Genomic DNA, 111,333 nt, shown 5'->3' with positions numbered 1-111,333 from the left:
TTCATTAGCGAACTACAACAACAGCTGAGGGAGCCTGGTGCCTCCAGAAGTCATCTTTGAAGTGTGGTTTGTGGCAGCAGGAGGGGAATGACATTCCTCTTCTGCCCTCCTTCTTCTCATCTTCTTCATCCTCACCCACGCTGTGTGTCCAGCTCTCGCGCCACCTGTCTCCTCAGCACAACCCGAGCCTCCCAAGACCATACAAACACGTGTAGCGTCCACACAAGCACAAAAACAGTCGTTACAGGAGTAACACTGCAGTGCTGTCAGGTACTCAGAGTAAAACACTGAGAGTCAACTCTGTGCACAGCAATGTTTGGAGCGAAATGCGAACAGGATCACAATCATAACGCCAGCATGTTGATGTTGTTTATCAGGTACAATGCTCACCATTTAAGTTTGATGTGTTAGCATGCTAAAAGTTGCTAATTTTAAACACAAAGCACAATTGAGGCTGCTGGGAATATCTTGAATTCTGCAGGTATTTAGTCATAAAGCAAAAATTCAGGCCTGATGTTGGCACCAGATAGATGAAAAGTTAAGGGATGACCTAAGTGACTACAATTCTTCCTGAGGATGTAGGCCGACCCAATTTTAAAGACCATGCAACCAATAACTGTAAAGAGGTTTTACTTAAAACCACAAATGTCCAGGGATCTGAAGAGAGTGAGCAGGATTCCTTTGTAGGACAAATGTCTGCAAAAAAACTTCATGACGATCAAATAGCTGTTGAGATATTTCAGTCTGGACCAAAGTGGTGGACCAACCAACCAATCTGAAAACAAACCCTCTAAGCAAGACTACTAATAGGTTGAAAAGAAAATCAAAGAATTGAGATAAACACTATCAATATGCGTGTAGACCATGAACATGTGTATGTTACAGCATGTGTATCTTTTGGCCTTGGGATTGCATCAATATATCGGCACTGAATAGCGTACTGAATAAGCAGAGAAATGTAATAAAGACTTTGCTTTCTACAGGCTGTATAAAAGCTTCACCATCAAATGCACAACTACATGCCTGTACTGAGATAAAACAGATAGAACAGAAATACCCCGAAACACCTGCCTCACAGCAAACCCTTCATGTTCAGCACTTTGCTTTTTTCATAAGCACAGAGTCAAAATTACGGGCTTTTTAGTCAGTCCAAAAACAGACAAATCTGATCTTTCGCCTCCCACTCCTGCTCTGATGTGAAATCCATACTGCGCTCAATGAGTCAATAGCAAAAAAAAACAGAAACAAAGGCTGAGCAAAAACAGCAACTTCTGCTCACTCCTTCGATACAAACATCGTTTAAAGATATTCTCATAAAAATAAATAACTTTGATAGATGTGAAACAAGCCACAGGCAGCTGGCGGGGTGGGAGTGTCAGCGACGTGGCGTTATGTTGAGGTGTTCGGAGCTGGCGGTGAAGGAGACCACGCTGAAGGGTCTAATCAGTCTGTATAAGGCAGGCTGATGCGTACACCCACACACACTACCACACACACATACACACACATTATGTTGCTGCAGGTGCAGAGATAAAATGCAGAGGGAGGGAGACAGAGCGATGTGAAATACAGGAGAGAAAGACAGTATGCCAAAGGCAGGTGCAAATGAGAGGAGGAGACGTGAAGGCCAGTGAAGGTGGTTGTGTTGGCTAGTTAGCTGCTGTGTGTGTGTGCGTGTGTGTGTGTGTGTGTGTGTGTGTGGGCTGAACAATATGTATGAGTGTTTGTGGGAAGGGATGGAGAGTGTGTACATTCCTGCAACATGAATCCGCAAATGTTTGTGTTTGTATGTCCGCAAGTGTGAGGTTGTGTGTCTGTTTGGCATGCGAGTACATCACTGAAACGTGAATCCCCCGTGTGAGTGTGCATCAGTGTGTGTGTACTGTACATGCTCAAATAACAGCCGGGTGAATGGCTGGAACAAACAAATAAAGGCTGGGTGAAGAACAGTGAGGGGACGGCAAAATCACCTGTATAATGGTTCATTGGGAAAATTCAACGTAATGTACTTTTACACACCACTAGTTCCATCATCAACAGAGTCATGCCACACTCACCGCTGTTGCTCCAAGAGCTTTATCTCTGATTTATTATTGTTGTCTCTCACAAATCCATCATTCATTGCTTTTTTGTTCTCTGTAAAGACACTGTTCAAGATATTGGGAAATATTTATTCTCGTCTTTCTGACAGTTAGACATTTCTGACACTTCATGCCTGTGTGCTAAGAATGGAGCTAGAATCAGGAGGTGATTTGCCTAGCTTAGCATAAAGACTGGAAGCAGGGGCAAACAGCTAGCCTGGCTCTCTGCCACATTCAAAAACATGTCCAACATCACCTCTGACGCTCACTAATTAACACAGAAGCATTGATACCGCTTTCATGTCTGTACCAAGCACCAGCAGCCAGCTAACATAGCTTAGCAAAAAGACAGGAAGCAGGGTGAACAGCTAGCCTGCTTCTGTCCAAAGGGGATCGAAAAACCGGCAATGTAGAAGCTATTGGAATAGTGCCTGATAAGAGTATTTCTGTTAAAACGAGAGACTCAGGTTGGCCGAGTATGGCATGATTATAAATGTTTGCTGTATGATAATGCTATAGAAATGTAAATCGCTAAATATGGAGTAAGAATTGAATTTGCAGTTGACGCTGACCACTATCAGAGAAGTTACACAAAGATTACGTAAATGATGACTGCTTGGCCTTCTCGGTTGTTTGCCCCAAAAGACGGGTGTCTTTGCAGAGGACGGTGTTTCTAACTGGCCCGTTGGAGGAAGACCACACAGTCCTCCATCCCTCCCAAGACTCCCTGTCCGTCCCTCACCCTCTGCCTCTTTTCGTCTCCTCCCCTCTCCTACCACCTCTCCATCCCTCCCCTCTCTTCCCGGACTCCATGCTCCGTGGTGCAGGTGACAGCACCGAGACAATGGGATGATATCACTGGTCGGCTCCAAGCAGCTTGTCTGCATGCTGCACAATAACAGACTGCTGCAGCTCGAGTGTGGCACATTGTGAAGTTTGTGAGAGAGAAAAGAGTACAAAGAGCAAGAGAGACGGAGGGTGAGAGAAGGAGGGAGAGGGAGGGAGAGAAAGAGAAAAACAAACTGTGCTGCTCAACTGAGACTGAAGGAAGGAGAAGGGAGGGAAGAGTGAGGAGGAAAGATACTCGGTTTTCCCTGCAGCATCAGTGTATGTGTGAACTCTGGTGGTCATGTGTGTATGTAAATTACACTGAGCCTTTAGCCTGTATGCCTATAGCTGAATCTGTGTGGGCAGGACTGCAGACTGTGCTGCCTTTTAATTACAGCACTGCTCCTTCCTCCTCTCTGACAATGTCTCACACACACAGCAAACAGCACACACACACACACACCTACACAGCAAACAGCACACGTCGCACCTGCCATGAGGCAGATTGGATTTACACTGCATCAATAATTCAGCCACACATACATCCCCAAACACACTTCAATACGCACAAAACACACACACTCGACACAGGTTGTCTGAGTAACCGATAGCGTTTTGAAGGAGGCGGTGGTCAGGAACAGCAGAAACACACAATGACACAGAGAGAAGCAGGAAATAGCTGTGGTTAGAGGCTAACACGTGTCCCAGTGAATGATCCTGCATCATTACAGCACAAATTACCACAGTTATTAAACCAATTATGAGCTGTGTAAACACAGACGGCGAGGAGACTTTTATGGAATCGAGGTGTCCTATTCTTAGAAATACCTGAATAAAGACAACATCCCTGGGCTTCCTATTCGCGAGCTCCGTCATTACACTTCATCTGAGACAGGTTGAGTACCTGGCACGCTGCTGGAGAGAGGCTTTCATCTCCACCACTCAGCTCTACATTAGGCAGAATTACAGATGCCATTGTTTTCAGCAGCTGAGTACAGGATGCAAATGGGCTTCTGTTATTGTAGTTTTAGTCTGTTGTGATTCCACTGTCAGCCAGTACCTTATTATATCTCAACTGTGCGATTAGATGTGGCCAGGTGTTGTTACTGAAGCATCTGTCCTGCATTTAGACTTAGATTTAGAGTTTTGATATGCTCTCTTTGAGTATTATGAGGAGCAACAATCATTTTAATTATCAGTCAGTGAAAAATGCAAATCACAGTTTCTCAGGGCCAAAGCTGATGTTTTGAAATATCTCGTTTTGTTCACGTCATAGTTCAAATTTATCAAATTACCATCAGTACAAAAACAAAAATGTCTCTGACATCTGAACCAGCAAATATATGGCATTTTTGTCAGATAAATGATCAACAAAATAATTAGCATTTAAAACTTTCAGCTGATCAAGTCATTGAATTATTGAATTATCAGCAGTAGTACATATATAAGACAAATATGAACCAAAGATGTCTATAGTGGGGTATATGGGGTGGGAACTATGGGGAACTATGGGAACTGTGAGGTTGGCTGAAAGATATGTTCAGAAAATGAATTCTCTATGTGATATGAAAGAAAGGGGCTGACTAGAAGGATATTTATTCAGGGTAAACAAATCAGTGGGTGATGGGAAAAGAAGTGAGCACTTAAACAACTATGGGTTCTGGGAGGTATTTTTAATAATGAAAAGGTCAAGATTTGTATGTAAAGAGAAACTGTGTTTACCAGCAGGCAAATGATATGTGGAATAAACTAAAACTGCAAACATTTAGGATGCTAACATACGATACGGACAAAGAATTGTGTTGTGCACATCAAAGTTGAGGATCTAAGACTGTTATCAGGATAAAAATGCAACATTGTGGCATTTCTCTTTTTTTTTATTTGTACATTATATATTTGATTTGTTTAAACATAAACAAATACCCTGAAATTAAGCAGATGTATTTAAGATGTTAGAATCTTTTGGTTTTAAATATGTGTAAATATATTGCGATATTTTCTGATGATTGATAGACAGCAATGTCTTGTAATCCCATGCAGGATGGGCCAAACGTTTGGCATGACACAGAAATAAAACTATTAAATCTACACGACTACAAGAAAATTATGCTTTCCCTGAATGACAATCGATGTTGAGACTAAATCAGAGTCATATGATAGAAGCTGAAAACATCCATCAACATACAACTACATACAATGACTCAAATGGGCCCTGAATTCAAGTGAACACCTAATGGATCGTAATGCTCTCCTTTAAACTTTGGTATTTACAGTGGAAAAGCTTGTGTATTGATCAAACAGACCATTAGCACTTTGAACCAGGTCTTTATTGGAAACGCTTAAAGTGGATTCCTTTAAAATGTTTTGAGTTTATGGATCCCCTGCATTACTGGCATTGGATAATGCACTCATAGTGGACACAGGCTGAGAACTATGTGTAAATGATCAATAATGCACACATAAACAAGAATGACCTTAGAGGGTACAACCCAAATACTCTCACACAAACAATGTAGTGCTCAGTTTCACCAACAGGGCACCTTCCTGAAGAGCGAAGTTTGAATATTTTCTTGAGACTAGTAATTTATTCACTTGGATGTCAAGCACAGGAGGGGGCAGGAATTTTGAGGAGTGCGTAACAATTGGGCTTTTCTTTCCCCAAATCTGCATAATTATTGAGGTTAATTCAACTCAGAGCTTGTGTGCCATTGTCTTTGAATGTGGCTGCCACTGCTTAAATGAATAAATTAGTGACAAAACGAAGCTGACAGACAAGCTCTGCCTGAATGCACGATGTCAGAGAAGCTGGCTCCAACGATGAGAAGAAGCAGCAAGAAAAAGCCTTCACTTGATTTGCTGGAGACAACAGCCTTGTCACACACTGGCTTTCTGTCCTGAGTTTTCTCGGTGATATGATTTCTCTGGTATCTGTGCTACATGCTCAGTTATTCAATACCTAAAGGGATTTCACACAACTTCCATTGAAATATGTGTTAGTCTCTGTGGTCTGGGTTCCCTCCGCTTCATTTTTGATAAGCAAAACTAACATTGCTGCAGTTGTGACAAGACACCATGTACTCTTCGGGGAAATGATATAACAAAATGGGACAGATGCTCACTGCTGAAATAACTCAGATGACAGCATAGAAAGTGGCATAATAAGAAAAGTGATTGAATGTTTTTTTGGGTGAATAGATCACCATTTTTTATTCAAACCTGGCTGTAGGGGATTCGTTGTGAGCCGAATGTATTGACAGCATGCTTTCCATCTTACTTATCCACACCAGATGTCTTTTATGGACAGAAAAACAGCAAATTGGTATGCAAGAAACTGCTCTCAAAGATGCCGTGTAGCATAGAAATTGGATTGGATGCACTGCAACAGAGTACTTGACACAAATTGGGCTTTTTCTGCTCTAAAAACTAATTGAAATACTGCATAAAGGTATAATCAACTGAAAATAATATACATGACTTTTTTGCATGTTTTGTGCAACAGAATATAAGAGCCTACAGACATGCTAGCAGCTCTGTGAGGCGGTAGACAGCCGTACTTTGAGCTAAATGCTAATGTCATCATCATCACAATCATAGCCAACATGCTGATGTTTAGAAGGTATAATATTTATCATGTTCTCCATTTTAGTTCAGTGTGTTAGTATGTTCATACTTGCAAATTAGGGAAAACGCACAGCTGAGGATGATAAGTATGTGATTAATTTTGCAGGTATTTGGGCAAGATATTTCAGTCTGGACCAAAGTGGTGCACCAACCAACCTGACTGACATTGCTGTCCAGTCAGTACTTTGGTTAAAAAAAGTGCAATACAAATTCTATTTACTGAGTATAAAAAACAAGCGTCAATGTTTTCTCAGAGTTCAGCTACATATTCACCCAACTGCACGGCTACCAGCCTGCTACAGGGGCAGAAATCAAATTATACAATTGGTTTATACACCCACAGTAACTTCCTTATTTCCCACAGTGACATCCTTCTTCTGAAGTGGGACTAGAGTTGGGTTAATGTATTTAAACGTGCCCCCGTCTGGGCTTTTACATGTATGGTGCTGCTCCTATTTTTCCAGGCTCTTGACATGATAGATGTGTGTCCTTGACATGACTGATGGCCAGTCGAAGACTAGAGACCTCGGAGAGCTCGTCAGGGAGGATTAGCCCTCTGAGTGGTGCTGGGGGGGCCAAGGGTAGCTTCAGAAGGAGGTCCGAGTGCTGCCTGTCTGCAGCAAGTCCTTCTAGGGCCTGAAATCATGTCTGGGGTGGGGAAGAGTCTGACTATGGAGGGTGACTGACCAACCAGTCTGTCTGGTCGGGTACCTCTTGGCCTTTCAAGGTCCCTCTCTGCTTGAGTGCTCAATTAGTGACTAAGAGCCTTTCTGACAGACTACCAGTAAGTCCAACAGTAGTGTTGGTTCAACACTGTTTTAGCTGTTTGTATAAGGGGTGGAGGGTGGGGGGACTACATCATACAACAAGCCCTGAGGGCAGACAACTCAGAACAAGGGGAGCCTCTTCAACTCACCGACAACAAACAGCAAGACAAGAGAAGACAGGTACTAGTCACACAAAGGCTAAACATTTAACTGCAGGGCTTTTCTGCTCCGCCAGCTAAGCCTCTGCAGTCAAGCACTTTTCACTTCACTTCTTAGTTCTTGATTTGTTGACTTTCACAGAGAGAGGTCTGAAATGATCGGTGTCCTCATCCAGAGGACACCTGCCCCTGCAGTAACAAGCAGCAGAATTCAGGTCAGGGATTGCTGGCATGAGACTTCCACTAAAATCACTTTTATAGCATTAAATCATCTGGAGGATAATCTTTTTTTAGGTGGACAAACACTTAAACTGCAAGCTTCCTGCCTATTTATCTGCTGTGGGTGCAACTGCTGACAAGCTCATTTGATGTCACAGTAATCTCTGTATTCTATTAAGTAAAAAAAAAGTCCCGGCCTTGGAAGAATAGCCTGGATCAGCACTTTATACTGCATTTCCGCTCTCTATGCAGAGATCACAATGCCAGTTAAAGCTGCCTGCCCCTTTTCCTTCCAGTGTGTACTCATTATAGAGTGGCAAGTCAAAAAGCCCCACACAGTGGTAGGCATCCTGATCCCGGTGTGCCTTTCACATGGTAAACAGTTTCAGATGGGACCAGTATTGTGCTGCAATAATACAGCATCTGCTTTATGGCATGGAAAAACTGCATTGTCACCAAGCGCCAGTGAAAGAGCCATTGAAGGACAGCCAGGGCTTCTCTCTGCTGCTGAGGCTTTGACCGTGACACAGGCTGATGGGTGGCGGTCAAACGACCTGCATGCTACTCTAAGGTTGCGAAGAAGACGGCCAGGCCAGAAAATTAAACACAGGTGCACAAGAGTCAAGTAACAGAGGCACTTTATAGTCTGGCCGAGTTTGAGAACAGAAGCCTGTGCTGCACAAACTAGTCAATATAGTGCATAACTTGAGAGGAGCAAAAAAGTCTCCAATGAGGCTTTGTATCCGGTCTCAATGCAGCAGCGTAGTGGGTCAGAATGCTGCAGTGAGCACTGGAGCTTGGCCAGGTGGGAATGAGACACTATGCAGACAGAGACAGAAGATGCCCCTCATCCCTTGACTCTCCATTAAACATTTAAAGCTGCACTCGGCACAGCTGAGAGAGCTGCTGCTGTGTGAGAAAACATGTCATCGTCACAGTAGTTTTCCTTTATGCCACATCTACCAAGACTATCATAAATCACACAGCACAATGCACTATTCTAGAGGATGTTCTGCTGCTTTTTTCCCTCTAAGAAAGCTCAGTTCTGAGTAGGAGATGAGGTGAAGGAAGCAGAGGAGAAACTGCATGGTAGGCAGCATGACAGAAGCTATTTAAATTCGCCTCTGGGGATTAATAAGATGTTATCTTGTGTTATATTTAATTCTCACGCTTCTATATTACCAGTTTGGTCAGAATGGTTAGGCTAATCATTGCGATCCATATTTAAGGCTGAGCAAATATCTGCCAAAGTCTGACTGACTTAAAATTACCTGATCAGTTCAGTGATAGAGCCAAGACAAAGATGGAGCAAAGCCTCACACAAACAAAACTAAGTATGCATATGGTCTGGGAGATATATGATATAATATACATATATAACATATTACATATTTGTACACACATTTGCTATATCATGTTTGCCATGGTAGCAATCTCTCTGGGGGTGGGGGTAGATCATTGTGGCCAATGTTGCACATCAGTGAGTCTAATTTAAGAAGCCAATCCTGGCAAATATCCCCAGTAAAATGGAAAACCAACACTCAAAACACAATTTTCCTGCCCTATTACCATATCAAGCACATGCCTCAGATTCTGCTTATTTTTGCATTACAAAACACAGATATGTTGAGGTTGCTCCAGTTTGAATTCACAGAGGCCCAGTGCTGAATGAAGGAGGTTAGGCATGCAGTTGTCCAGTGTTATGTAAAAGAGCTACTTTTATACCATTTTACCATGTCTGATGTGAAAAAAGAAGTGCTATGTCAATCAAACTGAAGTGCTATGACGAGCTGTCCCGGGTGGTTTCTCTGTGGCCACCTACTCCATTCTGCTTGAATTCCACACAATAGAAGTCACAGGGATAAAAAAGGACGGTTTCAGACATTAGGGTAAAAATGGACCTCCGTCATAGTAGTGCATTAGATCAGTAGTAGGTTTTATTCAACACTCCTCTTTTCATTCTTTAAACCAGCTATTTGGAAGGAATTAATTCAACAGGGCTGTCAAGGACATGGCCCTGCCACTGCTGCCAACGCTCTGCTTCCACTCGAAATTCATATCGAAGTCCCATTTCGGCTGAATCACAGCTTAGATAAACAGAGCGAGTGAAACAAATTCGGGGGGCTTTTGTTTTGAGGCCAAAAGAGCATATTCAGCTCTCACTCTGGCAGCGTTTTGATGCACGACTGGGAAAAACAATTCATAAACAATCGAGTCCTGTGCAAAGGCAAGAGGAGATGACAAGCAACTTTTTAACTTTTGAGGTGTTGCAGGAAATACGCTATTGTCCAAGTAGAGTCACTCATATAATGTTAACACTAGATCCATTATTTACAGGGGTATAGGTCAGTGATACCTTGGAGACAAGGGAAAGGAGGACACATGGGGAGAGGACATATCCTCAGGCCTCCAGCAGGTGCATTGTTTCCAGGATCAAAAGAAAAGAGCCATATTTCAGACTTGGCTGCATCCTGGTGAGAGTGAGAGCATGTCCTGGTCACCGGCTCTGCCCTGTCTCTCACCCCATCCTGACCCCTCACCCTCCTCACCTCTTCCTCCCTTCATCCCTACTTTCTTTAGGCAAACACCTGATCAATAGTTGTCTCCTGTTGTGAGTTAATCTCCTCACAAACAAACTTGTTCAAGGGCTGTTAAAAAGCAATGACCACAGTAAAGATGTACTTTAACTCAATGGGCACTAAAACTAAGGAGGGGGTGAAAAGCAAACCCTAAAATTCAGGGCGTACATCCAACCCATATCCTAAAGTTGGGACAAAAGCAAAGATACTTTACAGGGTTTGTCTCAAAAGGCAGATTTGAGGAGCAGGAGGAAGGGGAGGAGGAGGTGGGGGTAAATTCTCTTTCAAAGTATGTTTTCTGTTCTCTAATCTGTCTGTCATTTCCAACCATACAGTCACACTTCTAATTTGACTTCAAAGCGTGGGGGATTGTGAGGAATACGAATGAAACTCTGCATGAAATCAGTTTTTCTATCATTATCTCCACAAAACACACTGATGTTACTGTAGCTAAATGCACCACTTCCTGCCGTGGTGCTGATGATTAACGCAAACTCCACCTTGGTGAATCTTAAACTGCGATGTTAGATTTGAACGCAATTTACCAGATATGTTTCACTGCTTCCAGGGTGATATGACTGACAAACTCCTGAACCTGTTTTGACGTCGGCCATCCCTGCAGGTGGGTTAGTGGGTTTAGTTTGCAAGCGTTTCATCATCAGCCCCCCTCTAGTAGGCCCTAGCTTCAGATTATGGGAGTCTAGTTATCACTCTCTCCCAGGGTTGGGTTTTGGGTGCAGGGCCAGGGTAATCCTGGGGAGTTTGAGTTGGGGCGCCTGAAGCTTAATTAGATTTTTTTTAACTGCAGATGACCGTGGAGAATCCAATTGGTCCGACCTCTGTGTAGTTGCCCAATTCTAGTCTGATTAGGCACTATATCAGTGAAAAACGGCTATATTTAAAGGCAATGTTGGATATGGGGAAATCTATAAATACATAAAATATGCATGAAAATAATGAATGCTACGAGATGCCTCAGGCTTTACCCTTAGATAAGGCAGTGTAAACATGTACTTAAGCAGTATCATAATAACCTAACGTAGACCAAGATTGTTGCATGTAATAAGGATGTTTTTGGGGTAACCATAAGGTAAATTAAAGTTAAAACGTTGTGTAGTGGAGATGTTGGATCTATAAATTAAAATGGGTTTCACCAAACAAGCTAGTTCTCACGTAGCGATTAGGCTACTAAATATTTACACCCTGAAACTGACAGATGTAGCGAACTGGACCAAATGACAAAGCTAACGTTAGCTTTCTAATATTTTACACAGTAAAATATGTAATAGGACACTTGGTCCAACACTTGGTCAAAATGCTGTTTAAATATGACGGAAACGAGGAAGGTTTACATTTCACAGAAAAGCAGACAGTATGTTTCAATTAAAAGCTATGCTAAATCAAGCTAGGTTAGCATCATCAGATTTAGCCTATATATAAACAAAACAAGGTCATACTCACACTTACAAAGGCTTCTGTATTGTTTGCTCCCCTAAAACTGTAATTAATGGAAGATATGCTACAGCTTGTAATGATATTCCTGAATTTGCCCAGGTGGGGATTAATAAAGTCTGTCTCATCTTATATACTGACAACAATGACTTCCTGCTTACGTTATGGAAACAGGAAGTATAACAGCAATTTACCATTTCTTTTGTTTGGACAGTGCGACATATTTTAAGACATTTCTTTGGCTTTAATGGTCCATGTTTCTTATTCATCAGCAGTTACTAAGAACTTATGAAAGACTTTAGACACAAACACTTGAACATGGATTTATAAATAGCTGGTGTCAGGTTAGCACATGCAGATATGAAATAAGCGCTGAGAGTGATATAGAAGGAAGAGAAAGGAGGAAAGGAAATAATCAGGGGAACAGAGAGAGACAGGCAGTGTTAGAGATCACTGCATAATCTGCTCTCAGGCCAGCAACTGCTCCTCTATTTAAATCACATGACTACGAGCTAAGATTATAAAATAGGTTTTAATAATTCCATAAGCGCCGTGCATATCACGATCACAAAGGATGGCTTTGAAAATTAAGCCACATTTTGAATTATTGTCATCCAATCAAGGGAAATTGAGATTTTCACAGAGATGGCAGTTTTAACAATATGTAAAAGCCTCATATGTGCACTTAAGTTTAGCTCAGATAGCTGACAAAGGGCACATAACCTAGGAGTGAGTACAGCGGCACACTGCAGCCTCTCAGTACATTAACAATTTAATCTTTATTCCACACCAATCACATTTCATGAAAGCGGTGGCGCACATCTAAAGAGTGCCCCTTGACTCGAAGCTGAGTCTTCTACATACCCCGAAATGTCAACTACAATCAAGATACTGACTTCAAAACCACGAGCTATATGAATTCCACCTCAGTGACACATCACAAATGACCAATGAGTGAAAGTGTCCTATTTTTCTCTCACAGGATCTGTGGAGGCGTGCTCTCTGTCACGCAGTAACCCTTTTTAGTAACATGTCCACCATGGCTCCGCTCATACAGAGATGTGGTCATTGTGTCTTGAGCCCTGAGAGGCCCAAAACCAGCCAACCTTGAAGACCCGAGCATTAGGTCTGCTTCAGTCTAGAGTCTTTTCAACCTCTGCCAGAAGAATACCAACTAAAACCAATATAGAGAATGCCATTCATCGGCAAGATCCAAACACGTATTGCTGTAACTGTGTGATAAAATATGGAAAAGACAATTTCTGCCGCTGAACAAGTCCACAAATTTAAAGATTATTAGTGTCATTTTGCCTTTTAGAGACTCCTAACACCATAGTGCTTTGGCTATAAACCATGGCACACTGACAAAGACTCATTGATATTTCCACATAGACAGAGAGACAAACACAGAGCTGAAAAAGCTCAGTGTCAGCCCAGACAGTTCACAGCCACATTAGACGTTTGATTGGGTTATCAGGCCAGCCGTCCTCAGAGGAGATCCTGATAAATGAAGTTGCCATTTGTCCGTCCTCACAGCCGGGCCCGGCTAGCCCACAGCAAGGAATTATCTTAGTGACAATTACATTCTTCCAGCTCCCAGAGACGCCCAGCGCTGAGAAACCGGCAAAGGACTGACCACAAGGAGATTATACTGATTGCTATTCCATTGCTTGCATTTGATCCTAAATTGCTCTGGCACAGGGCCTGAGCACAGTCAACTCCATGGTGGATGTCCTTGGGTTTTTGCTAACAAATCAAATTTACAGCCAATTTTCTTCTCATGGTGGTTGAAAAATTATATCCTCGATCTAAAGGGAAATCCTGAAAAAGCTCAACTCTATTTGGTGATCTCTGTTGTGCAACTAGAGGAAAAAGACGGCAAATTCAATCAATTAATACAGAATATGGTATAAATACAGCTATGGCTGTCACACTACATCTTTTTGTTGCACTAATTCAGATCAACAATATAGTATCTCCTAAGATTTCTAGGGTAATGTGTAATAATTTACTTTCATTACTGATTATTATGCTGATTATTTTAACAGTTTATTTAGTCATCAAGATGATTGATGATGCTTTGTCCGACCAAGAGTCAAAAAAGCCAAATGCAGCACAATCAATTTACAAATCCTCACATTTGAGAAACTACAAATATCTGAACTACTTGATTATTCTGCCTGAACAGATCGATTGACACATTTCAGAACTAAAGATTCTAAATACTCAGTCAAAACACATGAGGTTCAGCAACAACACCACATTTTAGGAAAAACAGCAACGTTACCGTGACTCCTGTCTGTCTGCAGTGTTATCTACACATCAGCATGGCAGCGTGATCAGCCTGGAAAAGGAGAATTTGCCGTAGCAGCCTGGCAGAGTCACTCGGTCTACTGGCAAACGTTCCTCATGATCATTGTTGTTTCAATGGTAACTATTGGCCTGTTCTGACGTCTTTCCACATGTGGTCTCTGGATGGCTTAGCCGATTGGTGTAAAGGAAGGAAAAGGGATTTGGTTTGATAGTGGCACTAAATTTTATGATTCTAATGGTTTTCTGACCTCAATCTTCCCTAATCATTCATCAGAAGCCTGAACAAAGATTATCTGGTATAGATTATGTTTTTACCACAACACGTGGCACCAGAACAAAAAAAAAAAAGACAAAGGTTGCATTGTATTTAGTGCTTTTGATATCTCAAAGGACATGCACATTTATCTTCTGCTGAATGGAGGAATCTCAGATCTACACTTGGATTTGTTTACCATCCCATTCCTTTGTTTCCCCCGGGAGAATTTTTTTTTTTTTCCCAGGATTCCCGTGGCTGTGTTTGGGGGGTTTAAGGGATGAAAAAGGGGGAAAGAAAAGCCCATTGGTCTCAGCGCCACAGAAACACCATCTAGAGCCAAGCTGTCATCCCACTTGGATTAAGGGCCCTTCAGTGGTGGCTGCTGAGCTGCTAACATGGTGTCTCACCCGCGGCCGGGGTGTGGGAGGGGGTAGAGGGTGGAGCAGAGGGTAAGGGCATTAGAAGGCCCGGCCTAAATAAGACCTCGAGGTCAGCGAGCCGCCTGAACCATGGCAAAGCCACTTTGTGTTTCCATGTCAACTTTATTCATGAGCTGACAGCTAAGTGTCCCCTTCTTTCCTGTTGATTCAATCACCGTTGCATCATGTGCTGGTGTGACAAAGGTAATCTACACCTTCGCTCTGCTTATCTGCGTGCAGACCCCTATTCTACAGGTGTATTGGAGATAACGTTCAGCCATAGGCTGGTAAGAGTGTGGAGGTTTGTGGTGGATTTCTTGGCCATTGCCACTCTTTAAATCTCCGATGGTATAATCAGAAGGGCTGTTGCAAAGTATTTACTGAGCTATTAGACAGTACAAGTGGGTTGTACTGCTGTGCCAACAGGGAGTGGGAGTTTCTCTTAAGCTCTATGCAAATAGGAGGAAGATGGAGGCTTGAGAACAGACTAGAAAGCATTCAAGTGCACACTCTTCCTGAATTCTCTGTAATTTTGGCGAGCCTACACCCTGCCGGTGGAGCGATGCCCACCTCCTGTTGTTTTCAGGACAGGATAGGGAAGCAATGGTCCTTGTTATGTGCTGCCACCGGGCCACCAACTACCTCTCCAACATCTGCTGCCCATCCAAAGTTGGCCAGAGCTTCAACAGGCCCGAGGCTGTCGGCAGCAAGGACTGCCTCTCCAGCCCTCTTCAGCAGGAACAACTGTGTGTGTTCAAACAGAGGCTCCAACACCAGAGTTCCTATTGTGGATCTCCTCAGGCATAACCCTGCATCACCCCCCTATACTGCAAGAAAGAGCCTAGGACGGCTGCCCCGCCAGTACAGACAGAGAAAACAGACCCCCTTTGTTCCCCCTGCCCCTTCTCAGCGTCGACGGAGGTACATGATCCACCCCTCCTCCCCCCTGCAACCCTGAAAGCTTCAAAACACTCCCACTTCTCCTTTCCCTCCCTCCACGTCTTCTAGTTCAGGGCAAGGCAGCAGATCATCTTATGAGGATTCACCAGATATCCTCTGAGAGCACATCTCAAGCCTCATCTTCATTTGCTTGTACAGTATCTCTCCCTGAACTCAAGGTTGACGGGGAGTTTGATCAAACGGTACATGGAGCTAGTTAACCTGTCAGGCGCTCCACTTGGGGGTGGAGAGGGAACATAAAACCCACAACATTACGTTCCATTATCCCAACCTCCCACTTCAAAAGGGGGCTCCATTGCTGTCACTCCCTGGCAGTTGGCTTGGACAGAAAAGAGCAACCCTCAATGCTTCGTTCTCACACAGGGGTGTAATAACCTGACATGCGCCATAATAGCGTTCCCCGGGCAACCTTGAGTGATTGGGCTTGATGACTGTCATGGTGTAAAGCTCTGGTGTAATGATTCGGTCGCAGTGAGCCGTCAAGGGACGTCCAGACTGACCGCCATCTGTCCACACTACCTGCTGCCCAAAATATATAACCTATTGTAACAGCACAGCAGCCTAATTCATGCAAGACGGTGTCTGTGATTGCTTGAGATTAGGGCTGCAGCTAACAACTATTATTGATTCATTTGCTGATTCTTTACGTGATTATTCTTTTGGTTAATAAAATGCCCCCCAAAAGCAAAAAACTCAATTTCCTAGTGCCAAAGCTGAAAAGTTGCTTGCTTGGTCTGACCAACAGTGCAAAACCTAAAGATATTCAATTTACTATGATAAAAGACCAAAGAAACAGCAAATATTTATACTTGAGAAGCCAGAACCAGAGAATAATTTGCATGTTTGCTTGAAAAATAACTTAAATGATTGCCAAAGTTGTTGCAAGTTATTTTTCAAGCCTCATTAATTAATCAACAAATTGTTGCAGCTCTACTTGGGATATGAAAACAAAAAAATCTAACGTATGGCTTCAACATTAATTTGTTCATTTCATCTCATTTGTCAATTTTTGTTCTCGACAAATTCATCTATAACGTATCAGAGATAGTGAAAAATTCTCTTCTCTCTTCAAACTGCTTGTTTTTCTTGACCAACTGTCCAAAACAGCAAGATAGTACATTTAAACTTGTGAAGCTGGAACCAGAGAATTCTTGACATTTTTGCTTTGATTATTCAGTTATTAATTGTTGTTGGTTATTTTTCTGTTGGTCAATTATCGATTCATCCACTAATCATTTAAGCAATAACTCAGCGTCAAACATTGAAGCTGTGCTGCTGCAGGAGACAAAGCAGATCACCACAGCAACCAGGTCGAGTTCATCCATGAGTGACACATGAATCACCTCACATCCATTTGTCTTCGTCATCTGTCACCAACCACTGCTGATGATATAATACAGGTCTAGTATGTAAACATCAAAAGTTGCAGCTGTGAGGAGCGGATTCGCAAGAACGCCCCATTAGAGCTGCTGCCTAACTGAGTGTGAAAGTCTAATTGCATCCACCAGCTTGCAACCATACAGGCCCCGCTCACAGAGAGGGAGCTCAACGTGAAACGAGCGTGTGTGTGTGTGTGTGAATGTAATGAACATGTATGTCCTTTTTTGCATGGACTGATCTGCCCCTGCATACATTTGTCCAAATTACAACCAAGGCCAGTGTTCAGGCAGCCGTGAAACACAGGGAAGGAGGAGGGGGGGGCGCTCCCTCTGTGGTCCTCTAATGAGGCGCTCATCAGTCCCAAAATGATATGAACATGCTTGTGACAAGGAGGTCCAGGCAATGTCAGTGTGCTGCGCTGCTGTGTGTGACTGGCCCACTGGGAGGAGACACCCAGACCGCGGTGACACTAATGGATAGGCATGGGCCTCCATCAGACCCCCGGAGATTCAGCCTCATCACAGCTGAGCAGCACAGCGCTTCTATTCACAACGGCTGCTGGACGACTGTACACGTGTCTCCAGAACACACTCAATCATTCAGTCAATCGGCCGGAGCCACTGTGATGGTGCTTTATTCATCTGGGCCACTCTCAAAAGAAAGAAACAACCACAGCGCTTTATGAAAGGATAATTATGGTATACTTCAACTCAGGCTGAAGTATGGTAGTTTTGGTCATGACTGCTCCCAGTAACGATGCCACTGTGCACATCTGTGAACATCAGTAAGGCGTCAGACGGGTCGGAAACACAAGTAATCAGATGATGGATTGGGTTAAACCAGCTCCCAAGTTAGTCGAAGTTATTTGGAAGAGAAAACAAAAGCAGTGCAGAGGAGCAAAGTTATTAACCAAACTGTCTGTTGTAAGCAGCCAGCACACTGGTTCAACTTTGCTGTTCTTACTGTAGTTGTACTGTTTTCCTGTGCAGCGAGGGATTATTATGAACAGTTCAGGTCCACTCACAAACTATCTGACTCTCTGACCATAAACTATTGATAATGTTGCCTTTATCAATCGATCTGTTGAACATTTCTTTTCTTATTTAACTGATTAATCGTTTTGTCCATGTTTGTCCAAAAGTGACACATACCTGTTACAAAACCCCACAGCTCAAGCTCCTGTGTTCAAACTGCTCGATTTGTTCAGCCATCAGCCCAAAACCGAAATATATTCACTTTACAGTCATCGATGGCAAAGAAATCCATGAACTGCTGGTGGTTTCACTTGAAAAATGGCTGCAAAGATGACTTGACGATTAAAATAGTTGCTGATTTGTTGTCTGTCGGTCAACTAATGCGACCGATCAGTCGCTTCTTTGCTTGTTCATCAAAGCCAGTCAGAGAAATGATGAAGCTACAAAAGTAAGAGCCAAGTTGTAATTAACCAGAAGTAACCTTTAAAATGTCTTTCAGTCCCATTCAACGTGTGCTATACTGCTGGCTACTGACTCTAATGTCTCCTCCTCTGACTTCACCAGCGGCTCGTTAGGGTCATTTTAATCTCCCCGTCTTTGAATACATGAAACAACATTTCTGCTACATGAATGAGGTGTGTCCTTGCTGAACTGAATCAGCCAGTGAGAGCCTCTCAGGTTCAGATCAGTTCCTCTCAGAAATGATGTCATCGCCATCACCACAAGAGACACACAACAACTCTTTCTCTCTGTGAGACACTTTGTCCCGTCCTGCGGTTGGCGGAGTTCACAATGCCGCAGACGGCCACTTACAGAAGGAGCGTTGATCGCTTCTCGCAGAATAGTCTGCGTGTTTCTGCGGCCCACGCGGTGGAATTGGTGGCATTTTCCCTCCGACACCCAAGCTTTTCCCATAGCCCCCGCAGCAGCGCTGCCCGCCACTGGCTCTAGGTCAGCAGTGCGACTGACTGCTGCTCTCACAATAACTCCGACCAACGTGTGTCATGATAATCCCTTAGTTATGCAAATCTCCCCGCCGAGTGCCGTTTGTGCTGAGGGTGAAAGTAAAGATGGCAGCACGATGTAGGTCACTTTCTCGTCCCGATTTCTCCACATTGGTCAAATGAGCCTGAAATGTCCCGTCAGAGGAGCTCCAGTGGCGGTGGAGTCGTGGCCCTCTGGGATTAAGTGACACACTGACTTGCCCTGGTGAAGATGGGACTGAAGGGGCCACAAAAAGGCTCGCAAACAGTCGGGGACACAAGGGCCCACAAAGTGGTATCGCACATTTTGCCGCCTGTTTCTGAATTAATGCAAACTGGACATAAGGCAGGGATAGGGGGGATATTGTTATCTTCTTAAACAGATTAACAGTAGTCTGCCTGGAGTGAATAAACATTACTAGAAAGTGTGTCAGCCCTTTCAGGGAGAAGCAAGAACAAGAGATTCAGACAATAAAGCAGGGGTCATTAGCATTGCATTAATTTGGCTATCTGAGCGGGCAGCGAAAGTGTGCAGCCGAGGCATGTGTGTGTGTGTGTGAGTGAGTGAGAGTGTCTGGGGATGAGCGGAGGAAGGGGGGAGGTGGTGTTGTTGCATGATGGTGAGTCCCCCCCTTGACTGAAGCTTTGACCAAGAGGAGACAGAGGGAGGAGGGGGTGGAGCGGGGAGTAAGCAGAGGATTTGGGTGGGAATGTGGGGTTTTTTTTCCAGTAAAGGAATTGTTTGGCTCGTACAATAAATGGCAGGGGATGTAAGTGGTGAATCTCAGGGGGCTGTCTTAATCAGACTGAGCGTGATGAGGGGAAATTAGACTAAACAAACTGACCGTCAACAGTCAAAACAAGACAGAGTTGGGATGTGAATATGAAGGGAATTAAACATGTGGGGAGCAAATCAGCTTAGGGCATGAGGGATTTTGTGTCAGGGGACAGGACATCAACACAGGACCAAAAACAACTGTCCAATACAGTACATCCATCCATCCATCTATCTTACTTACAGTGTTAATGTGAGCAGCATGAAGCAAATGACAGATCATACCAAAGGTTCAGTTTGGAGGACAAGTGATGATTTCTCTGAGCACCTCTGAAGCAGCACACTATGTGTCAAGCCTTGATTTGACAGCCGCGCTCCGGATCGGGTGCACCTGCTCTCTGGTGACCGAGAGCTACAGGCTAACACGTCAACGCGTATTTTTAGACACTCAGCTCCGCAATAACGATAATAATAACAGTAATAAAAACAAGCCGCGCGTCTCTGCGGTCATGAGGAAGCAGCCGTAAAGGGGACAGTTGCGCGCTCACCGGCCGCCTCGCAGCATCCAACTCAACGCGCCGCTTCTCTAAACTCCTGGCAGAGAGCTGGAGGCTGCACGACACGTGTTTGTGATGAACGGTAGAATTTCGCTCACCTTATCTCCTCCCTCGGCGGTGCCACACACGAAGCCCGGGGTGTTATCTTCAGTCCCCCGCGACAGAGCGATGCGTGTATTTACGTGGAGTCCCGTTCAGCGCCGCGCCTCTTGCACTTGTCTCCTCTGCTTCAGTCCCTGCTCCTCTCCTCTCCCACCAGTTCAGCTACACACATACACGCGCGCGCGCGCAGGCGGGGGCGCGCAGCATCACTCCGGGGCGTGCGCACGCCCATTGCGCGCACTGCAGCGCCGCTACCCACGTACGGTGGCCTTAAGGCACTGAACCATCCTGCTGAACTGTTATCCAAATAGACGCGCTAACAGTACTTTAGTCCTCTGCGGACTCAAACCCACAGATGGACAACAGCTGGACGAGTTTTAGGATAAAACAAGGCAAAAGTTTTAATGCTCAGTGAAGCCCATCTCTGTTATTTAACAGCAGGGGGCGGCTTTTTAATGTGGTTGCTGTATTATTATTGTTGCATTTAAGCATCATGAAAATGCTACAAGCAGCAATAATGTTTCACACTGAAATATAAAGCCTGAATAATCCTGTACATTTTCATTAATCAGGCTGCAGAATGGAAAAAAGAGGAAAACATAACTCGAATAAAACATCAAATCCACAAACTACAGTTAGTCTAATATGAGTGCTTTCACCTTTTAAACAGTGAACTTCATTCCAGCTGTTCTGGGCCTTAATTGCTTGGAGCCATTTGCATGCCCTGGTACACTTTACCATTTTGCCCTGAGAGCGGGGCTGCTCTAATAATCAGTGGCCTGTGGGATCAAGCCAGTTTCTGCTGGACGGGGTCATGTGACTTTAAAAAGCGACATTTCCTCTCAGTTCAATCTGCTGCCATCCAGCCATGCTGTCCTCTCCCACTGCATGTTGCACACATGCATTATCTCGGGCTTAGCTATGGTGGCCATCTGCAGCCATGGAAGCAAGCACTGAGAGCAAGTGACGCAGTTATGACTTGGATAAGCCTGGTTTGGCAGGAAGACAAGGATTTTAGTTTGAGTTGTCATCCAGAGGCTGGTTGACTGAGATTAGCTAAAATTAGGTTCTGGCACAGATTTGAAAATGAAAATGAGTTTATAGATTTATAATCATTTGGAAATCAGCCAAAGTGCAGTTCATCATAAGAAGCCAAGAGAAATTAATGCCTAATTTAGACCCCATCATTCACTTCTCTTCATGCTTCACGTCTTCAGCACTTCCACAGACTTTTCAGCTTTGCTAAACAACAGTAAAGCATGACTGAAAACAGAGAAAGAGAGAGGTTGACATGCAGCCAAGGTCATCAGCTATACGTAATCCCCTAGTGACAAAAGCACCAGTTTCCCTCAAAATCAACTGAAGAGGACCAGGGGGATTCTTACCCACATCTGCCGATAGTGCCACACAGGGAAGTATTGTAATTGTCCTTGCCTCTCATTTCATACCGCCTCCAGATATGTCTGCATACCTCTTGAATCTCATTAAGATATTCTCTTAATTTCCCTCATGCATATTATCCGGAAAATACTCTGAGGGATTTTCACTAGTTCAAGGATACAGCACCATGGAGACCAAGTATAGCACTTGCAAAGTTGCAAAGTGAATTTTGTCAGGTCTTTGTGTTGAAATGCAAAAACCCAACAGAGAAGACGTCGTCTCTGCCTCACTGGTAACTCCAATTATCGTGCCTGTTACTACAGTGGATCCTTGAAGTCTTCTGCTCACTGAGATGTAAAACTTCACACATGGCATGACTATTGTGCAGGAGAGGCAGAGTCCTCACTTGGCCTGTTTTCATCACTTTCTTTGAATCTTTACAGAACAAACTTCATAACAGATGCCGCACCAGCAAGCCAGCCATGAAATGACCTGGCTCCCAGCAGAGGTGATGATTAACTAACAAAGATTCAACACAGATCAGCTGGCTCATGGTCGGAACTTCCATTAAAACGCAGCAGTCTGGAGCGATATCACAGCCATGCTACGCTCACATTTTTAACACGAGCCAGACATTCAGACCTCTGTGTATCAATTATGATCAAAAATAACTTTTTTACTTGCAATGTTGTGTATCTGTCAGGAAAAAGTTTAGAACTTTGTCAAAGACAGCAAGTCTCATTATTTATTATCTATTCAACGGTGAGGATCATCATTTGTTTTTGAATCACTCGTTTCAGAAGTGGAAATCGTATTTTGGAATTAAACTCTGTATATCTTATCTCGATATCTGCCGCTCGCTCCAAAACTAATTAAGTGCTAATGAGCTGGGTGTATTTGCCGCAGCTAAATGTGAGGTGTAATTGAGTAGCAGCGGCCCTAAAGACAAACAGTTACATAACAACAAAGACGGGAGGACACAGTACCTGTGAAAACTTCCTCGAGATCTGTTCCCGACATGGAACAGAGAGACGTATTGATATCCAGAGTCTGGACATTTGGCCAAAGGTGCAAAAGAAATCAAATTACTGATGTGATTACTGCTGGGGGACAAGTTCATGAGTCAGATCTGTTTACATCAAGGGAGGATGCATTTCCTCTCTCTGTCTCCTCGGTAATTACATTATGACTTCTCTATATTGAGTGGGAGCAGCCTTTACTGGCTGCCCAACCCTGTTAACACACAGGGGCCAAAGACACGACATGAATCGCAGCACGGTGAGCAGATATGGTGCACCTGTGTTTTAAGATGCTCTGTCACCATCGTTCATGGGAATCCTACAGTTCATGCTTTGTGCATTTTACATTGCCAACAACAGTAATACATTTGAGTTTGGTTTGAGTTTGGTTATTTTTCACAATATTTATGTCATTTTCCCAACCTGAAGCCTTTTGCACCGCCTCATTGCTCATCTCTGCTGAATCACTGTCAAATTGTTTGAGATTTTTCAGCTCTAACAAGCTTGGCTGCTGTTAACCATGTTTATACGACGCCATTCACTCGGGGCAGTTCTTCATTTAACCCTGAAAATGTGTTTTTAATGACCACATTTTAGGGTTCAAGCGTATCTCATTTCTGTCTCAGAATTTGCTCTGAAAGGAACGATAACAACAAATGAACAAGGAGAAAATGTGTAAGGACAGTTTTAAGGGCCGACATTAATCAGCTCCAGTGGCTCAGTAAAGAGAAGCAAAGACGGTGGATGGTGAGATTAGTGTTTAGGGACTGTTTACTGTGTTTAACACAGTTTAACTGCGTGTTGTTTACTCAAACCAAAAAGGATATGACAAGACCTGCCTTTAGAGACAGTAAAGTGTCTCTAAATCCTCCTTTGTGCCCTCTCAAAAACTAGAAACTCCTTGAGTTTGTGATGGGGTTCATAGATGTGAGCGGGTCTCCTCTTTTACATATTAGCTGCAACTTTAGATGTTTGATACAGGTCACAGAGCTTCACACGTCTCAGGCCAGGCTTGAAACGATACAACTTACCCTGCATTACAACTAGGCTTGCAAAGATTCTCCAAATTTCCTTCCCAGGGAAACTAAATTTAGAGAATTTTGCAAATTGTGCACAATTTTAATATAAAAATCTTACTTTTCAATAGTTATTTGTAGGTTCTGCTGCATGTTTTGGTTAGAAGTTTGCCCATTTAATTGAACTGTAACCATGACCTGCATTCAGCAGTGCACTCTTCTCCTGCACTGTCTGGGCCAAAGGACCACAGGCTTTCAGGTAAGCTTTATATTTAGTATATTTGATATTTTTATGATATTTCAGTTAACCAGGAGATGGGAGGCCGAAGCAAATTTTTCAGTTTACAAATTCACATCTTCTGCTATTTTTTTCTGTTTAATTCATTCTTGTTAAATGACTTCACTCATTTAACTGAAGTTGAACTCAACTAAATTGTTGATTTTTTAATGTCTATTAGAAGGGATTACAGTTGTGTCTGCTTATGATATGTAAAAGATTTGCTTTTATCTGCAGTAAATGCAGCCCTGTATGGGACAAGACTGTATAGACAAGAAGAATTTAACAGAGGAACAGAGACACATGTTGATTGCTGTCCATCAGTGCTTTGGTGAGGAGCAGCTTCTCCTTTTCCTGTATGATTAGTTTATAATGCATGTCTATATTGATGTTTTTGTGCTTTTGTAACCTTACGGCAGAACCGAGTGCTGACCATATGATCATTTTCAGAGTACTGCACCTTGATAAAACAGTCGAAGAAGAGATTAAGCCTTTCAGGCGAAGCCAAAGAGCTGAAAAAGCCAGCTCGGGATCTCTTAAAACCTGTTTCTTAGCAAACAATCGAACAGACATCATCAGATAACAGGCCTAAGTGTGTGATCATGAGTGTGCTACACAGTATAAAATCTTCTTCCTCATCTATGCAATTTATATTCACCAAGGACGGCACTTTACCACATGTATTTGATCCTCCTAAATCATTTCATTTCTATTAGTGCTCTAAAAACACAGTGGATACTCTTAATCCCTTCTTTTCTCTGTAAAGCTGTTAAATTCCAGATAAAACAATATATGTGCACGGCATCCTGTGTTGCTTCCTTGTCAGACCACTGTTGATGCTGTCTGTTGTGCCCTCAGCCTTCTGCGGCCATCGCTGTGTTTTCATGCATGTAAGCAGTTGGTGGAAAGCTGTGTTGGTGCATGGTGTTTATGCCGGAGGGAAATGCGATCCATCACTGGCTGGGGCTGTTAGCCAGGTGCCTGAGCACAGTCTTGCACAGTCATCCCGTCTCACCATCCTCTCTTTTATGACAGGCAGCTCAGGGATAGGCCTTCAAATTACCTTCCCCTGAAAAATAGAGCCTTACCTCTACACACTTTGAAAAGCAAACATATGTTTGAGTTAGAGGGAAAGTATCCACCGGCAAATCTAGATGTGCGGGCAATCGTAATTTTATAAATTAGAATTTGCAAGCACACTGGAAATTGAACCAAGAAGGTGAGCGTGGATATCAGTCCAGATCTCTGTTGGAATAATTAAGCAGTTGTGAGTACAAGTTACCAACTTAATATCCGCACGTCCTCACTTCCTGAGACGATCCAGCTTTCCTGAGATCACAATCACCTAATCTCCATGTAATTAGGAGGCAAGAAACAGTGGTGATGGGTTTTAATTACATTCACTCTCAAACAGTCTTTACACAGGACCAACAGCAGAACAGTGGAATTATATTAATCTGGGTAATATCTGTGTCCGTTTTACCTCAGGTCTGTGAGTGACTGACACATTGTTCCATCAATTATACAGTACTTGACCAGGTTAGGCCTGGCAATGAATGTGTGCAGTGTGTTTTTTTAGCTGTACATGTCATCAAGATCATTTTCAGCCCAGACAAATCAATAAGCAGCAATCTGTTTAAAACCAGTCCTTCGGCTAAAAGCTGCATGATTTTTTTTTTTTTACAAACGTTACGGTGCAGCAAAGTGGGGACTGAAACACAGCACTTCCAAGGTAGAAAGGGGTGAAAGAGGCTTTTGAGAAGAAGCATCAAAGGGAAAGAGGGCACACTGAAGACAGAGCAGAAAATGTGTGCAGCCTGTGGGGAATCCATAAAATCAAACAATCAAGCACACGATGATAAAAGTCTTTGAAACAAGAGAACTTAAAATACTCTGAGGCCAAAAGAATAAACATTCTGAAAAAGTTAGATCCTTATGACAGTGAGGCTGCATTTGGATACATATATTTATCTTCTATTCATATTTAATTGTTTATATGAATCATAGGTATTGTAGAATGAAACACAGAGGGTAAATCTTTGCAACGTACACTTCTTATACCAGTTACTGCCTTGTCTTTATGTGTAAAATCTCAACTATAACGGGCATTTATGTACATACAACATATGCAATACTGTAATGCTGGAGGTGGGCCCCCATGTACCAATGTTACTATTATCAATATACGATTTAACAGTTGACCAGTAGCTGCACTGCAAATTTTAGTCTTTACACCTTGAGAAACTGACCTTGATTAGAGCGTTAAGTAAAAAAAATAAGGATTTCTTTTTTCCTGTAATTTCTCTTTACTGTTTAACAGTGTTACAGGTCGACAGCTTAGCTTAACAATGACTGCATCTCAAAAACACGTATCCCATCTATATGTTTTCACTCGGTACAACAGTCTGTAAAAACTGTTACTGGCTACTGTAGAAATTTACACTATTCTGTTTTTAACAGCAACAGTTTGACATTTTAGGAAATCTGCTTACTTGCTGAAAGTTAGAAGAGAAGATGGTCTGTATGATAAAAAAAATGTATTTGGAGCCGGTTAGCTTAGCTTAGCTTAAGTCTGGAAATGGGAAACGGACAGGTAGGAAGATTTTGTTACATTTGGACAGAGCCCCATTTTTAGTTTTTATGCTAAGCTAAGCTAACTGGCCCCTGGCGGTAGCCTCAAATTTACCGGACAGACATGTACATGTTGTTCATCTTCTCACCTAACAAATATGCACATTTCCTAGAACATTGAACCAGTCCCTTAAGTATACAAGAGGCATTTGCTATCAAAGGTAACTGTGAATCTCTCCTGCACACATCACTTGACAAATCTTCTCTGAACGTAGCAGAGTGCTACGTCGAGTGCTGACGACCACAATGGCAACCAGGTGGTGAAGTATGAGTGAGGTGGAAGGTAGTGTTTGGCATGTTGGATACACCACCTATGTTCTTCTGAACTACATGTCAAGAAGTCAACAACTAAGCATGGTAACATGACATATTCTAGGAAATTTAGAATAAGGAAAGAGTGTTCATGTGAGGTAAAGGTGGCTTGTGTTGGATCTAAAGCTTAGAGGAGCGAAAGGAAAGACCGTTATACATGTCAGCCCTGAGCCTGGCCCACTCGGCCATCCTCTGGACGGAGCTTTTCTCTCGGGTGAGGATGCGAGTGACCTTCTTCAGCTTCTCCTCGTTCCTCTCCAGGTAACGGACGCCCTCAGCCTGCAGCAAGTTGAGCTTCTCCAGCCGGTTCTCATCCATGGAGATGTCTTCGCTCATGAAGGGGTTGAAGCGGAAGTAAGTGTCAGGAGGGAGGAAGGCGTCAAGCATGGCGTGAACCTCTGGAGGCAGAAATGGAGGTGAGCGTGAGGTCACACACAAAAAAAAAACCAAACATGCCATTTTATATCCAGACTAAAATCATAAACACACAGTTAATTTCCTAACAGTACCAGTATGTACAAACATTCAAATGTTGTGTTAGGAGTGAGAAGGGTGTGCAAAGCCAAAACTTGTGTGTCAGCGCAGTGACAGCATGTTACAGAGTAAACGCTCAGGGCTCAGAGTGCGAGGTGATACAGAGTGAAAATGTCTGGCTTGTCTGTCATCGTTGTTTTCAAACGCTCCGTCGGACAGGTTTAAAATCAACAACATACAAATGCATACAAACAGGCGGCGGGTAGCAATAACAGAGTAAATATGCCTGAAGGATCTGAAAAGGTGACGCTGGTTGTTTCTGTCTAAGTTCCCACAGTGATTCAGCAGTGCAGACTCCAGACGTGGATTCTGTTAGAACTAGCTGCTTTGAGGCTGTGGGGCAAAACTCCACAAGGAGTAATTTATCTAAAAGCTTATTTGGAGACTTTTATTGACTTTTATTCCTTGTATTTTTATAATCAGTCAATGTGCTGCATTACATTGTCGCATTTGGAAAAGTTACACACTGAAGAGTAAAAGTAAGATAAGCGCAATGACAAACTTGCTGTTGAATAGATACGTGTTTAATTCTAGAGATTAAATATGTTTTTCTACCCAATTATAATTCACTCCACATTCCAACATTTAGTCCTGTCAGTCGCAGACAGTTTGTTCCTGCTCCTATCAGCGACCAGTGTGAAGATCCAGACTTATCAGCATAGCAAGTTTGGTGCAAGCTGTTAAAAACTTTGATTTTCTCTCTCAGCAGAAAAGATTAGCATGTGGGCATTCGGCTGTTGATAAAAAAAGAATCAAAGTCTCTAATTCATTGTCTGCAGCTGTATAAAATTATTATATAACAGATTTGAGTCTTTGATCTTTACTAGCTAGCATTTAGTTGGAAAATCAGTTTACATGGTGACCAGATAAGTAATCTCCCTGGCTTCTTTTCTCTTTAAACAGCTTTGCAAGGGACCAGAAACAAAATAATCATACGAGCACTCCAGAATTACTGTACTTCAGAGAAAAACTATTCAAATCCAGACTCTGGCGAACCCATAAGTGAGTTAACAGCATGTATGAGTCTGAGCCACAAGCCCGCGCTGTGGTTCACAGCACATCTGTGGGTTCACTAAGCTGACTGCCACGGACTTCGACTACAGGCCACCATTTATCATAACTCACTCTAAGCATCCAAGCATGTAAGCAAGTAGGTTAAAGTTTAAGCATTTTTGCACCATAAACCATATAAAACAGATTATGGTAATACCAAAGAAAAGTGGTGAAACACAGCCACAGAGGTTTCATAAGAGGTTGTGAGTGCAAAGCCATCTCATGGGATCTCAACAGAGATGTGACTGGATCACTTATCAAGGATCAGCTTTCCCGAATACATTATTGACATAGTTAATGTACAGTGACTTCGCAGGCTGGTTTCAAATCAGCTTCATGACATTTCACCATTTTCTTTTATGGGCATAACCAGGTGGCTGCACAACGCTAACAACTGAACAGAACCTGAAATATTTTCTAATTGGTTGTTCAGCAATAAAAAAATCCAAGACTAGCCGACTGGAAACTCTATAGAGCAAGTGCATAAGAAGTTAGCTTGCATCAGCTATTTTGTTTGCCTGTTGTAGTGGCATTCAAATGTCAACATCTGCAGGTGTAAACTGCAGCTCCACCTTTTGGAGAACCTGTTTAGTGGCCCGCTAAAACATAACTGAGTGAGTATAAGACAGTTCCATCAGAAGCTCTGTTTACTTCTAAAACCCCTTGGATCAGCCTTATCTGTCCACAACAACAAACCGAGGCTCCACTGATACACCTAAGACAAAGTAGGAGGCTTGTCAACGCTGGGACAGGAGGGAAGCTTTTGAAAAAGAGAAAATCTGCGATAAACACTCTTGCTAATCTCCTGTTTCTAAACAACAAAGCCCATTGGAGGGCTGTGGAGAGCTTAATCCCAAATACAGGAGGAACAAGTGCAGAGAGGCATCTAGGTCACACGCTGCACCACGGCAGCAGCAACAGGGAGGGGACCGAGCCAAATTTAGGCACAGCAGAGGTGCCCATGTCCAGAGGTGATAAGGAGACGGAAGAGGTTGCCACTACAGAGAGCAACAATGGGACGTATCCAGAACAAAGTCAACCTGCAGTGCAGCGTTTTCTGCACTGGTGACATCAAAACCTAATTCCTTCCCACAGAAATGATACAGAAACAGACGGTATATTCATTCAAGTCTTTCTGATTAAAGTGTGTATTCATTTAATCTTCAAGTGCAGGTGAAATAACATAACAGGTAAGTAAACAAGCATTGCAAACAATGCTGATGCAACATTAGGTTACCATCTATTTCCATCCATCAATAAACTATCTGGCTTATTCCTGTTGGTGAGTTTCATCTTTTGGTCAGTGTTCCTCTGTGTTGATGCAGCTCGTCTGCATTTCGCATGTGATGTCATGACTTCTGGGACCTTTTTTCCTGACATATTATGCAGTTCTTGGACTAAAATAATCAGACATTTCTAACACTGTGCCAGTGGTGTTGCTTTGAAAGCTTCCATATGAAATGTTGTACTTCCACCGTAAAGTTGGGGGACGAACAATAGACAAATTTTAACAAGACTGATCATAATTAAAGCAGCAGAGGCCGAGATATCCTGAGTTTTATTTTCTGGTATGGGTCAAGCTCCAAAAATGGATCGATCCCGCACTTCCCATAATGCAGTGGTTCTCAAACTTGTTCTGGCAAGCATCCCTGCAGAAGGCAAAAAAATTCATTTACAATGACTGGGGGGGGGGGCGACTTACAAAAAAAGGATCTAAGTTGAGTTTTAGTGAATTAAAGGTCAGCATGATAGCATCAGCAAAATCTTTTTTATTGATAGATACATAATTCATGTTCATTGAACTTTGTTTCACTCCATATTTTCCCCCTGGTCATCCACAAGTCCCTGCCCTCAGTTTGTGAACCACTGCCATAATGCAACCGATAGCATTTTTCATTAGACCCCCCTTGCTTTGCACACTTTTCAAACTCCAGAACTCCAGTCTTTAACACAGGCTTTCCACTGTTAATGTGCAGCCTTCAACAGAAATGCTGAGCTTATCTTCAGGGTAATTTTCTCAGACTTAGGAAGCTCCCTTCAGAGCTACAGGAGACAAATTAAGCCATTTTTCAAGATATGTTTTCATTATTTTGTCTACCCACTGCGGAGCTACTTTAAAAAGATGGACTATCTAATATTGGAAGACGAACGATAAAGAACCAACCAAGATACAATCCAATAAAATAAAGGTGGAATAAAATTTAGCACTTACAGTCCGACAAGCTTGTGAAATGAAACCCTGAAAACTAAATTCCATAATGTACCTCTCAAGTGTTGCAGTGACTGTCACTTACCCTCGGTGTCTGTGGCGCTGCTGATGACATTGCTGAGTTTGGCTTTGAGGCTCGTGTGGGTGGTGCTGTTCTTGCCATGAGTTTCGAAGCGGCCCGTACCGAGTGAGACCACACACTCCAAGGGCGTGTTAGGCCACAAACACTTGCACTCATGGATCGCCAGTGCCGTGGGGTTGTTAATCAGCAGACCTCCATCCTGTGCACAAACAGAAGGAGTGAGAGACTCCGTTTACAGGCCCTGAATGTTTTTATATGCCAAGACCACAGTCAGCGTGACCAATTAATTGGCATTTCAATCTTAGAAAACCTTTCATGGTTTTTAACAGTCAATAGATGAAATTTTTGAAGAACATCTGATGAACAAAAAGAACAGATCAATGTGCAGTTACAGCGCTGTTTGTCCACAAAGCAGTTGTTTTTTCTCCCTTTTCCTCTCCCTCACAGTTTCAGTCAGACTGGCTTTGATATCGAACAGCCGCCCAGGAGTGCTTTTGCTTTGGATCCATAGTCTACCCAAGGCAATGGGGGAGTAACTGGAGAGGCTGTGGGGATTGTTGAATAGGCATGAGGCTGAGGGGCCGCGGGGCTGTGGGCTGGCAGCAGGATCAAACGCACAGGGGCCAGTCCTCATTAAAGAGGCCAGGCTGGGGGGTGGGAGCCGTGGGGCCCCAAGTGTCGAGGGACACACTCGGGGGAAGAGCGCTTGCTTATGTGACTGTGTGCATGTGCATGTTTGATCGAAAGCTCATGCCTGCTTAGAGTCAATGCATATAATGATGCGGGTACGTGCTTCTGACAGCATATGTCACGTGAATTCACAGACATTGAGCCTTCGAGAGCAGAGGGGAGGGGACAACCCATCTTTCCAGCATACTTTAGCAGCGTTGCAGCCTAACGACAATTCTGTACGAGCAGACAGCGTCATGGGAAATACGAGGGCTGCTACCGAGGCAAAGGTCTGCTAATCATCCAGGGAGCTGGACTGAGAAATTGTACTATAAATTCAAAAACCAGGAAAATAGAATTGCAAGGGGACTTGTAGTTTGGGGGCACTGCATCAATAACAGCTCCCATGATAGCAGACGCTATGACTTGCTGTGGCTTTTAACACAGTAGTTCTATATGAAAAGTTTGTGTAACACTGAGAAATGACAGGTTTTCCTTTGGGCTGTCTGTACCAAACTTTCATGAAAATCAATCAATAGTTGAGACATTTCACTAAAATACAAAAATGTAAACCTTATGGTGGCACAACAGAAAAAGCCAGGGGATCAACAAAATGACTGGGATTCATCCTCTGGGAACCACGAATGTCCATGCAGCATAGTTGATGTGGTTGTGGATCTACATTGCCATCCATTGAGCCACGTTGCTAGTGCAGCTAAAAATGAAGAAATGTCAAACATTGCAAAGGCAAATGTCTCCAGCTCCTCTGAGTAACACTGAAAGAGGATCTTTCTATGATTTAAAAAAAGTAATCTGTTACGATAAATGCACTGTATGAATCATTTAAAACCTTATAGCTAGTTATTAAGAGTATTCCCTGTGAGAGCCAGAGCCTGAGAGAGCACCGATCTCACTGGCTGAAACGGAAGCCACAGAAAGAGGGTTTAACTCTGCCACCAAGCATGGAAGAACTGCTGAGGCAGCCATTTGTCCAAAGCACGTCATTATGCACCAGTAGGGTGTCTGGCAAATCAAGAAATGAATCACAGCAAAGGGAGAAATGCCTGGATTGGAGTTGCTCCTAATGGAGACTTAGAGGGACTTGCACTGTCGTGAGCACCAGACGAGCCCAGCTGGAAACAAAACAACTAAGCAGTTTTTGTATCACTCACACCACTGTGAGAGGCTCCATTTTCTGAACTCAGTGGCAATTATGGCAACAGTCTGGGTCCAGTCATGGGTTCTTTGTGCTCATAGCTGGGGGCAAGTTTCACAAGCACAGTGGCCGGCCTCGCACACAGAGCAAAGGAATGTAACATTAGAAGCCAACAGCACAAGGCTCTTGTGAGCTGGGAGTTGAATGCTATATCTTGTCTCCATTTCAGTGCACCTGCTCGGGCAATTCAGAGCTGCTGAACATAGTCGAGGCTTTCAAGGAAAGTCTGGTTTTCTGGCAGTGAGGACACTTTGTGGTGCCACCGGAAGGCTGGTAGGTTTTCTTTGTGTGTGGCACTCAGAGCTTTTCGAAGAATCAATACCTAGCGTCCGTCAACAACTGTCATGAACAAACAAGTTTCCTTGAGGAAGATGGTGCCAGGCTAAACCTACACTGAGAAGAGGGGTCTGGGCTCTTTAAAATCACTATTCAGTGATACATCCATACTTGGCCCGCTGCCACACTCTCATAAGGGTTTCCTGAGGCCAGGGCATATTCCAAGAGTTAAGTTAGAAACAATGACCTACTTTGGACAAGCTGCAAATGAGATTTGCATACAAAAATGGCCAAACTCAAGTTGTCTGTCAAGCACGCAGCATGAGGCAAAGCAAAGGTCACTTCCATTTGCGAGGATTTGGAGCTGTAATGCTGCTCAGACTTACAATCAATGTGAAAAAACGCGCCATGTGTCAACGGATAAATGTCCTCAGAGGGTACACCCCGTTAGTCATTACCACCTGACGGAAATCTAACCTCAGAGTCTGAACGGAAGCTGAATTTTGGAAATGGCGAGTTTGAATCCTGCCTTCCTGAAAGGCTTTAATGCCTTCCTTTGACAGCGTTCCTTGATTCCGTTCGAGCCTGTTTGTTGATACTCCAGAGGATCGCAGCTCCCGTGGCCTCGCCTTTGCCCCTCAGGGTCTATTGGCTGATTCACAGATCAGCTCCTTCTTTTCCTGCAGCTCGAATAAAGCGTGTTTTCAACTAATTAGGGCTCCGACACCTATGGGAAGATATTTCACTTCTTCAGATATCCAATTAAACTGAAATACGGCTTTAAAAAGAATCTTAGAGCGTATTCTGAAATGAAACTACTGAGACGATACCAGCCGCGATAAATAAACAAAATTAAGACATGCACGATTTACAGGTCCCTTGCATTGCTGTTTGAAATTCCTCCGCTGTCATTAAGTCCTGGGTGCTTATCTTCATTGTGCCAGTTTAGGCAGTCTTAGAGGGAGAGAGCTGATTTGAATAGGAAAGAGGTGCTATCGTCAGGATCAGCAAAAGTCATTTCACGCCCCAGTGTATGTCAGCTCCCATTAGCTGGGACAGCAAACTTCATCCTCTTCATTCAGCCTGTGTGCCTCTCTATCTCGCTCTCTAACCCGTGGTGAAGCTTCAATGCTGTCTTGTGCGGGGGTCATTATGAGCGGCCACAGCACAGAGGAGAACAGAGCACTTGCTTAAATCTAAGTGAGGTGAGCCTTCGACATGCATGTGATGCAGCGTTGACATCACAGTGCCAGCGAGCAGCTGTAGTCATTACAATTTCTTCTTTGGCGTTTCTGACAGGGCTGGACTGAGGGTCACTCAGCTCTGTTGTGATTTATTACAGAGGCTCAGCCGCTGAGGCTCCCTTCTCTCACATGACTAATTAGGGAAGCATTACATAAGCCATTGACATCTGATTATGCCTGTCACAATAACCACTGTTTTCCAGAGATGCTCATTCCATCGATAAAGAACATAAAAGCCGCTATTGAAAAAAATCTTTTGTACTCTCAATACTTCTCAATCTAAATGAACCAATTGCACATGAAAGCAAGCTCTCTCAGTCATTGTCTGTGCAATCAGAAAAATAAATCTGCTCATTGAGTCCAATTAATTGCCTAAACGGAATCCAGTCCACATAAAGGCCACCTCTGTCAGGATGTGAGGACGAGAATGACAACAGTGTTAGTGTGCTGAGTGACACTCTTAAGTGGCGGCCAGAGGTCTCCGTGCCATGTTATGTGATTACACCGACCAGTTCTCCTCTTCGCCTTTTTTCGCTTTATAGGCCCCAAAGGTCGCATTGAGGTTCAAGTCATCTTCCCAGGCTGTCAATAGAGGAGGGACCCATCTGTGTGAGTGCCAGCTTTGCCTCAGGCAGGCAGAGAAATTGAGATCTACTGTGCACAGTTACCTTCTCTCACACACTGGGTGAATACATGACCACACATGTGCAGTCAGTATTGGAACAATGAATCATCCCTGCTGGCTGTAGTCATTCAGATTAAACTGTGACAATTCCTGCAGTGATATAAATGGGTGCAGAACCCCCTTGCTCATATTTACTCAGCCTAGATTCCTAGGGGCTTTATGTACATATTTGACAACTTCATATTTGAAAGCATAATTTTGCTGTCTGTCATAACAAGTCACCTACTGGGTAATTTAAAGCTAATTTCCCTGCTGCACACGAGAGGTCACAGAACACATACACACAGTTGCATATCAATGCATTGCAATGGAAGGTTTAAAGCTGTGATTTGTTTCCAGAAATCTCATCTGGAGCCACTGCAGTGAGAATCCTGCTACGTGTGGTGCAGCACTGCGAGAAGGCACGGCGGTTAGAGACAGAGGAAGATGCAGAAAAGCTTTCACGCCAGCAGTCAGTCAACATAATCAGTGCACCGGCCTAATCCCTAAACAAGTGTGCCAGTGCAATCAAGTGGCAGTGCATATGTATATAACAGAACAAAAAGGGCAGTCAGTGGAGGAAACAAGTGAATTAAAGTGACAATGTGAGAATCCATTTGTGTGCGTTAATACCTGAGGGACAAGGATCCTGAATCCGGGAGGAGGAAGCTGTCTGCGGCAGGGCTCATAAGTCTGAGCTCCATCCTCCAACAGCCTCCAGGCCCAGCTCTCAGGGCTTAACACAGGAGGAGAGTGAGGAGTGAGGAAGAGACTAAAAGCTCAGGTTTATACTCCCTGTCGCCTCTCTGAATCCACAACCTCTCCTCTCCTTCTGTCTGACTCATGTGAGAAGCACTGCGGTGCTGAGCATGTAATTCATGACCAATAACTTCACCTCCAGTGACCTTTAAGAGGAAATGAAAGAGAAAGGAAAAGGGTGGACCAAAAGGTTATGATTTTGTGAACTGCACTTTTGGTATGCCACTTAATTATGTGAGACCCTGTGCCCCTTCCTCCTCTTTTCTTACACAGAATCTGGGTTCTTTAGCCAAAGCAGCCACATTTAATGGCTTCTGAGACTCATTTCTGACTCATTCCTGCTGTCATTCATTAGCAACAAAAAGTATGGGAGTGCTGATGTGACCTACTCTATTTCAGACTGTGTGAAGTCTTTCCTGCTGCCATGTTGGGGCTCTCAAGTGCTCGCACTGGGGGTGGTGGCACACTGATCCCATGCCTCCCATCGAATGCTGGCAGAGGTGGGCACAAAACATGCTCCCATTCCTCCCCATCGCCTCAGGAGACGCCATGGCAACTAGGCGGAGAAAATCGGGCCCTCCTCGCCATTCTACGCATGCCCTGGCATCCATTGTGAAACGTCTGAAGTCTTCTCCTTCTGTGTTCTTTAGCGCAGAGATAACAGAGAGCTTTAATGTGGAACCTCCCTCCCTTCATCTCCTCCTTTTTTTTTCGGCTCTTTTCCCCCTTGTTCCTCCTCACTAAGGCATCCTCGCCATGGCTATGGTAGCAAGTGTGAGGCTTTGATAAAAACATGACTGCTCTGCTTCAAAGGTCTTGCTCCAAGTTACAATTTCCCCTGCATTACCCGTCTAAATCTGGCTCCAGTCCGCACAATCACAGAGACATCAACGAACAATCACAACTTTCTTGAAATGCAGCTTGAGAATTCCGGCATTCGCTCAGCACATGGCATGGCACCTCTCCTGCGCTCACCGTACAAAAGGAAGATTGTTTTCTGGCCTGAATTAAGTGGAAAAACTCTGTGGGCGTTCGTGGAAAAGAGCGAGATGACTCTCCCTCTGGGGAATCCTGACGTCACACAGACAGCATGTTATGCTCTCGAGCGGTTTCACTGGCTCAAGTAGACAGCAAATAAAGCCATCAAGCTGGGTGGCATTTTGAAGATTGTTGGGTTCACATGGAAGCTTATCATAAATGCTGTCCTTTGGCTTTGTCTTAGATTACACCGTCCATTCAAAACTCACGAAGATGATCCTTTCAGTATTTTCATCCCGGTTTAAATTAGCTTTAGCAAATAAGCATCTGCTTTATCGTTGAAAACTGAAATAAGTTAAATATATTACTTTACAGATTAATTTTCTCAAAAACTGACACAAAGACACAATGAGTGCTTCTAGAAGTTGTTTCATTATATTTTTAGCCACAGCAGATGAAAAACTTAAGATAAAGAAGCTGTAAAGACTCCTGACTTCAACAGAGGAATTGTCTTTCAGGAAGCACAAACACGGTGCCAACCTCAATGTTTGCATTCATATGAAACAGAAAACTGAGCTTTTTGCAATATGCAGACATTTGTAGCCTAATGTCAAAATGTCAAAACTGCGTTGTTTGGAAGAGCAAAACACAGCAAACAAAAATTCTTCAGTCATGGTGAACACAGGTAAGGCAAATATAAAAAAGGACAGAACTTGGCACAAATGAACAAAAGCTCAAATCACACAGGAATTGCCAGTCAAGGCAAAACACCTCCTTAAAATATTCTCTAAAGATTTATTAGCCTGAGAAAAACATGAGCAGGGCAAACAAAGTACTTGTTACTAAACCAGGACTGAAGCTCTCTTTCTCATTTCATTCAGTTTTTCATTTTTTTCTCAGAAATGAAATGAAAATAAAGTGCAAATATAACTGGCTTCACTTTAAATGTGTTAAATATTTTAACTACTGATGGTGTCTCATCTTCTCACGGTGTGAGGTTTCCTGCTGGCGCTTAACAGAGTTTGGAAAAGCAGTTCCATAATTAGACTGTCTGTCTTTTCATTCTAACGAGGCAGATGTAGCAGTTGTGTGTGATGAAGGAAGCGCAGCACTGGGATAATTTATGCATCTCAGAGTAGGGTGAGACCTGCTAGACGGTAAGCTGGGGAAATCTTCCACCACAGGTGGGGTTTCATCAGCCAGTCTCTTTCATTCTCTCCCCCCGAACTTCCCCATTCACCAACACAACTAACACGGCTTCCAATTAAGAGTGTGGGAGCGTGCCGACATGGGATATTGCCTTTGATCCAAACACATGCTCATTCACGTGTGCTGTGTCTACGTTCAGTTTGTCAGTCTTTCGACCACATCTGTGTTTGAATGTCAATTGAAGAGATACTGACATCTGGATGCGACAGGTCAAACGCAGGCTGCATCAACTGAATACTCAAACAGAAGTGGAACATAATGACTTGCAGCTATGTTTTTCTGCATGCTTTTATCTCTTAAGGAAAATTCACATTTACATGTTTTTCTGCTCATGTGACTTCTTATTTCTTCTTTGTTCTTTACTGACTAAGCCCTGAATGTAAAGGTAAAGGCAAACAGAGTAGCTATATATATTGATCAGCAAAACAGTAGAGTGGAGTGGCGGTTTGTTAGGTTACTGATGGCTAATGCATACCTGTTTAGAGGAGACGGCTGTAAGTGTGTCTCACTGCGACTCTACCCCTCACTCTCCTGTCAAAATGCAACTGACTGGAAATAAACACTGACAGGATGGAAATGCAGTTCCTCCCTCTCACTTGCAGAGGATTTTTCTCATTAGGCTTCTCGAAATCCTTTAAAATCTCCACCGACTGCACAAGGCATTTAAATCCACAATAAGCCCTGTGTTACTGTAGCAGGGGACTGCAGTTAAATTGCCACTAGGTGTGTAAATATATGGTGTGAATGTGAAGCTGGGTGTGAAAGAGAGCATCAGTACAAAATAGACCTTTACAGGAACGCTCAACATGAAATATCACAATATTTATCTGGCTAAGCAAAGGTCTTCAAGCAGCGTGCCGTGAGGGAACCTGTTTGTACACTCTTTTCGTGCATCATGGCCAAACAGTTTGGAGTAGTACAATTTAATAGAGAGAGTAGAGTAGAAATAATTGTAGTGTTAGAACAGCCCTGTAAGGGAAAAATACTAAGACTTTTACCAATATGATACAATAGTCCCTAAACTCATTTTCTGAAACTGACTAAGGCATATTAATTGGACTCATTTTGACCAAAGTAACTCAGGGGAAAATGCTGGTTGATATGTGTGATGGTTCAAGAGATACGAGTGATTTTTCTGAATTATGTGTTTTCCAATTAAAGCACTTTTTGTCATCAGAAAGTGTCTAGTCATGTGGTGGATGAACACATTTTCACAATTCAAGACGAAAACATTAAAAATTGAATGAATACCAATTAAGTCTGTCTGTCTCTGTCTCTGACACCCCCTGACAGCTATTGGCGCAGCTACATTTTGACTTCTCTTGACTCAAGGAATTAAAAAAGAATGAGGAAAAATTAAGCTTGGTGATACATAAAATGCTTCAGTGGAGTTACAAGCCAAAAATAGAGGTTAAATATTTGACTGGTACGAGTACAACTGACCCTAAAATGTGTGCATGCAATGTTTGTATGCATGTCTGGATGGACCTCTCGTAGTGTGTCGATTGCTGACCCATCAGTTCTGAGGACTTCCACAGAAAAAGGCCCATAAGACAACGTTCTGTAACACGTGTTCTATTTGTCTGTAATGGTGTAAAAGCATCAGCTAAAGACTTAAAGTCCACTGTCATGATGAGTATGATCACTCTCCCTCTTCTATAACCAACAAATGGCTGCTGCCACCCTTTCCACTGCCCTGTTAGTGCTGTGATTGGGACTAACCTGATGGACGTCATTTCCCAAAGTGAACTCCTGGAAATATCCAGGGGCTGCTGACGTAGCACGGATGGCCTGCCAGAGTTGGTGCTGGCAGCCCCCTAGATAGGGAGCGCGCACCCCGGGCAGCAGGTTGTAGTTCCTGAACACATAGGCCTTCAGAGGAGTGCCCCGGTTCACAATGGTGCTCACTGCTGCCACCTACAGGTAAAGGCAGTGACCTGCAAGGTGACTTTTCCTTTTCAGCATGAAGCAGCATTAAACATGTAAAATGCAGGCACAACATCTGGACTGACATTCTGACAGCTTAGTTTAATATCATCTCTGTTCTGTGAGCCTCAGAGGAGTCTGCTAACATATGAAATCCAATATACATTTTTACCATCACTGTCCTATATGACTTTGGAGCATTTCCCTTCTGCTTGTCATGCAGAGATATGCAGGGCAGAAATAGAGAAAGGAGCTTTCTTTTTAATACCTCACTGAACAAGGTGAGGCAAAGGCTCATTGGTCAGTGCCAGAGCAGAACAAGAGGGAAGAATGAGTCAGACCATCTTCTAAGGCTCACCTTGGGGCATTCGGGGTTTCTTGAAGTCTCTACCAGGAGGTGAGAGCCCATTTTCTCTCTGTGGAAGGGAAGATAGGATGATGTTATTTTCTGGTTTAGTGAATTTTGGATAGCAGTATGACTTGATACAGATTTCCTTCTGTAAGCTTCACAAAATCCCCCTGCGCATCAGTTAATGGAGCTTGAAATCATTTTGTGATCGACTTAATTATTTTTAAAAGGACCAATTCTACTGCTCCGAAGGTTTTTAGGCCATTTACAACAACCTATGTGTGCTGTAAGTCTGACTGCTTATAATACATTTGGTTTTTATCCTTTATTAGTAAAATTCTAATAATTTACTCCTTATATCATGTGAAAGTTGAAATTCGCATCAGGTTATCTATCACAGTGAACGTCATGTCTGCTTCTATAGTTATCAAAGACACATTATTGTGGCAAGGCATTACAGACTTTGCAAATAAATGTGCAATTTAAAAAGCATTTTTAAAAGATGCAATGTTAACATAACTTTGCAAAAACAAAGAGCTGATGGATTTCTAGACTTATAATTTCAGTTAAGGACCTCCAAAATCTCTGTATGTTTAATTTCATAACGTCGTGAAAATTACCAAGGTTCAAAAATCAAAGAATCAAAGAAAGAAAATTACATAAAAAATTAAAGGTTTGTGAAGAGTTTCACCACATTCACAGCATTTTAACATGGCTCCACTTTAACAAAGCACAACCACCCCTGACCTGAGGATGTTCTCCCAGGCCTCGCTGTCATAGAAAGCATGGCTCCAGCCCATCTTCACGGTGCCAACAATGACATTCTGCTTGAAGACATCCGAACCCAACTTCCGGTAAAGATCATCACACTCGTTCAGCGGGATTTGGAACACACCCAGCAAGAACCCGAGTATAGCACCTGAGAGAAAACCAGATGTAAACAGTCAGAGAGGGAAAATGACGGAGATGTGCTGGTAAATGAATCATTAAAAGCATATCTCTGTAGGAGAGCGTAAGCATAAGCGCTTTAGTCCCTCCTTTGGGAATGCAACATGGTAGTCTTGGTAATAAGCGAGCAAACGTTGTTCTGTTACTCTCAAGGTGTGGTGTTGATGCGAGGTTAATTGCCTGAAGGATTATCTGTTAAGAGTAACATAGGACGTGCAAGGGGGTTAACAAGGCTGTCACACTATCGGAAGATACATGTCAGCTCCTTTATGTCCATGATTAAGGAACTTTGACAAGATTTCCAAGCTACAACAGTGCTATGAGGGCAGAGATGGAGTGTACCTGAATAATGTGAGTGATCAAACAAGCCAGATGTGGCCCAGATGGGTTTTACATGTGCGGACATCATTCAATCTAGCGGGCGGATTACATTATGCTTTGACAAAATTGACTAAGTGTGAAAATAAAGTACCACCAACTGGTGGAGATTAGGACTGAGAGAACTGACAGGAAGTGGGAACAAACAGAAACTTCTGGTAGTGATTAAAGACCAACGTGTCCTGCAAATAAAATGCAGTTTTTAATCTGCTGTGAAGTGAAACCAACAAAGTGGCAGATGGAGAAGACAATGTGAGGATGGTCCACAGCACCACCGTGTGGTGATTTTACACTAAGGGAAAAGTATAAATCCACCTATTACATATCCTCCAATATCTGAAAGCAAATGAAGCTTTGTCATTTTAAGAAAAACATAATTTTATAATTCATCCAAGAATATGGAGGATTTTAAACAGTTTCGCTGTGGCCTTAGCAGCACGGTTGACATTAGACTGGTGTTGTTAGTGAAATTGAGGTCAAAAGAAGTAGAGCAACAAATAGGTCAGAGTGTGATCAGTGCTGCCAGTCCAGCCTGCAATGCTATTCTCTCATAAACCAGACACACACATAGACATACAGAGGTAGGGCAGGAGGACAACGCACCTGTGCTGACACCACAGATATAATCAAACAGTTTGTAAATAGGTTTGCCAGTCAGGGCTTCCAGCTTGTGTAACGTCTGAAGTGCAAGAATTCCCCTGAAAGCACAAAGTCAGACACAGACATACACACAGAGCCATAAATGAATAAGACGACAACCACGGCACGCAAATTAGCCACAGAGTGACAGCTGATTGATTTTTCAAATAGAATAACAAAGACAAATGGGAGATAAGTCCCTTTCTAGTTAACTAAATGTTTCTCAAGAATACATTTACTTGACAGAGTGAAACTGCTAATAGAAGCAGTGAATTGCTTTTCACATGGCCTTGGCTGCAGTAAATGCCATTTAGTTCTACTTTGAAAAGACTCAACATCAGTGACTCTGATCTTCCAATACAAATAATAAAAAAAAGAGCTGAGCTTGTACCTTAATCCTCCTCCATCTATGGACAGGATCCGGATGCCCCGGCCTTTAACAGGGGTATGGTAGCCAACCAGAGCGAGGGCTTCTCTAACTGCTGCCCTCAGGCCTGGGTCATTGGCCTGTTTCAGACGCAGCAGGCAAGGGATAACCTTCTCCTACGGAACACATAAACATACTGTGGCAGTCAGAATAATACATCTGACAACTGCTGTACCCTCTATCCCTGTATTTGTTTACACCACCGGTCATACTGCATTGTTCCTATGCTACTTGTTTTCTTTCAGCATGCAGTTACCCAAACAAGGGCACAAACAATCAATGCTTCCTGAACGAGACGTCGATCCCACCGTCTCTCTCCAATTGATTGGAAATTGACAGGTTTTGCCATTTTGCAAGTCACTTTTATTAGAATGAATTCAGCAAAACAAACAAGGTGGGATCATTTGCAATGAAACTAAATGCATATCAAACCTCCACTGACATGAAAGCAGATCTTGGTGTTGGTGTTTTAAGGCTGACCACACCTTTAAGACCTTGGACAATGGGTAAATTAACAGGACACCTTAAAGCTACTACAGACAGAATTGGCAACCCCCTCTGGAGATTTCTGTATGTGAAACTGTCATGATGTAAATTGAATGACAGTTTTGGGATGTTAGTGGGGAGTCAGAGGACATTATTTTTCCTCATAGCACAACAACATAAAGACCAAATTCAGGTCAGTCAATCACCACAACTGTCTCCTTTATTTCTGTTGCCATTTGCAAAGAAAATTACTCTCCCAACAATATGTTGAGCTAAGCTGTTCTTGATTTTTATATAGAGGACTAACCTTCCTCACACTCGTAAAACGTGGCCTTGGTTTGAAATAGGTCATCACTGAGTATGTTCCAGACACCATCACAGATTAGACTGAGACATAAATAAATGCTGCAGTATGCAGTCTGCATGTAGTTGCAGGGCTCTTGACATTTTGCCTGGCATAGGAAAATTCTCAAACACAAGCAGAGGGTGATTATGTGCATGATTTGCATGCTACAGCTGTTCAACAGTCCATGACCGATATAACACTATCATGTATGCATAGGAATAAGGCTGCTGTAAACACTGTCATTGTTGCTTTTGATATGTCATATCAGACACGTTCCATTACATTTTGTATTATGTAAAAGAAAAAGGAGAAAAAAATCTGTTCAAAATTCTCACCTTAACAGCAACACCACTCGTCTCTGGAAACTCCAGGAGATGGTAGCTGAGGTCCTCCACCCTGTTGATGTAGACCCTTACATCTGACGCCCTGTGGAGGCCCTGTACCAGAGCCCGAGTTCGATTGTCCACACTCACCCTGGCAATGATCTAGGAGACAAAAAATGTGCAACCTGTCAGCTAAACATTAGCTCGTTGTTTCAACCTGAAAATATGCATGGCTCATTTAAAAAATAACTAATTTTTATCTACAACATGACACAGTAACTAAATAATCTATCATTGTTTCATTTCTTTCTCATGTAATCTTAGACCAGGATGAGAGACAGTAAATGAGAAACCCATTATACAACACAAAACTACAGTTAACAGGACTGACAGTAAGTTGATGACAAACAAAGCTTGCTTCAGCTGCATGAGCCAGAACCCAGAAACTGCTTTAGTAGCAGACTTTTGCATCTCCATGTGCATGTTTGTAAAAAACAAATCAATTTATCTATCATCTAAAAGTAAACTGGGTTATAATAACTTTACTGAAAATGATCCTAAAGGTGAGGCAGCCCCTAAAATCCAACCGACAGTAGAGGATGGTCAAATCCTGAACACATCAGTGACAAAACTCTTATAATTGCAATTTATTGTCCACAGTCACATTCCTTTTCAGTAGCTATGACTACATTTCAGTACCTCTGGCCCTTGGATTACATGTAACAGAACTAGATAATAACCCATCTGTTTGTAACATCAATCTACTGCATTTCATCATGTTATTAGTGCCTGCTTAAAATGATTAAATCACAAAAAACTTTGGGATTATATAGGATGTCAGCTGTGTTTATATATCCACATAACTTAGCATACAAGTGTGGCTTGGCCTATAAAGTACACACCCTCTGTGGCCCTCTAACTCCACAAGGGGGTTATTTTTTAAAATAGATTCCCAAAACCCTGCCAGCATGTCAGCAGACTACACAACCATAAGACGTATAGAGTAGCATATAGAGTAACAAGAGGTCTGGTGAATGTGTGGACAGCAGGAACCCTCCCATACTATAGCAGACACTCAGAACTATCTGATTACCTACCCTGATTCTAAAAAAAAGTTTGGGCACAGTGTTAAATATAAATGAAACAGAATGTGATTACTTGCTAATCCTTTTTGACATATATTCAATTGAAAGTAGTACAAAGACGATAAATGTAATGTTTTACTTCATGAGTATCATTGATTTTTGTAAATAAATGTATCTGCTTATATATTTCAAACTGGGAAAGGTACAGAATGCTGCAAAAAAAAAATAAATGTTTCGAACATTCCCCAGGTAAACAAGTTCATTGGTGTCGTTGTATCATTATTGATTCACAAGCAAGGATGGAGCGAGGTTCACCACTTTGTGAACACATGATTGTATAAAGGATGTTATTGTATGGGCTCAGGAACACTTAGTAAAACGGTTGTCGGTAAACACAGCTCATTTGGAAATCTTTACGCTCTGTTTTTAATTTACATTTTACACAGCTTCCCACAGTTTTTGGAATCAGGGCTGTAAAAGCCCAACAAAATATGTGCTGATTGAAAACCTTACTTTTTACAGACCTACCTTCTCCCTTTGAAGCAGAAGTTTCTTGGCTTTCTCCTCTGCAGTCTTCTGCTCTTTACTAATGATGGCCTCAGCCTGTTTGACTGGTGCATCCACAGACTTCCTCTCCACCACTGCAGCGCTTTTGGACTCTACTGTCCTGAACTTGGGGACCAGGGGAGCAATGTAACTTCCCACAAAGGCTTGTACAGTAGGAGCTGAGTATGACAGGTAGTGTCCTAAACCCTTCTTAACGGACGGTTGGGTAACTGAAGCAGGCGAGTCTGTTTTATCAGACACTGGCATGAGGTCACTAGTTTGTTGACCCTGAGAGGAGGCAGACGAATTGCCGACATTGTCCACTTTCTTGTCCTGAGTCTTTGTGCTGATGCCAAAGTATGAGTTGATGTGATGGGCTAGGTAGTTATAAGTCTCATCCAGGCTGACGGGAAAGGTGCTGGGATGGAAAAGTGCTGCTGTTTGTTTGGAAGTTGTGCTTTTGCTCTCTGTATCATGTAGTGAAGGTTTAAGCTCCTCTTGCTTCCTGGCACAAGTGGCTTTGACAGCTGGAACAACACGTCTCAGCCTTTTCTCCTTAGGTTCACCCACAGTCAGATCTGTGGCACTGACAGTCACTTGGGAAGAATTGTGAGGATGGGTGCAGGTAGTGGCACTTGCATCAAGTGTAGCAGCAGAAGTAGGACTAGAAGGACTGGCAGAAGGTGAGTCACATATGGGTTTAGGTGCAGTAGACGTAGAAGGGGTAGCAGCATTAGTGGGAGCAGGTGTGACTGCACTCTCATTAGCTTTTGCCGTTGATTCAACACTAGTGTCAGCCTTTTTCCCAGCCTTTAAAGCATTAGGCTTAAGTCTGGCGATTCTGGAGAGAAGTTCTGTATGTGTGCCGCTCACAGCTTTAGAAACTGTGTCCAGAGTGTTCCTGACCCGCGACATGTGTTGGCTCAGACCAGCAGACCACCGTGAGGCTGAAGTGTTCAAATACAGGGTGCTGGTGTGGAGACCAAGCCTTTGTCGAAACTCATTAGCTTGAAAGAGCCATCCCTTACGCCTTGTGATCCTCAGGTGGTGGATGTGCCTCCAGCTGAGAAGGCCAACCTTGTGACGACAAGACTGTTGTACATGAATCCTGCAGTGAGAGGTACCAGACAAGGGAAGTGATGCTGCTGACTTGCAAGCATGTGATTGCGACGAATGATATGCTCTGCTTACTTTCCCCCAGGTATTTGGAGCCCATCTATGACTCATTCTTTCAGTTCACAGGGGTTTGTGCCATTCATTGCAATGTTAGATCTATTCTGTCCCTTTTCATTAGCCTGGTGATGAAAAACAAAAACAGTGATGGCTACATGAAAGAAAGAAAACATTAAGAAAGAAAATGGTGAAAGTGACATGTGAAATAACAATGCAAACTGCTCCTAAATCTAGCATTGTTCAGTTTCTTCTTTGGTAATAGATCCTGAGAGGGCAACAAAATAGCTAACTTCTACGGAGGATCGCATTTCAACATCAGCAACTAGCTGTTAGCTCCGCAGCAAGCTAACTCGCTAGCATTCATAAAGGCCACACAGAAAATAAAAAAGCATACCAGCCATTTTATGTCGTCGTATTATGACAGCCAGGAATCCTTATCCATTCTCATTAAGTTGCCATCCTTCCTTTACGTTAACAATAAAGTCAAACAACGTATGATAACAAATACAGCCATTCGACCTGACGCTGCTTTCCAGAAAGACGTGACAACGTCAGTCAAAAGAAAAACAATGGTCACATGACGCTCTATGGGCTTTGCAATTGGCTGTATATCACTCGACCCCTTAAATTAAGTCTGTTGAATGGTTGAGGAAATCCCTCCCTACCGTTCATCGTAACGGAGGCTCAACTTTTAATCATGACCGGCGTACACCGCAAACGACACCCAGTATTAGAAATGAGTCCCCGCCCTTGTACGGGCCACGCGGAATTTATAAATGTTCAAATAGAGCGCTAGGCAGACACTTGAAATGTGACGACAACTCTCTTTACAAAAATACTCAAATAATAACTCAAATATAAAATATCTAACGTTTAAAATTGTCTACTATGCTATATAAGATCACAGTGTGTGTAATGTCATATTAATAGTAAGATTTGATATAAAAACTAAACAAAACAGTTAACTCATAAACACTGTAACACAAACAGGGGTTACTGTCGTACAGTTAAGGAGGGAGCATGAACTGCATTAACCGCCAGAGGGCAGCCTGGTGCAGACTTTTTGTGTCTAGTTACCCTTACGCAGTAAAAGGATCGAAGAAGACAGAGATGATGCTGCCTTAACCTGTGCTTGTCGGTAGCAACACCTAACAGCTCAACACTATCATGTTTGCTGTTGGGTAACTGGATAATAGCAAAAGGTGCTTTTCATCAGCTAAGGAGCACTCGTGTCCCCCAAAGAGGTGAGTGTGGGTCTGAAAGCGAGGAAACTACATGGGCAGTAAATGGTGTTAGCCAAAGTGAGCTAACGTTTGAAGCGACGGTTGATGTGATGGCATTGCAGAGAAACAGCCAAATATAGCGTGCAACGTAATTATTTGCTAACTTGCATGAGATGTAGCCTAGCGTCAATCTATATTTAAAGGGAGCATAATTTCTTTCACGGAAATTATCTAAATATGAGGAAAGTGTTAACAGGGTGTTAGGTGTTATTCTATCAGTCCAAGATAACCTAAATGAGGGACAAAAAACAAGTCGGTCACAATCTTTGAACTGGAATATTAATCAGTTGACAATAACGTTAGCTAATATGGCAATGTTAGCTAGCTAAGATCATTCCTATAATATTGTACCTATAAGTTAGCTATTAACCAAAGTGCCCTGTTGTTCTCCACACACTAACTAACATTCCTTTGCTTGGGACACACTTTGACTCTTTTTAACTGTTGATTTTCTCTCTTGAATGCAGGGAACATCAGAGACATGGCAAGTGCACAGTCTGCCGTAACGTTTGCAGTGTGCATCCTCATGATAACAGAGCTGATACTTGCCAAGAAGGACTACTATGATATACTGGGAGTGCCTAAAGATGCTACTGAGCGACAGATAAAAAAGGCTTTCCACAAGCTTGCAATGAAATATCACCCAGATAAGAACAAGAGCCCGGATGCTGAAGTGAGATTCAGGGAAATTGCTGAAGGTACAATTGATTCTGTGTTTTTTGGGGTTGTTTTGCTTTGTAAAAAAATCTTTGTTTCCTGGCTTAGGCTTGAGGTTGAATGTTTACCACATGTTTCACTGCCTTGACTGAAACTTGTTTTTCTTTGTGCAGCTTATGAAACTTTATCAGATGAAGCCAAAAGAAGGGAATATGACCAGTTTGGGGGCTCCTCTGCATACTTCACTGGGGAGACACATGGCAGACATAGACAGGGTGCTCACCAACCTTTCAGCTTCAACTTTGATGACATTTTCAAGGACTTTGACATCTACAGCCAGAACAGGCATGCTCGTCACCGAAGACACTTTGATGAACACTCTCGGTCCCAAAAGGAGTCCCACAGCAGACACAAGAGACGCTTTCATGGAGGTTTTGGAGCAGGTGTCTTTGATGACATGTTCGACGACATAGAGAGAATGTTCACCTTTGACGGACACACCAAACAGACTGAAAACAGATTTCATGGTGCATCAAAACAACACTGTAGGACAGTGACACAGCGGAGAGGAAACATGGTAACCACATACACAGACTGTACTGCCTCCTAAGATGCAATGTAAAATAATCTCTGACTCAAAATTGCCATAAGGGGATACAATACTGTTGTATTGATTAGGTAACAGAAAGCCACTTAGTTCAAATGTTGTGAAATTTGAACAGTGACGTTGAGATCTGACATTCAGGCACAGAATGACAGTGGTCACTCAGTTTACTTAGCTTAGGTCTAAATTCAGATAAGCTATATTTTGTTCAAGCTCTTTCCTGTGTGTGCTCATGAACTTGTACAGATTGTACGTAGTAGTTTTCCACTTACTGTTGAGGTATTGAAAGGGAGTATTTTGTCAGTATTATTAAGCACCTTCTTTGATAGTGGAAGTAAAGTTTAGTTTGGAAAAATAAAACAATCATACTGAGTTTGGCACAGGAATACCCATGTGTCAGTTCAGCACTACTTCACACCTTTTGTATAGTTTTTGCTTTCTTTTGTATAGGTCTTGCCATTGTGGGTTTCAAAAACACAACGGAAGGTAGAAACAATAGCAGCCAGGGGGGTTTTGCTTATGGTTGTCAAATGGAGAGCAATGTCAACAAAAATCTGTGACCCGTTTAAATTTTGTTTTTACTACATTGTGTTGAAATATTGATTTACTCTGCAATGCCAGTGATATTTTTTGAACATCTTAAATTTAACATGTGTAGTTAAAGTCTACATCAGTGCAATTGTTAAGTAATTGTAAATATCTGTAAAGTCCAGAACAAAAACAGGAAAGCGGTATAAGTAAATGGAGAAATGTTTGCGACTCAGACTTTAGTAGAAGTAGCAATAGCCTTCTTAATGAATACAATTAAGTGAAAGGTCTATAATTTTCTATTTTTCATAGACTGATATTTTGTGTAACTCATAGTGGCAGAGGACATCTAGATTAAGGCCATTTTTCATACAAAAAAGTCGGAGCCATTTCTGAATTCTGAATCACACTTTTACCAATGTTTTCTAGATGCAGAGTCTTAAATCTGAATTTACAATTACAATACTTTGAACTGAACCACAAAATCCTTAAAAATAGGCATTTGAAGACTTTTAGCTGGCCCTGTCAGGCAAAATACAAAGAATGTTTTACGTGTAAACTAACTTGCAGTGGACCAATTGAACTGATTACAGTGCATACTTGAGGTTTCCTTATCACAGATTTAACAAGGTCTGTATTTTTTTAAAATGGAGAGAATGTAATTTTTAAAATGAACACCAAGTCTAAGTATACTGCAGTACTACAATACTGAAGAAATACTATATGTACAAGTACAGACAAGCATCATAAATGTTCATGTTCAGCACATGCTGGTGATGGCTACTCACCACAGTGTTGACTAGCTGATGAAACCGCCAGTTTATACAGTTTTCCTAACATATCTGGTACCTCATACCTTTAAACTACATACAGTGGTATGCTCCTTTTACACTGTAATGTGCAATATTTATTTCCAATATTTGTTGTAAATAGTCAGTGCAACCTTCAGTTTTGTATAATAATAGTAAGAATAAAAAAAAAATAGAGACTGGACTGATCTTCCTTCTTGTTCCTTATTTCTGTGTTGTGTAAGAGTGTAAACATTTTGGGCCAAAATCTGCCACATTTGGATATTTTGTAGTATTATAGCACATTATTTTGCTTGTGCATGTACTGTAAATTTCCAATAAATGTCCAGATATTCTTAAACCCAGATTTCGTCAACTAAATTAACAAGTAATGCAGGTTTCAACGTGTGCTATGCATCCCTATATGGATTTCGTCCATAAATATTTTGGTACTCGCCCTAGTTACTGTTGCGTAGAGGAAAAATAAATATCTCTGTTTTCATTGGTTCATGAGTACGCCGACGTCACCGCTAGGAAATGTAGTTCATCACATGTCAAGCCCAGAACACTGAGCTGTTGGTGGGACTTTACTGAACTCAAACTCCCATGATTCAACTCGGAGTAACTGTGTGCGCAGTTGTTGGCAGAGCCAAAGAGACGCCAGTAGCTTTAGCTGAGGGACATTGAATGACTTTGTACCCGTGTGCGGCAGAGTAAAGAAAGCTTTTGACAGGTCGGGATTCGTTACGGAGCTCATGGAGGCCCTCATACCTGTCATAAACAAACTACAAGATGTGTTTAACACGGTCGGCGCAGACATAATTCAGCTGCCGCAAATAGTTGTTGTGGGAACTCAGGTGAGAAACGTCACTTTGCTTAAAGGCTAACAAGTTAGTTAGCCTGCGCCAACTTATTGTTTTGGCTACTGATATCTATCCCCGTTTTTCTTTCAGTTTCATGTAACGTTAGGTATACGAGTCAATGCTGTGTAGACTTACTTAAGTAAGCTTGGTCTTTTTACGCAAATTAAAGCTAACTAATTTAGCAAATAAGTTAGCATTAGCTGCATGTGATCTCACTTGTGAACTAAACTTAGCAATGTTTTGGCTGACAGTTGGGGGACGAGCAGATATCCACATCGCTGTCCTCGAAGTAAAATCAAAGTCTGTTTGTCTTTAACTTGCTAAAGATTAAAAACACTACCAAGCATCTGTCCAAATGGAAAACATGACGTCTGTTGTGTCTTAAAAATATTCTTCGTTCACAGACACAACAGAACATGCACTCAGTTACCAGTTTATTAGGTACACCTTGCTAAGACTAATGATGTCTAATGCAACTGAACAGCCCTGCAATAGGTCTTACCTTCACAAGGTTTGCAACGTTCAGTATTTGAAGAAACTGTTTTGGAGAGCTTTTGATATGTTAGTAGTGATATGTAGTCTACCTCATTAACGTAAATGCCTTGTAACTGCCTTGTGCCCACATTAGAGACTAATTGGTTTAAAGTGGCAAGTTTGGTCTAACACGTTTACTTTCACTGCTGTCAGCTAATAGGATGTGACCGTCTCAGACCTTTTGGCAGGCGTCTGAGGGTGTTACAGTGAAACAAGACAAGCCAGAGGATGTTTTAAATGCCTGATTTGTTATTTTGTCTTTGTCAGTGTTCCACAATGGCCCTGATCGACAAAAAGAGCTTCAGTTATGGATAGCTGTATTAAGTAACTATTAATAACTGGTTATCCTGTGTCAGTCAAAACAGCATTAGGTTTACTGCTACTGAGGAAGTAACATTACTACTGAGGAAATCAGCACCAGTCCACTAAAGAGGAATCTACTAGCCATGTGAGCACAGTGACGTATTTAAGTTCACCAGATCTCATTAGGAGTTACTCTACCACTCTCTACCAAACCACACATGTTTTCCTAGCGGCACCCAGAGCTTGTGTGAATGGGCCGGAGCAGTCACTAGGTTTGTGTTTGACCAGTTAGTGATGTTCAGCACTGTCACCTTTGCCCCAGTACATCCTGAGCAATCTGAAAGTACTACCTCCTGAGCAGGAACATTTCTGGCCAAGAGCTAAATAAGAACCAGGCTCTCTGGTTGAAATGCAGTGAAGGTTCATGAGTTCCTTAAATGGTTTCTGGGCCCCTGGAAAATTTCTCACAGAGATAACCAGATACCAGTTTTGAAGTAATACACTGAGAATTCGTGTTAAATACAGTCAACCCCTGTACAGTGTTTGTTGTCTGCACAATGGGAGGACTGATTTCTCTGTACAATGAGCCATTTATACAGTCTCTCCTCTTATGGTTTTGTTTATGATGTGGTTGTTGTTATTGTCTACAGAGCAGTGGGAAGAGTTCTGTTTTAGAGAGCCTGGTTGGCAGGGACATCTTGCCACGTGGCACTGGCATCGTCACACGCCGGCCGCTTATCCTACAGCTAGTGCACATCGACCCAGAGGACCGCAGGAAAACCAGTGAAGAGAATGGTAACATCACCCTCTCCTCTGCTACTTCTGTATCTGTGGAGTTGTGACCTAATAATCTTCTACAACCTAAACTAATTGTTTTCCAGTATTTCCTCTTATAGTAACTTCTGAACATAATGTACTGTATGCATCGTAGCTTGAAAGGTACTGGATTTTTGAGGATTTTGATACTTTCAAGTTCAAAACAAACAGTTTACTATAAATCAGATGACAGTAATTTCATCAACTTTTTAAAATTGTATTGCATACTTATTTAATTCCATACTTAACAGGACATGTTATAGTTGAAAAATAACTTGTCAGTGCTTTCTGGCAGACAAACTATGTAAAGGTAAGACTGAGGCAATAACCTAATATTGGCCAGTATATCAATCTGGCCAATTTATCAGTCTAGCCCTAATATGCATTTTGCATAGTTTGGTGTTTTTGTTGAAACTGTGTCAGGAAATGTAGCATTAAGCAGATGACATAGTGTACTGTATAAAGTGTATAATGGAGTTGAAATGAATGTATGAGGATGTCGTAGGTAGAGCATGATTCAGACTGGCATCTGCAAAAAGTAGTTTGAATTGAACAATTTGACTTCACCTTCACTAGCCGATGATTTACGATTTATAAGAATTAAATCTAACGTAGATCTTTAATCGACACTTTCTACGATGATGAGACTTCTCTACTAGCGTGCTATAATAATAATTCCCTTTTCAACTGTGCAGTGTTTTTAGATTTTGAAAGGAATAGCAGGTTAACACAGAACCAGCACTGTTACCACCCACCTCTCAGTGAAAAGAACAGGGGGGGGAAATGTGCCAAGAGATCCTGCGTTTATTCAGTGCTGTCCTCTGGCGATGGCCTCAGAGTGACTCTGCATTGCTGCAGTGTCGTGCAGGAGCTGCAGATAGCCAGGCTAACTCTTTTGTCTCCTGTCATCTCTCCCTAACCACAGAATCCAAGAAAAATGGCCGCCTTTACAGAGGTCTCCTTTTCCTTGTTCTTTCCCTTATTGTGTTTTTATATTACATAACCCCCCTCTGTTTCTTTTGCCCATTCTGCCCCATCCTGCCCTCTATTTGTGTAGCCTTTCCAAAGCTGCCAAATCACATGGCTTCACTGTATGCAGCTCTAGCCCTCCCCTCTGTTTAGGCTGGTCTCTGTCAGTTGAAGTTAGACTAAGAATCTTATCAGATTCCTGTCGAATAAAAGCACTTTGTTATTAGTTTTACATTTTAAAAGTCATTAGTTGACTTCCTCAAAGCTCACCTATAATTTCCTCACATACCAGCTTCCTCTAAGATGACTAACAGACTCCACCCTTGTAATTTTGTGTCCTTATTGTTGTTGCAGTGTTGATTATTACAGCTAAAATGTTTTGTTTTTTTTAAGAGGTCTGCTTCCCAAAATGCACATGCTTGTTTTGCTTTAGGCTTTTATTTGCTTCCATGGCTGTTGTGTGAAAACAACAGTCGTTCCACTCTGTGTTTTTGCTTTTATTCAAGCTGCAGCTTTGGATCACTCCTCAGAGGCGTTTTTCCATCCCATCTTTGCCTACAGAGAAATCCTCCCATGAGACATAGCGACAGTAATAATAGTAACACTGATCTTAAGGCCACATCTGTCACATAAGTAGCTAAAACATCTGTCCTCAACCTTGTATCTCTGCAGGCATCGACGGAGAGGAATGGGGCAAATTCCTACACACCAAAAACAAGGTAGAGTTGTCACCTTCTTGTTTTCTCAGTCTTGTCTGTCAGAAAACAATACAGCTGTCCTGGATATAGAAACATCTGAATAATTTATAAACTGGATCTTATCATAAAATGGTGTTCATGTGTATCCTGTATTGATTCACTGAGGTTTATAGATTAGCTCCTGGTTGTTACAGTACATTTACAACAGCCACACCTGCAATCTGTAATGAGATCATGCACACACCCACTCAATTGCTAAAAATATTTATGTGGCTGTAGGGTAGGTAATGTTCTCCAAGGTTGAACTGTGTGTTTTGAACTCCATATCGTTCCTTACATTTGAACCAATAATCCGTTGTGATGTACTGATAGCTTTAGTAAACAGGTCACTATATGTTGTTGTTGTTGTTACTACTTGTTTGCTTGCTTGTATTTATTTGTTGCTAACATAATGGAGCCTTTACCTGTCATGGTTAAATTGTTCTTTCAGATCTACACAGACTTTGAGGAGATCAGACAAGAAATTGAAGCAGAAACAGAACGAATTTCTGGCAATAACAAGGTATGCTGAATGCAGTCATTAAGAGGGAGCGTCAGCAGTTCCCAAACAACAAATGATACCCATGGAGAAACTGGATATTCTTGATGTTAGCATCTGAGTCAGCCTCTCAAGCAGCATGAGCCTGTCAGAGTAACCACATTTTCTTTTCTAGGGTATTAGTGATGATCCCATTCACCTGAAAATCTTCTCACCACACGTTGTGAACCTCACATTGGTGGACCTTCCTGGCATTACAAAGGTGAGATAGGTTTCCCTTTTACTTTCTGTAAACTAAGGTTTATGCTGTAGATGAATTTCATGGTTTGAAGTCAATGTGTGTATGTGTTAAAACAGGTACCGGTGGGAGACCAGCCCAAAGACATAGAGATCCAGATCAGAGAATTGATCTTCAAGTACATTTCCAACCCCAACTCCATCATCCTGGCTGTGACTGCTGCCAATACAGACATGGCCACCTCAGAGGCGCTCAAAGTGGCCCGGGAGGTTGACATTGATGGTAAATGACTTTGTTTATTGTTTCCTCACTTCTGTTTTTTAATCTCTAATGTATCATCGATATATATCTCTTTATTTTCATTCATTCATCTTAGTCATGCACTCTCTCATTTCTGCCTTTAGTGCTGTTTGTTTTATAGCCAGCTGTGTTTGTCTCTGTCTTCAGGCAGGAGGACACTAGCAGTGGTGACCAAGTTGGATCTGATGGATGCTGGTACAGATGCCATGGATGTACTGATGGGCAGGGTCATTCCTGTCAAACTCGGCATTATTGGAATAGTTAACAGGTAACTGCTCTTCTGTGCCACGTTAGTTAGTCAGATTGTTTTTAGCTTCCCCAAAACACTATTTAAAACAATACTGGACAAAGGACATTATTGAAAACACATAAATGCAGTTAAAATCAAAGCTAAAATGAAAACGGAGCAGGGCTGGATCAAAGTAAGCTCTTACTTGTCCAAAGCTCAAAGTACAGGTGCTGTTAAGGTTAGTTTGTTCATCTCATATGAAGTCTTGAAAGTTTGGAAAATTCAGAATTTTAACTGTTACATTTTCTAGGTTAGGAATATGTTTAAATTCGGACATACTCCCTAAAAAATGCTGATGAAATCTACATAATCACTCATGCATTGTAAATCGATTCTGTGAATTTTATTTTGCACAATTGCAAAACAATTTAGACGTGATGACAAAGACTTTAAGGGTATGGAATTTATTGGTTTAAGTACTGTACCTTGAAAGTGCTTGAAAAGTGCTTGAACTTTTTCCTTAATAAGATGGACAAACCCTGAGAGTGGGAAAGATTATATTTTTGTAACATCATTGTAATCATATCGTCTGGAAAACATCACTCTTTATATTCTGTAGATATTTCTCACTTGGTTGCCCCTGGGACCATTTTACTAGCTATTTGCAGTTCTCTAGAATTTCACATTTCATGACAATGTTGAAGAATTGAATACTTTCCAAGAGATGTTTATGCACCTGTATTACCACCTTGATCTGAGAGTTTGTGTCAATATGCTACATTGTATTCACATGGTGGATGGCGGTCATACATGGGGAACTAAAAGCCATGTATAAGAGCAAGTCAGACAACATTTCTTTTTTTGTTTGTGTATTTTCTTAGGAGTCAGTTGGATATCAATCAAAAGAAGTTGGTGGCAGATGCCATCCGTGATGAATATGCCTTCCTACAAAAGAAGTACCCCTCCCTTGCAAACAGAAATGGAACCAAGTATCTGGCTAGAACATTGAATAGGTATGGAGTTTAAATTTATGTACTACTTAGATTTTTAAGTATTTATTCAGTTACTGTTTTTTACTTTAGCAAATTTAATGTTTGAGTCGTTTGTTGACTTCGTACATTTGAGGTTTACTCCCTCTCTGACAAAGTAGAATGTCAGTGACCTCTGAATCGTCCATGTTCACATGCTGTTGTCTCCCTCATTGTTTTCCAATTAAAGTGTAAACTGTTTTCTTTGATCTCATCATAGGTTACTCATGCATCACATCAGAGACTGTCTTCCTGAGCTGAAGACGAGGATCAACGTGTTGGCAGCGCAGTACCAGTCTTTACTCAACAGTTACGGCGAACCTGTCGATGACAAGAGCGCCACGTTACTGCAGCTCATCACCAAGTTTGCTGCAGAGTACTGCCGCACCATCGAGGGCACGGCCAAGTACATTGAGACAGCTGAACTGTGAGTTACACAACTCTGAACTGCACGTACCTTCATGCACCACTAAGGGGTGCTGGCATCAACTTGTGTCAAGTCAGATTTTGCCTGTATTTGTAATGTGGTTTGCATTCTTCTTGTTTCCAGATGTGGTGGAGCAAGAATCTGTTACATTTTTCATGAAACGTTTGGTCGCACATTGGAGTCAGTCGATCCTCTGGGTGGCCTGACGACCATCGATGTGCTCACAGCGATCAGAAATGCAACGGTGGGTTTCTGCTACCTCTTCAGGTTGTAGTCTCTGCTTTATACTACACCTTTATGAAGACTTATGGTTTAATTGTATTCGACAGGGCCCGAGGCCTGCTTTATTTGTGCCCGAGGTGTCTTTTGAGTTGCTGGTGAAGCGGCAGGTCAAGCGTCTGGAGGAGCCCAGTCTGCGCTGCGTGGAGCTGGTTCACGAGGAGATGCAGAGGATTATCCAGCACTGCAGCAACTACAGCACACAGGTGAGAAACACAGTCACACACATACCATAAAAAACCAAAGCATAGAGGTACAGTATGCAGTAACTACACAAAACTGCAGTGCATAATTCTAATAATGGTCGTTGTTGATGTCTGCAGGAGTTGCTGAGGTTTCCAAAGCTCCATGATGCCATAGTGGAAGTGGTCACCTCGTTACTCAGAAAAAGACTCCCCGTCACCAATGAAATGGTCAAGACCTGCTCACACTAAATACCACCAAGCATTTTTATGCCAAGGTTATTCGCTCTCCAGTCTGATTAATCGATTTTCTGAATTTCTCTTTAGGTTCACAACCTGGTTGCCATTGAGCTGGCCTACATCAACACCAAACACCCCGACTTCGCTGACGCATGCGGCCTCATGAATAATAACATAGAAGTAAGAGATGAGCATCTACTTGAATGAAGTGGACTTTACACAATGCATTCATTAAATGCAGCATTAACCAAAATCTCTGATAATAACTGAGCAAATATATACTTTCTCATCATATCATTACACCATTCAGCGGTAGCATAGCAAAAAAGTCATTATTATTTGAAACGTGGGAAAATGAACATTTTCATTCCCTCTCTTTCAATTTGACCGAGTTGCATTTGTCAAATTTTCCCTTTTATAGGAACAGAGACGCAACAGAATGAGAGACCTCCCTGCTGCTGTCCCCCGAGACAAGGTACAGTCAGATTCACAAGATTCACTGCTCTTCTCTTTTCTTGTAACAGTGTTTCCTTTCACTTTTACACCCAAGAAGACGGTCCACTTTCACTAAAGAGTGAATTAACTTCAGAGTCCTTCTGTAATAAAACCAACACAGTTATTATCAAAGCTCACACTTCCGCCTGTAGCTCCTGTCAGTTTCCTGTCCACTCTTTTCTTCCTGATCTTGTCTTTCTCTAGTCATTTAAAGGCCCAGGAGGGCAGTCTCTCTCCCCCACTGAGCCGCCTTTCCCCGAGGGCGAGGTCGCCAAGGTGTGTCTCTTTCAGTCGCTGCCTGCCCACATCTGACCTCTGCCCAACCCCCAGCCCTTACTGTATTACTCGACGACCACTGTTGCAGCACGTGGTTGTGCCTTCAGTGTCCCACAAATGCAGTGGGTTGAAGGGGCAGTTTTTAACCCCTCAAAACTGATCTGACCATTGACGTCCACTCTGTATTGTACATACAGTATAACCCTTTTTCCTGCATGCTGCTTGGTTTGACAGAAGAATCTTCTCCAAACTCAATTAGCATATCCTGTTATATTTAAAAATGAAGTAAAACTGTGTTAGCTTTGGTAGGAGTTGGTGATATGGACAAAATCTTCTATCTTAGTACAGTGATGAAAACTATAGCACTTTTACAAGCAGTTTTGAAGTCTGTGTCTATCATGTTCCCCAACCCTACACCATGGCGATATAACACACTGCTGGTCAGTATTTTCCACCAGACTCCTTGCTTGTTCTGGATGAACTTCTTTGGAGTGAAGTCAAAGAAGGCCTGTGGCATGCGATTTGACTGCATTTTGAAAATTAATATCTATTTTTTTAATTTCTCTTTTTTTCATTTTATTAACCTTGATGATTTAACCTGTGTTCCTGACTCCCTATGCACATGACACATCCAGCCCTTGTCCGTGCCTGAGCATTTACCCTCGTGTCTGTCTCCTCCCTGCAGGCAGCAGCCAGCGGCTCTCAGAGTTCTGGCTCTGTCAGCGAGCAGAATGATGGCGGGATGGGGAACTGGAGGGGGATGTTGAAGAGGGGTGAGGACAGTGCAGCTGGAGACAGGGCCGTGCAACAACCCCCTTACCCTTCAAGCCCACAGAAGGGCCACGCTGTCAACCTGCTAGATGTGGTGGGTAGTGTTTCTAACACAGTAGAAACGTCCCTAGCCTCCTTATGTTAGTCAGCTGATTTTGTGCATCTGCAAAACATGGCTTGTTGCAAAACAATTTCAAGAATGTGCACTTTCTGTACTGCAGTTTAAAGAGAAAAGTCTCAGAACAGTTAAAGAAAACTTGAATTATTGCACTACAGCAATATTTGCAAATCATATGGAGAACATGTGAGGAAGTCTTTAGGGAAAGTTGCAGGGGTAACCCTCACATCCTAAAGTACGCTATAACACGAGTGTAAAATCAGCCTTCTCACCACACACTGAATAGTTTTATTCTTCTTTTTAGTGTTGTTATGCGTGCTGTGTGCATTTTCCAGGCTGTGTCATAGGTCATTAAGATGTTCATTAACGAGCACATTCACTGCCTTTGCATTGCCAGCCTGTTCCAGTATCCAGGAAACTCTCTGCTCGGGAGCAGAGGGATTGTGAGGTCATCGAGAGACTCATCAAGTCATACTTCCTTATCGTTCGGAAAAACATCCAGGACAGGTACACATACTCTGCAGTTTCTTCACCCATCATCGTGTCATTTTTGAGATTTCGACTTGATCGTCTTACGTGCTTTACTGTCCCCTTTGCTCCTCTTTCCTCCATCTTCCCACTCTGTTGTTGTTGTTTCGGCTCAGCGTGCCGAAGGCAGTGATGCACTTCCTGGTGAACCATGTGAAGGACAGCCTGCAGAGTGAGCTGGTGGGTCAGTTATACAAGTCGGCCCTGCTGAATGACCTGCTGACAGAGTCTGAGGACATGGCTCAGAGACGCACCGAGGCTGCTGACATGCTCAAGGTAACAGAATGATCAAGTGTCACTGTGGGTTGTGGAAAACAAGATTCAGTGTCAGTTATGCACTTTCCAGTGCTTCACCAGACATGTTTTGACATTTGCTTTTTATACAGAATTAGTAAATCAGAATAAAGGCCATCTTCCATGATTGATTTCCTGAAAATAAAGTCACAAGAAGTTGAAATATAAAGGAAGTTTTAAGCTTTAAGACAATTTAGGGGAGCTGCAACTGAATAACCCAGTGTAAACCATAAATAAAACAATGTGATAATTTGCAAATCCTTTTTAACATATACTCAGTTGAAAACAGTACAAGACAGTAAATTTAATGTTTGACCTCAGCAGCTTAATTGATTTTTGTAAATACCTGCTTATTCTGAATTTGATGCAGCAACATGTTTCATACAAGTTGGGACAGGAGCAACAAAGCAACCGGTGAACAGGTTGATTGGTAACAGGCGATAGTATCATGATTAGGTATGAAAGGGGCATCCTGGAAAGGCTCAGTTGCTCACAAGCAAGGCTGGAGCTAGTTTCAAAACTTTGGATGGATGTTATTACATGGGCTCAGGAACACTTCATAAAACTGTCGGTAAACACAGTTTGTTTGCAAATGATTGCATTCTGTTCTTATTTAAATTGACACAATTTCATTTTTGTCATATCCAGGCGTTGCAGAAAGCCAGTCAGGTGATAGCAGAGATCAGAGAAACCCACATGTGGTGAGGACGGCCTCTCTTCAGCAGGCTCTCTTCATCCCACATGCACCCTCATCCTGCCGGACCCACAAACCCCCTCAGACCCCTGCTGACTGTCTCCCAGCACCTCAGACTGCAGAGACGAACAACGTAAAAATGCACTGGTGTGGACATGTGTTTATGGAAACATAGTTTTAATGTACAGTAAGGACTTGGATTTAATGAAGGGCAAATACATATCAGTCCATGGTCATCTGCACCATACATGCTCCTGCCCTAGATATTCTATTTTTCTTATGTAATTAAAATGATAAATAGATGTTATGCATCACCACTATGTGGAGCCTTGCTGAGGAATGTCTGTTCTTAATGTAGATTTGAATTAAAGCTTGAAATAACAAACCCATGCTACAACATGTCAGTTCTTTTATTAGGTGTTGACAAAATGTGCTGATTGTTCCAAAGAAATAGATATTTTTATTGGGAAAATACCATTTTTACACACACAGCATTATCTTTCTGTAGACACTGAACTATTCTTCATCACACCCACATTTGTCTCTGTTGACATGTCCTTATTCAACAAGCTTTCTTATAAATTTTTATAAAGGTTCGAGGTTTGAATACATTCAGTGAGCTTTTGCTGAATGATTGCAGCTGCTTGTGTTTTTGTATAAATATGTTGTGTGTTGGACTGAATAACACAGAAACAGACACCCAGCATAGTTTGCAGAGAGGCAGCAGAGTGGATTTAGTGACTTATTTATTGTTTTGATATCATGATGATTGACATGTAACCCAACACAACAGAACAATGAATACACACATAACAGACACGTGGACCAATCACTGGTTTCTCGGTCTGCCTCGCCCCTGTCTGGCTGGCCCTTTACCTCAGCCGGCCACCCATCTTGCCCTTGCCACGACCTTTGGCGCTGAAAAGCACAGCAGACAGTGAGTGGAGGTCTTTCAGGTGCACTCCAGTTTAATGAGGAAAAAACAGAAACACCACCCAAATGCACAGGACGTTTTCATCAAAACAAGGTGACGAAGAAATAATCAAACCTGCAGTGTCCCCTTGTATGACGGTCTTTATTGCACATATGTGAGGCCTCTTTTAGCATTATGATGGTGCACAACATAACATTTCTGCAGATTTTATCTGTATCACAATTGTAGCAACAAGTTTAGCTTGAAACAAAATTGTTAGAGTACAGTATAGGATTTGTGTCCCTGATGACGCTGCAAATAAAAGTCCAGTTTCTTTCCTTTAGAGTTTTGTTCATGCTCAGATGTTTATCAAAAGTGTGAAGTCGAACAGTTATTCAGCTTCTGAAGGTCAGTCTTTGCATAACTATGTTGGCGCAGTTTGTGCTGCAGTCATGTTACAGAGCACTCCTTTAAAATTGCCATGCAGAGCTTGCCAGATGTGACTCATGCAAACTTAAAAGGAGATTTTGAGGGTTTGTAGAAGAGGGTTGTGGCTAATCTAGAGTTTGAGTATTTTTATTTTAAAATTCAAATAATCTGATCAAGTAAGAGTAATGTGTTCTCTCTGATACACCTATGTCTAGGTATAAAATAAAATAAAAACAATATAGTATTTAGTATTAATAATGGAAAAATGTATTACTGATAATGAAGAGTAAATCCACTGAGGGCTTTGTCTACTCACCTCTGGTGGTCCTGGACTCGGCAGAGAAGCTGGTTAATCTACAAGGACACATAAACCTTGTTTAGCTTTTAAAAGAACACACACGGGATACCTGAAATGTCCAGCAGAGGGTGCTAATAGGACCCTGGGAGCTGGAAAACCCTCCATGTACACAACATATCGTTTACCTTTGACCTTGAAATACAAACTTAACTTGTGATTGGTGCCACGTGTGGATGTAATAATATAAAATATGTGATTTCCCTCCAATAACTAGAAGAACATTAAAAGGTTGAACTTGTGAAAAATTGTTTGAGGGAGATCTTCCACTTGTGTTTTGCCATTAAGAACAATGAACCTCCAGCTGCGTGTCGGATGACTTACATCGTACTTCTGTCTTTTGAGTTTCTCGCTGAGATCAAACTTCTCGGCCTCCAGCCCCATCAGCCACTGCCACAGCTCATTGGCCTTCTCCCTGAGCACAAAACAAGCAAAGGTCACGGTGCAGTCTCCGAGACAATGTTCACACAGTCGTGAAACCCTGCGCAGCTTCGTCTTACTTGAGTTTATCCTCATTCAGGTGATCAACGTTGAGAGGCTTCCTGCGGTCGGCCAGGATCTTCTTCTTCTTCTCCCTCTCAGTTTGTTTCTTGCCTCCTCTTCGGTTCTCACTCTGCGTCGGTAAAATAAAGAAGATCACAGATATCAGTGTGACCACCACCACTTTGGTCATTATATCTTGAAAACTATGGGGAGGGATTGAGCTTGATTTGGTACAGATGTTCATGGTCCCCAGAGGATCAATTCTACTGATTTTTCCTAAAGCGCCACCATGAGGTTGACCTTTGTCAATCCTATTACATCGATTGTAATGGAATTTCCTAGCTATGTAAGATCCCCTAAGGATAAACCTACTTTGATGATCCCGATATTTTCTTTCATCAGATTTTGCACATTTCCCAGACTGTGTATTGTAATAACTCTGGTGATCCTCTCACCAAACTCACGAGTTTGGCATGTTTAGTTTATATTGAAATTACTCGATGGATTACCATGAAATTTGGTACACACTTTCATGGTCCCCAGAGGATGACAGGTAAAAACTTTGATGACCGCTCATCTGGCACTATGCTCAGTTAAAAATTATTTTTTTCTAATAGGCTACTTTGGTTTATGATAGGTCTCTTTGTGTTCAGTGCTAATTTGATCATTATGAGCATGTTAGCGTGATAATGCTAGCATTTAGCTCAAAGTCGCTTCACAGAGCTGCTAACAGCACCTGTTTTGTAATGTTTGTACTCAAATACATTGTGCAAGGTGAGCTTGTCAGATTATTTTACTGTGATGCTGATATGGAACATTCAGGGTGGATATCACATTGAAGTTTCACCCTGTTTTCCTTTTTAAGGCAATCTGAAAGATAGTCAGCAATTTTAGGAGCCTCACTGAACTGGAGAGGTGGTTACTCAAGGGATTTACAAGTACTTTTTCCATCCCTGTTCATAATGCTTCACATTGAAACACCACAAGCCGTGAGAAGCTGAATGACCTTTTGTCCAGCACTGTACTGCTGGGTCATGTTTGAAAGCGCCTTCTTCTTCTTGGCGTCCTCATCGTGCTTCTTACGCTGCTCCTCCAGCTCTTTCCGCTCCTTCTCCTCCTGCATGCAGCACAAGTCGCAGTTCATTTAGAGGAGAAGCTGATGTCTTCGTGTTCATCTGGTATGATGCATGTATGTAGTGTGAGGATGTGAGTTAATACACCGAGACCATACCGCCAGTCTGGCCTGCCTCTCCTTCTCTCTCTCTGCCCGGATCCTTTGCTGCTCTGCTCTCTCAGCACGACGTTTCTCCTGCAAGAGATCCACACAGCCGAGGTGATTTCAGAAACAGAAACAACACGACTCCTCTTTGATCGACACACTCACAATTCTGTTAACGAGGGCGATGAGCTCCTCCTCCTCCTTCTTCCTCTGGATGAAGTGAGCCTCGATCAGAGACTGCAGCTCAGACAGATCCTTCTCCTGACGCTTCCTGTGGATGTCCTGCCATCGCAAAAACAAGTCAGGGTCAGACAGGAGGCGTCTGCTGTCTGCTAGATCTGATCCAAATGGACGTATGCCTCAAGAAGGAGGCATGTCACGAGGTGGACTCACATCAAAATCCACTTTTTCACCATCAGGGATCTTTGGAGCGGAAATATTTGACATAAACCTGTGGAAGTGAAAGTTCATTATTGTGGAATCTGCCAGAAGTTTTGTTTTAATTGCTTAAGTTAAGAGGAGCTGAGACACTTACTTCGGCTTCGGCTTTGACTCATCTGGGATGAGGAAAAGAAAATAGCAGAATAAACTGATCGGTAAGTATATATTGTATATATTTAAAAAAAAAAAAAGAAAAAAGGGCACCCTCACCTGTTGCCTCCTCTTGTGCTGATGATCATGAACATAAATGATTAGAAAAAATGGAAATGACTGGAAATGAGATTTTATTTTGTAAAAACATGGGCAGATGCAGCTTTCTTACCTTCTTCCTCCCTTCAGAAGAACAGCAGTATTGACCAAAAGAATAAGAATAATACAGAAAAAAGATAAATAATTTGGAAAATAACATTATTTTTCTGATCAAAATGTGAAAATGCAAAAGTATGAAAATGAGCACATACTGGACTTCCTCGTCCATGACTTCTTCTGTGTCCGACATTTTGTTATGGATGAGCTCTGCAAAATGGATCCCGATTAGCCTATTTTTAGACCGACAAATACATCTGATCATTAAACAGCACAGCTGAGCATGAGGTGGCAACAGTTTGCATGGTTTGCAGCGAGTCTCATTAATGACCCACATGTCTGTGGCCGCTATAGATTCAGAACTTAGTTTACATCGTAGCACTGTCACAATAAAATACTCTGCTAGGCTACAGATAGAAGTCCTGCATTTAAAACAGTTAATCAAATGAACTCAGTATTAGCTGCAAGATGTTCTGAGGAATCAAAATAAAAGTTCTCGTCAAAATCTAATTTAAAATGAATGCTGCAACCTTTAAAAAGTATTTCAGTGTTGTGTGTCGTTTCTACATCTGGAAGGTAAGTGAAATAAACATGAAATGTAATGAAAAAGTAACACAAAATGGAAAATACTAAAGTAAAGAACAATAATAGTAGTAAAGTACAGTATTTGAGTATATTTAATTTTTTAAAGTTTCTTCCACTTAAGGTTATGGATTTATGATTATTTAATCTATGCTGTATCGGAGCCAGGTGCCTTCAGTGTTAGTCTGAAAAATGTCTCATCACTACAGCTATCAGATCATTTTGAGTGGGGAAAGAAGGAAATTTAGTACGACAAAGTAAAGTACAATGTCAAACTTTTAAATAGGTACAGTTCATTGTTTGAGTAAATGGATTTAGTTACTTTCCATCTAGGATTACTTCTCAACCCTCCCTTTTCTTCTTGGTTTAATGTATTTTATGTCAGAAGGGGGTGCATTCACTGTAGGTCATTTCAATAAAAATCTGCATCAACAGCAGAACCAGTGAGAAGCAAGTCATCTCAGCTGCTGTGTGAGAGGTTATGGATGCAGTTCAGGCACCTTTGGTGAGAACATGGGAGCATTTGTTCTAGTGAGAAAAAAGGCTGAAACAGGGATGTGAAGATCAGCCAGTGACCACAATTAATAACTCCCTCAATCAGGTATCAGGAAATATGTTAGGCAGCAAGTAATTTCAAGATTTCTGACTAACCGAGGCTTTAACGTGAAGTTTCAGTAGTGACATAAGAGAGTTCTTACCTGTGACCCAGACAGAGACGAGCGACAGACTTCAGCTCCTTGAAGTTCACCAACAGGTTGAGCATCAAGGATACATAGTCCAGCCCTTCTTCCTCATGTGACTGCTGCACCCTATGGCTGCTCAGTCTATTGTTAGACAGCTGGAGCTCTGGCTCTCTCTCTCTCTCACACACACACACATGCACATGAACACACATGCACACACACATTCTGCAGGTACACTGCTGCCCTACGAACATGTCATATATCCATTGAAGCTTTCAGCAGCCACTCAGGTTTCAACACTCCATATTTTCACCACTAGTTAAGAAGGACATGAAACAGCATTTCCTCCCAGCAGCTAAAATCAAAACAACAAAAGCTTTTTTTGCATTTTTTTATTGCTGGAGCAAGAACAAACAGTAAGTTCAAACATTCAAACAAAGCAATCCACCACAACAATACTGAAAGACCTAAACTCCTGTGTCCTGCGGACTGACAGGAACACCAGGGTACAATGTAAAGTTAATTACAGGCATTGTTCAAACAGAGTGCATATAAAACCCTCACTGCTGCTGTAATGCAAATAAACTGAAATGTTTAGTGGCATGTAAACTGATGATAGATAAGCACGACCTGCTGGTTAAACAGAACTGCATTCGGTGTCTGACTGGTTGTTACAGTGGATACTTGCTCACACACGTATTCGTCGACTTTGTTGGTGTTCATATCACATGATAATGCGATTTTTCACCTGCCACAGGTCAAAAAGGGAACAAAACCAGCTGTTGACAGAAACGTTGAACCGTTTGCACCCTGGCTTCAGTCCTGGGCAGTTATTATCATCTGGTCTCGGGTGGTGGACTGAATGCATACCACTTTATAATAAGGCACCCTTTATAAGGGATTCAGAAACTTTGCAACTAATGGTTGCTCTTTTTCTAATATGTCTGCAGTTATAAATGCTAATAAGTCATTAATGAAGACTTGTTTTGGTTTTTTTTTTTAACAATAATCTACCCAATTTGTAGTTGTAAATGTTAATAAATTATTGCCAAATTAACTTTGGTCCAGATGTCCTGCAGAGCTTTACCAGGAGGTAAGTGGTCAATCTGTCTTTCTGGTTAATTAATACGCAAACGAGCCTAAGAGTCTTCAGCCATGCTACCTGCTCTGTGAGGCTGTGCTTAGGCACAGCAGAACTCAGAGCTAAATGCTAACATCAGCATGCTAACATGCATCAATAACAATGTTAACATGCTGATGTTTCCCTGGTATAATGTTTACCACCTTCAGTTTGTTAGCAAGTTAACATTTGCTAATGAACAGAAAGCAGATATTTGGTCATGAGGTGTTGGACAAATATAAATTTTTTGCTAACGATAGCACTAATTTAAAGGTTAGGCAGTCACCAAAGACATTACAGTTCATCCCGGGAGAATGTTAACACATTTCATAGCAATCAATTATTGGTGAGACATTTCACTCAGAACCAGACGACCACGAGATGAAGGCTTCAAGCGCCGGGAATCATAACTGCTTGAATAAAGTTTTAGCCAATCAATGCAGTTTAGACAGAGATAAGTGAGACTTTTGAGCCGCTCACTGAAAAGTAAGGGGATCACCAAAGTCATTAGGCTTCATCCTTTGGGCATCATGAATGTCTGCAGCGAATTTCATGGCAGCGCATCCAATCGTTGCTGAGATGTTTCAGCCTGGATCAAAGAGGCGGACTAACAAACTGGCACTGCCATCCCTCCAGGCTCAACACTAGTAACCCAAAACCTGCTCTTATTAATGACTTATTTACCATTGATTAAGTCATTAGTTGCCATTTATAAACCTATTATAAAGAGAAAGTGGTGCTGACTTATGAAATTGCTTAATTATGTACAGGTTAATTAGTCACTCGACATCGTACTCTAACGATACAAGCTGGACATTTAACAGCCGCCTTTATCACTTGGAGTCAAAACAGTGACTAATATCCCAAAAAGCAGTGAGTGCGTATGACAGTAAAACACAAATGCTTATTACTGGGTATAAACTATATGACAATACATCGCAAGACGAGCAGACATGTCAGTGTGGCTTGAAAGCAACGTAACATTTAAGCACCTGGACAGCCATCTGAAATCTGTAGGGACTAACCTTGATTAAACAGATAGATGCTACACAATCCATCATCTATTAAGCATTTATCATGCAGCACTTTGTCCTGGAAATCCCTCACTGGGTCTGACATGTTCTGGGATTTTGGGGGACAGCGCAAAAGCTTCTCATAAAGACGTCGTCGGAAGACTTTGATGCTGATGACGCTCATCCTGGTCCCTCGTCTCTTCCTCAATCTGGTTTCTCTTCTGTTGCTGGGATGTTGAAAGGAAATGGATGCACATATAGTAGCAGAGCCTTGTGTTGGTTCAGGTCAGGCTGGTTTTAAATAGGGACGTCAATGGTTAGGGTCTCATGCCTGCTAATAGAGAGAGACACAGACATTAAAGACATTTTCGTCGATGCATCTGTTATTTAAAACTGCATAACTAATCAAAGTTTATTAGGTGGTAAAAAAAAAAATGATTCGTCTCGGGGCTGTTAATCAAAGCTTTTACATCCATGCTTCTTTATGCTGCGTGTGTTTGTATATCAGAGTCACTACTGCTGTCATGCACCCCTGCAGTCGAAGTCAGGACACTTCTTAGTGTGATTGAAAGCTGTAACTTTGTCATTTGCCCTTTACTTCATTCCTCAGCGGTCTATTTCTGATGAAGAAGCGGGGAGGTTACAAACGAGGGCCGCTATTTAGGGTCGAAGCTGACACTCGACAAACACTTTTCCATTCCTATTGTTCATGCTTTGGCTCAAGCCGCGGGGGCACGGTGTCAGAAGAAATGTGACGTTTGAGCACGGAGAGGAAAGACGGCGAATGTTAAGCGTCTTTTCTCGGGAGGAATACACTTTTAAACCGTCCCCACACACAATAGGGACACATGTTTGGTTTTTATCATCAGCACTGAGTGAATAAGCCCAGTGATCGAGCCAGATTTGCTGCTTAAACGGTTAGTAATCCTCTCCAGCAGTCAGTTGTAATGTGAAAATCAAGCAGCTGCACTCTGGTATGTCTGACAGCTCGCCGACACCCTGCTTGGCATTGGACAACCCAGGTGGCAGCGGGTGAGCAGTGCACCGCAAAGACACGACAGCCATCCCAGGAGTCTGGAAGGTTCTTTATACTGGGAAACAAGGTCAGGGTGAGGGCTTTTTTAAATATAGACCACAGTGCAACACAACTGAGCCTGTGGCCAAAAATCTCCAGCAGCAGATTTGATTTAGAGCGAGCAGCCAGTCTGGCACAAAGAATGGCTGGTGAGTCGTAGTGGTTATGAGTCCACAGGGGGCTACAAATCAGTCACGGCTTGCCCCCCTTGTCCAGAAAATGTTTTGAAGGACAGACACACTTCATTTAAACTCCGCTTCCCCCAGGACTGATCACGATAAACCCCGGGTTAACATGTACGTGAATGTTTTCAGTCAGTGGTGGAGGAAGTATTCAGTATTCCTTTAATGAATTAAAGGCAGAGATACTCCGTTACAAGGAAAAGGCATTTTGGGAATACGCTGATTCACCTTCCGACCAACAGTTAAATGGGAAGATCGATATCAACCTCATGTCTGTCCATTCAATATCAAGATGGAGCCAGTTAGCCTAGCTTAGCGAGATTTAACAGCAAATTTAATGTAATTACCAGTGGAGAGAGCCAGGCGAGTTGCATATGTATTCAATATATATATTCATGCTCTATTTTATTTTGTTCATATTTGTTGTGTGTGAAGCACACTGAGTGCATGAAATATGATACATAAATCAGATTCGATTTTTTTTTTACATATGCTGCATTTTAAAGTAGTATCTGGTCGAGGTTTATACTTTAGTCAGTTAAGTTCACTGTAGGTTTGTATGTAAACTGTAACTGTTGTCAGATACATGTGGTGCAGTAAAAAGCACAGACTTTTCTGATGATATGTTGGGAAATAGAAGCATAAAGTTGAATAAAATAGAAAATACAGAACCTCAGAATTGTACTTTTATATAGTGGAGCAAATATATTTAGTTGCATTTAACCAGATTTGCAGTCACTTAAGAAACTTACCACTAGTGCCAAACTTGTTCTTGCTTCCAACTGTAACCTGTAAACAATGAGAATGAAAAAAACAAAAGCAGTAAACCACATATTTAGTCTCAGCTAATCTAATCAGCAGCTAGTGTTGAAACAATTTCACATGTTATTCTGGATTAATGTTGAGTTTGGGTATGCAGACCACAGGATGAATAGCTTTTGCTATGTATAAGCCACTGGGGATCCTAGTACAGGAAATCATATAAAAAGCTTCATCTGTGAATATATCTCAGACCAAGAGAGGTGGGGGTGAGAGTAATAAATATATACTCTATTAAACGTGCCAGGAAAATGTGCTCATGCCCTTAAAGATGGATGTACAGCATCCTACAACATTCCCACAGATGTCAGATTGCTATTTTCTCTCTCTGACACACACATGAAAACAACCTACATCAAAGATCTTTTTAAAGCACCCCTGGGCTTAAAAAACACACACACACCATACACAGCACTCAAATATAACCACATGCACGCAGCCATAATACCCTCACTGTAATGCAACTACTGTCTTGGCATGAAAAAGCTGTGCAGAGTGCAGCCAAAATGTCCTGTGACAATATGTAGATCATATTCATGTATGAAAGTAATCCATGTTCCACAGGAAGAACCGCATCATACCCAAAGGATACTGTTAATGTCTTCAAAGCCACTGTGGAAAATAATAGTAGCATATACATAATATAGTTTATATCACAGTGCATGTGTGGGTGTGTGTGTGTGTGTGTGTCGGGGAACGGGGGGGCGCAAAAAAGAAATCTACACCAATAACGGCCATCTTCTTCATCACATCAAAATCATTTAATTTCAGTTCAGGTGACAAGAGATGATTAATGTATACAGACTAATGAGTTATGAGTTAGGGACTGCATTAAATAATTTGAGGGGGAGCAACAGCCTTCCCCCAGTATTTAAAAAAAACAGGTGCTACAAGAAATTATTACAAGATTGGTGTCATCTGCATATGGCTGAACACACCTTATGTGACCTGTTGCACACAATAAAGTTTTTAATGTAACTTTTGTGACTTTTTTTTAACAAAAAAACTCACAAGGGAAGAATGAAATATAATCAAATCTGTAGTGTAAAAATACTGAATACTCTCCCAAAAAATATTGACACCCCTCCCTTCAGCAAAAAGAAAATAATACCTGGCCTCCGTGTTTTCTCACCTCTTCTAGTCATTTTCAAACAGTTCCTTACTGAAAAATCATGTGTACAGATTGTAGTTAGTTGTATTTTTAGCTTTTTAATCGACCAACTGAGACGCAAACAACCTGGACAGTGTTGCCAGACAAAAAGGAGCCTCATCAGAACCTGAGTTGTAATAAATTGAAATGAAATTGAGCCGACTGAACTCAGTGCTCCATCAGTCTCAGTCTTACCACTCAGATGACAGGAGGGACAGATTTACTGGAATATAGCAAAACAAACATTTTGCTGACGGAAAATAGCCTCAAATGCGACAAAAAGAAGCTCAAATTATCACAACCAAGCCAAAACAATTTTAACCTGCAATCAAAGGCAAAATAGCACAAATGAGTGGAAACTGTCAATCTGGCAACACTGGCCCCAATCATATGTGTGTGTTGAAACAAGAAAATCGTGTAAACATCACAAAGATCAGTCACTCTGTGCCGGTGGAACATGCATTGAGCGTTGTTGCTACAGATCCACAAATTACCTCTTTCACCTGTTTATTAGGTAGACTGAATGAAACAAACAAACAGAACAATGTCACTATAAAGTTTTAAAACTTTAACATCTCTGCTCCTGTACAGTAGGAGTGTGTACGTGTGTGTGTGTGTACGTGTGTGTGTGTGTGTGTGTGTGTGTGTGTGTGTGTGTGTGTGTGTTACCTTGGCAGGCGCAGAGCCCTTCTTGGTTTCCCACATGCCACGTTTGTTACCGATGTCACCTGGTTTCACATCCTGTGACAAATAATGAACAAAAGCATTAGCTGCAAAACATAGTTAAAGTATTAAAGTAAAAAATAGTATATACATGGATTACTGTGTATTTATTGGGTCACAAATGTGTATATTACTGTATCATAAGTTTGAAATATTCAAGTACAAGTACCTCAAAATTGTGTATTAGTGGACTGCTTTAGTCAGTATTGTAGTAATAATACTTGTTCTTTAAAAAATTCTGTGTATAACATACATTATATATATGACATTATTAGATTGTTAATAATTATGAATTAATTAGCAGGAAGCCTAATTACTGTCACTAGTTTTAGCTACTTTATATACTGTTAGGTAATTTAATCCAGTGGTTCCCGACCTATGGGTGCAGCCACCTCATAAGATACATTTTCAGTGGTTGTGGGGTATTTAATGTGGCAGGAAATAAGGAAAAACAAAGCTCTACTAGAAAAAGTTGCAATAATTGTTTTTGCTCTTTTTGGATTTATCTATAACATAATCTGAGAAGTTTAGAGAGGAAATCACTCAACATCTGGGGCCCTAACCACATGCTTTTTGTAAGAAGTCACCAGGTAACCAATTTGGGAAAGCTCTGGTTTAATCTCCAGTATTTGATAAGAGTAACATGTTTTTTATGCAATATTGTTATTTAACATGTAACTAAAGTTGACAGTGACTCTGAAATGTAGTAGAAGTATGTAGTAGTATCAAAAGGAAACACTCAAGTTAAGTAGAAGCACCTCAGAAATTATTCTGGTACAGTACTGGAGCATATACTGTACTTAGTTACTTTCCACCCATTTAGTATTTACTACTCTTCTGATCATGGTAGTTACGGTAAAATGTGTGCAAAATGGTACCTTTACATTCTGAAGAGTGAGCAAAGAACAGCAGGAAAGGTTTGAGTGAAGAAAGCTGAGAAAAGGTGAAGAATAGCAGAAGAGAATTAAACAACACAGTAAACACAGAAGAGAAGACACAAGTACACAGATTAAACTGCAGTACAGCTTCATCCCATCAGGGGGAGGTGTTGCAGCATAAGTGATGGTCAGTCGCTCCTCTGGCCAAGACGTTTGCCTCTAAAGATAACTCAGCCATAAATTTCATGTGAGAACAATGTCACACGTCAGTCCAGCAATGCTCCTCCATGCGGACATAGTGTGATGTCTCCAGAAGACCTGGTACGATTAGCAGCTGGTGTCCTACTTTAAGAAAAGGACACAGCGTCCAGCAAGTACCCAGTTACAAGTGACCCCACCCCAACGTCATGTGAGAATAAATGAAGTCAATTCATCATTCAACATCATCCCACGTGTTGTTGTCAGTGCTGCGAAATAGGATAATGTCGCTGTGAGAGACAAGTGTGAAGGGACATGACCTTCTACCCTTGAAGGAAACTTCAAATATGGAGTCACAGTGAGATTTAAATATAGAGTTTTTTTGGCTTAAAGTGAGTTAGATACAAAAATTTTAAATTAGACAACTGTCTGAAAGAGTTGTATGGTTTATGGGCTGTAACATAAAGTTGAAATACCTACAGAGACCAAAGTGATTGATGTGTAGGGGGGGGAAGAAACGGCTGTGCAAGGAGGCACGTTGGCATTCAGCCACCTGACACATAACTGCTGCTCAGAGCTTTGTGGCTCGACTGTTGTGGGCAACAATGGGAATAACATTCTTCTTCCCTCCAATGATTTCCCACAGTTTACGGCCTGAATACACACACTAACAACATTCAAACCGCTGACAGGTGAAGCGAATATAATTGATCATGTCGTTACATCGCAGCGTTCCACTAGGAAGCGATGGGTCCTGACTCACTGCTTCATGGCAGTGGTTTCCCCTGATGGCAGCAGGATAATGCGCCCTGCCAGACTGCACAACCTGTTCAGGACAAAGAGCTCAAGGTGTTGACTTGGCCTAAGTTCTGGATCTGGCCCTTGCAATTTACAGGACTTGCAGGACCTGCTGCTAAGGTCTTGGTGGCAGGACACCTTCACAGCACCTTGACAGGTCAGAGTTTTTTTTGGCTGCACAAAATTTTGGGCAGGCGGTTTTAAAGTTGTGGCTGATTTGTGTATCTTAAACTTTCACATCGTGTAGAAATAATACACAGGGGTTTGGGGGGCGGCTGTGCTAGCAGATGTTGTTAAGAAAACCATCCATGTGGGGTCACTAGACTCCAGACAGCAACTTTGTCCAGTCTCGGGGCTCAGATATAATGGCTGTAGCCAACAAAAGACTGGCATGTTGATGTGCAAATGAGCACATTAGCGTGTGCAGAATATCAAGGGATTACTCCATTGAGATAACACTGGTGTCTAATTTACAATAGTGTGTATGTGTGCGACCAAGAGGGATTTGTCGGGCCTTACTGCCGGCTTTGCTGTTGCTGGTGATGCTGCCGCCGGTGCAGGTGCTGCCGCCTTCTCTGCCTCTGCGGGCTTTGCCATCCAACTGTTGACACGTCCTGTCACGCCTCCTTTGATACCAGCCAAATCCTGGGAAAAGAGACATCTCAAACACTCGGCCTCACATCAGTAAACCTCTCCACCCCTCCCTCCCGTCGTCGTTTCCCTCACCTTGTTGGCAGGGGCCGGACTTTCGGAGGAGCTGCCAATGTTGCCTTTCTCCCACATGCTCTTGATGCTGCGCGTGCCTCCTGTAGGAATATCTACCAGGGGAGACTTGGGGGATTTGACTTCTTTGTTTCCCTGTCGAGATAATGGATGGATTTTAACTACTTTTTACATGGGGGAAAAACAGCGACTGAGGATAAGAGTTGGAAAGTAACCTTAAATGAGTATTTCTATTTTATGCTACTTTGTGTTTCTATGGTGCTACATTTTAGAGGCAAATATTGAACATTTTCTCCACAACATTTACTTGACAGCTGTAGTTATAAATTACTTGATTGATTCAAATTTTACACAATAAAATCTAATCTTATGAAATAAATATCCATTGTTAAAGATTAAACTAGTGGTTTCCAACCTTTTTGGCATGCAACCCTTTAGAAAAACTCATCGTCTTGACATGTTTGAGACGAGTATGAGTTGTTATCAGTTCCATCAAAGACAGATTTCCCCTCTAAACGTCTCAGATGATGCAATTTACAAAAGACGTTTGAGGCACAGAGAGGTAAAATCATTCAATATCGAAGAAAAATGAGAAAAGATTCAGCCCAGCGTCCAAAAAATGATTTTAAATGTTTGCAGAGCAGTTTTTTATTCTGTCTGACCTCATTGATCACATCAGATTTATAACTGGCAGTTAAAACTAAGTCTACCTCGACCAGCAGTAAAATGCTAGATGCACACTGATGTATCAACTGTCCAATAATGTTATAAAAATAATTAAGCTAAAGGGACCTTTTTTTGGCACATTTATTACTTTTATTGTAATTTTAAGGACATTTTATGATATTTCTTTTGCACCTTTTCTTCAGTAGGACTTGAATGAATGAATGAAGTATCCTTACATTGTTGTACTGGTACTTTTACTCTGGTTAAAGGATTTGAGTACTTCTTCCACCGCTGCTGGTGGTGAATAACACTGTTGAGTCTCACCTGGATGGCAGAGGTGTACTGGTCCATTCTGTTGCCTATCTTGGAGACAATTGGAGAGTGGGACACTCTGGCTGTGCTGCTGGGTGGGTGAACAACACATTAGACATTAGTATAACTTCCCAATACTAGATTATCTGGTTTATTCATTTTCAGTGTGAAATACCTTTGATGGCTCACCTTTTCTGAGCTGATTTGCTCAAGAATTCTGCCTTCTCCCCGATCTGCATAAAACAGCATAGTTTGAGGTTATAAACCAGTCTGTCCCTGACATGCAGAAATAAACTGACACGGTCAAGCTGTCCCGGCTTCCTTCTTGTCTCCAGCATGACCTCGCCGAGAGGCAGACCAGTCTGTCCCCGGGGAGGTCTCTCTGTACTTGGACACTGTGTTGGTTGGTGCCTGAATGATTGAACTGGAGAATTTGGCCGCCGGGAAGCCAGGACATGCACGTACACACAGCTAACACACACACACACACACACACACACACACACACACACACACACACACACACTGAGTACTGCTGCTCAAGATGAATTATACCTCCCATATACGAGCAGAGCACACAATTCTCAACATTCTTCCAGAAATACTCCAGCAGGAAAATTACACTGCCGTGCTCTTGTTCGACAACAGCCATATATGAGAAGAGCAAAGATGCCAGCTCCCACCTTTCTCCCGTTTATTCTTGCCAACTAACAATATATGAGTGATATCAGAGGAATTAGAAACAGAACTTAAAATGGGAACAACCTACCACAATTTGCCACAAAGCATGTTTGCCATAGAGGGAGAATAACAATGCTTATTTTGCAGTGTCTCACAACTGAAGATAACAAGCAGATCTGTTGTCACATGGGAGTAAATAACAACTTCTGTAATAAGTACATTGGGCTGGTGGTAGACGCTACACTGAAGACCCTCCAAAACAACTCTAAGATGTCTGAACCTTTGCTCTGAAACTCACCTTTGAGGAGCCTTTGGGACTGATAGCAAAGGCAGGTTTTACAGACTCCTCCTCCTTCTGTTTCTTCCTCTCTGCAGCCTCCGCCCTTCTTTTCTCTATCTCCTCCCTCATCCTCTTCCTCTCCTCCTGTTAAAAACACCACAGTTTGCTGTCACACTTTTGTCGTTGGCAACAAACAGCTTCCTCAATAATCAAATCAAACCAGTCAAATTGAGGCTTTACACCTTCAATTTCTAACAAGAAAATTAACCAATGTGGAATATTTCACATAATATAGTTAATTCCTGAATTTAAAGCCCATCCTCACCTGTTCTTTGGCTTTCTTGTCATCCACCTCCTGTTTCCTCTGCCTCTCCTCCTCCTCCATGACCTTCCTCCTCTCCTCTCTCTTCCTCTTCAGCTCCTCCAGCTCGGCCTCCGCGTCCTGCTGCTTCTGCTTCATCTTCTCGAACTCCACGCTTTCTGCGTCGTTCCGCCGGCGCTTCAGTTCCAGCAGCTTACGCTCGGCCTCCTGTCGCTCCACGTCATCTGCCTTGGCGGAGGGAACGTTGTCCCTGCTCACACACGCACACACACACACACAACTACTTCATCATGAATGTACATATATATAAACTTGCATGTACCTCAAGTCATGTGCTGAACTGAAAATGATTAAAATTTAATCATGAGAGCACACAGATTGAGTTTCTAGGAGTGAGGATGAATTTTTTAGATACCATCCTGGTCTAAAAGTGTATTATAGCCGTGCTAGCAGCTCTACAGATGCACAGTGCATAGTGCATCAGCATGCTAACAAGCTCACAATGTTCGCCAGGTGTAATGTTTACCATGTTCAACATCTTAGCTTAGCATGTCAGCATGCTAACATTAGGTACAGTATTTAGCACAAAACACAAAGTACAGCTGAGGTTTATAGGTTTTAGGTCATAAATCAATATTGTGCAAGCTACAAGTTTGACTTGATGGTGGTGTTAGAGGGACCTCAGAAGTTCACCAGAGTTACTGGGATTAATCCTGTTTCTGTCTATACAAAATTTCATGGCAATGGCATTTTATAATCGTTGCGATATATCAGCTGGGATCAAAGTGCAGGACTGACCGATTGACCCACATTGCATCCAATAAATCCACACCGCCAGTATGGCTTAAAAAATACATTTGAATTGGGAAAAGCTGCCTATTATTAAATGCCTTCACATAATGGCGACTATGACCACATACAAGGATGAAAAAGAGAGCAGTGTTTGAAGTCGTATGTTCAAAACTTTAAACACACTCTCATATTGGAATGAAATATTTGGTAAACTTTACCTTGATGTCCTCTCTGTTTTCTTGAGTTTATTTTCAATGAGAGCTCCATTCTGTTTGGTTGGTTCATTCTGGCGTAATGAGGAAAAAAGTTAGATATCAACACATTTTTCTTCTAATATCTCTCATTTTAGAAAATAATGCATTCAATACATTGAATGATGATTTTGTTTTACCTTTTCCTTAAACCCGAATCTCTTAGGCTTCTCCTCCTTTACACAGAAGAGACAAAAGGAAAAAATATATGTAAAATATATATATAATACATAATGTTGAAAAATCCACAAAAAGCCATTAGACAGTGGTGCAATCAGAGGCCTGGCAGTGAACGCAACACAGATGTAAACTGAAGACACATCACACTGGCATCCTCCAGTACCTCTTTCATCCATGCGGCAAACAAAACACTGTGACTGCACAGTGATCTGAGACCACACCGCAAACCATATCACACAGCAAGTATCTGCAGAGCGAGAACAAAGCTGGAAAAATCAAATGTGGTGCCTCAGTGTCACTTCATCTTCAGGATTACAGACTTGTGATGCATTCTGTTGTTTTACAGATGGGATGTTAATACCAGCATCTTCACTTGAGTTTTCTAGGTTTTTGAAGTGGCTGTTGGCGAAAATACCAATAAATCACATCAATACCTCCTCTTTCTTCTTCTTCTCTTCCACCTCTCTCTTTTTGCGCCTATCCTCTTCCTCTTTTTTCTTCTTCTCTTCAGCCTCCTTTTTCCGCTTTTCCTCCTCTTCTTTCTTCTTTTCTTCCAGCTCCTTTTTCCGTCTCTCCTCTTCTTCCTTCTTCTTCTTCTCCTCCAGCTCTTTCTTCTTCTGCTTTTCTTCCTCCTCCTTTCTCTTCTTCTCTGCCATGTCTTTCTGGTGTTTTTCTTCCTCTTCTTTCATCTTCTTTTCCGCCATCTCCTTTTTTAGTTTTTCTTCCTCCTCTTTCTTCTGCCTCTCTTCCATCTCCCTTTTCTGTTTTTCCTCCTCTTCCTTTTTCATTTTTTCCTCCATCTCCCTTTTCTGTTTTTCCTCCTCTTCTTTTTTCATTTTTTCCTCCATCTCCTTTTTCTGTTTTTCTTCTTCCTCTTTTCTCAGCATCTCTTTCATTTCCTGTTGCTGTTTTTCCTCCTCTTCCCTCTTCTTCCTTTCCTCCTCCTCCTTTAGCTGCCTCTCTTCTTCCTCTCTCTTGAGCTTTTCCTCCATTTCCCTTTTTTGCTTTTCTTGCTTTTCTTCCTCTTCTATCCTCAGCTTTTCTTCCATTTCTTTTTGTTGTCTTTCCTCTTCTTCTTTCTGATTCCTTTCTTCCTCCTCCTTGTCAACCTCAGGGACAGTTTCCTCTTCAGCATCTTTCGTTCCTAAATCAGGCTGCTCGACCTCTTCTTCTGTTGCTGCAGGCTTCTCCTCAGTCTCCTCCTGTCAAAAAAATAATTTATTTTGTGTCAGTTTATGCTAAATTAAATTAGTGAAAAATCTAAAAGAAGAGATGATACCTCATTTGTTGCGCTTGCTGGACTTGATTCCTCAACAAATTCCTGTCAAGAGTAAAAAAAAAACATAAGATACGACAGAATAATCTCACTCCAAACAGTCTTACTCTACATATAAAATCTCCCACTTTACCTCATCTTCCTTCTTGTCCTCCTCCTCTTTCCTCCAGGAGTTCGTATCAGTGTCTACCACCTCCTCGGGGGCTGGTTTCTCCTCCTCTTCCTCTGAGTGTCGCTGTCTGCTGCTGCTGATGGAGGACTGCTCTTCCAGCGCGCCGTCTGTGCCATTGGTGGTACTTATGGTGGGGTCAAACTCCTTCTGTCTCTCCATGGCCTCCTTCATTCTCTTCTGCCTGCGCTCCTCCCTCTTGGCCAGGCGGTCCAGCAAAGCCTGGTCATCATCTGCATGTGCGTCACTGGCTGTGGTGGAGGACTCCGTCACACTGTAAGAACATGAAATCCACCTGAAATTCATGTCTAATCAAAGTCGCATCTCCAAATCCCCAATGCTGTTAAGTACGGAGGTTTTAAAGTGTGATAATACCTTTTGCAGAAAAATTTCATCTTGTGTAAGAACAAAATGCATTTCCTAAAATTTGATTAAAAACTAAAGTTTTCATTTCCCAGCTGTTTAACTGTCTTCACTGTTGACTATGAGGCCGATCATTTGTGCAGGCTAGGTTGAGCATTATGACTAGTCATGTTGCTGCTTCAAAAAATATTTTAAAGCAATTATTCTTATGTTTTCTGTTCAATGTACATGATAACCATATTTTATTTCAGGTGTGGTCTACTTAACTAGCTTTACTTTATTCTTTATTTAGCTCCCCATTAGCTTCCACAAAGTGCACACTAGTCTACCCGGGGTACAATCAGAGTCTCATAGTGTCAACAAAAAAGCACAACACAAGCCTACAGTGGAAAGAAGAACAAAATTGTCACACACGCCATACACAAAAAAAAAAGGGGGTTCCGAAAACAGCAACAACAGAATAACATCAATGTGAAACTCATCAATCATTGCTTCACTGACCTTTGGAATGAGGATCTGTTAATCTGATGTTGGCTGGGAGTATATTCCAAACAGAAGAACCTCTGCAAAGATCAGTTCTCGTCATGCAGTTTGTTCTTGGACTAGGTCTCATACACCCATGACAAAACCAGCATATGCTACCTTATCACTAGAGGTGAGGTGCACCATTCTACATGGCAGAGTAACAGAAGACTTTAGCCTCCACAGTGAGCCAAGATAATCTGCAGTAAAGAGCAAACAATGAAGAGCTACTCTGGCTGCTCTGTACAATTTAAAGGGTTTTTTATAGATATTTTTTAGCAGCACTTGACCAGATGACTGGGCAGTCCTCCAGGTATGACAGAACAAGCTCAAGAACAACATCAACTTCATCTAATGTGGCTGGAGCTGATCTGCTTAGGCTGCAGTTTCGTGGTCAGCAGATTGACTGACAGCAGAATAGCAATGACATGTATTACTGTAAAATGCCATAGTCTACTTTTAATGCTGAACAACAGTCAGCAGGCTCACTAAACTCTGTGGCCTGTAAGGCCCAGACATACCTGAGGATGATCAAGTACAGAGAGCAGCGTACTGTAAATCCACCCAGCTTACTAGCTACTACAACTTCTCTACACCACTAGGAGGTGTCTGTCTCGTCAGTCTTGTTGTTGTTCTGATTTGTCCCACTGCAGAGGGTTATACACTTTTTATCTACATTATACCTGTTAGTGTCGATCACGTCAGTGGTCCCAGACTCCTCTAGTTCCCTCATCTTCCTCCTCTCCTCCCTGGCACGTCTCCTTCGCTCCCGAGCTTCCTCATCCTCATCATCATTGGCGCAACCCACACTGTAAATATCACACATACAGATGGTACATTTTTACTCCAAATTGAGTATTGGGCTATGGGAAAAACATGCCCAGGCATCATATTTAGTGGTAACACATGCACCAAAGTACCAAAATGTGTCTAAATGTATTGTATACCAAATAGACTATAGAGCAAATGGAACTCTAATTCGTGATTATTATTTTAATTTCACCAGAAAATCAGCCTCACTTGTATCTGAGCATGTAAACATCAACTATTAAAAGATATTGCAAATACATAATAAATAAAAACTGCTTGTAACCCCTTTTTTTCAGTTTATGATCTTAGTGTGATTGGTTAATTAATTTGATGGATTTTTCGAGGATTGAAGATCTGAAGGTAGCGCTTCACCTGAAAAAGAGCAAAAATATTTAAATTTAATTTTGTGTAACTGAAGTATCTGATGGCCCCTCGCATTTAGGTTGTGAACTAGCGATGAAAGCCTCACTGTCTCAAGCTAACCTCATAAGGAATGATGGAGAAGTGGGAACAGACTAAGAAATAATAAGAAACACACATTGAACGTGTGTCTGAAATCTTAATGTCACAAGGAGAAATTGAGGTGGAGGAAATCCGACCCCAAGGCAACATATTTAATCAGAGACAGAGATAATACTGGCAAGAGAAGGGGTGAAAAAAGGGGAGCATTTACCCTCCTGTCCTTCCCATCTCACTCACATCCTGCCACTGACCTTCATCCAACTATGAGTACATCCACGGTCAGAGTTTTGAGCATGTCATGCTGCGTCTTTCCAAGCATCACCAGGCTTTATGAGGCATGGAGGGAGCTTGAAATGGCTCATTGATACGCGGACATTATTTCCCTCTTCTCTTCCTGAATCCGCAGAACAATGATTTACAGATGTTGTGAGAGGAAGAGGTGATGGGAACCACAAGAGTCCTGTCTGTCTTTAAAACAGAAACAACGACTCAAACCAAAAGGAAATCCAACAAATCCTCAGGCAAAGCTTCCTCCAACTGGCACGGGTCGCCCCAAGAAATCACAGAGGATGTAATTCAATTCGATCCTGCACCACCCAAAGCCAGAGGCCTGCTGTGAGAGTGCCGTCAAAACGTTAGAGTTAGATTTCCAGACGACCAACCCCGAGGGACGTGAATCATAATGAATAGAGGGAAAACTGATGAGTTTCTTGGCTAACAGGAGAGACTGAGTGAGATGAAGGAAAAGAGACTAAGTGTGAGAGGCATTCAGAGCAGGCTATCTTGTGCTGAAATAAAAACGGCAGTCAAAACATTCCAGCGCTTGCTCGGGCTGCAGAGAGGAGCTGGGAGGCTGGGTTGGCACTGCTGGCACAACTGGCTGCAGAACTGTGAGAAAATTGTTAGGAACGTTGCTTTTTTTCCCACTTGGGCTCCACCCCTTAAAAGATAATATTGCAGACATATTTAACAAATCCAATGAAAAGACCAAACCCAATAATGTGTTTGTCCATCTCTCAAGACTTTCTGACATGCCTAGCCTGTCTGTGGCACTCAACCCCAAGCGCATTCATTCCCAGTGAATATGTAACTCTGAAAAATAAGATCATGAATATATAGTTTCACTTTTAAAAGAAGACTGAATGATTTCCTGAAACCGCTGCGCGCTGTAGTTTTTAGCAAACATTACTCAAACATGAGTAAAACCACCGTGTGCCGGGGACTATTTTCAGCTGTACATTCATGCACAGTTGGTGCTCTGGTATTTAACAGCAGGACAGTGTGTGTGTGGGACTGAATAAAAGCAAATTACAGTGGCCACGTTCACTGTAATGAAGGAGTGTGTTACCCAGGGGAATAGTGTGGCTTATTAATGGGATTTTATTCGTTTTTGGAAAACAGTGAAGGTTTATGGCACAAAGGAATAAGACAAACATGAAAACATTTTCTCAGGTTTCAATCACCTCTTTTCTAAAGTCTAAAATCAGATGAAATTGTTGCTGAGTTGTTGGAATCTTAAATCATCAAATCATTTTTTTTTCTTTGGTTGGTCTTCAGAGTTTAGTGTCTGTTGGCTCTGATAGTAAAAAAAAATATCCCAATGCTTGATCCTTATATTAAGCAGCCCGGTAATAAAGCAGCAGCTGACAGCTGCAGGTGTTAGCAGTTGCTCTAATGACTCCGTTTGTTTCCACTCTACCTGCAGTCATGCAGTCGCACGAGGTCTCCAGGGTTTTGAATCAGATTGTAGTTTGTTTGGTTTATATTGCGCCTCTGTGAAACTACTGTAGCTCTTCTAGCCTCTGAACACTCCAGTTTCACAGGTTTTTCCCTTTTTCTACATTTCGTGTTTTCAAAAAAGCTGTGACACTGTGTACAATGTAAATTACAAATGATTAAAAGTGTGCATAACAGACCTGACTGCCACTGAAAATGTTATGAAAAATGACAACGGAGACCCAGACTGTTGAACAGCTGAAGTCGTATATCAAGCAAGACTGGGAAAGAATTTCACTTCCAGAATTTCAGAAACTTGTGTCCCAGTTTGAACAATTTGAACATTAAATATATTGTCTTTGTACTGTATTCAATTGAATATAGGTTGAAAAGGATTTGTGGATAATTGCATTCTATTTTAATTTACATTTTACACCAAGTCCCAACTTTTCTGAAATCAGGGTTGCATATCATTTTCCTTTTTGTTCTCATTATGTTATAAGATACATCTAAAGCATCAAACCTGCACGTTCACACTCATGAATGAACATTTTTCCGACTAGAGCGGATGTGAGCAACAATAACTCTTTAAGACAAAAGTAATATTTATCTGAGCACAAAGCGAAAGACAGATACAAACAGCACCACAGCAGACTGAGGGAAAAAGGCGGTGGAGACCATAAAGCCGTCATCGCCTGAGCACCATCCAAGTCCTGTCTGCTCTGCTCTGCACCAGCACTCACAGCTCCCTCATGCAAAAATGCACAAACCCAAAGACAGACACACACAATATACACATAGTAAGCATAGCTGTCTCCAAGACAATGGATCATTAGAAGACCAAGACAAGACTAGAGGAGAAACATCCTCATCGCCTCTAAAATGCTTAATTGTGCTCTGTGAAAGTTTGTCTAACTGCACAGTTGAGATCGGACTTCCTTGTGAGCAGCTGGTGTCTAATAACTTTGGCAACATCTGCACATGTGGTTTATAAAAGTGGGGGAATGTTTGATCAAATATGGTGTCCTGGAGCTGAAAATGTATCAGGTTTGTTTTGCGAGTCGTGAGTCAGACAGCCGAGCGCTTCTAATGAATGCACCTTAAATTTAAGATGTTGTGGCGTGGGATGTCCTTTTATAGCATTTGTGCAATTTTCAACGTTCACTTTTTCCCCCTCTAAATTTAAGTGGTGTTTGACTATGCATGTCCATAAATGTGTTCTTGTGTGTGTGTGTGTGTGTGTGTGTGTGTGTGTGTGTGTGTGTGTGTGTGTTGTTTTACACATTTTTTTAAATCTTCTTCACTCACTTGTCAGCCTCGAGGCGCATCTGCTCCCTCCTCTGCCTCCTCAGTTCCATGCGGCGGTCAAAATCATCATCCATGATGCCCGAAAGATTCAGCTCACGTTCTCTCTGCAAGAGACAATTGTGACATCAGTTCATGTGTACTAAATTCAGCCAATCAATCTCACGTCAGTTGGTTTGTCTTGAACTGCATACTTGATCAACAACGAGAAACATATGCCTGGAAAATCCTCCTGCAGTACATGCATCATTTTTCAGAGTGGGATCCTAATACCATAGGATGAAACTCATTTCATCATTATGGTAATTCTCCATCTTTGTGAGGTTTAATACTGCTGCAAATTAGAAAACATACTAAATTCAATTAAAATAAAGCAATTTTTAAATGAGCCCCAAATCAGTAACACATCAAAGTGCAGGGGACCCCCTAAGGCTGCTTCATGACATGGATAGAAACAGTGAGAACTGCAGCGCCTGTTGGTTTACAATACCTTAGCAGTAGCTGAAGCTCAGTCCATGAACAGCAGTGTCCCCCCTCTCTTCTTCATATATCAACTTCTACTGTCTGGTTTATATCTCAGCCCTTCTGCAGCACACAGAATTCCTGCTTGTTCTTTCAGCGACTTTAACTACCAGAAAAGGCAAAGCCTCTCTGCTCCCCTCTCTTTCTCTCTCAGCCTCCCTCCTCCTCCTCCTCCTCCTCCTCCTCCTCCTCCTCCTCCTCCTCCTCCTCCTCAACCTGACTCCTGCTCTCTCCCTCTGCCTCTCTTTCCCCTCCCTGATCTCTGACTTCAGACTGTCAAACTGTTTCCCTCAGTTTGTCTCATCTTTGTCCTGCCTTATTTCTCTCTGCCTGATGTCCTGCAGGTCTTGTCTTTGTGTCTTTTTTATTTATTTATTGTTAATTAATTAGTTCCTTTAAAGGTACACTTACTGTCCTTACCTCCTCCTTTCTCTCTGTACCCCTCAACTTGTTCTCTTGTAGGCCACATTTTCACAAAATGTGAATCCACACAAATTGATTTTAAATTAAATCGATGATAAACAATTCAAGGAACCTGTCAGTGCAGTCTTTGTGCAAAACCACTGGCCAGACTGTCACGTACATTAGTTTATATCAGTCATTAACCATGACAGATTTAGAGCAGTGAGGTGAATTTCAAGGGGGTTAGTGGCTTTTCAAGCACAGATGGATCAACCACAGTGTTTGCAACACAGAACAAGTAAAAACGAGATTTGATTTTCTAATAAGACGCGCACAGATTTCCGTTGTCTTGAATTCTGCCAGTAAAGCAGACTATTTGTAGATTTGATTGTCTTTTAGACTGTATCTCAAGCACTGAGTGCTTAAGAAACATTTGGTGAAAAACATAAATCAAATCTGTTTTTTATTCTAAATATGTCTGTAAGGGGCCACTTTTTTTTAACATGGTAGTTAGCAGCATTAATACTGACATTTTTCACCAAACACACAACTCTCAGTGCAAGGAATGTAGCCTGATGCACAGAAAGTCATCTACAACAATCTACAGAGAGTCTGGTTGAATTTGAGACAACAGATGAATCCGTTCATAAATCAATAGATGTGAGGAACCTTTTTTTTTTTTTAAACAATCTCTATTCTTTGTCCTTTCATTTTAAACTCATATATTCACACATATATAGGCACATATATTCACTGGGCAGCCCAAACTACAGGACTGAACTACAGAACTACAGGCTGGACATATGTGATAGCCCTGAGCAAAGCACTCCTCAATCATCTTAATAATCAGTGAACCTTTAAAGTCCCTCTGCGCTCGTTCAGTGCAGGTCTACTGAAACTGAGGCAGACATGAGGAAGTGTGACCTGTGAATGTGAAATTCCCCATATAGATAAAATATAAGGTATTCAGAATGCAGCTACCACCACTCAATGTGCAACCCAAAGACTCTAATAAAGTCATAAATCTGTATTTTGCCTGCACTGGTAGGAGGTAGAAGGAGATAGAAGTTCCCAAAGCTTGCTAGCTTATATAAGGCCACAACATCCTGTGCCAAGTCACTATCGGCAAAACACTTTCTGGGTATGGCAAAATTAATTAGATGCATAATCTTGAGTTTTCATAGATAAAGTCTTTGAATAAATTGAGTGTAAACAACTTAATGGGCTGAAGAATTAATCAGATCATTCATCTATGACCTTTAAAACGGTTTGAGTAGCACTGTGTTAACGCCTGTTGCCAATTCCAAACCTCTGCCAATAAAAACCCTTCATCAAATGATCTTTTTCTTTCACTTGACACCTAACCAGCCGCACAATAAGCGGCTGCCATCAACCATCTCATGACCACCTTGTTTAAAGTCTGTAAGAAAGTCTGCCAGTAACTCCAGCCAACAGACACAGTGCACTGCAGTATGAGAGTGTGATTTCAGGAGGGTTAGCGAGTCTGTCCCATCCAGAGGAGGAAGGAAAATGAACCACCAAACACTTCCAGACAGCTTGGCTCAAAAACGCTTTTTAGCACTCACGATTTCCTGTGCAATCATCAAACTTGATTTTGAACTGATTGTGAAAAACGAAAGATGCAGCATTTGATTGATGCAATAACTGCTGTGATGCAGTCCATCACACACACCAAACACATGTGCTTTTCACATTGTCAGCGAGTACAAACATTGTTTTGCAGCAATTAAAGCAGCAGGGCAACACCCCATCAAGGGTTGAGTCATCCTGATCCAGGAAACATTGGTCCAGTTTTGAGTAAGACTTCGATATTTTCTGTTGCTGTTCTGTTAATCTTTTGAATATTAGTCCACACACACACACACACATACACACACACACATGCACACACACGATTGAGGTGATGTGTTAACATCACACTTAATTTTCTTTATATTATGCACCACTCCCGACCAGTCCGAGCCGGTGTTATCAGTCTTGATCATATGAGGTCATGGTAACACGGTGTATTATCATAAAGAGGGCGACTACAGTGTCATCCCTTTATTTAGGTATCTGCTTCTTCACATCTGAAGAGGAGCCCACCAACTGTGGGCAGTTGGTCAAAACGGAGCAGAAGGATGTAACAGTTTAGGTTTTACAATGGCCGACACCATATACAGTCACAAAGGCTTACATACAGAGTGGGTCTAAACAGGCTAAAACAACCACTACATGGCTGACAAGACAGTCGGGAGCCTTCCTGGAAGAGAAGGACAGTCTTTTACACACCAGTTCCCTGGAGAACAGGAAAGAGAACAAAACATTTGTGGAGGTTTGGAGAGGTGGTTGTTGCTAATGTAAAACATAATGATCTATAGAGTCCTGGAAGGAAGAGCTTGAAAAAAATCCCCCACACGTTGAATGCTAACATATTTGATGGTGCACTGACTTTTTCCTTTTAGAGCCACCATAAGGTGAACATTTTTGGTTTTGAGTGAAATGTCTGGACTGCTGTTCCTCACGGTGATGGCGTAGGAGGTATCCAAGCTATGTGACCTCTGGTCTCCTGTACAGTATGTGCAACAATGAAAGGCATATTTACGCAATCATAATCACCACAACAGTCAGTTTTGTTACTGTCTTTGGAGGTGTCATCATCACATCATCTCCAGGAACAAGCTCATTTGAATATTGTTTTTCATCATCACCCACATTGGGACCAATCAAGGTCTGGGGATGATGAAGGCTGGCCTTTTTCTAAGCCAGGAGCTGGAGCATTGTGGACTCCACAGAGCAGCAGACAAAGACTGAGTGACCTGCAGGCTAACAGCTCGCAGACATGTCAGAGTCGTGATCCAGGCCTGTTTGGATTGGCCCGGGTCCAGCAGGGCCGGCAAAGTTCTGCATTTCTAAAGTTTAAGAAACTCACCACCCTGGCAGCTAGAGGTGAATGCCTTTCTACCCCCTACTTTGTTCACAAATGTGAATGCACACAGTTAGAATACAGGTTGAGAGGTGCCTATAACAGCTGTCCAATCAGTCACCAGACAGGTGATTTGTATGGATTAGAGGTGTGTTGCTGGCAGTGAATTATCCCCGCTCTAACTCCCCCTTAGATGAAAGCATTGATCATATTGGCCTTTAAGTTTAGACAGAAATGTCTGCCTGTACCTACCCGTGGCACGGAAACAGTCTCTCAAAGCTCCAAACTCTTCAACTGCAAGAGATTCTTCTAATCTCCTCATTTATATGTGGACAGCTTGTTATAGGCTGTTTTACTCTTTCTGCCATGAGGTGGAATCAAGTTCACAAATCATTCCCACATGATGGGCGCCCAGGACAGATTCTAATGCAGACATCTGTAACTGGTTTGTCTCATCTGTTTGTGGCCAGCTGATAGGATCAAAAGACGGTGCATCACCTCTTTCTCTCTACCTCTGCACAGCCATTCTCATGCAAAGGGAAATCATCACTGGCTTGCCAAAGGCCGAGTGCTGGCCCTGACACTCACCAGACACGGCTCATGAATATTCAGGTAGATGTTTGCAACCGATCAGCTGTCACAAGAGGAGAAGGGCGGTGACAAGGAAACGATGTTGGATTTCTGCTGGCAGCATCCAATGGCGGGAATGTGAAATTGATAGTCTGGAACAAAAATAGTTCTGTGTGCGTTCTGTCAAACGTCTAAATACAATATTAATATTTAAGCATTTCACAGCTGGCTATCTGGAACAAGTTTAGATACACAAGGACGCTATGGCACAATATGGCTTTTGAAGGGATAAATTAACCTTTAGAAATGCACTTATTTGCTGTTTTAGTCACATTAAAAGATACTCTCCTGTGCGTTAGCTATGGAGCTAGAGCACGAGGTGATCAACTTAGCTTAGCTTATCTTATGTTAGTAAAACGACTGGAGGCAGGGCTAACAGCTAGTCTAGCTCCGTCCAAGTTAAAAAAAACATATGCCTTCTAATATATCAGAAACTCACTGAGTAATGTGTTTCCCTGGTATCTCATTTATTAAATGTGTACATAAACAGTCACAAAGAAGTGCTAGCTACTTCTGCCCATTTTGACCAGAAATAGTTACAGCACATTACTCCCTGTAAAACAACAAAATGTAGTTTTTACATTTTCATTACTGTGTGAACTAAACATGATGTAACATATTAGCTATTGAGCTTTAGTTGTGTTGTGGTGTGTTTTTGAAGTCTGAGCTGGGCTAGCTGTTTCCCCTGCATCAAATCGTTATGCTAGCTGCTTCCTAACTTCTGGACTGACTGAATTGAACTAGGTCACCTATTAAATGTGATTAATATGTGATTGTACTATGTTTCTATTATTATATTTTAATATGGTTCTGAAAAAAAAAACAAAAATAGTTTCCTTTAACAAGTATCTAACACCAGCGTTGCCCATTGAACAAGCTCAAATCACAGACAGCATCTGCATCCAACTTTAGCCTGAGAGATCCTCAAGTGTTTTAAGTCCTATAAGACGTTAGTGTATACATTACAAAAGTTTAAAGCCTTTCACTAAAAGCCCCGTAATTACATCAATTGCATGGTCCTTCTTTGTGTCTCAGTCCAACCGAGCATATATGTACAGACCATATGCTATTTGTATACTGTCTGGTTTTGTAGTAACTGGCTTGATGACAGAGTGTTAGCCAGTTTGTTTTAATCAGACATCAAAAGAAGCAGAAGAAAGCATTATGTTCTAATAATGGCTGTTTGTAATGCATGATTCAACATTTGGTTTGGCAAGTTACAGTAGACGTCACATCTTCAATTTGGAAAAACATGCAGGCAGCTGAATATTAGTAAGCGTACCGCTCTCTGTCTCTGTCTCTCTCTTTTGTAATCATTCCAATACAATTTGGAAACATGAAAAAATAAAAAGATAAACGATGCTCAGCTGGCACATATACCTCTACTGCTTTGTTAGATATGTGATTAGTGGGGGATTTCTTCCTTTTTAACAGCAGGGATGGCCCACACCACCCACACCACCAACCACCACACATACCCATGTACACCTCTATGGTAAACATTACATCTGGTACATTTTGGTCATTTAGCTAACAAAGGGGATGGCCTACTATCTGCAGTCAAGCAAATATTATCAGAAGTCTTTTATGTACTCTCCGAAACTTTTGTTGGAGCCAGGGGTGGAGCCGCACATTGTAAACATTCGGCTAAATTTAACTATTCTGCCGTCAGTCGGCCTTACTTTTGCTCTTATGGGCTCTGTGTATATTTACTATAATTGATGTGTCATGCTTTCAGTGGGGACTTAAAAGAAGAGTTTAGCAATACAACACACATATTGCACGAAATATGAATCTCCTGCCAGGAGCTGGCTAACTTAGCCTAGCACAAAGAGTGGAAACAGGGGCAAACAGTTAGCTTGGCTCTCTTGGTCTGACTTAAAGCTGGGTTATCATAAAGTGTAAAAATGTCAAATTACAGTTATGTTGTTTGCTACTTGTTTTGAGGGACAATACATTTTGATAGCCTTTACTCTGTGAATCCAGTTTCTTTGTTACTGTACAAATACATTTTTATTTCAAAGGTCAACAGCTGTTGTTGACCTTTATTGGGTGTCTTAAGATAGCTTAGCTGGAGCTGTGCATGTTATATATAGTGAGGGTGACATGAATATTTGTTTAATCTAATACTATACATCCTTTGACTCTTTAAGTTGTTATATACTGTTTAGTTGTAGGGTTGGTAAATGTACGTGTCGGTCCTGAGATGACTCTACAGCCTAAAATCAGACAAGGTTCTTGTTGAAAGATAAAGAAAGTGCTTCAACATGCTTATAGAATAAACAGTTGCCTGAGAGGTGTTTGCAATCAATCAAGAAGCCGCTTACTCCACATGACCAAACATGGTCACATATGAAAAAGTCCCTGACCAGGATACGAATTCCACACAGTTTACAAGCCACAACATCGTGTAGCGGTGACCTTTTCTGTTGCTCGTTAAAATGTTTGTGTACAGTTTGGTTGAAAATGAGTGTGTGTTGTGTTTGAGGCCGATAACCACCAGCGGGTAAAGTGGAGATTTGTAAACATCTTATCGTCTCCAAGTTAACAGGCTCCACAGGACACTTGCTCAGGCTCTTCAGCTCTCCACACAGTGCTCTGCAGCTCAGTTTTAATAAGCAAAAAGACACAGGGAGTCCATCATCAACTGACAGGTGTGCCTTAAAATAGTGGAAATTTTTGCTTGCTTAAACATGACATCAACTGAGAGTCTGAGTGACCATTGAAACTGAAATAAAACGTCTGCTGACACAAGAGGTTAAATTGGTCCAAGTTCAGAGCTGAGTTACAGTTTCCTCCACAACTGGGTACTCAATGGAAACAGATACAGCTATGTGCACTCCCTGTTCTGCATCCCACCAGATGAGTGTACTCGGCCTCCTTTTAAGGAAGCACACAGGCAGTGTTAGTTGTAGTGTCCTAGCTTGGCAAAGTGCAAGGCCATGGACAGAGAGCATGGTTTATTCTAGGAAATACCTGCTGCAATACAAAGTGGCAATCCAAGAACAACTTATTTTCCATTAATCACCTTTCCATAATGCAACTTGGAGGCAGAAAGTACGACTGGAAGGCTGATTGTCTTCCTGTCAATAAACTGACTATGGCTGTTGGAAGCTCATTTTATAATATGAGATGTTTTAAACAGAGGAATAAGAACAGCTGGACATTTAATCAAATAAATCCTACTCCAAAATCGCCCCAGTATTGATGTAAGGAATGTTATTTCTCCTTACATCTGAGCAGACTTGATGGCAGACTGATTGCTGATGAATGACTCCATTAATGTCAGAGCCGCTAACGCTCACCTCTACCCCTCCTGTAATTTGGTCATGCGGAAAACGATTTCCTCCCCTATTTAGAGTGTCCCACCTGTACGACTAGAGTGCATGCAGCCCGCATCTCTAACAAATCACAACACTTTTAAGCTACAAAGACTCATCTGTGCTCAGACTGAAGCATTAGCAGCTGAATTGCAACTGTATCCGTTTATCATTTGGCAAATTTGATTCACAACCTCTCTTTTGAACTGAAAAAAGTCCTCTGTGCTCATGTTCACCAGACAGCTATCGCACAATTAGTGTTTGGATCACGCTAATTTCATGGGTCATTTTTTTATGGAGAACATACGTCATTCACGTCTAAACATGTCAGTAAATACAAATCTGTGAGCGCCTCTTCTTTGTATTGTTGTTACAAAGCTGCGTGTTAAGTGTTTATGGAAGTCAAATCTCTTATAAATAACTTTTACACTTCATACTGTACACATGCAGCTGTTTTCACTCATGTGACGCAAAATTATCCCCAATTTAAGTAAACAAGAGCGGGCGAGGATGCTCTCCAAACACATTGCCAGTCTCCAAACAGGTCTGACTGTAAACTCACACACTCCAACCCTGTGTGGTTGAAGCTTTATCTTCAACACCATCTATGGAAAAGGAGTCTGACTTGGCACGTCAACAACGGCAAACAGCTTTTCCACAGCCAGACGTCTGCTCAATGTATGAGTGACAGAAACTAAAGTCAAATTATAGTGTCAACTGCTGTGGTGGACCGAGCAGATGCAAGCGCTCAGCCTCGAGGAGAGGGAAATTTGGGAGTTTGAAGCCGCCAATTTGCAGAAGCGTACACCAACAAAATGCACGCTTCAGCTTACAATGACTTCATGAAAGGGGAATGAGGAGTTTGTCAGTTCTCCGTCATCCCCTGTTAGAGCAATGCAGGTCGTCCCTTCCTGGTGTCACACATCATACATGCAGTGTATATTTTCAACTCTCCAAGAATCTCATGAGGAGATAGCTGGATGACCCTCCACTGAAATTAATTGTCATTATCGACTTTAATTGAATTTGATTTAATTATAATAATGTGCTGTAGAATGTTTGGATAAGATGTTATACGGCAAGTACAATCAAATTTCTTGTATGGAAGAGTGTTTTGGGTAAGATATACAACACGTACAATTAAGAAATGATGTCTTAAAGTGAGATTGATGGGAGGTATATGAATAAAGCACTTGCAACATCTCAAAAGCATAGTTCTACTCTAAGACAGGTGTATGCAGATTAAATCAGATATAAAATATATTTCCTAAAGTCGAGGAAGACATATCTATATAACAACAAAAGTCAACAATTAAGTTATAGTAATTTGGATGTAGATTCCTAATTTAAACTGGCTAATAATGTTTAAGCCTTTTTATGAGCCATACACCTACCTTGTCGTGACATCAAATGATGACTTATGGAGACCAGCACAGCTTTAGCAGTTATTGGTGCCAGTAATTATCTGCTCGACTCTGCAAATCTCTAATTCTTCCATGCAAGTCACTCTGAATACAAAAAATAACATCCCTTTTTATCTGCAAGTTACCATAAGATAGCATCACACATCATCATCATCAAACTTACCAGTCCGACAGACCAAAGTGACCGTTCTTGCTGGAAATCAGCAGAGAGAGAGAGCAACCGGAGGTTTATAAGGCCAGCGTGCTGTGTACAGCCCCGCCTGCTCCAGCTGCAACTCAGTGATGTTCACACAGCGCTGATGTGTATTTAAACTCTAACACCCTTAATTCCTCCAGTTATTCACAGTGCATTCAGTCTGAGTGTAATCCAACTCTTGATAATATCAATAAAGGATTATCTTATCTGATGCAGGTTCTGTTATGATATGGTCTTTAAAATAGAAATAATTTGCTGTATATGTCATAAATAAATATATTTTTGTTATTTTCAGTCATCTTCCACTCATTCGCTTGCTGGTGTGAATGCAGGTTTGATAAGAAATGTAAACTGGAAGGTGTGTTTCAGATGCCTGCCTGGATAATGACCTGTGGCTATAAGATGTGTTGACTTGTTGGCTACATGCAAACACTGTGGTCCATACGTTATAATGTCTGTATCATTGCTGCCTCACTGCTGGGAATAAGAATTGTGTTGATCATCATGTCCATTTAAAAGCATTTCCATCCAATTAGAGGGTTTTTCCCCCTGGCTCAGCCTCACTGGTTTGGCCGAATTACAGAAATGGTTGAGGAATGAAGGGCCACTCCTCTGGATCCATCTGAGGCAGCCAAACAGACTCAGTTGTTTATTGTTTCCAGTGGGCTAAAGGCGACCAGAATCCAAATTGCAGGCATATCTGTATTTCCCAAACTGCTCTGTTGTTTGTTTTCTAATTAGTTTCAATTGCTCCATCACAAATTTATAACTAACTTTATGTCAGTGTAACATCTGACACGCCTTCCTGTGGCAAAATGATGAATTATCTGACAAAATGAAGCTTAAAACTGACACAGAGCACAGAAGTAGAAACAATCTTTTAGGAAAATTTGGATTCCCTTTTATTTCATCATGCAGACTCATCTTATCATGTCTCAATCATACGCTGTGAACAGCAGGGAAGACATTAAATACCAGTGTACAAAATAACAGTATCAGAGAAACACAAGAAACAAACTGGGAAGACAGGGGACAGACACGAGCACAGTGTGGTACATCAAACAAGAGACACAACACAACATACAGTACAATGAAGTAGCCTGTCCCACACACAGTAGTAACATAAGACGACATGTAAGGTAGTACTGCTATATGAGACATAATGTAATGTGCAGACTCAAGAGTAGCTTGTAACATTTTCACTCATGTTATTAACATTACATAAGCAACATCAAATGCACATGTATGATAATAATTTAGAACTGAAAATGAAAATGAAAGTAGTGCTCGTATTTTACAATAGAACTTTTTCACATTTATCCAAAAATAATGGTATTTACCATTCACAGTTGTTCGAATTTAATTGAGAAGGGGATACATTTAAAAAATCCTCATAATATCCCCCCAAAAGTGCAAAGCATAAACCAGATGGCCATGGTTGTAGGCCACAGTGTTTTAAACTCAACCTAGCCTAGCCAGAGTTAATGTACTGGTATAAACCTCATAGAAAAACAACTTCAGCTGTCTTAACTCTAACTGAATAGGCCATTTAAAAGTATGAGTGACTCATAATTGTTGACCAGTAGAGGATTGCAGTGGTTTTGCATATTTACAGCATTTCTGTGGCTCACAGTTACCCCATTCTTGGAATGAATAGCCTGGCTCTCAATTTCTATGAGGTAAGATTTGTTAACAGAGTGCTTTTATTCTTAAAGGAAATCACTGCAAGACCTGTCTGATGCGCGGAAATAGCTGAGTTAATACTGAAGGCACATGTTTAAATGCAGGAGAATATTCCTAGAGCTTGTAAATGTAACAGAAAAGCATCTTTTAGAAAGGAGTTTTTGTTCTTTCGTATTTCTAGGTTTTTCATCTTCACCACATTACTATTAATCTGCAAGGGTAGAGTCAATGAGGAAATAAATAAAGTCACAATACAGGCAGTTGTGGACAATTAGCTTAAAAATCACATACGTTGCACAAACCCAACGCTCCCTCAATGCTTACACGTAATACAACTGAACACAGTGCTGAAACATTTACAGTACATCTCTGAACTTTCTCAGGCCGCTGCCGGACCAGTCTGACCTGGGACACACACTCTGTATCCAGGTCAGGCCACTATTTCACATACAGCAACTTCACTGTACGACTTACACCTATCCATTAAATCTTATTAGCAACAAATTGTTGTTGTTATTGTCTGATGTTACTTAATGAGTTATTTGATTCTTTTCAAGGGTTTTCACTGTACCTATTAAAAGTGCACATAGGCAACAAGAACAGCGCTATGTTAAGTCTTACAGCCAGTTTAGTGCATTCAAGTTGACGGTTTGGCTTTTCCCTGGTCCTCCACCTTTTTAATTGCAGCCTGAATCTTCGCCTGATCTCCCAACAGCTGTCGAGGTTTCACAGGCTTGAGGTTTTCATCCAGCTCAAGCAGCACAGGTATCCCTGTAGGTAAAGTCACGCTGACAATATCCTCATCCGATATACCTGTTGAAATCAGGAGTGTAATATTAAAATCACATCAGTCTTTCATTTTACATTAGCACAATAAGCACAAATGATGTGATGAAAACATGCTAATTTATTTCTAAATGTATGACAAAGACACAATTCCAGCTTGTCTGTATATCCTGTTCTGTATAATATCATGTAACAGCCTATGTGTGTTAAGTTACTGTCATGTGGCACATGGTGCCTCAAAAACTTATGAGTGTGATGAAAGGTCAGAGTGGACTTTATAACCACAGCCAAATGTAACATAAACTCACTGGCCTTCTTGCAAAAGTTCAACCTTCCATTTCTGGAACTGAGATATGTCCTTCCCATTTCAATGACTCTGAAACAGCAGCCTGCAGAGTCTAGAAGCTCTTGATGGATTGAACTGGATGCATTTCCCACACAAAGACACAAAAGCTGAGAGTGCACTGTTTATAATAGCTTGGGTCAGTTCAGGAACATACCTTCCAGGTGTTTCAGCAGAGCCCTGCAGCTGTTTCCATGAGCAGAAATGAGCACAGTCCTGCCTTTCCTTATCTCTGGCACCAAAGTGCTCTCCCAGTATGGAAGCAGCCTGTCCAACACCTCCTTCAGGCTCTCTGCTCGGGGGAGGTTCTCTTTTGGCACGTCACAAGTGGTGTACCTGCGGTCATTGTAGATTTCCAGGAAGTAAGGGTGGGATTCATCAATCAGAGGTGGAGTGATGTCATAGCTCCTTCTCCACAACTTCACTTTTTCCTCTCCATGTTGTAGAGCCATCTCTGCTCGGTTCAAACCAATCAGGGAACCATAGTGGCGCTCATTCAGTCTCCATGACTTAACCACGGGGACCCACTCCTGACCCATAGCTTCCAGCACCAGCCATGCTGTCTGGATGGAGCGGCTGAGTATGGAGGTGAATACTAAGTCGAACTTGTAGCCCTGCTCCTTCAGGAGCTTGCCGCTGTCCTGGGCCTCCTTCACCCCATCTTCGCTGAGCTTTTGGTCGACCCAGCTGCAGAAACGGTTCTCTTTGTTCCAGGCCCCCTCCCCATGCCTCAGCAGAAACAATTTGTACTTGGACATCCGAAGCACCAGCTGCAGAGACCTGCACACATTCAGCAAAAATGAACAAAAAGGCTGTGCAGTTAATGACAAGAGAAGTGAAAATGCTTGACAAATTCAAACAGAAGAGCACTCATATCCAGCTTACAATGTACTGTATAGTCTCACAGGGCTGTGTATCTGATCTGACTTCAGCAGCAGGTAACTACTTCTGGAGGCAGGGCCCGCAAAAGGTTAGAGGTTGTCTTTAAAAAGTGACAGCCTGAAGGCAGATAGCTAGAACTGTTAGCCTTATTAACTAGCCTTATGCATAGGCTGGATACAAAACAATGATAGAAAATGTCAGCTAACTACTAAATGGAAATGTGTCAATGGATGTTTCTGAAAATCTTTTTAGAAAGGCTGAATGGACGTGTTGCTATGTAAATAACCGTTAGTACATCATGTATTATGGCCACTCAGACCGACGTAAAGACAGGACCAACGTAGAAAAAGCAGCACAACAGCCTCATTGCAACCCCACCCCAAAATGATCCGAATGTCGTGAAAATCTTACCCTGTGTGGGTTTTAAATCCGGCTTAAATGGTGCTGCACAGTCGTGACTGTCGACAGTAATTTGGCAGGCCATGTACAGCGGTGTTCCGGCAACGTTGATTATTGACATCCTCTTCCTCCACTCAGATTGGCGGATATAAGGTGTGGGTGGGAACCTTGTCGAACGCTATGCCCATATAAGGAGTAGTAATACCAGCCCGGCACGTTCACAGTGGAGGGAGAAGAATGGGAGTAACCGTATGCAGTCAGTCATGGATGTATTGGAGAGGTACAGTCTGCTAGCTAACTGTTGATGTTTTGTTGTCTGGGGCTTTTAGTTTACAGTTTTCAGAGGATTTATGGTGTTTGTAAGACAAGGACTACCAGAACTTTGTTTACGAGAGGAAGGAAGGGACAGTTTATGTAAACTTGTATAAGTTATCCGCCTGAAATGGTCCAGGAGTTTGGCTAGCTAGATATCAATCAAGCATATGTTACTACTTTACATCCCAATCAACAAAAGTAATCGTTTGACCTCTAGTTTGGTACATACTGTCAGTGTTGTTCACCCAAACAAAATGTACAGTAATTTATTTCAATTTAATTCAAGATTTTTGAATGTTTTGTTGAATTCAGTTTTTTTTTTAAACCAACACGTTTAATTGCTGCATCATTTCACATAACCACATTTTTGCCACTTAAAAAGACATCTTGTGCAGAATAGCTTTTTATCCCCAAATGGCAAGTGAGTTCCTGTCAAATGTCAAAAAGGAGTGGGAAGAATTATATGCGTGTGTGTGTGTAGTTAGAAAACTTCTTGATATTTGATTTACAACATTTTCAAATGATAATCTGGATGTTAAAGGGAGAACAACCACAAACCTCTGACAGAAGACAAATTTATGACATACACCATCAGACCATAATGTTTAAAAGCTGAGTATAAAAATGCTTAAACATTGCTGTAAGCAGAGCAACAGCAGCTGAAGACACAGAGGACCATTCTTCTCTGAGCAATTCCATTTACATTTTATTGTTTGATCAATCATAGCACTGCTTCTCATCGTGATGTCTGTTTTAATGACACAGTCATTTTCAAGGATGCTCACCTTATGTGGCTCCATGAACAGCTGACCCTCAACATTTTTTATCGTAAACGCAAAGAGTACAGAGAAATGTTGTTTCTTATTGTTATTTTAGTATACAACAAAGGTCAAAAAGCAAGTCAGTAACATTACTACACAGCAAATAGTGTTTGATGTTTTCATGAGGTCATATTGATGCTAAAAACAACAAAAGCAATACAGAGCTATAATATATTAAATACATATGTTTTTCATAATACACAATACATTATGTAAAAAACTATATGTATAAGTTAAACATGTTCACTGTTGCCATTTACACAAACACTTGAAACACGAACTGGACCAGAACCTACTTGTTAGCCTGGTCTTTATGTGTTGTCATTATAACAGTCACATGATTCCCTGGTTCCACCTGTTGTAGAGCAGCGAACACCTTCATAAATAAATTCACCACAAGAACTACTGCCCGGCATCAAACAGCTTCTTTCTGCCCTCCATACCGGACATGGCGTCCACGTTCTTACGCCAGTCAGTCACTTCCTCTTTCTGTGGGGGGAAAAGGTGGTTTTGAATCAGCTCATTCAGCTTAAAATACAAGCACTTGTATTGACTTTGCTGTGGATTTGTAAACAACTAATAGACCACAATTTCACACAGCAGAATTCTTACTTCCTCTGCATTTTTCAAACAAATAAAACTCTTCTCAGGTCGTGTCAGTCTTTTTTCTAGTTCCTTTAAAAACATTTTAGCACTTAGGTTTCACATCAGGGCTTAATTTTAGGCTGCTTTAATGAACCTGCTATCTTTTGTATCCGTCTATGCAAGAAATGTGTACCGTGTAGCCTTAGTGTTGATATCCTGGATTCAGGCTGCTACATAAGTCTGAGCTTCCTTAGATTTAGTGATGTTAAGTGTTATTATTGTTAAATTTATGTTCCAAGGACTCCTGGGAAAGCAGCACTGATGCTGAGTGGACTATCCTCAGTGAGTGAAGTGAATTGAAGTGACACCATGTAATATTTTGCAATAAGTTAAAGCAAGTTAAAGCCCTTACCTTCTCCTCCTCCTTCTTCACAGTCTTGAGGTTGGCCTTGAAGTCCACAGACTCTTTGACCTTGGCGCCCAGCAGAGCTCCCAGCATGGCATCAGCGGACACCCTCACCCTCCTCAGGTTCGGTCTCTTCATCTTGCCCTTCAGCTCATAGATCTTCTGAGACAGGTCCTGTATCTTTTTCCAGCACAAATGACAAACCCACTCTCATCGTTACCTCAAAATTTTCAATTCTCAATGAATATTGCTTACATACAGTTTGCGTCCCTTTAAATTGGATATATGCTTTCATGCTGATTTTGCATAAAAAAGGATAGAACTCAAATGGGTAGTCACAGATGTTACTTACCTCCCTGTCATTTTTTGTCACTTTACTGTTGATGTCATACCGTTCTTCATCAACCACATCAATTTTCTGGTGTAGTTCTTTGCAAAGATTCTGTGAATGGAAACCTTTAGTATATTAGATTCATTTAAGTATCAAATGCTGGAATTTGTTTGCTTGTAACTGGTCTGGATAACTGGTCACGAAATACTGACACAGTGAAGAACAATGTAGAGACAGTGCAACATGTGTACAGGCAGTGGCTTGTTTATAACACATACCATAATATCAGTTTATATTAATACATGCAACATCTGGAGTAGCAGGCAGATTAATCCAAGGACTTTGCTGTGGATTGTTTTTCCATTATTCATTATTCTGATTAACTGAGATTGCTCTTGGCAAGAAGCTTTGCTGTTGAGGTTTTCAAAATATCATTTTTCAGTGCTTTGATCATTGTATCTATGATGGTATTTGGGTGGCAGCAGAAGTCTCAGTGACAGATTCCTCAAAATCTCTGCAAATAAAACCAAAAGTAAGGCCTTGTTCAGATTGCCAGCCCAAATCCGTTTTTTTTGGCATTTACAGATTGATTGTAGAAAGTCTGACCAGCGAAAAAACACATGAAGATGCAAGATCCACAGATCCAAGCCACATGGTAGGTGGTTTGAAATATGATTCCTGTGGGATTTCTGTAGATGCATCTCAGTCTGGATGCTCCGGACACTCAAATCAGATTTCGAAGTGTATTTTTTGTATTTTCACTTGCAACGCAACACAGAACAACAATGTAAAATGTAGAGTGACGGAGGCTGAGCATAATCCATGCTGCTAATATCAGAGCGGTCTGGAGGACAACACAGAAGACAACAGTCCGTGGACAGACGGGTAGACGCTCTGCTGGCACTTTGTGATTAGGCCTCTGAACAGGCACTGCTGGGATTTCTCATGCATGCATATTGGAAAGATAGGTCACCTACATAGTTACTAACACCAGTGTCCTTGCCATAGCACCCCATGCAGATAGGTTGGTGAAGTCTGGATATGGGGCAGTATTAGGATAACAATGTTTCCAAACAATGTATCTTCAATGTCAAAATTGAAAGTCACTTTTCCAGCCCCATATGGACACACAAATCCGATCTGATCACTTGCATGTAACAATGTGGACAGACTGTCGTAAAGCTCTGATTTGAGAACAAAATCTGATTTCCCTGCAGTCTGAATAAAGCCTAATTTCTTGCGGCCATATACCACTAAGGGTACAGTTGGTGGCAAAAAGTAATTTGGGTGAAGTGACCCTTTTAAAGTGTTTAGATATGTAATTTAACATTTACTTCCTTTTGAGCCTAAACCAAAAGAAAATGCAGATTAAGATGGTTCAGTGATACATGTACCTGTAGATCCTGCAGAGACAGGCCTGACACTTGGAGTGCTGGGACCCTCTCAGCCAGGATTCTTTCTCGTTCATCTTTTCTGGCTTGCTTTTCACTGTCCAGCATAGTCATGGCCTTCTTAAGCAGTTTTGTCTGGTACACACAGAAAATTATATCTCAGCCAGCTAGACAATGTCAGGTTAGAAGCACTATAAGAAAGTAAATTCTTGAACTAGATTTTCACAGCATCACTATCCAAGACTAACATATAGTTGCACATAAAATACCTTCAAGAACAGCCTGCGAGATGCAGAGATCTTTGGCTTTGTTTTCTGAAAAAGAAGATAGTCTACATGATGGATTTCTGGCAAAACATTTCAAATATACAACACTACACAGTGAATTTCCTAATGTTCATTGTTCTGTACATGCACATTAGTCATTTTATGAATAAACAAACACAGAAAATTAGCCATAGTAGGATTTTACTTTTCGCTTTTTATTTATTCTTCGACTGTTAGGTCAATCAATTTCATTTTAAGTCAAGGCACTTATTCATATTTGTGGATTTCGAGTGCAGAATGTGCAGGCTAATCCTCATAATTCAACATGTGCATTTTGTATTCCCACAACTGATGCAATGAATTCATTTCTCAAATTTGAATACATTCTTTCTTTCTTTGACAGTACAATCAAACTCACCATAGGCCTGTCCAGTTAGGAGGGTGGTGTCCATAATTTGACAAGAGAAAGAGAAATTTGCTACATTTCTGGAATTTCACAAGCTAAAATGTGAGTTATGGTGTAGTAAAAGTAAATGGAACATGGGTACTTACGCTTCAGACATGGTTGCAGTTCAGTGTGTCTGCCCTATTTTTAAATCTATCAAAATTAAAAATAAAGGAAAAATATTATTAACATTTTTTTTCTATAGAAGAACACACTTATATCTCAGCTAATTTAATGTGAGCAGAAGAGGCTTGATTAAGCAAATCAGTTTTCAACACTTCAGACTGAGAAATCCTACATACCATAGGTTGCACTTCCATAGCAGAGGACACAAATAATGTATGACATTGTCTAAAGGTCAAACCTACCGTGTGTCTTAAAAAATACTCTCTGAAACAAACCCAAGCTATGTATAATTAGCAGAAAAGTAATAAACCAAGACCAAAAATGCCAGTTTTGTACAAATACATGTATATATATATATATATATATGCATTTTTTTTATAACATTTCATTGAAAAAGAAATAAATCTTCGATTCCACATCGAAATGACACTACAAAATGACAAGCATGGAAATAGGCTGCAAAGGCGAACACATAAATCAAGTCCAAACTGTGATATGTTATTTATAACTTCTACCCTGACTTCTGTTCAAGATTAGTGGAAGCCAGCTGAAAAAAAAACCTCTCCTCCCTGACCCACGTGTAAGGAGAATCCTTTTTAAAACAAGACAGCTTTAATTTGAATACAAAATACACTCTCTAAGAACTGTAAGTATCACAAACAAGTGCTGTGCTGGAGATAAAATACATGCCATGCTTTTTTCACACCAATTAATTTTTCTGGAAGCATCCAGAAGTTTTCCCAACTTTTAGTGAGAGTATTGTAATGAAAATTGTACATTTGGCGTTTCATCCTTTCATGTTCTGTAACATTTCAAAGTAAAACTCCTTACCTTACACAGTAGGTGACAAATACCCTGAGTCGTCTTTTTCTGAGACGAGAAGGGCAGAAAGAGGGTAGATATATAGATTCCAGCGCTCATGTGAGTGGCTCACTAAAATAGCCCCTCTGTCCACACCATTCTTGCTCGGCTCTCACATCCCAGAAGCATGAGCTGTGAAAGCTCTTTCTTGGACTGTCCACCTGTGATGCTTTCTTAGTGTCTCCTTGTTACGGAGGAGAGGGCGAAGCTTGAAGGAGCTTTAGTCCAATATTATGTGTGTGAAATAAATGTTGATCCTATACACAATCCAAGACGATTACTAGATCACGCAGTTGAACAAAACAATGCCGGGATTGTTTTCCTTTTATTGAGAGAACTTTGCTGGTTTCATATCAAGTACATAAACCAAATATGAAGATAATGTACTCACTGTGCAATAACTTGAACAAAGGCTTCTGTTTCATTTTTAGCATTACATAGTTAATAGCCAATAAATTGTGATTGTCTGAGAAACTTACATTACAAGACAGCAGATAACAGACAAGGGGTTGATTATTTATGAGGTGTAGACAGGACTTTCTGTGCCTGAGTCTCCTGTGATGCTGTGAAAGAGTTTTGCTGCCATCAAAAGGCTGCAGAAGAGAACTACAGCAAACAGTCACAGCATCACTAATACAAAGGAAAACACTGTTCCTAAAAATATTGATGCATGTTGCAGTCAGTCACAGTATCATTCATTTCTATTGTCTATTCCTCTTCTGTTACGTTTTCTTTATTTCTATAAAATTACAATAAAACAGATTATCCTGGATTTGAGGGTGTTACAATATAATATAGGTAAGACAATAAATAATGTTAAGAATTATTGGAACACTTTATTATTTAGGTACACATATTTACCACTAGATGGTTGCTCATTAGCATGCACATGAGTAGAATATTGGCTCTTTATTAGTAATTATAAAGCACTTGTTAATACTTTAGTCAGTGTGACTATATTCTTCAACTACTAGGCCATTAACTAAGAGTTTTCCCTCAATAGCTTCATAATTACTGCTTATTAATAGTAAATAAGCAAGTTGTTATCCATGAATTATGATCTTAATAACATTACCCTAAACTTTAATGGCCCCAACCGCCATAACAAGTGCTTTAATGACTAATAAAGAGCCAATATGCTACTCATATGCATGCTGTTAAGCAACAAGTTAATGATGAATATGTCAACCTTAATGTAAAGTCTGAATTAATTTCTTATAAGAACTAAATGTTTCTTTAGTTGCCAGAGGCATCAAACAGCTTCTTCCTGCCCTCCATACCGGACATGGCCTCCACGTTCTTACGCCAGTCAGTCACCTCCTCCTTCTGTTGGAAACGTAACATAACATTGACATATAGCCAAGATAAAATGGAAAATTTGCCCAAAAATAGCCATTACCTAAAAAACCCTAGAGACCCTAAAGACCCTAAAAAAAAGCCAGACTCACCTTTTCCTCTTCCTTCTTGACCGTTTTGAGGTTGGCCTTAAAGTCAAAGGACTCCTTGTGTTTGGAGCCCAGCAGAACGCTCAACATGGCTTCAGCTGAGATCTTCACTCTCTTCAGCGTCGGTTTCTTGAACTTACTCTGGATCTCAACGATCTTCAGATTCATGTTTTCAATCTGTCCGGGTGATTAGCTGATTAAAAAGGATTGTGCTGGTACCAATCTACCATTGTGAATCAAGTAGACTTCACATAGATACCTGAGGACAATGTACAGGAAAGCTGCCAAGATTTTGACATTTTTCCCACCACATCCAAACATGGATTTATGAATATTAGGATTTCTCAGTGTATTTGTTGTTGTAATCCAAAAGTTCAGCACTGAAGATTCGCTTTTAACCGTGGAAACAGTAATTTAATTTTAACAAAGATAACTTTAGGGTCAATTTTTTATTTTTCTGGCTTTAAACCAAATCTTCTTCCTCAACATGTGGTTCAAAGTTGCAGAAAAGCCAATAAGTGGGCTTTGAGGTTTGTTTGTTTTTTTTTTGTCTAATCTTAAATTGTTGATTTTGTTTTTGATAAGTGTATACGGTGCTGTGAAGGGAGCAACTGTACACGTTGCTTCAAATGATCAAATTGCTCTAAAGTTAGCAGCTCTGGCTGGACCAGTCAGTGCAAAGCAAGAAAAACTTGAATACGCTACCACTTTACAAAAAACAATATTTTAACAAGACATATTTGAACAATTACTGGAGATAGATAAATAAGATATGCAGAGAAAACAAATTCCAGTCACTACTTAATAATCTGTGGTTAGGATATAATATCTGCTTTATTGGTAGTGAACCCCATGATTACTCAATACCCCATATTTGGTATATTATCAATTGTTGCCCAATTTATTATTGTTCTAACCCTAATATAGAATATAAATGTCACTATCTGGGGTTTTGTGTTTCACAATAGCACTGTAATAATTCATTGGCTCCAAACAAATTAGCAGTCCATAATTTACTGCTGTTTTGGTTTAAGGCAATTGACTAATTTGACTCTTGACTGGTTACAATAGGGCAGGTTTTCTGCCCACAACCAAATTTCCAATTTCCTCCCAGCTTACTGGTGATGTTGTTAAGTACAGTTGTGAACTGTGTTTAGGTCTAAAATATTTGTCCACTCTGTTTGGTGCCATAAAAAAAGTCACAGAGAGTTTATCCTTGAAGAAGAACAACAGGCTCTATGAACAAGATGTCTTGTTATTCTCAATGCTCCCACTTGGGGGCAGTGTTTGCTCATTTTTAGCTCTTTCATGTTGTGACCCTATCTTCAAAGTAAAGACATTGGACGCAGTCATTTTAAAACATTGCCATAAACATCAATCAGCCTTCGTAGTCATACTTTAGCGGCTCACCTCCTTGTCGTTTTTGGACACCTTGAGGCCAATATCATACCGCTCCTCATCTACAACATCAATCTTGTGGTGCAACTCTTTGCAGAGATCCTGGAAAAAAGTAGAAGTGGTATGAGCATATAATGTGAGCTCAAATAGAAATAACTGTGAATAGTGAGAGAAAGACTTTTTAAAATGATTAAAATGAAATGAAAATACCAGCATCTCTTGCAATGACAGACCAGACAGACTTAGAGGGGGAAGTCTTTCTACTAGAGCAGCTTCTCTCTCCTGCATCTTCTGCTCCCTCTCCTCCTGCAGCATCTGAGCGGCGACTGCCAACATTCTAATCTGAGGAAAAAATGTATAGATGAAAGTGGCTTTTCACCCGATATAATTAAGATGTCTATACCAATTAAGCCAAAAATATAACATAAATACAAGATTTTTTTCATTAGATACAACTTGACCATGAGTATAACACTCTTATATTTATATGTGATATTTATATATTTGAATGTACGTATGTAATTACTATTTTATCACACTATCACAACTATATCTCACGTTGCATTATACTGTACACCAGTGGTGAAGGAAGTATTCATAATCCTTTACTTAAGTAAAAGAATGGTAAAAATGTGCCCTGTGACTGTTATACTATCATATATTATGTTATTACAGTATTATTACTCATGCATTGATGTAAAAGCAGGATTTTACTGTTGTAGTTGGTTGAGGTGGAGCTCATTTTGAACTTTTTTATATAGAACAGCAACTAATGTTTATATTCATCATTATTTTGTCCATTTTGATTTGTAAAACTGGGTTTTGATCAAAGAACATATAAACAGTATCTGACTAATAATATCTTTCACGAGTGAGAAATGCCGTCACAATTACACAGAGCCCAAAGTGGCACCTTCACAATGCTTGTTTTGTCTAGTGAATGGTACAAACCTCAAAATTATTAAAAATAGACTAAAGTTGTTAAAATGATTTGAAGGACAAACAGCAAATCTTTACATCTGAGAAGCTGGAACCATTTCATTAATATTTGTCATCGTTTCATCTGTGCTTTTATAAATTGTTGGGTAGTTTAATTTGTAACAAAACATTATATTTTAGAAACTCTTCATATGTTTTGTGAGCAAAAGTCTAATTTGTAAAGAATCAGAAAAATGTAGTGAAATAAAAAGAACAGTATTTCCCTCTGAAATGTAGTGGAGTACAAGTAGAAAGTGGCATGAAAAGAAAAGACTAAAGTACAAGAATCTCAAATCTGTACAGTAAGTACAGTACTTAAGTAAATTCACTGAGCTACATACACATTAACATCTTGTATGAAAATCCAGTTCATCATAATAAAAAAGAAAATCAAATCCAAACATCTTAAATAAAGATGATTAAAAAAACTCACCTTCAGGCCCAGCCTTCGAGAGGATGAGATCTTTGATTTTTTCTACATTTTACACATGAAAAATATTCATTATCATCTGAACTCTATATGCTATATATGACACACACACATGAATTTTTGACCTTAACAGACAAATGGAAGATTGTTAAAAGGACTAATTAAAGATGCCGTATGATAGATACTCACAGGTCTGTTGCAGCATTAACAAGAGGGAGAAAATACATGTCAGTATGTTTACATAATGAAAATCAATGGATAGTTTTACAGTATAATTTGAAGCTGTCATTGAGCACATTACAGTACATCAAACCAAAAGTGATTATACTCACGCATCAGCCATGATTGTCTTAAATTCCTGCACTACAAATGGAAAAGTAAAATAAAATGAAGAGTCTCTTTACAGAAAATTAAAACTCTGATCTTGTGAATTTAAACTTTTGCAGTTCCCTGCAAACAGAGTGAATCTCCTTCACCTTTAACACCTTTCAATTGAGTTGTATGCTGAAGACTGACGATCTCTTTAACCTCCCTGGTCAAAGTATTTCACCTCCTCGAAACATTCATTGGCCCATTAAAGCAGCCTGCTCAAAGTTATTTACTATTCAGTCAGTTGTTCCTCAGGAGCCATTTAAGGTGGACTGGAATATTTTATGTACAAAACAAGTAGTTCTGTCAAAATTCACATTTAGCTTTCATTGCTTCCTGTATTGTGATCATTTACTGCACATGTAATCAAAGAATCATACAGATGCAGATAGACTTCTAATTTCTTATTTTTCTCCTCATCAATGCAGAATTCAAATGAAAATTCCCAAGAATTAAATAAACTGGTAGGTTAAGTGCAGGCTTTGATTTGCTGTTTCACATGCATGCATTTGTACAAGATAAACCTTTTGAAAATACTTTCAACATAAAGCTTTAAAAGCATTCGTGTCATATGCAAAGCTTCAGAGTGCTGGGTCAGTGCATGTGTGCACATAACTGACAAGAGTCTCTGCATAGGTGACAAAAAAGGTGAATGACCAGATAATCCACAGGCATGTAAACTGACAATGTTCAACTCGCTGTTAATCTTAATCACAACATCATCCAAAAGAAACAACAGCATAAAGACAAAGACGCCACTCTGAAAGAGAGATTTTACAGATTCTAAGCATGTCAGTAATTGTTTTAAACTCACAGCCTGTTGAGCAGTTACTCCTTATTCAGTGAAATCAGATCCAAACAACAAATGTACTCACCAGAACAGTAGCAACTCTGTACCTGTTTGAAGCTGAACAGCTCCTTGAGACGTACCTCAAAACTGAAGGAAAGCGTGTGTGAGGGAGGGAGCAATCGACTTTCTGAGAGACGATGGACAATAATCAATCAGATTTATAGTGTCCGTGCCAAATGTGGACGGCTCACTAAAATAGACTCCTGTCTGTGCTGCTGCTACTGTTCGGCCGTCAGCAGTGGCATTTACTGTTGCACATAGCACCACCACGATAGTCAGACACGAAAGGGGGCAATAAAACTTCATTTACGGGCTCAAATGTTTGGGCATCTTACTTTTGACAACACCTGTTGGTGGAAGTGACAGTGAGCATTAAAAGCTGTGTCAGTGTCACACATTCTCATTTGACCAAGGCCAGCTTCTCAGAGTGTGGGTCAATTTGTCAAAGAGCCAAACAGAAGGTCTACAGTGTTAGTATTTACTTATTCTGCGCCATTTATGGAACAAACAGCACAATCCAAGAGTGAATCTGAAGCATCTCAAGTGGCCACTTCACCTGTACGTCATCAAAATGAAAAATACTGTCATTGCTTTGTTTGTGGTAATTTGCAAATCCATTACATTTTTTTAAACAAAATAGAGATTAAAAAATGAAAATAAACAAAACAATGAGAATGTTAACCTGTTTTTCATTTACAACCCTGATTCAAAAAAAGTTGGGACACTGACAGTGTGACAAAACAGAGTATGATAGTTTGCTAATCGTTTTGAACATAGTTGAAAACAGCATAAAGACAATATATTTAATGTTTTGCCTCATCAATCTCATTGATTTTTGTAAGTAGCTGCTTGTTCTGAATTTGATTCAGCAGCATGTTTCAAACAAGTTGGGACAGGAGCAACAAAAGACCGGGAAAGTTTTGGAATAACTCCAAAAACACCTGTTTGGATCATTCCACAGGTAAACAGGTTGATTGGTAACAGGTGATAGCATCATGATTCTGTATAAAGGAGCATCCTGGAAAGGCTCAGTTGTTCATAAGCGAGGATGGAGCTAGGCTCACCACTTTGTGAACACATGATTGTATTAAGGATTTATACTTATACTATTGCTGCACCTTTAAAAATGATCTCCTTGGATCAGTTCAAACTGACGACATCATCGCAAAAACTTTGAGTAGTATAATATTCAGTGCCACCTTACTCTTTATACAGCACCACTCCTTTACATGTGTGATAACAGACTATTATGGCCTGATCACACATTACAGGACCACCTTGGAGATGAGAACAAAGCCAAAAGTTAGTCAGGTTTTATTTAGAGAAGTAGAGGAACAAGGACAGGTGC

General features: G+C 41.3%; 7 protein-coding genes and 1 pseudogene across 13 annotated transcripts; 2 read left to right on the top strand and 6 right to left on the bottom strand.

The window, feature by feature from the left end:
* Positions 1-25,505: 25,505 nt before the first annotated feature.
* On the bottom strand, positions 25,506-47,112 carry LOC121607915 (calcium-independent phospholipase A2-gamma-like). Of its 3 annotated transcripts, none has more exons than XM_041938954.1 (10): positions 46,973-47,112; positions 45,388-46,700; positions 43,787-43,936; positions 42,584-42,735; positions 42,157-42,251; positions 40,975-41,146; positions 40,237-40,294; positions 39,675-39,869; positions 30,941-31,136; positions 25,506-27,457 (listed from the first exon to the last, which is right to left on the bottom strand). In XM_041938954.1, exons 2-10 carry the CDS (start codon positions 46,630-46,632, stop codon positions 27,180-27,182), a joined length of 2,541 nt encoding a protein of 846 aa, XP_041794888.1. In that variant the 5' UTR covers positions 46,633-46,700; positions 46,973-47,112; the 3' UTR covers positions 25,506-27,179. The 3 variants fall into 3 exon arrangements, with proteins under 3 accessions (XP_041794888.1, XP_041794889.1, XP_041794890.1); XM_041938955.1 differs by having other exon boundaries at positions 45,388-46,513; positions 46,973-47,106; XM_041938956.1 differs by lacking the exon at positions 46,973-47,112 and having other exon boundaries at positions 45,388-46,513; positions 46,597-46,664.
* Positions 47,113-47,688: 576 nt separating this feature from the next.
* Positions 47,689-50,697, top strand: dnajb9a (DnaJ heat shock protein family (Hsp40) member B9a). Its single transcript, XM_041939440.1, has 3 exons — positions 47,689-47,822; positions 48,329-48,559; positions 48,692-50,697. Exons 2-3 carry the CDS (start codon positions 48,343-48,345, stop codon positions 49,126-49,128), a joined length of 654 nt encoding a protein of 217 aa, XP_041795374.1. The 5' UTR covers positions 47,689-47,822; positions 48,329-48,342; the 3' UTR covers positions 49,129-50,697.
* A 406-nt stretch (positions 50,698-51,103) lies between these two features.
* Positions 51,104-61,638, top strand: dnm1l (dynamin 1-like). 3 transcript variants are annotated; one of them, XM_041939745.1, is made up of 20 exons: positions 51,104-51,295; positions 52,789-52,933; positions 53,880-53,909; positions 54,596-54,642; positions 55,112-55,183; positions 55,335-55,421; positions 55,517-55,679; positions 55,845-55,965; positions 56,808-56,939; positions 57,175-57,381; positions 57,505-57,625; positions 57,711-57,866; positions 57,984-58,073; positions 58,170-58,262; positions 58,504-58,557; positions 58,782-58,853; positions 59,539-59,718; positions 60,140-60,249; positions 60,387-60,546; positions 61,213-61,638. In XM_041939745.1, exons 1-20 carry the CDS (start codon positions 51,194-51,196, stop codon positions 61,267-61,269), a joined length of 2,199 nt encoding a protein of 732 aa, XP_041795679.1. In that variant the 5' UTR covers positions 51,104-51,193; the 3' UTR covers positions 61,270-61,638. The 3 variants fall into 3 exon arrangements, with proteins under 3 accessions (XP_041795679.1, XP_041795677.1, XP_041795678.1); XM_041939743.1 differs by lacking the exon at positions 58,782-58,853; XM_041939744.1 differs by lacking the exons at positions 53,880-53,909; positions 58,782-58,853.
* Positions 61,639-61,702: 64 nt separating this feature from the next.
* tnnt2d (troponin T2d, cardiac) lies at positions 61,703-66,773 on the bottom strand. Of its 2 annotated transcripts, none has more exons than XM_041939746.1 (13): positions 66,685-66,763; positions 65,560-65,637; positions 65,421-65,431; positions 65,309-65,326; positions 65,193-65,214; positions 65,051-65,108; positions 64,823-64,939; positions 64,670-64,747; positions 64,445-64,555; positions 63,456-63,568; positions 63,280-63,370; positions 62,917-62,954; positions 61,703-62,176 (listed from the first exon to the last, which is right to left on the bottom strand). In XM_041939746.1, the coding sequence occupies exons 1-13, from the start codon at positions 66,747-66,749 to the stop codon at positions 62,131-62,133; spliced, it is 846 nt and encodes a 281-aa protein (XP_041795680.1). In that variant the 5' UTR covers positions 66,750-66,763; the 3' UTR covers positions 61,703-62,130. The 2 variants fall into 2 exon arrangements, with proteins under 2 accessions (XP_041795680.1, XP_041795682.1); XM_041939748.1 differs by having other exon boundaries at positions 61,705-62,176; positions 65,560-65,614; positions 66,685-66,773.
* An 824-nt stretch (positions 66,774-67,597) lies between these two features.
* Positions 67,598-86,084, bottom strand: cald1b (caldesmon 1b). Its single transcript, XM_041938683.1, has 18 exons — positions 85,946-86,084; positions 85,459-85,562; positions 81,846-81,971; positions 80,242-80,551; positions 80,112-80,153; positions 79,816-80,034; positions 79,267-79,284; positions 78,793-78,828; positions 78,620-78,687; positions 77,613-77,859; positions 77,306-77,431; positions 76,516-76,559; positions 76,339-76,414; positions 75,352-75,483; positions 75,145-75,270; positions 72,698-72,769; positions 70,812-70,848; positions 67,598-69,136 (listed from the first exon to the last, which is right to left on the bottom strand). Exons 2-18 carry the CDS (start codon positions 85,530-85,532, stop codon positions 69,120-69,122), a joined length of 1,770 nt encoding a protein of 589 aa, XP_041794617.1. The 5' UTR covers positions 85,533-85,562; positions 85,946-86,084; the 3' UTR covers positions 67,598-69,119.
* A 9,731-nt stretch (positions 86,085-95,815) lies between these two features.
* Positions 95,816-99,061, bottom strand: bpgm (2,3-bisphosphoglycerate mutase). 2 transcript variants are annotated; one of them, XM_041939171.1, is made up of 3 exons: positions 98,981-99,061; positions 97,845-98,467; positions 95,816-97,371 (listed from the first exon to the last, which is right to left on the bottom strand). In XM_041939171.1, exons 2-3 carry the CDS (start codon positions 98,443-98,445, stop codon positions 97,196-97,198), a joined length of 777 nt encoding a protein of 258 aa, XP_041795105.1. In that variant the 5' UTR covers positions 98,446-98,467; positions 98,981-99,061; the 3' UTR covers positions 95,816-97,195. The 2 variants fall into 2 exon arrangements, with proteins under 2 accessions (XP_041795105.1, XP_041795106.1); XM_041939172.1 differs by lacking the exon at positions 98,981-99,061 and adding an exon at positions 98,573-98,632.
* Positions 99,062-99,978: 917 nt separating this feature from the next.
* On the bottom strand, positions 99,979-104,587 carry LOC121607962 (troponin I, slow skeletal muscle-like). The gene is made up of 8 exons (XM_041939037.1): positions 104,486-104,587; positions 103,636-103,681; positions 103,502-103,508; positions 103,087-103,131; positions 102,821-102,952; positions 101,448-101,537; positions 101,102-101,275; positions 99,979-100,593 (listed from the first exon to the last, which is right to left on the bottom strand). Exons 2-8 carry the CDS (start codon positions 103,644-103,646, stop codon positions 100,507-100,509), a joined length of 546 nt encoding a protein of 181 aa, XP_041794971.1. The 5' UTR covers positions 103,647-103,681; positions 104,486-104,587; the 3' UTR covers positions 99,979-100,506.
* Positions 104,588-105,751: 1,164 nt separating this feature from the next.
* On the bottom strand, positions 105,752-108,826 carry LOC121607965 (annotated as a pseudogene).
* Positions 108,827-111,333: the final 2,507 nt, after the last annotated feature.

Source organism: Chelmon rostratus, chromosome 6, assembly GCF_017976325.1.
Source record: "Chelmon rostratus isolate fCheRos1 chromosome 6, fCheRos1.pri, whole genome shotgun sequence".
Classification (NCBI taxonomy): Eukaryota; Metazoa; Chordata; class Actinopteri; order Chaetodontiformes; family Chaetodontidae; genus Chelmon; species Chelmon rostratus.
Note: the sequence above shows the minus strand (reverse complement) of the source record. Positions and strands in the feature narration are given on the sequence as shown.

Coding starts and splice junctions, on each gene's coding strand:
- tnnt2d (XM_041939746.1), bottom strand. CDS start 66,749: ATGCTCAACCTGTTGGTGAACTTCAAGGAGCTGAAGTCTGTCGCTCGT. Junction 64,940..65,050: donor GTGAAAAAGTGGATTTTGAT/GTGAGTCCACCT, acceptor TTGCGATGGCAG/GACATCCACAGGAAGCGTCA. Junction 63,371..63,455: donor CTGAATGAGGATAAACTCAA/GTAAGACGAAGC, acceptor TTTTGTGCTCAG/GGAGAAGGCCAATGAGCTGT.
- dnm1l (XM_041939745.1), top strand. CDS start 51,194: ATGGAGGCCCTCATACCTGTCATAAACAAACTACAAGATGTGTTTAAC. Junction 55,184..55,334: donor GAATTTCTGGCAATAACAAG/GTATGCTGAATG, acceptor TTTCTTTTCTAG/GGTATTAGTGATGATCCCAT. Junction 55,422..55,516: donor ACCTTCCTGGCATTACAAAG/GTGAGATAGGTT, acceptor GTGTTAAAACAG/GTACCGGTGGGAGACCAGCC.
- LOC121607915 (XM_041938954.1), bottom strand. CDS start 46,632: ATGAGTCATAGATGGGCTCCAAATACCTGGGGGAAAGTAAGCAGAGCA. Junction 42,736..43,786: donor CGAGTGGTGTTGCTGTTAAG/GTGAGAATTTTG, acceptor TGTGTTCCGTAG/GAGAAGGTTATCCCTTGCCT. Junction 40,295..40,974: donor GCCTGGGAGAACATCCTCAG/GTCAGGGGTGGT, acceptor TCCCTTCCACAG/AGAGAAAATGGGCTCTCACC.
- dnajb9a (XM_041939440.1), top strand. CDS start 48,343: ATGGCAAGTGCACAGTCTGCCGTAACGTTTGCAGTGTGCATCCTCATG. Junction 48,560..48,691: donor ATTCAGGGAAATTGCTGAAG/GTACAATTGATT, acceptor TTCTTTGTGCAG/CTTATGAAACTTTATCAGAT.
- bpgm (XM_041939171.1), bottom strand. CDS start 98,445: ATGTCCAAGTACAAATTGTTTCTGCTGAGGCATGGGGAGGGGGCCTGG. Junction 97,372..97,844: donor TCTGCTGAAACACCTGGAAG/GTATGTTCCTGA, acceptor TGATTTCAACAG/GTATATCGGATGAGGATATT.
- cald1b (XM_041938683.1), bottom strand. CDS start 85,532: ATGGATGATGATTTTGACCGCCGCATGGAACTGAGGAGGCAGAGGAGG. Junction 75,271..75,351: donor GTCCGGCCCCTGCCAACAAG/GTGAGGGAAACG, acceptor CTCTTTTCCCAG/GATTTGGCTGGTATCAAAGG. Junction 72,770..75,144: donor CAGCAACAGCAAAGCCGGCA/GTAAGGCCCGAC, acceptor TATTTGTCACAG/GATGTGAAACCAGGTGACAT.
- LOC121607962 (XM_041939037.1), bottom strand. Junction 101,538..102,820: donor TGTCTCTGCAGGATCTACAG/GTACATGTATCA, acceptor TTCCATTCACAG/AATCTTTGCAAAGAACTACA. Junction 100,594..101,101: donor TGAAGAAGGAGGAGGAGAAG/GTAAGGGCTTTA, acceptor TTCCCCCCACAG/AAAGAGGAAGTGACTGACTG.